Source organism: Eumetopias jubatus, unplaced genomic scaffold (assembly GCF_037043125.1).
Source record: "Eumetopias jubatus isolate StellerSeaLion01/CBP00866 unplaced genomic scaffold, mEumJub1_p1.0 scaffold_3, whole genome shotgun sequence".
Taxonomy (NCBI): domain Eukaryota; kingdom Metazoa; phylum Chordata; class Mammalia; order Carnivora; family Otariidae; genus Eumetopias; species Eumetopias jubatus.
The window spans coordinates 147,305,353-147,449,531 of NW_028274809.1; the positions used below are offsets into that span (position 1 = coordinate 147,305,353).

Genomic DNA, 144,179 nt, shown 5'->3' on the forward strand with positions numbered 1-144,179 from the left:
TTTGATAATATTCTTTCTTACATTGCAGTTGAGAGACTGTCTTCAATATAATAATTTGTTTTGAGATAAGATTTTTAAACTGTTATCCTTTCCTCATTAAAATTTGATTTTTGTTGATATTTGTAGTATCAAACATTACAGTATCAAATAGCTGTCTTGCATTTGGCTATTCTCTTATTTTCATCCTTCATAATTTTCTCTCAAAATCATCTATTATTTTCACATTAAAAATGTTTTATATATATATATATATATGTCTTCATGGTTATGGATCAACTATGGAAATAGTGATGTGTTTCCTAATAATTACATCAATGTGAAAAATGTCCAAGCTGCTTGGGCCAAGAGTGAACCTATAAGAAAACTGATAATATTTTTTAGATATAACCTACATGGAGTGTTAAAATGGACAAAGTGCATAGGAAAATATAACAGATATATGTAAAGTAGTAAATAGGTTAATACGCAGGATCTTAGTTAAAAAATCTTTATGTGAGACTGCCTAGCTATTTCATTGAAAGGTTGAAAAAGAGAAAGTGAATCATCTCACTCAATTATTATTAATTCCTATACGCTAAGAAATCCTCATTTTAATATCTCATGTGAAATGGTTGGCTTTGATTGAAGATAAGAAAAGACCCTTACCTCTGAGATTATGTGCTTATGATTTCTCAATCTGCCTTTATCCCCCAAACACCTCTGAAATTCAACTACTATACATATTTCATCATTTCTTTCATTTTGGATAACTACTAAAATTTACTTTCTGTTCGTAGTTCAGAGGAGGAAAAGAAATAAATGAATGGGTCAAATGTGGATTCTCTGGTGATTTTTCTCCTTAGAATACAACATCCCAATTCAATTCAACACTAATTTGTGGAGCATGTATCATGTTTTTGAATACAATGGAGCATACGGATATTAATAAAATGTGGTCTTTGTCTCTATAGAATTTAAAATATACTGGGAAATGAAGATATTTACCCAAATACAGATTGTAGTTGATACCATGAGAGAAGTGCAAGTTGCAGTGGACAAAAAGAGAGAGAGGGAGAGAGATAGAACAAGTACTTTCAGCTGAGGAAAAGAGCCATGGAGGGAAGGAATCGTTGCAGCTTCTTGGAGAAAACAGCATTTGGATTGAGCATGCAAGGTGGGGCAGGATTTTGGCAGTGGGGATGTACAGGAAATGCATTCTGGAAGAAGACAGGCAGTATGTGCAAAAACATCGAAATGAAGTCAGAATATTTTCTGATTAGAAAGTTAGGAAGGGTCAGAAAGGTGGGTTAGGTGAAGCTGGGAATTAGAGTGAATGCTGAGCTTAGGAGATACCACTTGAATGCCTAGTCCAAAGAAGAGGAGGCTTGAGGACACCTGAATTAGGTTCACAAGCTGGGAGAGCTCTGTGAAAGTTTTGCCAAAGGAAATGAGAATTTAGGAAAACACTGGGACAGCTTGCTGCTGCCTGGTGATCCATTCTTTATAAGATGCTGCCTAATAGCACCTTGTTCTTGGGGCAGATCCAATTATCTAGAGGCAATGCCAACTTTGCTGAATCTTGCAATTCTCAGCTTCAAGCCCTCAGCAGAGTATTTATGTGTGTATTTCCAACTTTCCAGAAATAATTCTTCCTTTGAAATCTGTAATCATGTTGGAAGTTTTGGGAGACAAAGAGAGACAGCAGAGAAAGACAAAGATCAAGAGCATGGATGATTTCCATCCCTGGAAAAGTGTTTTTTTAACATTTTCAGATTCTCCAAGCATCTCCTGGCTATCTGCTGTGTGAATTCTGTTGGGCAGAATAATTCTATTCCTAAGAACTTTTGTCTATGTCTGCTGTCCCAGGAACCCCCAGGCTGATAGTGGTATCCTGTCTTATTGCTTCCATGATGTTCTATGCATATCAGTAAAGGAGCTTATAATTACTGATTATTTGGATACTGAAATAGGGAATAATGACTTAGATTAGTGATTCTCACTTGGGGGGCAGTTTTGCCTCCCAGGGTTATTTGGCAGTATCTAGAGACAATTTTGGTTGTCAAGAGGTAAGGGAGTTGGCTTTCTACTAGCACCTAGCAAGCTACTAAACGTCCTGCAATTCACAGTACGGACCTCTGCAACAAAGATTTACCCCATCAAAAATGTCCAAAATGGGGTGCCTGGGTGGCTCAGATGGTTAAGCGTCTGCCTTTGGCTCAGGTCATGATCCCAGGGTCCTGGGATCGAGTCCCACATCAGGCTCCCTGCTCCTTGGGAGCCTGCTTCTCTCTCTGCCTCTCTCTCTCTCTCTCTGTCTTCCATGAATAAATAAATAAAATCTTTAAAAAAAAATGTCCAAAATGCCCAGGTTGAGAAATCCTGCCTCGGACAGAAACGATGGAGTTAAGAAAAGAAGAGAGAACAACACTGGGCCTTGAACGATGGGCATTGAGTACTAAGTGGATTGACATGTCTTCTTCCATAGTTTTGAGAAAAGTCCTGGAAAGTCTTCTAAGTTACTGAGCATAGGGCTTATGTTCAACTTCTTGCAGGAACAGTCTGCTCGGGGAGGTGGGCAGGGCCAGTGCCTTCCTGCGGCTGCAAATATCATCTCAGACTTTAATCAATACCAACAACATAGATAATTGGAGGAATCTCCATGGAATGAAAAGAAAAGGCATTGCTTGGGATGGCCATTTGCTTTCCTTCTTTGAAGCATTCGGAAACTGATTTCCTAAGAAGGACAGCTAAAACAAAATCCCCCAGCTGAATAGGGAGGGAAAAGAGATGCCTCTGGGACCATCTTGAGAGTCTAGTCTCTTGGTGCCTTACAGGTCAATTGATCCTTATAGGTCAAATGATCAACTTATCCTCCAACCTCAAGTCATCTGTCCTTAATGTGTATGTAGAATCTGTCTCTACCATGACACTGGGAGTTTGGGGGATCCAGATACTAGAAAAGGTGATGATGGTGGGAGGCGGATCAAGGAATGGCAATGTTCAAGCAGAAGCTAGGTGACCATAAATATGCCCGGATGCTGTGGAATGAATGCTTCCATTGATCTCTTAGGCATCTTCCTACTGTAAATACTGATTTTAATTCTTTCAAAGTAATACGTGGAATGCCAAAAAATGTCAGATTGACTTTCTAAATGAGGTGAGGGGAAGGTTAGTGCAAATGGTTCCTTAAAAGTTTTATTTCTCTTGACACATTCTGTTTTACCCATCTGTAATGCAAGGTGGGCGGTTCCAATGCACATTTTATGAATTTGAACTTGAAATGACTCTGGTTTAAAAATAATAATGATAATGTGTTAAAAGGGTGACAGGAACTCCAGTGGCAAAGTTGAAAGTCTGCACATTGACAGGCCAATTAATATAAATAGTCATTACCATAACCAATCCACATTTGAGATTTTATTTGGTATAACTTGGCTAGATGTGCATTAAGCATGTTAAAAAAATAAAGTTATTATACATTGTAGTGAGTGTATAACAGACCAGCAAGATGTTGAAAACCACAGCCTCCTGTTCAGGGAGCCTCCTTCCAGTGGAGACTCAGTCACCGACCCAGCTCATATACAAACTTGCTGAGTTTTATTTATGCTGGAATCACTCCGTATTAAAAAGCAATATAATTGCTGAAATACCACTACTGTTCAAGCTAATTTACTTCCTAATGGTCTATTTGCATAGTGGAATTTGCATTTTATTTCACAGCAAATGTTATAACTCCACCTGCCCTATTTTAGATAAAACACCAAAACAGAGAGAAAACCAAAACTGTTAAAGAGGAGAATGAGTATAAGAACCATCTCACACCTCCATCCTTACTTGGCAACACTGAACCCAGCAGCCGGGAGAGGACATGAAGAATCCTGGTATTTCCTACCCTCACAGCTAGTGTATTGGCTTTCTGTTTCAATCTTCTCTTTGTGTCTTTGCTGTTGCAGCTCAATAAAGGTAATTTCCACAGGTGATGCTGAGGCACACAAAGTTCATTGTGAGGGTATATTCATTTTGAGAAATGTTAAAGACAAGTGAGGAGTTACAAGCAGACGTAGGATGTCTTACCAAACTTCGACATCACTCCTTCTTGCCTGACTTTTATGGGCCTCGGAATAAAGATGGGGGGTGCAAACTGTACATCACAACCTAACATAACAAAGTACTGCTTTCTGACCTCCTTCTGTGATCAAGAGCGTGAAATTTGGGAATATATGTTCTTTTTTTGTTAAAGCGCATGCATCTTTTTATATATAAATATATTCTTTTTTTTTTTTTCATGCTTCAGAGTTCATATCCTAGGGTGAGAGCTGCCATTTTAAAGGTGACTCATTACAGTCATTTAGAGAGTCCCCTAACAGATGGATAGGACTTTGTTTTCCAGGGAACACTGACAGGTTACAATTCTCCACAGCTTTTAATCATTTCAACAAACTACACACATCTGTCAACTACCCTATTTGGTAATGTTAATATTACGGCAATCTGAGGGTGACAAAGTGCTGGATTTAAAAAAGAAATTATTCCATAACATTTTTACATGAAGAAAATGTAGGTCAAAATGCATTTGATAGCTTATTTTTTTAATCTGCAGGAAAAGACTACTTTTATTTTCCATAATACATTTCCTATGTAGGCTATTATTCAAAAGAAATCTTAAGCGCTTCATAAATAAAAGCATTAGGGAGAAAACAATGAACATATAAAGAATAAAACAAAAAATATTTGAAAGCACATAATTGAGCAAAGTCTTTTTTCTCTTTGAAAATGTTAATCATTGAATAGAGGTTCCCGCATGAATGGAACTGGAAGTATTTCTAGTTGCAAAGTTACAGAGAGGAATAGAGGATGGTTGTTTAAGGTCATCGGGTGAGCAGCCGAACTGCCTCGATTAGAGCTATAACTGTCTCCTACCACTCTAGCTATGTGACCTTATATCCGGAGTGGGCAAACTACAGCCTTTGGGCCAAATAAATCCATCCCTTCAGCTTATTTTCGTAAATAAAGATTTATTGGAAGCCAGGCATACTAATTCATTTCTGTATTGTCTGTGGCTGTTTTCCAGTACAACAGCAGAGTTTAGTTAGGACAAAACTGTATGACCCAGAAAGCAGAAAAATCTTTACTATCTGGTCTTAAAGAGGAAACTGGGCAGCTCCTGAATTATGTCACCGCTGTATATTTCATCTCTCCATCTGTAAAATGGGAATAAATGAGGCAACTGTAAAGAAATTGAAATAAATGAGATATTACGTAGAAAGTTTCGAAGCCCTTTGGACACATAGTACACTCTCAATGAATACCATCCATCGTAGCAAAGGACTCTTCTGGGTAATAGAAATCTATCCACACGTAACCACAATACAGAGTCTGCAAATCTTGTTGACGGTCTTTGTCAGACAAAGTATTCTAAAACAAAACACAACAAAACAACAGCCCTCACAAAACAGGTCCAGGGTTTACTTGGTTTATTGTAGTTGCCCAGCCGTTAACAGCAACTATATTTCTTGCACATTAATAGCAAGTAAGTCACGTAACCACTTACCACTATTTCACCAGAACCCCAGACTCCTTTTACCTTGTTTGCTACTAGCTTTTAGAAGGATGTAGTCCATGGTCAAATGCGTCTCAGTAAAGTTAAACAAGCGGCAGCCGGCACCATGCAGCTCTGTTATAATGAAAACATGAGGTGGCTGCCATTACACAGTCCTGCACTAATGAGAACAGTGGGAGGCTAGCGTTACAATGGTCTAATGAAAACAGGAAATGGCTGGCTTTAAATTGGTATAATAAAAACAGGAGGTGGCTAGCGTTACACTGGTAGAATAAATAAATTAAGAGATGTCAGGCCTCCCCAATCTCATCTCCATTATATATGACCATGGTACCCACAATTTAGACCCAATCCACTCAAAGTCAAACCAGTGTTGGATGAAAATAAGATTTTTTTCATACTGTGCTTCAAGAGGTTCTTCTGTTTCAATCTGTGTTTCCCTTAGGCCAATGCAAGCATGTTGTAAAATAAGGATATAATTCACATTGAAATCTTTTTTTCCTCTGAATTAAAAAAAAAAAGTAACATTATTTCTGACTCAGAAGAAGATGGCTAGAATAAAAGCCAACAATTCAAAAGGAGTTTCTAATTTAGTCCTTGCCTTTTCCTCTCTTTTCTAAGTATCCAATGGTGACCAAAGACTCAGAGTTGCATAAAACACACTAAAAAGAAACACAGAAACAAATAAAATGCTGAGGAGAAAAAAAAAAAATCAAGCACAAAATCAATCATTTAACTAATGGACTTTTTCCCCTGAATAAAAGATCAGGATTTCTCATACATTGGGTGATTTTAAAAAAAATCTGTATTAGTATAGATAGAAAACTCTGGTGTATAGCTCTCATGCACCAGATTTACAAGAATCTTATGTTTTATTGTAACTCACAGAGCCAGCTGTAGTTGATTCATCCTGGGCTTTTTAATCTGGGCTGAAAACAGCAAGTTGGCACAGTTCAAGGTCAGCACATTAAAACAGCACATCTACCCTGTCACTCAGTGGCTCCAACTCCCATCAAAAAAATCTTCGTTAGTAACTTTAAAAAAATGTTTACATGTAAAAATACATTCATATATATATATTTACAAATGATTCAAATGGGAACAATGCTAGACGCACTCCTGTGCAAAAGGTGGTATACTTCTACAAGTCTGCATACACTGAAAGTTTTTGCCTCCCAGTGTAGAAAACAAAAAGAAACATTCTTGTAAGGTAGCCAGGTGATAAAATAACAGTGTGATTCAAAAAGATGAAAATACTATAATAAAATAAAACCTCTTAATCCAGTTTTATAGATTGACATTTAGTTTTCTTTGCTCCATAATTTTTATTAGTCTTCTCTAAGACTTCTGCATAGCTTAATGAACAAATCCAAATTCATGATCTAATCTATACTAAAGAAGCAAGTAAGTGAAGGGGCGAAATAATCTGTTATTCTTACCCTATTTTTACATTTATGTAAGATGAGTTCTTTTGTCTTGAATACACCTTTATAAGAAATGACCAAAAATGATATTATTCAATTTTAAATAATCACGGACAAAAAAAGTGAATTAACATTCCTTGCTTTTTTTTTCAAAGAGGTGGAATTTATAGTGAAAAAGAAGTAATTTCTGTCACATGTTGAAAGCCAGAATGAAATCTATGATGCACTGAACGCTAATACATGCATTGCATAAAATCTGTTGCTGGGCTTGCATGGGATTCACAGACATGGCTTAATCGAGACACAAAGTGATGTGTGCCATGCATTCAAAATTAGCATCTGGCCCAGGGCCACTAAATTTGGCATCCCAAGAACTGATTCTATCCTCTGCCAAGTTTCTGCAGAGACTAGACTCACTGAATTCTGAATCACAGCCTCTAATTTCCCCTTCAACAGACTCTCTTTGAATTGTGGGACCAGAGAAACTTGCAAGTGAACATAAAAATTGAATGTGAAATATAGAACTCTCCAAAGAAGAACATTCTAGATAAAAGATGGATACAGAACATGAAATATTTCCAATTAATCAATTGTAATGTGGATGCCTTACTAGCCAGCTCACCCTCCAAATTCAATTTGTTTGTTTCTTACACAAACAGAGAGCACACTGCAGGCCTCCCTGACTGCCAAACTCCAAAGAAATACTTGAGAGCTTATGAATTTTGCATACCATAAATTTACTTGATAGGTCTCATCACATTGTAAGCAATATTTTTTATGAGTCAACTTTGTGGAAGAAATGGCATTTTGCCCTAATATCAAACTAACCAATTCTGTCATGGTTGGCATCTTTATTACATTATTAAATACATCAGTCAATACCACCTGGTGTAACTGAGTCTTGTTCTGTAACTCAGAAGGTTGTTAAAACTATGGAGGGTTTTTTTTTTTTTTAAGTCAAATCAACAGGCAGACAAGAATATTGTCTTATTGAAATTTCAGAAAAATATATATCACCACTGCAACTATCTCTGACTTAAAATAATGAATTGACCTTTTCTCAGATTATGCTCAGAATCATTTATAGTTGTGTTCTAGTGAAAGTATTATGTTAAGCACTTGATTATACATGATTTCAGCTTTGTGCAAGATACGCAACCCATGAAACTGAGCGCCGGGGAAATTACAAGGGGATCACAAACGAATGAGGTGACAAATGAGAGAAGAACTTGAAAAGACTTACTTCAAATTGAAAAGTGGGGGAGGGTAAAAACTTTTAAGACACAATAAAAGAGAAAGACATCATCCTTTATTTTTTATTTAAAAAAATAACTCCAAAGAAAGAGCTTCCCGTAACTTTTCTCAGAGGTCAAGAAAATTATTTTTAAATAAGTAGAAATAATGCGAAGGGAGGGAAAATTCAAGGAAAAAGAATTGCAAGTGTTTAGTTTCCTTTTCTCTCAAAGCTCATGAAAACAGCTTTAAATGCCTAAATAAAACAATGGCATAGGATTAAGTTAAATTTCCATTAGGCAAAGTCAGAATTATTTTAAAAAATATCAGTATCTAATCTGGAAAAAGCAATTTAATTTCTGATTTCCCCCAAATCCTGAAACCTAACACCTGTTCCATTGTATTTTTCGAAGAGAAGTAAAATATTCTTACACTCTCATACAGAAAGAGCAAAATTCCCATGAGAAATTTCTTGTATTTTTAGCACTTCTGAACTTTTAGGATTCCACAAGAATAAATCTTGGTAATAGCCCACACTGGAACAATTTATATGTGACTCATTTTAAATAAAAATGAAAAGTTAATGAAAGATTCTTTAATCCAGACATAACATGGAATATAATCATGTACTTTTGATAGTATTTATAAAAGAATATCAAGTATAAAATACAATCTTCTGAAAATATAAAATATAATTTAGTTTTCAGAGATACACATGTTTTGATACTTCTACTCAATAAAAATAGTCCTTTTAATTTCTTTTAAAATCAAATTATCCTTAACAAAATGTCTCAATGTACATGTGCCTGCAAGTCCAACCCTAAGCTTAAAAAATTTTAAAAATGACCGCTTGAGGGGCACCTGGGTGGCTGTCATTAACCGTCCACCTTTGGCTCAGGTCATGATCCCATGTAGCCAGTATCCAATAGGAGTGGGACCCTTGGCCCCAGCTCAGGAGGTCTCTAAAGTATCACCTCAGGTTTAGAGCTACCATGAGACCAGTTGAGGTTTCTGTTGAGATTACATTGAGCACAACTTCTCATTCTGCCCTGACCATCTTGATTCCTTCCCTTCTTCCCCAGTTTTTGTTCCCGAGAACACTCTATAATAATCTCCCCTGCATCTATATTTTGTCTCAGATTCTGCTTCCCAGGAAATCTGACCAGTGACATGATATTTTGAGTTTATTGGGTGGGGGAAACACACCAATATTTACCCTTCATTTTTTTCCTCTCAGTATTTCTGATATACATTAAAATAATTTTCTTTTGGGGCGCCTGGGTGGCTCAGGTGGTTAAGCATCCGCCTTCGGTTCAGGTCACGATCCCAGGGTCCTGGGATCGAGCCCCACATTGGGCTCCCTGCTCAGTGAGGAGTCTGCTTCTCCCTCTCCTCCCCACCCCCTACTCATGCTCTTTCTCTCTCAACTGAATAGTTTTTAAAAAAAAAATAAGGATCAAATTGATTATGAGGACAATAAGATAATTATTGAATCTTCTCACAAATACATTTTGTTTTCATAATATTTTTATTTTGAATTATATACAAAGGAGTGCAATGTTTAATTTTATTTGTCAATTCCATGTAATATCTCTCTATCATCTATCTATCATCTATCTTTATCCTATTGGTTCTGTTTCTCTAAAGAACCCTAACTAATGCAAGTGGTGTACCATATTATCACTGCTTGAGACCAATTTGTTTAATGGTAGTTTTGGCTTAGGACAGTTGAGGACCACATTGGGAAATGTAACCCGAATTAATGTCCAAGGCATGTATAAGTTGATTCTCCCAAACATCTACATCGAAAGAGTTGCCACAGTAAGTAACTACCTAGCTGTTTTAAAGTTTAAGTAGAAGTCTGTAAGTGAATGGAAGGATAGAGAAATTGGTGGAAAGAAGGGAATTCTAGAAAAAGGAAGTACATATAAAACCAAGATGCCTGAAAGATCATGACTTGTTTACAAATTTATATTAGTAGGAACCTACACTACAATGACTAATAGCTGTCAAAACGTATCAGCCCATTGAATGATTTCTTGGCAAGTAGAGGAAGATTTCTCAATATTTCCTTGGAACATCTCTACTTCCTTAAAGTAGAACATGTCTAAAAGTCTTCAGCTATTAACAATTTTTTGCATTATTATGCTAGTTAATTGCATATAAGAATAAATGCAAAACTAAATATGAATTTCATACATTGATAGTTCTTGACTAAAAAAAAAACAAAAGAAATCTACAAATCATTTACAAACAGGAATACAAATCTAATAAAACTCAAATTAACCACAATTAATTTAGGATGGTGAATGACTGTTTTGTTGAAACTAAATTGCCATTTGAAACATGAATGCGGATATGGCACAATGCTCTGTTTAGGGACTGATTTCAGGTGGTTTTGAGTTAGGCATTGCTAAACTACTGTGAATCTTATAATGACATGAATCTCCTACGATGTTCCTCTTTTAGACCTATTGTAAAACATTCATTAGTACACATACCCTGAAGTCTTTTTAATGAATGCTTTATTTACATATTAATTGTCTCTACTCTTTTCTCTTTTAGCCTACTGCAATATAGTGTTGGATAGGTCTTAATTTAATAACTAAAATTTTCTATGATTTAAAAAATGAAAACCTACACTTTGAAAGCTCTGGTAGGAAATATTCCAACACTTAAGGATATGTCTGCATATCACAGAGAACTTCTGGGACCTGATTAAGGGAAACTATTACAGGAAGATTTTTTATGGTGATTATTTATTGTCCTAAGACCTTTCTAATTCAAATTCTTTTTATTCTCCTTCTCCCATTCCTCATTTTTTTTCCTCCAGAATATAAGCATTAAATTGTGAGATGGCAATAGGATGTGCCATAGAAACATAATGACACACATGAGCCAACATTAGTAATTGTATTTGGTTTCATGAATATAAGTAGAGTTTATGTCCTTATCCACAACTCAGTTGTAAAAAGCTAATCTTTGCCATCCAGGGAACCTCCACAACATGGCAACGAGTTTAGGTGAAGTGATAATCTTCCAAATGAAGAAAGGTCAATGAGATAAGGCACCGCTTAACAAATCTTTAAATTTCTCCATTTTGGCAAAGTTCCTAACAAGGAAGCAAGAAGTGGCATTGAAGTGTCTCATTCTCACCTTGATGAGCCCTTAAAATATAATTTAATGTTGCTCTCAATTACTATATACTCCACAAGTATTGACTATTTTTGGCTTACAGAAGCCTCACAGTCAAATGATGATGAATGAATGTAATGATCTGTTCTGTTTTAACAGAAATCTAGTGTTAAAACAAAATAAGATATTTAGAATAATCTGTATGACTTCCACTTGGAGTTTTAATAAACTGCCAAAACAATGTGCTAAAACCAGAGTGAAAAAGTTATTCCAAGAAGACAGATATTTTCCCAAGGAAAGTAAGTGATTTCCTTCAAAAGGAAGTGATAATTTTTTATGTTTCCAAATGTGTTATTTGTATTAATTATCTAGATTCTAGGTCTTCCTTCACATTGCTAAGAAACTTTGTAACTAGTGAAGAATTCAAATGTCCTGATTATGGCAGGCATTCCCTAATGTGCTTTGATTGAAACTACGTTTTCTGAAGTTGTATCATATGTGTCATATATATTTCATAATATATATGTGTGTGTGTACATATATTGGTTGTTTAAGGTCTACGTGGTGGCCAAAAGCAAAACAACAAAACAAAGCAAAAACTAACTAAAAAACATTGGCAGGGAAGATGATACATATGGATGTGGGTGGCAGTGTTTGAACAACAGATCTGGTCGTCCTTAAGGGAACATTTTAGGGGAAAAAAATATTTATACCAAACTAGTGCATTGTGTTACATTGAGTGAGCGTTTCTACCAAGTATTTGTACACTATCAAAATTATAACCCTTGCCATTTTGGGCTTGGCTCCCTTGGATCTCATTTGTGAGACAAAATTTGAGATGTTGCCTTGTTCTCTCTTTGCCCTACACATTTAAAATTTTGTTTCTCTTGTACAGAATTAGTTTAAAAATATTGAGTTTGTATTATTTATATATAGTGAACAAAATGAATAACTCTCTAAATATATTTCACCAGGCCCAATCATTTGGGCTAGAAGCAAACAAGCAGAACAAATATATTTAAGACTCATTATGTAATAATATTATTTTTCTTAATTTTTCAAACTAAACAAGATTATTCATAGGGAGAAATATGATGTAATTCATAAACGTCTCAGTGTTTACTTGTCTAGAATTTTAATACTTTTTAGGCAGAAATTCTCAGGAATTACTGTGCTCTACTTTTGTTTTTTGTAGGCCCCTGTTTTGGCCCTTCCTCGTTTCAGTTTTTCAAGTCTTTGTAGAGCTGCGTAGACTTCTTCATCCAGAAGGTCATGCATTTTTTTCAATCACTGTTTATATTAGGCCTACCAATTGTCAGACGCTGTTCTAGGTCTTGGGATAAAATTGTGAACAACACAAAGCCCTTCTTCATGGAGCTTCGATTTTAATATGCCTAGACAAAAAAGTAAACAGTGAACATACTTTCAGATGGTGACATATGCCATGAAGATAATAAAACAGGTGATATAATGGAGAATAATCTGGGGGTGGGGTTACCATATTAGATAGCTGATTAAGTCAGCATCTCAGAGAAGGCAATATTTGAGCTATCATTAGAGGGGAAAAAAAAATACCTGAGAGATAATCCATGACAAGAATGTTTCTTTCAAAGTGAGAACAAGATTGGCAAAGTTAGAAAACAACAAAATAGGGCGCCTGGGTGGCTCAGATGGTTAAGTGTCTGCCTTCGGCTCAGGTCTTGGTCCCGGGGTCCTGGCATCAAGTCCCGCGTCGGGCTCCCTGCTCCTTGGGAGCCTGCTTCTCCCTCTGCTTCTCTCTCTCTCTCTCTCCCTCCCTCTGTCTCTCATGAATAAATAAATAAAATCTTAAAAAAAAAGAAAACAACAAAATAAGTCAATGAATTGAAAGTTAGTGAGCAAGGAGGCAACTGATAAAAGATATAATTAAAGAAGCAAAATAGTAAGTAACCAGGGCTCAAAACCTTAAAAATGATTTGATTTTAATTTAAATAAAATTATAAAAAAATAGGGGTGCCAGGGTGGTGCAGTTGGGTAAGCCTCCAAGTGTTGGTTTTGGCTCAGGTTGTGATCTCAGGGTCTTGAGATGGAGCCCCGCTTTGTGCTCAGCTCAGATTCTGCTCGAGATCCTCTCTCTCTCCCACCTCCCACTCTCTGTCTAAAATAAATAAATAAGTCTTTAAAAAATTATAAAAAGATCATTCTGCTCTTAGATGAATGATTTGTTTGGCATTGAGAATTGTAAACAGGGACACTGCTCCGTAGGCTATTGGGGATCCATGGGAGAGATGGTCATGGCCCAGATTAGAGGAGTGTTGGATAGACTGAGAGATGTGGACAGATTTGAAATCTGTTTTGAACATATAACTGATTGACAGAGTGGGTGAAAGCAAAAGAAAATCACGAGTCAAAGAAAACAGGAAGATTCAAAGATAATTTTCAGGTTTTTAGCTGTATAACTGAGTATACTGTGGTATTTTCTGCCGTGGGGAAGATAAGAACAGATAGGATTGTGTCATGGGTAGTAAGAGTTTTCAACATGTTACTTTTGAATTCCACTTTGAATTATTAAAGTTAGCCCAGTAGAAACAGTTTAAACAGACCAACTCCCAATAGTGAAAGTAGAGAATATTATCGAAGTTCTACACTCCCCTTCAAAAGCAGCAGATTTAGATGGAACAAAAGCTTCAAATATCTCATTGCTATTTAACTGTACAAAACTTTACACTTCTGAATGTTATTTAACCTTTCCTGAAGCCCTGAGAAAGTATCTAATTTAAACTGATAGTAGGGCGCCTGGGTGGCTCAGTTGGTTAAGCATCTGCCTTCGGCTCAGGTCATGATCCCAGAATCCTGGGATCGAGTCCCGCATCGGGCTCCCTGCTCAGCGGGGAGCCTGCTTCTCCCTCTGCCTCTCTCTCTCTCTCTCTGTCTCTTATGAATAAATAAATAAAATCTTAAAAAAAAAATAAATAAAATAAACTGATAGTAAATTCCCCAGCCCCCAAAAGGCTATATATATACACACACACACACACATACACACACACACACACACACATATATTATACATATATATACATATATTATACATACATATATATATATATATATATATCTTACTCATAAACATCCATGTAAAGAAATTACAAAGAAAATTTTGGAAAATAATAAAATAAAATATAATGTCATGTTAAAGTGGTTTTTGTTCATGGACTGCAAGGATGGTTCAATATTAGAAGATCCTTTAATATAATCTACTATCATAATAGATACAGGAGAAGAAACAGTATAATCTCCCTAAAAACTGAAAATATATTCAACAAAATTCAGTAGGCCTTCCTAATTTTTAAAATGTTTATGCTAATATAATTGATGGATAATCCTTAATATTATAAAATGTGGAACCATGAAAATTTTCCTACTAAAGTCAAGAACAAAACAAAGTCCCAGTATGTCCATTCCTATTTATGTTTGGTGTATAATCAAATGAAATCAGGAAAATAATAATTTAGACATATAAGGATTGAAAGAGAAAAGGTATATTGATTGTGTTTGCAGAGGGCATAAGACCTAGAGAAACTAGAAGAGAAAAGAAAACATCAAAAACAAAAACAAAATTAATCTACAAAATAAAATTATTTAGTAAATATGCATAATATAAAATAAGTGAAAATCAGGAGATATAGAGAAAGAATTCATTTTTAAATATAAAACAAAAAAAAGGATAGAATACTACCCAGGGGCACCTGGGTGGCTCAGTCGGTTAAGCATCTGTCCTGATCTCAAGGTCCTGGGATGAATGGAGCCCCCTCAGCATGGCAGGCTCTGCACTCAGCGGGGAGTCTGCTTGTCCTTTCCTTCTCTCTCTGCCCCTTCCCCTGCCTGGTGCTCTCTCTCTCTCTCTCTCTCTCAAATAAATAAATAAATAAAATCTTTTAAAAAGGGGATAGAATACTTTGAAATATACTCAGGAAATGTAGGAAAGGTCTAGGAGGGAAAAATACTTGGAGTACCTGTAATATTTCCAAAAGGACATGTCATGCTCCTTCATGGGACAACTCAGCTTCATTAAAATGTCCATTCTACCAAGTTAGGGCGCCTGGGTGGCTCAGTTGGTTAAGCGACTGCCTTCGGCTCAGGTCATGGTCCTGGAGTCCCGGGATCGAGTCCCACATCGGGCTCCCTGCTCAGCAGGGAGTCTGCTTCTCCCTCTGACCCTCCTCCCTCTCGTGCTCTCTATCTCTCATTCTCTCTCTCAAATAAATAAATAAAATCTTTAAAAAAATAAAAAAAAATAAAAAAATAAAATGTCCATTCTACCAAGTTAATATTAAATTTAATTTAACACCAATACCTTTTTTTTCACATGTAAGCCATTAATTCTATAGTACAAATGGAAAAAAAGTATATTTCTTAACTCTGAGAATTGAAAGAGTCTAGAAGCAATGATACTACACTGGGTGCACTGAGATCTCTAGATCTTTGATCTTGGTTTCAAAACACCACTCCTAACTGAAGGAATCAGGGCTTCTTGATGAAGGATTTAGACCCACTTGATGTGGTTCCTGTTGGCTACTTTCAGGACAATTTGACTTTCCAAAAGAATCATGGATTCCAGTAATTAGTGTAACATATTGAATAAACAAAGTCCATGAGACCATGGTGATATGCAAAAAAGTAAAGAAATAAGAGAAAAGAAGTGTACTTGTCAAACCAACTTTGAAAATTAGCATTTACCCAGACAAGTCTTTTTATGAGTAACTTTAGTTTATCTCCAAAGTATCAAGGAAGCATTTGTCTACAGAAAAATACCAACAGATAGAAAAGAAATGATAAAATTGATTAAAATACTTTTATAATCTGCTTTGGAATTATTTATTCAAGCAAGAATCATTAAAAGATATTTCTACAATGAAAAATGCCATCTCACAGATTAGTTGCTACTTGCAAAGAGGGAAAATATCTTCTCAATAGAGATCTTGTGGTCACAACATTAACTGAGTGATCAAACTTAGCATCGCTTAGTGAGACAACCTGATGTCATGTGCCTCCTGATACAAAAAATAGAAATTGTCCAGAATTATGCATGATATATTCTTACCCCAATTTTTTATTTGGATTTAAATAGGATCTCAGGACTATCATTCACTTTACAAAAAATGCCAGGGATAGACAAACAGATTCAATGAAGCCATAAAAAAAAAAAATCAGATAAATTCAGCATGTGGGATATTTAAAGGTAACTAGCTTGATCTCTTTAAAATTCAATATCCCGCTTAAAATATTTTAGTGACACTTTCTGTCAAAGAGAGGCCAAGGAGACAAAATAATCAAATGCAGTGTGGATTATGTTTTGGATTTAATTTATAGTTACAATTAAATGTTAAGATGTCTGCAATTTATTTTTAAAAGATTCAAGAGAGATGCTAGATGGTAGATAGATGGTAGATAGATATTAATGAAATAATGTCAAATGTTAATTACTAACTCTAAGGATACGGTGTGTAATACACTATTTGAATTTTTTTCTGTTTCAAAAAATGTAAGATTTGAAGTGGGAGGAAAGAGAACAGACAGTGAGAAATCTGGAGATTAGAAATAAGAGTGGTCAACAATAAGTAAGCTATGACTTGGAGTTACCAGCTTAGTGCCTGACCTCCCATGCACTATGAAAGCTTCTCTCATTTTTATTTCATCAATAAAAAAAAAAAAATGTTTCTTCTTTTCCTTTAGAGTAACCAGTAACCTTGGGAACTTTCATTCAAAGACAAAAAGGGCTGTAATTTCTGCATCATAAATGGATTTTAGAAAAACAGTGCATTGAGTAAGACAACAACCTGGTAAATAAAAACAGGGTATTATTTAACAAAATACCTATATTATTCACTTTCCCTAAAAAATAAATATTTTGAAGAAACATGGAACAATATGAAAGAGGTCTATTTATGCCACTAAAGTGGTGACTTAAAAATGAACATTAACAGAAAGTGTTAATGCTTTCCAGGGTCTTGAAAATAACTGGTATTTTTGAATACACTTTTATAGCATTTAAAGTTTTATAAAATGGTTTTGCACAAACGTATTTGTTGGAATAGAAAGAACAGACATGATGGTGTATATGTTTAAAGCCTAATGATATAATAAGAAATGTTTTGTTTTCCTAAACCTCCGGCTGTCCATCCATCTCTTTCCTAAACCTTCTATTTCTCTAATATTATGCTATAAAACAGCAAATGCTAAGTAAAGGTTTACTATGTATTGGGCACTGTTATAAGTCCTTTATCATTTTCAGCTATTTATTCCTTACAATGTTCCTATGTAGATATGTATTATTATTACCTTAACTGTATCAATGAGTAAAACGGAAGTTTAGAGATTCTATAACTTGCTCAAGGCTATATGAATAGTAAGGGTGAAACCCCAATTTGAATCTAACCAGTGTTACTGAGGCCACACTCTGAACCACTCTGTTTTACTACCTTTATGGAAGGAGAAGCAGTATAGGATTCACTTTATAATAACCAGTTTTGACTAAGAGGCCAATAAAAGGAGAAATGATAAATAAGATGGCAGGTTTGGGTTTGGGGTCTGGAACAGATTCTGATCAGGTTCTCTGCTTGAAGGGACAAAACTGGACAATTAAGGAGAAGACCCCAAGGGCAGCGTAACTGAGCCCTCTGAGCTCAAGTTGGAGAACTGCAATGCCCAGTGCCATTTTGTTACTTTCTAATGTGATGGACCATAATGTCATGTACACAGAAAAGGGGATTATGATCACTCCTCATCAGAAGACTGAATTTGTCTGAACTTGGAGTCCTGAGGACCTTGATGGCAGTCTTGAAAGGAAGCAGAGGAGGCTGTAGCCATCTTGCTTAACGTGGATTTTGAAAAAAACAGGATTTTACAGTTCAGGGAAACTTCCAAAAAGTTTTATTCCTTACAACCACCGTATTTTGCATTTGAAGTTGAGATTTAGAGTTATGGTGGTATTTTAAGATCAGTTGTAAAGTATGGTTGGAAATACCCTTCACTTTATCCTCTTTTTTTGCTGAGATAAGTATAACACATAATAAAGTTTGTAAAGGGTCAATTAACATTTCTCTGCCTTTAAATATTATGTCTTGAATGTAAAAAGCAAATCTGAATAGTTCAGGATTATCAGGCTACCTTTCTTCAATAACAGAATTTGTGCTTACTACTTATGATTTTGCAATAATCACTTCATCTCCAGTTTGCCTGTGTAGACGCGGCGAGCATTAACTTTTATGGGGTGTGAAATCAAGCAAACTGGAACTAATTGAAGTGTTAGTCAACACTGTACTCAAATTGAATAAAGTAAGATTAATATGGCTCAGGTAATAATTGAAATACACATCTCATTCTAGATAATCTCATCTTCAAAGTAATCAATGTATTCTATGTCATAAGACATGGTGAGAAAGTGTGTTTATGTATGCATAGATGAATGTGTGTGTCCTCTCTATAGATATGCATAACCATGTGTATAAATATATTATATAAGAATCCGACAACACCATAAGCATATAGTACAATGGAAGAATAGTTTGGCATAATGTTGAATATGGCTTTCGAGTCAGATAGATTTGGGTTTGAATCTTAACTGTGACTTCTGGTAATTCATTCTCTGCAAAATAAAAAAGTGATATCTATTTCAGGGCTTAAATAATTACTATAAAGCACTTAATACAATGTTCAGAGAGACAATGAACTCTGGAAATTGTGCCACATTAAGAAAATAAAGCAGTGACTCAGTCAAATAAAACATATAAACCTGTATCTATTAAAATATATTCCATTACACTGCCTGCCATACCTCAATTCCTCATTTCCTTGTCAGGGCGTAGTCTGGCCAATCTAGTAGTTCTCAATGGGGGACAATTTTGCCTCCCACGGGACATTTGGCAAGGACATTTTGGATTGTCATGATGTGAGGAAAGGAGTTGCTACTTGCATCTAGTGGCTCGAGGCCCAAGATATGCTACAATACACAGGACAGTGGCACACAACAAATAATTACCTTGTCCAAAATGTCCATGGTGCAAACATTGGGAAACCAATGGGCCAATCCCATTGTATTTGCAATTTATAATGATATTTATCATCAATCAATAATTCAGTATTTATTGAGTGTCTACCTCATGTCAGATGAGTACTGACAACACAGCGTTTACTAGAAGGCAAGGTCCTTTTCCTCATGGTGATTACAGTTTAGTTTCTCTGGATGTTTTGTTTTTATTTTTATTTTTTTCTGTCCCTCTTCCACGCTCAAATGCTCTATCAGTTTACATCCATCTTTTCAGAACTTCCAGGAAGACATTTGTGATCTCCCCAATCTTCACTAACGTTCTCTCCTCCAGATGTCCACAGTACCGCTGGGCTGTATCACATACTTGAGTACCCACTTATATACCACCGTGGGTTGTCTCACTAATTGTCTGAGGTACACAAATTTTATCTCCAGAAAAAAATCTTAATTAGGAATCACAGCTATTTTCCAAAATCCTCATTTACTGATTAATTTACATAGTAAATATAAATTCTCCATTCATGCACTTAGATGTGCAAAAATCTTTTTTTTCCTCCAACTGAAGTAAATTTTTATAATTTGCCATTTTATCTGGTTATGAAAAAAATTAATGTCACTAATTCGGGATAATTTCAATTGCTTGAGATTTCCCCTACTTGTTTCAGGATAAACTTGATCAATGACAGCTCCACACCTTCTCAGCGGTCCCTAGGAAGTGGTCTAGATTCTGGGATATTTATGTGACATGGGGGGGTAGATGTCTGAACACCTCATGATTTCCTTTTATCAGCTAAAAGGACATAGTCTGCTCATTCAGGCCACATTCAGACAGAAGAAAGAGAGAGCTCTCCTTGTTCCCCATCGAGGAGCAGAGAGATTCCATGAGCCGTCTTATGCCCGCCTTCTTGTAAACGCTACTCCCCTGTGCCATGGTTGCACTTCTCCATGGGTGGGTGGGCACATGATGTCTTCTCAGCACCTACCGATGTTATTTTACTTTCCCCTCCGATTCTCCTTCTATTTGAAGTGATTTTCAAATGGCATATAGGTGTCTTATGTGTCTGTGGTGGGGGGGGCAGTAGAGGATTGGTAGCAGATATTTGTTCTGCCTATTTCCTAGTCTTTTTCTACCTCTGAAGTGTCACTTTTGAAGACTAGAGTCCAAAAATGTATACATTCATTTTGTGGCCTGCTTTGACAGGCTGCCTCTGAGCAATGGATAGAGCCCAGAGTAATCAGAAGTAGAAAATCCGATCTTCCAACACCTCAAATACTGCCCCTTGCATCCTATGCCGCACAATAGAACAACTAGATTATAACTACTCCTACCACCATTCTTCCTCCCCGCTTATTCATGCAATTGGTTTCTGTGTTTTACCTTTGGAATCTTTTGAATACCTGGAATTATCAGTTTGTCTTTCTTCCTTCAAAACTGACTCTAATGTACATTCTGATATGCAAGAATTTGCACATAAATTATTTCATATCTAATGAAACAACTGATAATTTTCCATTTAAAGTGAAAGCTTCATATAGCTCCTCTGTTTTTTCAAATAGTTAATTTCTAAAATCAGAGCCCTTTATCTAACTACACAGTAGCAGCACACTGTGGGAATACAGTCATCAAGTGCCTTTATGGTTATATGTGTAATAGATACAAGCATTTATACTTCTAATATCCTCTGTTCTGTGAAATAAGAAAACACTTGAATTAACTGAATATGCAAATGTAATACAGCCTGGACAATGCTGTAGTTACTTTGTAAATGTCCAGTACAAATATGGAGCTGAGTGTGGAGGAAAATATGATCATGACGACTGTTCTCTTATTTGAATATGTACTTTATGGGCATTCCACTTCTGCATTCTCACTGCACCCATTGAGGGTGTCATAAATATTTGAGTACTACTCTGAATCTGTTTATCCCTTTGTACAATCAATTTCATTTTCCTTTGCTTCCTGGGATAGTATCAATTGCCCATCTTTGTACCTCCAAACAAACCAATCCAATTTCCCACAATTTTTCACCTGATGCCAGTCATAAGCAGCCAGAAAAATGAAATCTTCCTGTTAATGTCATCCTTTGCATAGCTATTAGTATTCCAGTGCAACATTGCATCACAGAATGAGAGAAAAGGTAACATCATATGTTATTCAATCAAGAAACAATCAGTGTCAAAAGCCTGATGTCCAAACCTAACCTTTTAATTATAGCTTTCTTCCATATGGGATTGTACTGTGAGGCACAAAGGCTTATCCTTCAGTAAAAACAAAGAGACCTTGTACTGTACAGGAGAAATCCACAACAGAATCACCTTGGAATACAAGAATAGAAATTATGTGAGTGCTTCTCCAGGGAAGTTTTGGTCCTGCACACTCCGGAAATCAAATATTTCTATGAGTGTTCATTGAGGATGTGACCGCCTGTTTTACCACTAGATTAGGTCAATGCTGCCATTGCAATCTGCTATCACTTTACCAGCAAGGCAATTTCACACGATTAATTTCTTTCTTTAAAGGAAGCAATAAAGGACAGGCAATTGGAAACCTTACAACTTATAACTAACATCTTTTCCTAACTAGTGCACACATCTACAATGCAAATATCCTTCTTTCTGTATGCTTACACACGTCCATTCAATTTTTAAATGATGATGGTGTTCTCAGTGATTCATTGTGAACTTCCAATAAAACAAACAACAGCAACAATAAAATAGTGTTTGAAGAGCGGAGAGCTCAGACTGACTCACAGATTTCAAACTCCTCTGAAGGAACTTGTGTATTCTTTGGGGATTTAAGAGTGGGTTGTAATATATGAAGGTAGAAAGAAAGTAAAGCACCAGAAAGTAACATAGTGTGAAGACAGAATCTCATATCTAATTCATGGGTTGACAAACATTATATGCATTGATTTCATAATTATTTTCTGTCTTTTTTTTAAGTTAAAAGGCCACTTACAGTTTTTCTAAACTAAAGTTTAAAGTGCTGTAAAGTATAACATAAGCTCTCTTGTTTCTTATGTGGACATACTTTGCTTTTTGGACATCCTTTTACTGTCAATACTTACATCTGTTGTTTAAAAAGCTATTTGTGGTGCAATTGCTTTTTAAATGCAAACCCATATGTGTGATCTCTAGAGGAACTGGTAAATTTCACCAAATGGGCATTCCTAAATTACATGCCATCTGTAGCTAGTGAAGAGAGGACTAAACCTGCTCAGCTGTGATTTTGCACCAAGGTTTCCATCATTTTGATTGGCTCTAGGGAAATCATCCGTTTTTGGCATGAACTTTTCTAACCCCAACAGGTTATTATGGTCTGCTTGAGTTTCATTGGCTTGAAGAATATTATGTTTTTGGGACATGTTAGAACTCATCTGGCTTTTTGCTTTGGTTTCTTTACCACATTTTACCATTATGGCTTAAAATTACTTTTTTTTTTTTTTTTTTTAGGTTTCAAACTAGTAAGGAGATGGTAAAGGTAATTTACCATTTTTTTACATCTATTTACGTCTATTGCCTACATAGGGTTATTTAAACCACTGAAAGAAAAACAAACAAGCCCCCAGATTGCACATTCTAACAGTTGAATTACCTTTGTAAAAATTACCACATTATACAACTGAGGCTAAAAGATCATGTTAGAAAAAATATAAAGCAGAAGGTAATCTCTAGTACACATTTTTACCAGGGTTTCCCTGCAAATAAAGAAGAAAGAATATATTTTTTTTTCAGTTTACAAATACAATTTTTCACACTTAATTTCTTTTCTAGCCAAAGGCTGTTTGGGGTTCATATCTATTAAATGGTATAAAGTCCCCAAACATCAATGTACAGTAAAACACTCAACTGACATTCTAGATATTCTTTCGATGATTGTTGTTGAATTTTTGCCTATAAAATAATTCAAAGTTGAAGATTTCTGTCACATAGGATTCATCTTAATGGTTTCACTTCTTCCCTCTTGCTTTTAATCAGTCCTAATGGTTTTGTAAAGATGTTAAAACATGAACAAAGTCAAAACATAAGCAAAATGTATATTGTGTGTATATTGTTGTGATACAACAATATCACAACAATATGCAGGATATTTTCCTGCTCCTTTTTGTAGCAATTCCCAAGTATTCCCTTTTAGGTCCTCTTAAATCAGAACAGATGACTCGTGTGTGTATAGAGGAGAGAAGGGTCCTGTGGCAGAAGCTCAGGCAGTAGGAATCTTAACGTGGATCCCAGTGAGAAATGTCAACACCGGAAATGTGGGAAAGAAACAGATTGAAACATACACTTGGAATTAATATGGCCTGATAGCCGGTAAGAGAGAAGTAGAGAAGAAAGAAAGGAGACTGCATCGAAAGTCAAGGAATAAAAAAACAGTATAAAGGGCTGGGAGAAATGCAAGCATGAGATTCAATACTACTTAGCAGTGTGTCATTTCTCTGACATCTTTTTGAAATTCTAGGCTTTGACCTCTCTTCAAATCTCTCAGTTTTCAAAGTATATCTATCCAGGATCAGTGCAGAGAATTGGCTGACCAGAACTGCAATAGAATAATGGAATATGAAGAAAAATTCTAGAATTAAAAATTGTAAAACCTAAAAAAAAATAATTGTGCCAGAAACACAGATCAAAATAAACTTTGATTTTTCCATCTTTATTTTCATCTTTACATAGAGTGGCATCAATATATTGAATAATACTGCTGTCACCCCTTGTGTGATTTAAAAAATTATTGTATAAATTGCGTAGGAATATTTTGATGGAATTTTGGTTGAGAACAAGCAGGAAGAGCAAATGAACATTTCCAGGATGTGTGGAAGATAAAGTTTTAATCCATGACCTCTTTCTTTCAGTTACAAGTAATGGGTCAATGACATTGGATCACTTTTCAATCAGGAAATCCTGTTTGTAACGTAATCAAAACCACTGGAATTTGTATTGGAAATTTAAGATCTTATAGCAATAATTAGCAAATCTTGCGATTTTGGTTTCACCCATGTATTATTAAGTTCACTCATGGAAAACTCACACTTAATATTGTCCATATATTAAACAAAAAACCTCACATAGAAAAAAGAATGTGGGTTATTTCCAGTTGTCATCATCAAAGGTTCCTGAATTATTTCCCACATAACATTATTAAGGGAACAGCCCCTTTTCCTAATGCACACACCCACATATTAGAGAAATATTATAGTATTCTGTCTGACTTAAATCGTGTTGAAGCTGGGTATGCAGAAGCTAGATATCCATGGCTAAATAGAAAATAGAATAGAGAAATATTTAGAGCAAGGGTGTAATAGTAAGGAATCCCGTAGGAGAAATGCAGGAAAGAGAGAAGCAGGACCTTGCCCCTTTGAACACAGATCATGTAGCTGACCTCTCAGGATCAGAGCCATGGGCAGGAAAGGAAAAGGGGAAAAGAGGGTGGTAACATTATTCTGAGCTTTTGAAATACAATATTTATATTCTGTAACACCAATGACCAGTACTTTGTGTAGGTCTGTTTTATAATCTCTCCTAAACTATAGACAGATATTCCAAAATATTTCATATACCTAAATAAGCAGCAAATGAAAGAATTTCCAGCTAGCATAGAGGAAGTGAAGTCATCGATTTGTTTACTTTCTTGCATAAAGGAAATTACGGGTATAGTAGTAATCACTTAAAATGTGTTTGGCCTCCTTTGGGAAGGATCTCAGAAGATTCAGATTTGAGAAAATATTACTGAAAAAAACAGCAATCTAGGGGAAAGAACACTCTATTCTTGTTCTTTATTATTATTTTCTTTTTCTGTACCTAGTTTCCACTATCTCTTTGGCTTGATTCTATGGTCATTTTTATTGTTAGAAACTCCCAACTGCAAGAGAAAATGGTGTGGTGTGCATGCTAACCTAGACATAAAAATCACAAATACACATTTCTACGTAGGGTGCGTGTGTGTGTGTGTGTATTTGTGTGAGGAGGCCTTCAAATAAACTTTGTAGACTATTAGTTTCCTTTTTTATTTGTTTTTTTAAAGATTTTATTTATTTATTTAACAGAGAGAGACAGCAAGAGAGGGAACACAAGCAGGGGGAGTGGGAGAGGGAGAAGCAGACTTCCCGCTGAGCAGGGAGCGCGATGTGGGCTCGATCCCAGGACCCCGGGATCGTGACCTGAGATGAAGGCAGATGCTTAACTGACTGAGCCACCCAGGTGCCCCTAGTTTCCTGAGGTAGAATTGCTAGAAATTGTCATAGTAAATATATATAAGTCCTTTTCAAATCTCCAGTGGCAAGATCACATCTGGAAAATTATTTTCAGTTCTGGAAACAAATTATTAAAAATAATATGAAAAATTGAAAAGCACTCAGAGAGAAGTAATCAGGATAGTAAAAGAATACAAAATTATCTTTTGTGACCAATGGCTGAAGAAAGAGGTTGGGATGGGTGAGGGAAGACGAAACATTAAGCTGTTGTCACAAGTATTTGAAGTATTTAGAGCAAGAACATTGTTTTATGTCACTCTATTGGATAAACCTAAGAACAAAAGAAGACAATATATGGAGGCCTATTTTAGTTATTGTTTGTGAGACATTTATGACATTCAGAACTGTCCAAAGAGAAAGTTACCAGTCAACAAAGATATTTTAACCTAAGGATGTTTTGTCGAGTTTATTTAAATGTGAAATGAAAAGGTGTAATAAATTAAATTTACAACCTTTTCTAAACCTGAGAGACTATGCTTCTGTCATGGAGCCACATGAATCAGCATCATTTTGAGGGTGTCTTTCTTTGATTCCTTAAGTCCTACACAAGTATATCTTACCATACAGTAGACACTTTGAGAGAAACAAGTGTGAGAGGGGTGTGAAACAAAAGTTTCTAGTTTATTGTTTTATCTCATATATTATAGATATTCTGACAGAAATATTTGAAAGATTGCCCTTGAATCATAAAATTGAAATATGTATATTTTGTAAAAGTCAAAGCCAGAATTTCATAAACAATGAAGTTTTTAGCAAACATAGAGCACATATTTTCTCTTGTAAAATGAACTGAGTTCAGTATTAAATTCTTTCCTGAGTAATGTAATTTTTTATCTAGGCCATTCTTAAACGTGTTAAGGAAAACATTTGGATTTCTAAGGAATTGCCCTGCCCATATGTTTCCATCATGATATGCGTTATGGTTCTCACAGAATTTTTTCACCATTAGTTTTGCTGATTATACTTATAGAAATATTTATCTTTGATGTCCAGAATATAGGATTGTTATTATCTATAGCTGCGGGTGCCTAGTGATTGACATTTTAAGGCTATTATATAAGAGTAGCACATAAATATACTGAATTGTACTTTGAAATTAAAATTACATTAGCCTGGAAACAGAAACTTTACAAATACTTATTGTAAGGTTTATAAAAACAAACAATCGTGTTTTGCATCAGGGTCACACTGGCTTGTACCAGCTAGTGAGAGAGCTGATTTTGTACATTTTGTCTCCACTGCATGGTCAGTGACATCATATTGGTAGCTTGAAATGAGTCACTGTGGAAGTATTTACACCATGGAAATTGGCAAATGTCATAAATCAGGGCTTTTTTCCCCTTAAAATCCAGTTATTAAACATCTACTGACATACTGCTAGTAAAACTTAATCATATGATGAGAAATTTTATATATTGAAATTTATGTCCCAAGCAATAATATTTTAATTATATGTCTACTTGTTATCAACAACATATCATCTCTTTGTAAACTGAGCTATAATGTGACTTATCTAAATTAATTAAGGATATATGTCTAGTCATTCTTTTCTTTATATGCTAGGATTATATTTATAATGCTTTAAATTATATACAATGCTATCAGAGAAAATAAGTTAAATATAAGTGAGAGAATCTAAATAAAGACAAAATACAGGTAGAAAATAATAAGACAAAGCCGGTCAGTTCTGGTTATACTCAGGAGGGAGACTACATTTCCCAAAGGAAAGAGTACCTATGTTAAGAGGGATAAATTGCCATATATTTGAAAAAATGATTATCATCTTTATTTAAGAAATCTCAGGGGTGCCTGGGTGGCTCAGTCATTAAGTGTCTGCCTTTGGCTTAGGTCATGATCCCAGGGTCCTGGGATCAAGCCCAGCATTGGGCCCCTTGCTCAGTGGGAAGCCTGCTTCTCCCTCTCCCACTCCCCCTGCTTGTGTTCCCTCTCTCGCTGTGTCTCTCTCCATCAAATAAATAAATAAAATCTTAAAAAAAGAAGAAGAAGAAGAAGAAACCTCACACCTCAGCTATATGGAGTAGAGAATCCCAGCTGTGTCCACTAAAGCAAGTCCAAAGTATCTATTCATGTCTTGAGAATTTATGGAATAAGTTAACAAGAAGTACTTCGGTGTTTCTCTAACTAAAAGAAAAGCCTTCCTAAGAGAAAGAGGTAAGGTAAGAAAGCAAGCAGAAAAACAAAAAGAGACTCATCAAAAAGAGTAATTTAAAGTAGCACTCAGATTTGTTTCTGAGCCCACTGTTGGGTCCATCAGTAAGATCTGAGAAAGCAGTTGCTATTGGAATTCTGAAATGGTGTCGAGGAAAGCAGCATAGCTTTAATAATCTTCGGCAGACAAGTAAGGTAAGAAAGGGTTCCCCTCTCCTCACTATAATCACCAAACAAAACTGAAACCATGAGGATGCACTTGTATTCATCAGAGAGAGCATTCCGTGAACAGGTAACAAGTAAATGTACTTTCTTATAAGCAAATTTAAATCTCTTGTTAAATCCCAGTCTGCAGGATGTCACAAAAGGTTAGGTCCTGCAGTAGGTGAAGAGCAAGAAGCAATGAAATCGGGGTTACAGTGACATGGCAACACATATCACCAGCTTAGTGAAAATCAGCCAAAAACATTTGTTGGCATTTTTTTACCAGTTATCGAATTTTATTGGTTAAAATCATAGCTATATAAGCAGGGAGCTTCATTTTTATTTGATTAAATCACCAAGTCAACTGGTCAACAAAATAAAAAACAAAAAGTAAAAAAGAAATCAGAAAGAAAATATTGAATTTACTGCATTTTTTCACCTTTAGCAAGTAGGATGCCATGGATGCCAATGAATTAGGCAAATTCTAACTGTTCCCTTTTCAATCAGTAAGATAGAGGCAAGATGACAGGGTCATAAAGAATGACAGCCTCGGGGAACCTGAGTGGTTCAGTTGGTTAAGCGTCTACCTTAGGCTCAGGTCATGATCTCAACGTCCTGGGATGGAGCCCTGAATCTGGCTCCCTGCTCACCGGGGAGCCTGATTCTGCCTCTCCTCCTCCTCCCTCTCCTCCCTGCTGGTGTTCTCTGTCACTATCTCTGTCACTCTCTCCAAAATAAATAAATAAAATCTTATAAAAAAAAAAAGAAGAATGAGCCTCCATGCTCATAGTTGAAGTTCCAAGAAAACCAACAGTTGTTTTTCTGTGTGTGTGCTCATAGGAATATTGGTTCCATAATTCCTTTTGTGATCAATCTTCTATATATGAGTAACTATCACCAACCCTAATAACATTTTAAAAATACATATCACATATAAAGATAAATGTGCAAATGTATCAGATAAATATGTACAATAAAATTCAACATATTATTTTGCAGTACGTTAATGGGATATCATTATTTAATGCTACTTTGGATAAGGAGAATTTTTCACCTTACTTTTTTTGGTGAACATTTTATTTGGAAGGAAGAGTCAAAGATGAAAAACTCATATTTCCATCTCTCTGGTTGTCTCTTGAGACAGAGGCAAAAGGAAGCAATAGAAACAGAACATTTATACTTTACAAAAGAAGAATTTAAAAGCCTTATTTCATTATCTGGAAAATTGAAAAGACACCAGGGTGTAAGTGAAGACAAAGAATATAAAGAACAATCATATGAAGGATTTCATGATATGTTATCCTTTGGCTCTTTTCCTCTTATTTTTATGTGCTTGTATGTGAGCGGTTGTATGTGTGTGTGTGTGTGTGTGTGTGTGTGTGTGTGTGTGTTTTGTTTGCTTGCTTTTTCATCATGGGGTGCATCAGGTAGAATTAGATCTGTACTACATAGTGTGTACAAATACAAAGGTACATATATAAAACATTTTCTCCCTGCTTGTCACATGCTGAATAAGGGCTGTTCCTTGGAGACTTTCTCTACCTAGTTTCCTCAGCCTCATGTCAAAAAGGATAATTCTTAAACATAATGCTGATTTTGAAATCTGTAACTCTGCTAAATTTTCCTTTGTTCTCCCAGATGCTCAGGACCTAGGCAGTACTTCCAAGGAGATCTATGGCTTAAAGCTAACTATTGTCTCATACTCATTAAAGTATGTATGATCAAAATAGACCTCATATTTTATTTTTCTTTCTTTTGTCCTTTTTTTTCAGGTCTAGGATATTAAATAATTTTCAATAAGATGTGACACAAATTTTCTTCATCCTCAAAATGAAATAAAAATAATAATTTAAAATATATTTAAAACCTTGAGATGTTATTGAACATTTATTTGTACTATTAACATGAGAATGTATTAAAATATTTCAGAAAAATGACTTGCACTCAATGCAGTTAAAGTTTTCTCAATTAAAACTTAATTTTTAAGGGCAATTTTAGGCTCACAGCAAAATTGAGGGGAAGGTGCAAAGATATCCCGTATATTCCCTGTCTCCACTCGTCCATAGCCTCTCCACTACCAACATCCCCCACCAGACTGGATACATTTGCTGCAACTGATGAACCTACATTGTCGCATCATCATCACCCAAAGTTCCATAGTATAAATTACAGCTCACTTTCAGTGTTGCACTTTCTATGGGTTTTAACAAATATATAATGACATGTATTCATCATTATATTGTCATGGGGAGTATTTCACCCTAAAAATCATCTGTGCTCCGACTCCCCAACTCCTGGAGACCCTTATCTTCTCACTGTCCTCATAGTTTTTCCTTTTCCAGCATGTCATATAGTTGAAATTATACAGTATGTAACTATTTTCAGATTGGCTTTTTTCACCTAGTAATATGCATTTAAGTTTCCACCATGTCTTGTCATGGCTTGATAGCTCATTTATCTTGAGCACTGAATAATATTCCATTGTCTGGATGTGCCACAATTTATTGGTGCATTCACCTACCGAAGTACATTTTGTTGCAATTATAATTAAAGCTGCTAAAATCATCTGAGTGCAGGTTTTTGTATGGGATACAGTTAAACCTGAAATATCAAATAATCAGCCAACTAGCTTGGCTTTGTTATAGCAAACAATCAATGCGAATAACTTAAAATGTCTATACATTTAAACTTTTATAATTTTCCTTATCAGTGTCTGGTCAAAGAAAATGATTGGCAAATAATGTCAATTATTTACTTACAGTTTATGTATAAACTCACTAGATTTAACAAATAGTTATAGGTATTTATTTATTTATTTATTTATTTATTTTACTTTTACTAATATCGTTTTGCTAATCTTTTACTAATAAAGAGTGACTTGAACAGAAATTTTTTTTAGATTCTCAATTTTTAAAAGATCATGTGGATTCAATATTCGCATTTTCTTGGCTTTTTATTTGCAGCTTTCTCTGCCCATTGGTTTTTAGAAGTCTAACAATTTAACAAAAAATAGCAGAACATGACAAATAACCCATGACATTTGACTATTTGAACCACCAGTGGCACTATTACAGTTAGTAATTCATGACTCAGTAGAGAGGGTTGAAGGCCATGAGCACATGTATTTTTTCTCTAGTGTGACTACTTGTTTCCTAAGATATGTCGAGTATAAATAAACGATTTATTTTTCATCTTGTTTCCCCAGAAAGTCCATGTGAGGGTCGCTAACACATTTATTAGTATCTTTATTACTCCTGATTATAAAAGAATACATGTGCATTTGGAAAAATTGAAAAATGTAAAAAAAAATTGTGAAAGGATTATTTATCCATAAAAAAATCTAACAGTAAAACAGTGTTATGTTTCATTGCTCCATTCTCCTGATTTTCATTTTCTACTTACTTCTATGTTCCTAGAACTCTTGACTAAGGTGCAACTTGATCTGTGTAAAGACTGAGTCCCATCTTATTCTAGTTGAGTTTTTGGGTTAATTTCATTTTTAAATTTTCATTTTGACCAAATGCATTAAAATATTATCTTAAGGGAAAGCCACTGCTATCTTAAATTGAACTAAAGACACTTGTTTGCTCATGAGGGTTGGAACACAGGGAAGGTTCAGTCACAACTCAGGCAACACCTACTTTGGAAGGTGGTTTTCTTTCTGTTTCTGTAGTTATAAGGAAAAGTTTCCAAAAGTATCACAAGGTATACAAGTTCTCTTATAATATAGTTTAACATGACATTTCCAGATTCATGTTCCACAGTTTCCAATAAGTACTTTGCAATTCAGTCTTGCTACACTTCTAGAGAATTTTTTTTCCCAACATTGTACCCAACACTATTATTTCCCACCTTTTTCTTCCCTGAATTCAAGAGGGTTGCTGTCTGGTCCTGTCCATAGTTATATTCCAGTCTACAGTAGAGTTCCCTGACAAAGAAAAAAGATGACCTGTCATAGAGGGGTCACATCATAAATACCTGTACAATGAATGAAAGTAGTATAATACTCTTAAAAGGGTTTCCTGATCTCCCCAAGTGAGGTAGATTCCAAATATCTTTCCTTAATATTACTTGCTGCAAATCTCTGTTACAGAATTACTGTATTTTAGGGGCACCTGGGGTGGCACAGCCTGTTAGGCATTGGATTCTTAGTTTTGGCTCAGATCATGATATCAGGGTCGTGAGATCGAGCTCAGCATGGAATCTGCTTGAGATTCTCTCTCCTCTCCCTTTGCCCCTCTTGGTAGTGCTCGCTCTCTCTCTCAAATAATCTTTCTTTAAAAGTTATTATATTTTATCATAATCACTGATGTTCCTTTTCTCTCTCAAATAATATTCTGAGTTCTTTGGGTCTGATACTGGTGAAGTAAGTAACAGCAGAAGCAGAATAAACAACTCACTTTAGTTCAATTTAAAGCAGGTATGGCTTTCCCTTAAGAAAACACTTTAATGCATTTAGTCAAAATGAAAATTAAAAAAGTGATATTAACCTAAACAATTCAAGTGGAATAAGAGTGGGGCTCATACTTTACACATTAACTAGAGATACTTAATTAATAGAATTGGCATGATTTGATGAGTAATGAGATATAGAGAAAAGAATCTAGGAGAATTCTATGGTTTTTGACCTTCAGTGCATATCAGTGAGAGGGTAAATTTAAGAAGACACCATATTTTCGGTGATAGAAATAATCAATTCAACTTGTAGCAATAATAGCTTTTCAATGCCTCTTAGGTATTGGATATTTGAGCTCAAAATTCAGTAGAGAAATCTAGATTGGAATTTAATATTCATCCAAAGTGCAGTTGATGGCTGAGGCCATAAAATTAGAAAAGGTCACTCAGAGAGCTGGTAGCATCAGATGAACCCTGAAGATTTCACCATTTAAAGGAGAGAAAAGAGATGACTCATAAAAGCAGGCTTTATTAGAGAAATTATTATTACATAGGAGCATTTCTTTTTTTAATTCTGGAACCAGGTACACATAGATGGGAATTGATCACATCTCTACAAATGATTAGTCTTAACCAGCTGGAATTCCAATCCTGCTGTGTGGCAAGGCAGGGTATCTGTGTGCAGTATTAATAACTACCAGATTTTCTTCTTTTGTTCCCCAGATATTCAGTTCACTCTCATTTCCAAACAAGAATCCCTCTCACCTTGGTCCAAGAAAGACAATCCAAAAGTTCCAACTAGCCGTAGCATCAAGCTTAATGTTCAGGATCTGTTAATATCCCTTGATCAGGGATGGATGAATGGAAATCTCTGGGTAGTTTCCTGTGTTGGTCCTCTTGAGAATTATAAACAAAAAGACAACATATCTATCTCACATACTCAATTTACAACGGATCAAGAGTTCAGGATAATCACAATAAGCACACACACAGGAAGGAGAAGAACAGGAGAAACATGATAGCAATAGCAATTCCAATATCCTTCTTGGCAGACATTGGTGAGGGCATCCCACTCTGAGGAATCAGAATGCTTTTTTGACAAGGCTCAATTCTGTTCCCTAGAAAGGGTTGTCCTCAGGTCATTGTCCTAGGAGGGGTTTCCTTTCTTACTGTGTTCCTTGACTAGAAGGGAATTGAATAGTAGGGACTGTATCCTCCTGGAGGACGGAACTGATTTCTGCCTGTAAAAGATGGGAGGCCTGACAATGGCTTGATTCCAAAAAAGTCAACATCTTTTCGTTTAGGCTGGTGCTCTTTTTGGCAGAATGACTCCCTGAAACACTTGGCTTCTCATCTATTTGCTTCCAGTCGGCTTCATGTGCCAACAGCTACATTCTGTTCTTTTATGGATATACTTCTTAAATTTGTTCTATTTCCCTGTATTCTCTCCTTCACCATCCCCAGAGCTCTCACTCTCATGCTCTCAAAATAATTACAGGTGCTTTGTCCTGTTATGCTTTCATGGGAGAGCCATAGTTTTTCTCTCTTTCTCCAGAGCCATTTTGTCCAAATGAAAAGATTTACTATGAATCACTCAAAGAGTTTACATAATGAGTAAAAGGGCAAACATTGTTTTGGTTTCTGCCTCTAAGCAGAATTTTGTAAAATTTCCAATGTTATAGTTCACTGTTTGGCATGGAGATATAGTGGATTTTTTAAAACTCTAAGTCTTTTCCACTTTTTTTTTTTAACTTGGAAATGTTTTGTTCTTCTTTTTTTTAAGATCTTGTAAAGTCCACCCAATGACACCTATTCACATTCTATTTTCCAGCCTTTTTCCCAATGTCAACATTATCTGCCTTCCAAGTTATGTCGGGGGACTTGTTAATAATTATTTCACCACTGCATAAACTAAATCACTTTCTTTCCACGTTGAATATCGATTTCCTTGTCACCCACAGCAGGGCTCCTAAGCCAATGACACGTGTTATAGATTTCTGTGTTGATAATACTCCTCATCTGTGTTGCAATTTCTGTATCAGTCACATCAGGCCTGGTTATGCTTTTCTTTCTTTCTTTCTTTTTTAATGGAGACCTTCAGTATTTGAAAAAAAAACACCGAAAATTTGAGCAGATGCATTGCTCGATTAACGTTTCCTTTAAAGTTGCAAATTAGAGGGTACAAGCTCCATATTAAAAAATTTCCAAAATTCCATGAGCTTAAAACCACAGGGACTCAAATTAAGGGTATAAGTCAAGTGGTTTCTTACTTTTTGTTCTAAACAAAATTAAAGGAGAAAGAAATTAAGAGACCAGTGATAAATCATAAAAAAGATTAACGATAGGTCATTATAGACTTTATGAAATAAATTCCAAAAGAGTTTATAGAAGTGGTACTTTGTAGGCCCAAACCTTTAGATTATACATGATTCCAGAGAGGAAGACAACTCCAATTCAGGTCCACACTACAACTATGACGAAGGTTTGTACACAGCTAGTGCTATTGCTTTGAGTTCCCTCTGAAAGCTACCTGCCTGTGCTCTGAGATATGTGCCAGTTTGGGATGCCCTAAAATTCACCAATCAGTAACTTTATTTCTTCTTGGAAGAGTATTGGCAAATTGAACTTTTACAGAATCAAAAACTTGATTTATTGAGAACCAGGTATCACCCTATGGCTTTCTTTTTTCCACCGTTTTACATTCCAAAGTAGATTAATACCACTAAAATATTAAGGCTTTAAAAAATACTGCGGTTTGTAGACACACAGATGAGAATTTTTATATACATTTCCAGTTTTATTCCCATTTCCCTTGCTTTTGTGCGCTGAGCTTGCAAAAGATAAATGATACCCAAAGGTCAATATCATCTGTACATGTGCCATTGTAAATGTAGCTAGCTCCTTGATGAGCTAATCTGGTAGCAAAAGAAGATGCCTTGGTAAACTCACCTGAAATTAGTGTCATATGATATTAGTTGATATTTGTATGCAATATGTGTTAGGTAATTACAAATATTCAAATACCATTTATGAGGCATGTTTGCAAATCACTTAATGAAGACATTTTTTCATAGTCATTTAACTTTTCACTGCTGCTTATCAGCAGTAATCTTCTTTACACTCACAATAGTCTCATGAGATATAAAAACAATTAGATATATGACTCATCTGAGTGGTGACAAAGCTGGAGCACAGTGAAGATCATCTACGGAGATGATCCAAGGCCACACAGCTACTTGAAAGAAAATGTCGTCCTCTTACTATTTTTTTCTTTATGATAGATTAAGTTTTTCTTTAAATATCTGACGACTCACAAATTAAATACAGTTGTAAAAATGAAACATATGTAAAACACGTATGTGTATATATCACATAAAAGTCTTTTTTTTCAAGATTTTATTTATTCATTTGAGAGAGAGAGAGAGAACATGAGCAGGGGAGAGAGGGAGAGGGCGAGGGAGAAGCAGACTCCCCTGCTGAGACGTGGGACTCTATCCCAGGACCCTGGGATCAGGACCTGAGCTGAAGGCAGAGCTTAACCATCTGAGCCACCCAGGTGCTCCACATAAAAGTCTTAATAATGTTTAAAATTACTCCCCTTTATTTTAAATTGGAATCTCCTTGAACCCAAAAATTTTCAGGGAGTTGCTCTTCCACAATTAAAATAGAATAATTTAGAGTATTCTAAGATGTTGTTACATGATTAATATTCCATAATATTAAAGGTTTTCAGTTTTATACCCTTCGTGATAGTCTACAACAATCCTAACTTCCCACTATTTATGCTCCTGTGTAGTTCTCTCTCCCATTACATAGGGATTACCTGTGTAACCAAAATGATATTGAAGAAAGGGTGGAATGTGACTTCCAAGTCTAGGTCATAGAAAACATTGTAATATTGGTTTCACTCTTAGAGTATTTACTCTGGGGAAAGCCAACTGCTATATAGTGAAGATGTTCAAGTTATCATTGTGGTGAGGACCACAGCACAAGGAACTGGTCTTCTGCCTAGAGCTGGAAATGAGGCCTCCTTTCAAAAGACATTAAGTGACTTCTGCCCATTTTTTAATTGGATTATTTGGTTTGGGGTGTTGTTTTATAAGTTCTTTATATATTTTGGATACTAACCCTTTATTAGATATGTCATTTACAGATATCTTCTCCCATTCCATAGGTTACCTTTTAGTTTTGTTGATGGACATTTTTCCAAAGAAGACATTCAGATGGCCAACAGACACATGAAAAGATGCTCAGTATCGCTGATCATCAGGGAAATGAATCAAAACTACAATGAGGTATCACCTCACACCTGTCAGAATAGCTAAAATCAACAACATAGGTGAAATAACACATGTTAGTGTGGATGTGGAGAAAGGGGAATGCTCTTTTTTTTTCTTTTCCTTTTTTTATTATGTTATGTTAATCACCATACATTACATCATTAGTTTTTGATGTAGTGTTCCATGATTCGTTGTTTGCTTATAACACCCAATGCTCCATGCAGAACGTGCCCTTTTTAATACCCATCACCAGGCTAACCCATCCCCCCACCCCCTCCCCTCTAGAAGCCTCAGTTTGTTTTTCAGAGTCCATAGTCTCTCATAGTCGTCTCCCCCTGATTTCCCCCCTTCATCCTTCCCCTCCTGCTATCTTCTTCTTCTGTTTTTTTTTTTTTTTGACATATAATGTATTATTTGTGTCAGAGGTACAGGTCTGTGATTCAACAATCTTACACAATTCACATCTCTCACCATAGCACATACCCTCCCCAATGTCTGTCACCCAGCCACCCCATCCCTCCCACCCCCACCACTCCAGCAGACATCAGTTTGTTTCCTGAGATTAAGAATTCCTCATATCAGTGAGGTCATATGATACATGTCTTTCTCTGATTGACTTATTTCACTGAGCATAATACCCTCCAGTTCCATCCACGCCATTGTAAATGGCAAGATTTCATTCCTTTTGATGGCTGCATAATATTCCATTGCATATATATACCACTTCTTCTTTATCCATTCATCTGTCGATGGACATCTTGGCTCTTTCCACAGTTTGGATATTGTGGACATTGCTGCTATAAACATTGGGGTGCACGTACCCCTTTGGATCCCTACATTTGTATCTTTGGGGTAAATACCTAGTAGTGCAATTGCTGGATCATATGGTAGCTCTATTTTCAACTGTTTGAGGAACCTCCATACTGTTTTCCAGAGTGGCTGCACCAGCTTTCATTCCCATCAACAGTGTAGGAGGGTTAAAAGGGGAACACTCTTACACTGTTGGTGGGAATGGAAACTGGTGCAAATACTCTGGAAAACAGTATGGAGGTTCCTCAAAAAGTTAAGCATAGAACTGTCCTATGATTCAGCAGTTGAACTATTAGGTATTTACATAAAGAATACAAAAATACTAATTCAAAGGGATGCACCCTGATGTTTATAGCAGCATTATCTACAATAGCCAAACTGTGGAAGTAGCCCAAGTGTCCACTGATAGATGAATGGATAAAGAAGAGGACACATTATACATTATATATATAATGGAATATTACTCAGTCATCGAAAGGAATGAAATCTTGCCATTTGCAACAACATGGTTGGAGCTAGAGTATTATGTTAAGTGAAATGAGTCAGTCACAGAAAGACAAATACTATGAGATTTCACTTATATGTGGATTTAAGAAACAAAATGAATGAGCAAAGAAAAAAAAGAGAACGAGAAATAAACTAAGAAACAGACTCTTAGGAACAAACTCTATAGAGAACAAACTGGTGGTTCCCAGAGAAGAAGTGGGTGGGGGATGAGTGGAATAAGGGATGGGGATTAAGGAGCACACTTGTGATGAGCACTGAGTGTTATATGGAAGAGCTGAATCACTATATTGCACATCTGACACTAATATTACACTATAGGTTAACTAACTGGAATTTAAATTTAAAAAAATAAAGAATTAAAAAGACATTAAGTGAATCATGTTAGAAGGGAATCCTTTTGCTCAAGTCATGCCTTCAGTTAACTTCAGTCCAAACCCACATCTTGACTGCAGCCTCATAAGAGATCCTGAGCCTGAATCACTCGGCTAAACTGCTCCTGAATTCCTGACCCACAGAACTATGAGATAAATAAATGGGGCTTTTTTGTTTGTTTTTTCTTTTGTTGTTTTTTTTTTTTAAGATATTATTTATTTGAGAGAGAGAGAGAGTGAGAAAGAGAGGGACAACATGACGGGGGGAGGGTCAGAGGGAGAGCAGACTCCCTGCTGAGCAGGGAGCCTGATGCAGGACTCGATTCCAGGACTCCAGGATCATGACCTGAGCCAAAGGCAGTCTCAACCAACTAAGCCACCCAGGAGCCCCAGGTTCTTTTGTTGTTTTTAAGCTGCTAGGCCTCTGGGTAATTAGCTATGGAGCAGGAGATAACTACAGGTAATTCTAGTATTCCTAAAAACACCCAAATTTCACTAGGTAGGTGCGTCTCTAATAATAGGAAGGGTGTTATTTCAGTGTAGACAGAAGCATCTGAGAAAAACTGGAGGTAACTAAGAAGGGAGAGTACTGTGTGGGCTGGTCTTGAAAGACAAAAGCCGATAAAACATGGAGTAGGAAAGGGAAATGTCAAGCAAAAGTAACAGAACATCTGTAGCCACTAGAGTATGGAAATGTATGGTCCCTACAGAAAACTTGAAGAAGTTCGTTGCAGTTGACAAAGCTTGTTTTGCTGCTGTGGGTGAAGTAGTTGATGGACCTATAGAAGTAAGCAGGAGCATAATGAAGGGCATTCCTTGTGTAATAGGTGAGTTATAAGTTAGAATTTCAACCTGAAGGATCTGAGCAGTCACTGAAAGCTTTTCCATAGGAGAATGAGTAAATTTAAAAATGAAAACCAATTAAAGGATGATTGCAATAATTCCATCAATAAGTGATAAAGGTGAATTTAAACAAGTAACAGTGGTAGTGGAGAGAAAGAGACTGATTGCAAAAATACTGAGAAAATACTTCTAATGGGACTTAGCAAAATTTTAATTTATGATTGAAGGAGAGCTGAGGCTGTATCAAATCTCTGCAATCACGTAATTATAGTCTTTCAATGTCTTCCCATTGAACACATTATACGTAGCCCAAGACATTTTCACTTGAGCCTACCAGCTTTTATACTTCCATTTCTTGCTGCCCACTGCCGATTTTGCTTTGTGGCATACTGGAATCACCTTAACTGATGATTTACTCACTTTGTACACTCAGCAGACAGTATGTTTCCAAAGGAATAAGACCCATATCATTTTCCTTTTTTAAAAAAATTCTAGAACTACATATGTAATTGGTAATCAAAATACTTGATTAACTGACTTGGATAAATTAAAACTCATTTTTATGCTTTGATTCTCCAAGTAGATAACCAAGATATTTATTAGGATAGAGAATATAGGAAAACAAGCAGATCTGAAGGTAGAAAATTATTTATTTTAAAGTACCTGTGAAATATCCAAGGTGAGTCAAGAGATAGTTTATTCTGAGTGATAATTAAAAGGGAAAGGAAATCTTCCTGGGGAATATCTTAAAAAGGATAAGTAGCCACTTGTAGGGTAGGAAGGAAACCAAGATATTATGTCACAGAAGCAAAAGGTGAGGACAATCTCAAGAGGCAAGAAGTGGTAACAGTGGCAGGTACAATGAATATTTATCATGCAATTGCTATGTGCAGACATTATTATTAAATGACTTACAAGTATTATCTCATTTAATAGTTACAAAAATCTATGAGATAGGCACTGTTATTTTTATCCTTATTTAACACACTAACAAAATGTGGTACAGAAAGAAGATAACATTGCAAGTAAACAGCAGAGCTTAGATTCAACCTGTCATGGTATAATTTCAAATTTAAATGCATATTCTATTGTAGAACATTCACACTAAATAAGAATGCACTAGATACTTGCAATTAAGAGGTAACTGGTGACCTTACCATCAGTGATGTGTGCTTATCTATTGTGGCACAGAAGAATCACCCTAATACTTTTTCGTTCAACAATGAGTATTTATTATCTTATATTTCCTGGAGGTCGGGAATCAGATTCTGGCTTAGCTGGGTGCCTCTGGTTCAAGGTATCCTGTGAAGTTGTAGCCAAGCTGATGATCCAGGTTGAAGTCTCATCTGAATACTCCATTAGAGGGTGAAGAAATCCCACCCGAGCTCATTCAAGTAGGCCTCTGCACAGGGATTTCTGGTGACATGGAAACTGGTGTCCTCCAGGGTTTATGATCCAAGAGAGTGGGAATGAGGACCCAAGGACAAGGTGGGATCATTGGGAATCATCTTGGAGGCTGCAAATCAAAACTAGTACCATGATTTCTCATAAAGGAAATAATATTTATCAAAATAACTATATATGTATGTGTGTGGGTGTGCACCTGCACACATGTGTGCATATTGTCTGTGTATGGCAAGATAATGAGAGAGAGAGAAAGAGAGAGGAGAGAGAAAGAAGAAGAAAATGACAATGTACACACATAAATATATTCCCTAACGGTTCTATCCACAAGGAGGTCCTGGGAAGAGCAATATACCCATACTCCGGCGCTTAGATTATTGTTTCTGAACAACCTTCTTCACTAGAGAGAACTGGGACTTTCAGGTCCAAGTCAAGAAATGTATAAGGGCCTGAAAAACCTTACTGTGCTGCAAATTAAAGAAATATTCAATGAATGATGTCTAAAAAAACACAGCAATTGGCTTTAAGAGGCTACCACTGATCAAATCTGAGATATTTAAAGATTAAATAATGACAGGTAGCCTGGGTGGCTCAGTCGGTTAAGCGTTTGCCTTCGGCTCAGGTCATGGTCCGGGGTCCTGGGATCCAGACCCACATCGGGCTCCCTGCTCAGCGCGAAGCCTGCTTCTCCCTCTCCCTCTGCTGCTCCCCCTGCTTGTGCTCTCTCACTCTCTCTGTCAAATAAATAAATAAGATCTTTTAAAAAAAGATTAAATAATGATGACATATTATAAGCAAATTCATGACTCTTTATATATTAGTACCAGAGACCGGGTGGCTTAAAGAACCTAAATTCATTTTCTCACAGTTCTGGAGGCTTAAGTCTGAGAGTACGCTTGTTGGCACAATTGGTTCCTTTGGAGGGTCATGAGGGAAGCTCTGTTTCACATATACCTCTTTTATTTGTAGATGACCATCTTCTCTCTGTGTCTTCCCATGTCCTTCCCTCTGCGGGACTCTGTCCAAATTTCCTCTTCTTATACAAAAGCCAGTCATATTGGATTAAGGCCGATAATAATGACCTTATTTTAACTCATCTACCTCTAAAAATCCTGTCTCTAAATACAGTCAGATTCTGGGGTACTGGGCATTAGGACTTCTGGAAGGTTACAATTCAGCCACATAACACTTAGTGATATGAATAAATAAGTAAATGAATCATGTACAAATAAATTAATGGTATATAATAATAAGTTCTTCAATTCAATAGAATGCCAACTAATAATAATCCCTTAGCAGTGGAGAAGGCTAGCATACACTTTGAAATTAAGTGATATAAGTTGACATTGCCTGAACGGGCCTCTTGATAGGCTACACCGAGAAGGACATAGCACCATTTCCACAGTATCTCTACCATCTTTGCATATCGTGACGATGCTCATCGGAAAACAGCAGAGCAACTCTAATTCAGGTACACTCAAAAAACCATTGGCCTATATTCTTAGAAAATGTCAAGGCTATGACAACCAAGAAAAAAACTGAGAAACTCTTCTTGGTTGAAGGAGACCAGAGAGTTGTTTCAATTACAGGCAATGAATGATCTTGGGTCAGATTCTAGGTGTATAATGGCCGTTATTAGGACAATTTGCAAAATTTGAGTGGAATCTGTAACTTAGATGGTAGTATTAAATCAATGTTAATTTCTTGGTATTGATGGTCGTATTACAGTTATGCGGGAAGGTGTTCCCGTTAGAAAATACATCCTAAAGTGCTAAAGGTTGATGAGACATTGTGACTAATAAATAATAGAGCAAATATGGCAAAATCCTGAATATTGAGGATTCTAGATAATATAGGAGGGCAGATATGGGAGTTCCTTGTACTAGTCTGTAAATGTTTCTATAAAATTGATATTTTTTAAATCCCCTCAAATATATGACCAAGTAAGTAAATAGCACTCAAATATTTTTTATAAAAATTCTTTCCAAAGTTTGTAGAAGGGATCCACTCCCCGTGCCTGATCTCAAGCTAAGCAGATCCTCCTGCCCACCATTGATACACCTGACAATCCTTTTATATGTTGTGACCTGTTATGTATTTTGGATGCATATGTTAGAAACAATATAGTGGGTATTTTTGTTTTTTTTTTTTTATTTAATTTTATTATGTTATGTGAGTCACCAAACATTACATCATTAGTTTTTGATGTAGTGTTCCATGATTCATTGTTTTCGGATAACACCGAGTGTTCCAGTTAATACGTGCCCTCTTTAATACCCATCACCGGGCTAACCCATCCCGCCACCCCCTGAGAGACTATAGGACTCTGAGAAATATAGTGCTGTTTTAAATGTGTATGTTTTAATTGCATTTTTCTAGGAATCCCTTTTAGTATTCTATACTTTTAAAACTCGCTAATGATTTTAAGTCCTATGCATGCTGTTCACTGCTTTTAATTTTTTTTAAAGATTTTATTTATTTATTTGAGAGAGAGAGAATGAGAGATAGAGAGCACAAGAGGGAAGAGGGTCAGAGGGAGAAGCAGACTCCCCGCTGAGCAGGGAGCCCGATGCGGGACTCGATCCTGGGACTCCAGGATCATGACCTGAGCCGAAGGCAGTCGCTTAACCAACTGAGCCACCCACGCGCCCCTGTTCACTGCTTTTAATTGTTACAGTGTATTCCTCCCTAAGAAACCACAGTGCTTTTCCTAGCCATTCACCTAGTGTTAGGCGACAAGTTGCCTCCAATTCCTAACTGGCATAGACAAACCTACAATGAGCCACTTTGTGTGGATACAGTTAGTAATCTGTGTAAGAGTTTCTCCTGGACATAACTAGGTTTGGAATTGCTGAATTGTAAGATGCATGCATATTTTATTTCTCTAAATACTGCCAAATTTATTTCCAAAATGGCTATAACAAAGATCCCTCGTTGGCCTTTAATACTGCAAACAGCTTCTTATTTGTCAACTTTGTCTGTGATGTACCACATTACACTAAGTCATTTTGCTATGTTCATATCAATTAACTTTTAACTTAAAAAAAATGGGTTTGTTTAGGTAGCTTTTCTTTGTTCCAGAATTATAAAATATTGTTTTATATTTTCTCCATTGTAAATGATTACCATTCACATTAATATGTTAATTCATCCAGATTACCCTTTTGTATATAATAAAAGTCAGGGATTCAACTTTATTTTTCCTATATAATGAGCAATGCTTTTATTCAGAATCCTCTAAAAATTCAACATATCTTGGAGGAAAATATCATATGATTTATCAACAGAAGCCAAAAATGGATATACTTTAACAAGCATTAATAATTTAAAAACTAAGGAAAATATAAATGGATAGAAACTAATTAAACATGATAAAATCTTATTTAATTAATCTTGATAAAATCTAACCAAAACAAACAAGAAAGACAACGGCTCTAACAAAATATTTAAAAAGTTACCTTTCAGGGCACCTGGGTGGCTCAGTCGTTAAGTGTCCGCCTTCTGCTCAGGTCATGATCCCGGGGCGCTGGGATTGAGCCCCACGTCGGGCTCCCTGCTCTGCAGGGAGCCTGCTTCTCCCTCTTCCTGTACCCCTCCGCCCCTCTCATGCTCTCTCTCGCTATCTCTCTTTCAAATAAATAAATAAAATCTTAAAAAATAAAGTTACCTTTCACTTCAGGAATAAGACAGAACTAGCCTTTACTATAACTGTTGATTATTCATGCCTCAGATCTTATAGACAGTGGCCTAAGAAATAAAAAACAGGTAAGTGTAAATATTGAACAAAAAATAATGTTTTTGCTCTGAGTTAATATGGTTCCATACACAAAATATTCAATATCTCAATTAAAAATCTCTTGAAATGAATACTGACTGGATATAAAATAAATATGCAAAACCATCAGTTTTTTTTTTTAAAGACTTTATTTATTTATTTGAGAGAGAGAGAATGAGAGATAGAGAGCACGAGAGGGAAGAGGGTCAGAGGGAGAAGCAGACTCCCTGCTGGGCAGGGAGCCCGATGTGGGACTCGATCCCGGGACTCCAGGATCATGACCTGAGCCGAAGGCAGTCGCTTAACCAACTGAGCCACCCAGGCGCCCCAAAACCATCAGTTTTTATGTATATTAACAGTCGCTAGAAGTGTAAGTAGAACTATATCCTTGTCAAAATAGAGAGGGAAAAATGGAAATAAATTTAAAATTAAAATAATGATGCAGGACCTATATGAAGAACACTACTCTTTTTTAAAGCACTAGTGTGAATTCATTTTTGTTTTAATATCACCTTATTTTTAAAATTTTTAAAACCTTTCAAGATTTTGATATTTCATATTCATGTTTTATTCCCAGCCAATACCCAAATCTTCCATACTGCATTACCCTGTAGTTTGAATATAGCAGTCAGATGGGAAACTTAAAAAAATTGAATCAGTCCCTGTATCTTGGTTTTCTTTGCCTATAAGCTCACCCATTTGCCAGTTTTCAGACAGAAGGATCTACTTTTTTTAAAGTTTGTATTGAAATTCTAGTTAGTTAACACACAGTGTAATATTAGTTTCAGGTGTACAATATAGTAATTCAACACTTCCATACAATACCTGGTGCTCATGACAACAGATGCCCTCCTTAATCCCCATCACCTATTTAACAGAAGGGTCTATTTCAAATTGGTTGTAAAGTGTAAACATTGGCCCATTCTATGCCTTCTTTCCTCCTCTCCTATCTCATTTTACCACATTGGTTAGCCCATTCAGTTGGCTACCATAACACATGGGTTGAGTACTCACGTTATTAATATCTTAGTATTCCTGTTGCTTGTTTGAGCCCACTGGCCAAAAAATGCTGGAAGACACGTGCATGGCAGTGGCTTTTATCCATCATCATCTTCTGCTTTTAAGGAAATAGCACCTTTATAATAGCACATATGAACAGCTGTTGCTTAATTTCTGTAACATTGTTTCTGGGAATTGCCAAAAGAATTGTTGTCACTCAGGTTATTTGTCCAAATGTCATTACATCTTTTTTACATTTTATATACATTGAGGAATTTAAAAAAAAACACACAAATTATGAGATATAGACATCAACTCACAGCTGTGGAGTTTGGAATATATTTGAAAGATGTTCAGATTAATACCATTTAATATCTTCATATTAGCAGCACATTTTAACTACAACTTTGAAAAACTGTAAAGTGCTGACCTAGAAAGAAGCCCCTAAAAAATCATTTACTATGGATTTCTAACAGAACTAAACACTCCTCTCTTCTGCACTTGCTATCAATTTCTTGTCAGAGCCAATTCAAAAATCTGATCCTGATCCCTTACGATGCAAATAAGGCAGATAAGAAGTTCTGCCTTTTACTGAATTCTGCTTTTTACAAAGTGTGTTTTAAAAACACACATACAGTAGTAGACATTTTTGAAGTGACAAAAGCCAATGAATAATTATTCTATTACTAATTAGAATCCAATTTTATGACTCTGCAGAAGCTTGCACAATTATGACTTCCTATTATGGCTAATATGCAAGTGTTCTTCTTTACCATAAAAATTGCATAAACCTTCCTCATGTCCTATCTAATTAAATAATTAATGTACTTTTAGCATAGCACCCTGTGCATTACAGAGTGCTTTCAACATACATCATTCATATAATCAGTTGTAAACTGTCATTTTCTAAAAATGCCATAAATCTTCAGCATGATTCCAAATCATTTTGATCTAAGTGAAGACTGTATTCTTTTGAAAATAGATGGAACACTTTTCTTTTGCTTCCAAAGTTGTTGCAGGTTTTTTACTTAGCATACAGTTAGGGAGAAAATATGTAAATAATTTTAGTTCCCGTTTTATCTATGATTGCAAAGCTTGGATGAGGATTTGGTTTTCACTTCTTCCACATATCCTAGTAATGCTATTTCTAGATTTTAGTACAAAATGAAAGTGTCTGAGCCAGAAAGATGCTACCATGTGGAGGAAACCTTGCCTTTTACAATTGTCTAAGGGTGTCACTACATCTGGGATGTTGTTGTTGGACTTCAAAAAAACAGTCAAGTCTTCTATACATCCACAACCCATTTTTCTTTGTTTCAAGTTTTTATTTCAATTCTAGTTAGGTAACATGTAGTGTAAGCAGGCAAAGGGTCCACACTACCAGGAAACTTCACAGGACAGGAGCATTCACACTAAGGTGAAATGCCTCCCTCTCCAGGTCTCCCCCTTTCTCTTATCTTTTTTTTTTTCAAATAGTAACATGAGATTTCTTACCCTGACTTAAAATTATTTTCTATCCATTTGTTGGTGGTAGTTTTAAATAGGAATTATCACTTTTTTTTTTTTTTAGTTTATCAAATACATTTTTGACATTTCTGTTGACCATATGGTTTCTCTATCTTTGACCCACTGGCATGGTGAATTATAGTGATACAATTTTCTGAAATAAAATTAAACACTTGAAGAAAATTCTATGTGATTATGGTTTGTATCTTTGGTTGGATTTGCTTACAGTTTATTTAGAATATTTGTAAGATGAATGAGATTAGTCTGTTTTTCTTTTCCTTGTTTTTGCATATAGTAGCCTTACAAAATTTACTAGAAACTTTATAGGTTCTGCTTTCTCTGAATTAGTTTACATAAAGTAAGAATTATCATATTTATGAAAATTTAACAGAGCCCTCATATAAAACTTTATGGAACCAGAATATTCTGATTTCTTTTTATTTTATAGCTTTTCATGTCTTTCATCAGTAATAATCTGTTTCTGATTTTATTGTATTTCTATTATAAATTTCTAAATTCATTTTTAATATTAATATATTTTATTACGATTTTAAAATCTGTTAGCATAAATTTGCCCAAGTAATGTTCTACAGCTTTTAATATATTTGTCTTACTTTTCATGTTTGTGTACTTTTTTTGTTTTCCCTACTAACTACAATTTTGATCATTTTTTATATAAAATGTAATAATATAAGATCATTACTCTGGGACATGTTCCAGGTATATTTTTAGTTATATAATTTATTATCTCTACATTTACCATTATGGTTCTTTCATCTCCTGTTCTTAAACTGTCTTTGTTATTTTTTCTTACCTTAGATTTAAATGACAAATTTATTTGCACTTTTGTTTTTATTTGAAAATTAAAATTCCATTTAAGTAAATATTTTCTAATGAATACAACTTGGGCCATAACATACATTTTGGAATATAATATTTGTAATTAAAATTTGTATTTCTTTGGCCAACTTTATTTTAAAATTAAGATTTGATTTTCTTTATCATTTTTAAAAAATACAGAAAAATACTGTACCCTGTACAGGCATCATCAATTTCATTTTTTTAGTTTATTTACTCTTCCTGCTTTTTTTAGTGAAAGTAATGCTAGGTACTGTAATAAATAAATGTTCAAATTTCATGGCACATCTCCAAATTTTTCCCTCCCTTACATAATAGTCCATTGTGGGTTTAATGGTTAATTGTTAGCTTTTCTCCACTTCGTGATTGAGGGACATGACTTACAGCTTCTTCCTTTCCTTCTTTTTTTTTCTTTTAATGGTTAAGACCTCAGAACTATTCTCTTCTATCTTTTAGTTCTAATATGACATTACTATGTTTCTTATATATTTTCCATTCTTGTGCCATTTTCTTTTTTTTAATTTCAACCTGTTATTTCCCTAAATTAGTAATCTTTTTTCTTCATAAAGCATCTTTTTCTGAAATCGTACTGTAAAGAAATCCTACCACCAAAATCCTATAGAAAAATTATCTTTTTTAATTTTTTCTTAATATGCAAGCATGGATCTCACTTAAGACTTACTAATTTATAGTCTCTACTAAGTTAAAGCCTCCGGAGCAAATAGGATACACCTTCCTGTTTTCAGAATCATTGTTCTAGAAGGATCCCAAGGCTCTACTCCACCTATCTTTCCAAACTTTACAGGAAAAAAAGTTAATATGGATCAGTTGAAGACTAAACAGACTATTGAGCTACATGAATGCTTTGATTTAGAGCTTACTGTCTGAAGCACAAAGTGCTAATGCTTCCTCCATCCTCATGTTGTGGACTGTGAATTCTCTCTTTTTGCATGATTCCTTTGGTTTCTGCCTTTGAACTCTCATCACTCTTTGAAATAGATTCCAGTTTCTCTCTTGGATACACTTTCTCTTAGAATCTTCATTAGTGCATCAAGAAAGTATTAAAGCTGCCTGTGATTTTGGAGGGAAACTCATTCCCAGGCCAAGCAGTAACTGGAAGGAGTTCCAGGGTAAAAAATTAATGGGTCATCTTACCTGGACAGGCCCCAGCACCACAGCTCACATTTGGCCCACAACTGTTGACAAAGCCAAGTTTATTTAAAGGGACCTAAAATTTATGCTAATATACAGTATTTATTTAACCTTGTCATCTGTATTAGTGAAGGTACTCCAGAGTATCAGAACCAACAGGTTATCTATCTATCTATCTATCTATCTATCTATCTATCTATCTATCTATCTACCTTTCTGCTGGCAGAATTCCTTCTTGTTCAGAAGTCAATCTTTGCTCCATAAAGACCTTCATACGATTATATAAATTCACCCACATGATGGAGGGTAACCTCTTCACTTGAGTCCCCTGATTTAGATGTTAATTTTATCTAAAAAACTTTTTACAGAAACATGCAGAATAACACTCGTCCAAATATCTGGGCACCCAGGCCAAGTAAAATGACCCATAAAATTACCTATCACATTATCTGCATGTAAGTCCCACAGATACACAGACTCTGGGAGGCAAGGATTTTGGTGCTCTTCTTCAGGGCTATATTCATCACACACAAAGCACAAATCAGATAGTGTTTAACAGTGCCTAAAATATTTGATTTCCTGCCATACATACATTTCTTTTTCCAAAAGTATGTCTTTCTTCTCTATCAGGGACAGTCTGTTCTACATCTTTTGGTTATAGTCTTCCTAGGCCTCTTTCCAGGCTGACCTCCCCTCGCTTTGCTTATTTATTTTAGACTACTTGTTTCCAAAACAGCACTAGTGAAATCCTCTCTGGCTCTCTCATGCCACCTGGATGTGCCATAAAGCCACTTCTCAGTATTTAACATCAACAAATAGTTGTACATTTAAATCGTCAGTTTGGTGATCTACAAGGCTGAACAATGGGAACTAGGGTCTTAATCTAATAAGACACATTTATTTTAGCATAATTTCTTTTAGTAAAAGTGAAGGTGTTATGATATATATATATATATATATACCCCTACATATATACAAATATATACACATATATATATATATGTGTGTGTGTGTGTGTGTGTGTGTGTGTGTGTGTGTGTGTGTGTATTAAATAGAATTTTCTATTTAGTCTAGACTCTTCTGGTTTGTTTTTGTTGTTGTTGTTGTTTTTTAGGCTTTTCTCTTGAGGCAGACTCTGGTTCTTGTACCATGTCTTGCTGTAAACAGTGATGGCAATCTTAGGGAAAAACCCCATCACCTGGTGATTTGCTCTTCCTTGTGGTTGATACAGATTGAGGATATAAGCGGTTTTTAGTTCTTGTTTAAAAAAAATAACTGCTCTTATTTTTAGGCACTTGTTTCAGCACGGCGTAATCCTCCTTTGGTATTTTTTTTCTTATTCTCCTGAGATTTATGTCTATTTCTGACTCTGTTCCCCAAGCCCTCTGGGAGAATAAGAAGGCAATGAACTCATTTGATTTTTGTTTTAGGAATGCCTGTCTTTTCAGTCAGGAAATTGCTCCAGCCATCTGTAAGAAACTCCACTCTCTCTGTCACTGACCTTTTGTTCCTTCCATGCTTGAAAAATGTCTTATTATGTGTCTTAACGTCTTCTGCAATCTTCTTTTCATTTGCCACCTTTCCTTTTCTTATCATATTTTTCTTTTACACCTCAAGCTTCCAAATCATTTATATATTCATAGATTTTGCATGAGCTTTTCTTTCCCTGATACTTCTTTTGGATTTGGTGCTGGTAGTGCCAGAAACGTCCTTGTGTCTTTCTGTCCTGCTGCAGTGCATTTAAATGTAAAAAGCTTAATTAGTTTTAGCTCTTCTTTATTTCTACTTTAACTTCCAAACTGAAGTAGTAAAAATAGTATTCGCTTCATCAGTCATTAAATTTATACTAAATATCTACTATGATTTAATACTTGTGATATGTCATAGTTAAATTCAACTTTAGAAAAAGTATGTATTTTTCTTGGTTCTTTATATCACGTGTTCACATTTTTCTTTCCTTTTATTTTTGCCTTCAGTTGTAGTCTTTAGAGGTGTATGCAGAACTTCTGAATATGGCAAAATCCAATGGAGACATTTTCACTGTAGCCTTGTGGGGCAAACGTCTTTATGTGGGACTCTACTCTCTTTAATATACATCTTGGTCAAAAATTATAAATGGCATAGTTTCTTAAAACATCTGAATATTTTTCCAAAGTTTTCTGTTTATGTAAGGAATGTTTCTTCAATGAGAGAGTTTCTATAGCTCTCTATAACCAATCTGTAACTACTAACTATCAAGACAGGATCATGCCTGGTCCCTTGCACAGTGCATGAAAGCTGCTACAGTTGAGGCAGGACTGGAAAGCTCCAGCTCTCTGCTGTCTCCACAGTCACATGCGGAAGCTTCAGCTACTCTGAGGTGTGAGGACTCAGAAATTTATAATGTTTAAAAACGTTCATGTTATGATATTTTTAAAAAATCAAAAACAGTTATGCAAACCATGAACGTAATGCCAAATAGGGATGCTCTTTAATGCGACTTGAAAAACAAAACAAGGGCGCCTGGGTGGCTCAGTCGGTTAAGCGTCTGCCTTCGGCTCAGGTCATGATCCCGGGGTCCTGGGATCGAGTCCCACAGCGGGCTCCCTGCTCTGTGGGGAGCCTGCTTCTTCCTCTCCTCCCCACTTGTGCTCTCTCACTATCTCTGTCTCTCTCTCTCAAATAAATAAAATCGAAAAAAAATAACAAAACAAAACAAGACTTAATATTTACTGAATGCTTATCACGTGCCAGGCATTGGTATAAGAAATTTACATGGATTAATTTATAACATTAAAAAAAGAACTGTAAGAGAGGTATTATCATTGGCTTCATTTTATAGATGAGGAAACTCAAAAAAGGAGAGTTTAGGTAACTTGTCCAAGGTCACATAAAGAATAAACGGCAGCTCATTCTTCTGCCCACTTCTTGACTGGATCGACATTTTTCCAAAGAAGACATCCAAACGGCCAACAGACACATGAAAAAGTGCTCAACATCAGTCGGCATCTGGGAAATCCAAATCAAAACCTCAACGAGATACCACCTGACACCAGTCAGAATGGCTAAAATTAACAAGTCAGGAAATGACAGATGTTGGCGGGGATGCGGAAAAAGGGGAACCCTCCCACACTGTTGGTGGGAATGCAACCTGGTGCAGCCACTCTGGAAAACAGTATGGAGGTTCCTCAAACAGTTGAAAATAGAGCTACCATACGATCCAGCAATTGCACTACTGGGTATTTACCCCAAAGAGACAAATGTAGGGATCCGAAAGGGTACATGCACGCCAATGTTTATAGCAGCAATGTCCACAATAGCCAAACTGTGGAAAGAGCCAAGATGTCCATTGACAGGTGAATGGATAAAGAAGATGTGGCATATATACACAAAGGAATATTATGCAGCCATCAAAAGGAATGAAATCTTGCCATTTACAATGACGTGGATGGAACTGGAGGGTATTATGCTGAGCGAAATAAGTCAATCAGAGAAAGACATGTATCATATGACCTCACTGATATGAGGAATTCTTAATCTCAGGAAACAAACGCAGGGTTGCTGGAGTGGTGGGGGGTGGGAGGGATGGGGTGGATGGGTGATAGACACTGGGGAGGGTATGTGCTATGGTGAGCGCTGTGAATTGTGTAAGTCTGTTGAATCACAGACCTGTATCTCTGAAACAAATAATACATTATATGTTAAAAAAGAAGAAGAAGAAGAAGAAGAAGAAGATAGCAGGAGGGGACGAATGAAGGGGGGGAAATTGGAGGAGGAGATGAACCATGAGAGACTATGGACTCTGAGAAACAAACTGAGGGTTCTAGAGGGGAGGGGGGAGGGGGATGGGTTAGCCTGGTGATGGGTATTAAGGAGGGCACGTTCTGCATGGAGCATTGGGTGTTATAAGCAAACAACGAATCATGGAACACTACATCAAAAACTAATGATGTAATGTATGGTGATTAACATAACATAATAAAAAAAAGAATAAACGGCAGTGATGGCTTTGAACTCGAGCTATCTGATTCTAGGGTTCAAGCTCTTGCTCAGTCCACCTCAACTGTGTGTTAGTATCCATCTGCCTATCATCTGTCATCCTCAGTTGTCTACCAATCAATTATCTATCTTTAAATAAGTGGAATACACACAGATTATGTAACCTTAAAGACTGGGTTAATATGAAAATGCATGGTGATAATAAATAGTACTGCCAAATAACAACCTGGCCACAGAGTTTTGCCAATGTTGCATTTTAATACTTTTTAGGGATCACTCCAGGAATTAAAACAGGCAACATGCATTGATCAGAGTCTAAACAGAGTTAGTATTATACCAATACTCATTTTGAGTCTTTATATATCACACCAAAAATGTCAAAACCTTCTTAGACACAAGATAACCACCTTACAATGATATTTTTGTTTTAAAACTTTGTCATTTAAGGAAATTATAAAAGTAAAAAAACTAATCTTTAATATTTATTCACATTTCCTTTTCTTTTTTTCTTCATCTCTTCCTTAGGTATATCAGACTTTCCATTTGGTATCATTTCCCTTAGACTGAGGACTTTCTCTAGTATCTCTTGCAGTGCAGGTTTATGGCAATGAATTCTCTCTTCTTTATCTAAAAATGGTCATTTTCCTTTCTTTTTGATGTATACTCACACAGTATATAGACTTCTGAGTGGACTTTTGTTTTTCAGCATTTAAATGCTATTATTTGTCTGACCTTTATTGCTTCTGACAAAAAGTTGGCCTTAATTGGTATTATTGTTCCTCTGTATATATTATGTCATTTCCCTGTGTATATTTAAGGTCTTCTCTTTATTTTTTATTTTCAATATTTCAACTATGATGTTACTTAACATACTTTGCTTTGTATTTAATCTGCTTTAGTGTCATTGAGTTTTCTGGATCGGTATAAGTGGTTGTTTCTCTCAAAACTTTTAGAAAATTTCTAATCATTACCTCATCAAATATTTTTTTTTCTGCTGCATTAGCTCTCTTTCCTCTTCTGGTACTTTCCAAAATACACATATGTTAGACTCCTTGTCCTTGAGCTCCTATTCTTTTTTTATTATTATTATTATTAGTGTTTATTTTTATAAACTCTGTGCCCCAAGTGGGGTTTGAACTCACGGCCTCAAGATCAAAAGCCACATGCTTTACCAACTGAGTCAGCCAGGTGCCCCTCTGTTCTCTTGATTTTAACTGTTTTCACTCCATTCTTCTGACTGGATAATTTCTGTGGATTTCTCTCTGAGATCACTAAAACTTTTTTCTATCATCTTCAATCTTCTCTTATGTCCATGCAGTGAGTATATCATTTCAGATTGTATACTCTTAAGTTCTAAAATTTCTATTTTCTTCTTTTATTATTTTTATTCCTAATTTTTTTGAGATTCCTTATATGTTAAAACATTAAGATCACGTTTTCTTTTGAGTCATTAAATAAACTTATAATAGCTAATATCTGCTAACTCCAACACCTGGGCTATCTCAAGGCTTTTTTTTTTGTTGTTGGCTGTTTTATTTTTGCTAACATGCTCCTGATATCTTTATTTTTAATAATTTCTATTGTATGCATTGTGGAGTATGTATTTTATTGTTTTTCTTTGCAGAGGCTTGATATTGATTTATTAAAAAATGTATTATAATTCAGTACTTTATGATTTATTTCTAACCATGATACAAATCTACTCTATATTACTTTTATATTTGAAACTGTATTGTTTAACCATTTGCCATCCCTTCTTAAATAATAAATATTTACTATACATTTTTTAAATTACCATGAAAATATCTATATGAATACTTAAAATTGCTATGAAGTCACATTTTTATGAATTATTTTTTTCACTACTAACAAATTTCATGAAAAATAATAGAAACAGAAAAATTAAAAAGTCAGTATCTTATAAATTGAGTTGTTATCTATTTATTTTGCCCAACACACTTATATCCATTTTTGACTTTAAGATATCTTCTTTATTTTGGCAGAAGTAGTCAAATACTTTTTGGTTGGCTGTATTTTCCAAGTTGGTAGTAATTTTCACAAAACTTTCTTTAAAAAAAAATGGCTTCTTCTGTTTAATCAAGGTGGACTACAATGATGAAATGTATTATTTTATAATGTTCTTTGAGAAAATAATGCAAAATAATGAGTAAAGTGGTAATGCAGTCTTAACATCAACATTTTATATTCATTATTTTTAGATTTTTCGATATTGGTTCTCCTATGATATAGCTTATGAGGAATGTGGGGTAATTTGCTTTCTAGTTACGCATGAGTAAAGTGCCAGACCTAACCTTTGTGCTGCTTGCTGGAGTGATCTGACTTGTTCCTGTTCAGCATGAACAAGGCAGCCCCAGCTAATTGGGCAATTAAAATTAAGGAACACGCAGCACAAAGAGATTCTCCACATTCAACTCAACTCAGCATAAAATATTGTTAATTCAACATTAAAATGAACTTCTATTTTAAATAAATACTAGGCTTTGTATTGCTCCTTGCTGGATCTAAGGCTAATTTTTTTTTTTTTTATCTCGCTGAAAAAAGTTTAGGTTAGATGGGACAACATTAAATATTAAGTTTTGGTTGCTTTTTCTACCACTAAAGTATCTACCTTTCTGGCACATCTTGACCAACTTTTATGACAGGGATATAGAAACTGTCAAAATTCTAAACAGACCATAGCCTGTGGTGAAAATAAATCTGTTTTCAGGAGCATAGTAAAAAGTCCGACTAATTCTCTCGTATTATAATACTGATGCTTCTATTATTTGAATTGAGCTTTTTTAGCAGTACTAAACTCTAAATTGTATATATGTGGTTTGTATCATTCCATATATTTAAAATAATATATGTATAAATATATAGTTACATAATGGCTATATATTATTTGTGTGTATAAATTTCTGATGCCCTCACTTGAAAAAACAAAACTTTCTTTTTTTTTTTTTTGCTAACCTTAGGAAACATTCTTTGACCTGTTTCTTTTTTCATTTTTGATTTAATTCCTTGATTCATATTATACTATTTTTTGTTGTTGTACTATCTACCATAGTCAATAACTTACTTCCATCATTTCTGCCTGATAAAACAGCATTTGCAAGCTTTTGTTATATTTATTATATTCTTCCACAAACCTCCACTGTCTTTCTATCTGGAACATTCACCATGAGTGCCTCGGGTCTGTTATCTGAGATCAGAGATGTGTTCAGTCCTAGCCAGCCATCGGAGAGATCATTTTTTTCCTGGTGATAGGTAAATGAGGTCTTTATAAACAATGACTTTGACCTCTCTAGACAGTGCCTTTGGTTTTCAGGGTCATTTAATTTGAGGTGATCATAGTCTGGATCACAGTTGGCATTGGGTCTTCCTGCATTTTGTTACAGTTGTCCTCTTCTAGTCCATGTTAAAAAAAAAATCTCAGCACATCTAATTTGCTATTTTTGTACTTTCCTAAATATGAAGATGATGGTTGAATTGTTGGAAGGGTTAACAATTATAATCAATATGTGAGTTCATATAATCTGCTTTCTGCACTACTCCATAATCCATATTTTTCTGAGTGTATATATATATATGTATATATTTCTTTAGTATCTGCAGCCATTTTAATGGTATTGTTGATCCTGTCAGCGGGGATAATACATTATCTGATCCATTAGCAAATACCACTGCAGGGAAATATTATTGCAGGAAACATGCAGTCACCAATATTTTATATGTAACCATGGAAAGGATGCAAAATATCCTAAATTGATTACCAGAACAGTTTGTACAGATCATGAATTTTTTACAACAGTATAAATTAATACAATGGAATATGACTTTTCAGAGTCCCAAGGTATAATACATGTAGTGGGCCTGAGGAATGTATGTGCTGACCTGAACCAAAATATTAGTAGATTTAATTTTAATAATGTTTTGTAAATATAAGCCTGAAATTTGATGCTAAAATGCCCAGGTTGGCATTATATTATGCAATGATAGTTGAAGTTTAGGACCAAATCTCGTTTGCCACAGATGCTTTGAGAAGGTGATAGAGACTGACATCAAAAGACTAAGCTAATAGTCTGTAATGTGGAGGCTTCATGCTTAACTTTATTAATGTCACTTTCTGTTATGGGTTCACTCTTGTTAAGGTGTTCTCTAGCTTCAAGGAAGAATAGCAATAACGTATCTAGAAGTCGAATTGCAGAAAACAAAGTTTTTTGGTCACAGCTCTACATACATATTAGCTCTGCTTCTGACATAGGTGTCAGACCATTGTCTTAAGGAGAAGCAGTGTTCAATTTCATGTATTTAACTAAACATTTTTTTATTATGTTATGTTAGTCACCATACATTACATCATTAGTTTTTGATGTAGTGTTCCATGATTCATTGTTTGCGTATAACACCCAGTGCTCCATACAGTACACGTCCTCCTTAATACCCATCACCGGGCTAACCCATAACTAAACATTTTTATGATGAGGTAAGGTCAACAGTAACCAACTTCCAAAACCTTGCTATACAGGGTGAGCAAAGGAGCGGTAGTATCAACATTATGTACCTGGACACAGCCTAGTCACCAGCATCTCAGCTCCACCCTTAAGCCCCTAGCTCATAATTTACATTTTAACAAAGCTCCGGGCCATTTGTATTCTTCATCAAGTTTGAGAAGCATTTCTCTAAAATACCCTCAGTTTGCCACCAGTGAAACACTATCTATCTATGACCCAACAAGGCTTGTTTCTGTGTGTGCCAAGAAAATGGTAAGAGCCAAAGTACACAAATACTCTACAAGGTGCTAAAGCACGCTAACGGAATATGAGTAGATGTAAAGACTGTGTTACGTCCTCACAACTGAAAGTTATAAATCCTATGACATGAACATGAATTTCTTAGGGAAGTATAGCAGCCGAAACAGTTCAACTACAGTAATTAGTTCGTTACGGGGACCTAGTAATATCTGGTTTTTGCTCAAGTCATACAGCATTTTTTATTATTATCTTGTTCTGTAATATTTCTAATGATTAAAGCAAGTACAAAATCCTTTATGTAAATGGTAAGTCTAAATCTGAAATAAATATATTCAATGGAAATGAATCTGTCATCATTTTCTTTTATTTCTAAAGCACTTGAAAAATTTTCATAGTACAATTTTTTATAACAAGAGTCATTATTCAATTGTGAATACATTTTTCCATGCTGAAGATAGCTGTTTGGTGTGGGCTCTCTTTTCTGCTATATTTGTAAATATAGATTCGTTTCAATTTTTTTTCAAGTATTCTTTAATTTCTAATTATTATTTATTGTTTTGCTAAGGTGTTCTTACTGGCATAGGTCCTTTAGAAATGCCCTGTGGGTATTCACTCTGTTCATTTCTCTTTTTGAGAGTAAATATACATGTATGTATGTTCTGCCAAGGTACTAAACTACAAAATCCTCACAAGTTAAATTCAGATTTTTTTAGGTTTCAGTGATGCCTTAAGTACAGCACCAAAAAAAAAGAAAAGTTACCTATTCCCTCTGGAGGTTGGATAGGAATGTGAAATTCTCACTGAAAAAATGATTTACAGTTTTTAGAAACAAAATATATTACAAATATGAAATAATATAAAATGTATTACAGATATGAAATATCATGTTTCTGGTATTTTTCTTGGGGAAAATTTCTGGCATTTTCTTGGGGAAAAGGGGGAAGATGAAATGTCTGCTTTTGTTTCCAAGTTGTTTTGAGTTGTACTGTTTCTTGTGCTAGCATTTCATAATGGAGCTGGATATTTTCTGGCAAAGACATCTGTGAGCTCCTGCAAGATAATTCTGTAGGACATCAAAGAAATTAATGACAGAAAGAGTTAATTCTATTTCTAAAAGAAATAGCTGCTTTGTGGAGCTAGAAAGTAGTTGAGGCTACTGGGATAATCTGAGTCAATTATATTGAATTCACATAGGGTGATTATGTAGTTCTCAGCCCCTCCCTCCACCAGCTGTTCTTAATCAGTCCTGATTCCTTCCTTCAACTAATGCCCCCTACAATGCTGATTCTGTCTTGCTCAGGCAAGACTCCTTTAATAATTGCTCACTCATTTGGATCAAACTCTCCCATCACTTGTCTTTCTACTTTTTTGCTTCCTATCAGCTGTTTTTGACTTCTTTATATCAAATATTAATGATTTCTTCTTGTTTTTCTTTGCTATAAAATGTGAAATTTACATAAAATGTGAAATTCACAATGCCCACTGATTTTTTTTTTCCAAACAGCAGAGTAAAAGTCCAGAAATGTTTAAGAGCTTCACTTAAAAAATTTTTTTTAAAGATTTATTTATCTTAGAGTGAATGCGTTCACACACAAGTGGGGGGAGGGGCAGAAGGAGAGAATCTTCAAGCAGATTCCCCACTGAGCATGGAGTCTGACACGAGGCTCGATCCCACCACCCATGAGATTGTGACCTGAGCTGAAACCAAGAGTCAGATGCCTAACTGACTGAGCCACCCATGCGCCCCGTAAGAGTTTCACTTTTATTGCTATGGTTAATTTCTGGAGCAAAAAAGATTATAAAAGAAATAAACATCTACACACCCATTTAAACATTATTTCTTGAATGGTATCTGTCATCCGCAGTAGACTTTGTCCAACTGTTTTGTATGCCATTTTAGACTAAGGGTGATGTATTTACTAAATGGAAATGAAATTATTTGTATCCATCACATACTGACTTTTTCTGGGATCTATTTTCAGAGAGTCATAGAAAAATAAAATACACTCCCGCTTCTGAGAACACAGTTCTACATTTGTATAAGACATTAATTATTTTAAACCAATGTTTAGTGATTTTATGTCCTTTACCAATTATGTAATACCAAATTGCCATATTGTGGACCATCCATTTTACTTTATGTTTAAAAATATAAACTGTGTGTAATCTGGAATCTCCAATGGTTGTAATGCAATGGATCAATATGAATCATTAACGAATAGCTGAATTCTCAATGTACCCTGAAAGCTGGTACTACTTAGTTACTGTTGGCCATATATGAAGCTAGATATTTAAAAATATTATTTAATTCAGATTTTAATACATTTTCAGTACAAAAACCTACGAGGTAAGTCTGATTACAGTTTACTGATATACAACTTAAACTTCATGAGTTGAATGCCTGTATTTAAATTGGAATTTTTACCCTGAGAACTAAGCAAGTTCTTCTCCATCACTTCAGTCCCTGGCTGTCATGCTTTTCTTGCTGTTGTAGACTCACGAAGTCAAATGGCCATAAACAGTTTGTCAACCATATTCTTTCTTTATCCATTACTATATCCCTTCCCTATTCCTCTAGCAGTCCAGTCTCTTTCACCCAGGTATTGTTACATTTTTCAGGTGTATCTTTGTCTTCCCCCACCTGCAAAACCCCACTTTTTAGTGACTTTAAGAGAAAGTTAACATGGAAGCAAAATATGCAACTAATAATCTTATGCTAATGTATTAATAATTCATTTAACTTGATGTGTTTCTTTTCCCAAGAGGTCAGCATTTAGAGAGAGATGGAAAGCCTATGTTTATCCTAAGGCACTTCCAATAATGGAATTTCCAATGATGAGAAAGTGTCTTTGGGCAGGAGAAGTTTTTTCCCATTCATATTATAGATATCCATGAGGAGGGGCGTGTTGGAGCTGGTTTGTACGAACTTGTGAGAACCGATCATTAATGGTAAAGACACTGTCCCTGTAGATCTTACCCTCGAGTACATGGTAACAACACATCAACAACAACCAAAAAAACCAAAACCAAAACCAAAAATAAACAAACACAAAACCTGAAAAGCAAAACTAAGATACACATGTACAGTATATTTTAGGTAAGATGGATAGTGAAATCTCATGAGAATGTGACATTTGAGTTGTGGCTTGAAGGAAACAAGAGAGGGAGCAGTGTGAATATCTGGGGCAGAAGATTCCTAGTAAAGAGAATGCCAAGAGCAAAGATCCTATGGCATGAGTGTGCCTGCTGTGTCTGAGGCAAAGTGAGGGCCATATGACTAGAGGTGAGTGAGACAGAGGTGAGGAGTTGGTGATTAGAGTACAGAAATAACAATGGCCAGATCACAGAGAGCCATGTGGTTGCAGTAAGAACTGTGGCTTTTACTTTAGATGATATGAGAAGATTTTAAAGCAAAGGAATGACATGGAAACCCATTTTTAAATGGGATCTATCTGGCTGCTATAATGAGAATAGATTGGAAAGGAGAAGAGTAGACACAGAGAAACCTATTAGAAAGCTATATAATATCCAGGAGGCTTAGACTATAATAGCTGAATTAGTGATAATAAAAATCAAGGGAGATTCTTTGAGAAGATATAGTTAGAATACCTGGGTTGAAGGAGAAAGGAAGGTAAGCTGACTCTAAGGTTTTTACCTCAGCAATTGGGGGAAATTTGCAGTAATTAAGGGTTTGGAAGTGAATCACAGATCTTTATTTTTAGATAATTTGTATTAAAAATGCCTGTTAGACTTCGGGGAATGGAGATGTCAAGTAAGCAGTTAGATATACACGAATCTGAAGTACAGGCTAAAAAATAGATAGGGGTGTCATCAGCAAGTAGATGGCATTTATTTATTCATTTATTATTTTTTTCTCAATAAGCTTTTGTTTTAATGGGTCTCAAAATTCTGTGAGATTTTTGGTCAAGTTGTTTCCATTAAAAAGTACTGATTTTAAAAGCTAATAACTTAAAACTGCCACACACACACACACACACACACACACACACACACACACACACAAAACAAATGGTCCACAAAATATTCTCTTTTCCTTCTGAAGGTTTTACGATCCATTGTTACCATTAACCACTCTTTTACTATTAAACTTAAATGCCCAATTGAAACAAACAGTTCTGAGATGTTCTCCCACCATTGATTAACACTGGGGGGGGGGGCGGGTATTAGGAATAATATTCATTTACCTTTCTGAGCTTTCTGGGTGGATTGGTGACTTTGCCAGCTCCAACTGCCTTCTTGTCCACTGCTTTGATGACACCCACAGCCGTCTGTCTCATGTCATGAACAGCAAAACAGACCAGAGGAGGATAGTCAGAAGTTCTCAACACACCCTATCAACAATAGTGGTATCATCGGATTTTAAGAACTTGGGGCCATCTTCCAGCTTTTCTCCAGAAAGATTATAGATCTTCTCCTTCAGCTCAGAAAACTTGCCAGCAATGTGAGCTGGGTGACAATCCAGCATAGGTGCAAATCCAGCACTGATTTGGCCTGGATAGTTCAGGATAATCACGTGAGCCCTGAAGCCAGCTGCTTCCATGGATGGGTCATTTTTGCTGTCACCAGTCACACTGCCAGGGTGAACATCTTTGACAGATATGTTCTTGACATTGAAGTCCACATTGTCCCCAGCAAGAGCCTCACTCAAAGCTTCATGGTGCATTTCAAGAGATTTTACTTCAGCTGTGACATTGACTAAAGCAAAGGAGACTGCCATGACAGGTTTAAGAACACCAATCTCCACCTGGGCCATAGGGACAGTACCAATACAACCAATTTTGTAGATGTCCTGGAGAGACATACGCAAGGGCTTGTCAGTTGGACGAGTCAGTGGCAGAATGCAATCCAGAGCTCCAAGCATGTGGTTCCACTGGCATTCCCATCTTTACGGGTGACTTCCCATCCCTTGAACCAAGACATGTTAGCACTTGGCTCTAGCATGTTGTCACCATTCCAACCAAAAATTGGCACAAATGCTACTGTGTCAGGGTTGTATTCAATTTTCCTAATGTAGGTGTTGCCTTCCTTAATGATTTCCTTGCATCTTTTCTGGCTATAGGGTGACTCAGTGGAATCCATTTGGTTAACACTGACAATTAGTTGTTTCACACCCAGTGTATAAGCCAGAAGGGCATGCTCACAGTTCTGCCTGTTCTTAGAGCTACCTGCTTCAAATTCACCAACACCAGCAGCAACAATCAGGACAGCATGGTCAGCCTGAGATGTGCCTGTAATCATGTTTTTGATAAAGTCTCTGTGTCCTGGGGCATCAGTAATGGTCGCATGACACTCGGTGGTCTCAAATTTCTGCAGGGAGATATCAACGGTGATACCTTGTTCACATTCAACTTTCAGTTTATGCAAGACCCAGCCACAATTGAAGGAGCCCCTTCCCATCTAGCAACCTCCTTCTCAAATTTTTCGATAGTTTTCTTGTCGATCCCACCACATGTGTAGATCAAGATGACCAGTAGTGGTAGACTTGCCCAAATCTATGTGTCCAATGATGACAATTTTGATATGAGGCTTTTCCTTTCCCCCTTTTGGTTTAGGTTTAGAGGTGGTTTGCACGACACCTGTGTTGTAGCAGCCAACCCATTGTGAAAAAATAGTAGATGGTATTTAAAATCATGAGGCAGAATAGGATCACTTAGGGAGTAAATACAGGTAGAAAAACAAATCTCTTTAATAAGATAGACTTTACCCAGAGTATTATAGCTAAACCACTACCTACATAACAGTCCCTCCTCTTCCTCCATCTCTGCTTATACACATGCTAATATAAACAAAACACTATTTCACCCTATATTCTTTAGAAAAATCTAACTCTTATCAATACTTTAAAATTCAGCTTAATCATCACATTCTCCATATATCTAGAGAATGGCAGAGTTGTCATTTTAATAGAAAATTGTAGACTCACACATTAATCCCCCCTTATTTAACTTACATTCCTGCAGTGTTACTGTCTTCTGTATCATCTCTCTCACCCATCAGATCATGAACTTTCTAGAGGCGAGGATCACATATTTCCCATGCCCAGACCTCCACTTGAAAATTTGAAGACACTTAGGGTATTAATAAATAAAATAAAAAGAAATAATAGTAGAAAGTAAGAGGGGAAGAAGGATAAAGAGAGTTTGCAGGGAAACAGTGGAAAGGGATGTGGGGGAGGGAGACAAATATATATTTTATCCAGTGTGTAAGGCTGGTTCTGAAAAGCTGCTTGCAATTTTTACAAACATGGAATACTGTATAGCTTAGTGGAACATGATTCAATTTCCTCTTCTGTGAAATGAGAGTGTTGAACTAAGTCCCTTCCAGCTTTAAAATGCAAAGGCTTTATGACTCTCAGATTCCCAGGTGAAATATGATCTGTGATTTGTGTATGTTTTTTCTTCTCCGTGTTTGGTCATGCCTGGTTATCTAAAGCTCTCGTGCCGGACGAGGATGCCCTCACCACCCCTGCTTCCCCTTACTTCCTCTATGCCCTCAATTACTAGGCTTTATTTTCATCCTTATTTTACACGTTATTATTGCTCTCAAAAAAATGCATGTCTACTGTATTTGCAATTTTTGTGTTTGTTCTGTGTCACCTTGACTTCCTTTTTTCACTTTGTAAAGCAAAAGAGAAGAAAACCAACCAAACAAAAGCCCTCTTTTTTCTCTCTTTAAAAAAAAAAAGAGAGAGAGAGAGAGAAACAAAACTTTGACATTAGGCAAAAAGATGATCGGTAAATACTATCATTTAAAAACTGCTGAAGAAGACATTGGATAGGAAAATGCGACAGGATTTTGTCATCGTTATAATTCATTCACTTGTGGTGTTTCAGGGAAGCTTGCCATAGACTGCTATTGCTCCATAGTTTGCCATTTATCATCAAATATTAGTTAATAAAGACCTGCCTTTATCCTCTTGCCATCTTTTCTGCTTCCCTCAAAGGTCGCTGCTGAAGTAAAAACCAGTGGAACATGGCCTTGATAGAGAGTTCATTATAAACTGATTCCATGTAATGCAGCCTGCACTGGTGACTTAGTTCTGAAATTAGGCACTTTCTATACCAATTCTAAAAGCTCAAAACCTTTATTCTTCTTCTTAGATTATAGCAAATCCCATGGAGAGAAGTATTAGATTTATAATTCAGGTGTTTATGGTGAGGTGAAATAAAGCTCTAAATTCTAAAACTCATTAAACTAAAACATATTAGGTCAACTTTTAAATCCGGTTCTTACTTGGTGCTTAAAAAAAAATAGCACAAGTCCATTAGTCTTCCTGTTCTTGTCAAACACACAACCGGGAGTTGATTTTCCATTAGAGAGGAGATTAAATTTAAAAACCAGAATAATGGAAAGTTTAAGTAATACCGAGTAAGTCATACTATATTTGTAAACTAAATCCTCCTTTGCAATTGTTAAGTGATTAAATAAATCATATTTTAGTATACTGCTTTAGCACCAATATGATTATTTTATGCAACACCAGACCTACTTTCCTACCATTGGTTGTATATATTAATTCAGAGTCATTTCAACCAATCAAATGACAGGTGCCTACTGAATTTTTATAACGTGATCAATGCTGTGTTTGGTTCTATAGAAAGAACAGTAGCTTTCAAACTTTTTGAACTAAGATCCACAGTTTAGAAATGCATTTGTATTGTGAACCAGCATTCATGCACACAATTCAACAAAAAGAAAAGTTTCATGAAAAAAAACCTTAGGTTTACATAGTGAAACATTCTGATGTTGTCTTTGCTTTCTTCTCTACTCCATTCAGTTATTCTATTGTAAATCATTAACAAATGTTGATTGAGACCCAGGACCAGCAGATTGAAAAATATCACTCTGGAGTACATACGGATTCTCTCTTTAGGAAGGTTACAGTTAGGTCAGGAAGAAAGAATAACATGAAACAAAATATGGTTTAATATCAGAATCAGTCAAATTGTCTTCAAAAAGATGAAATCTGAGCCAGACTTTGAAGAACAAAAAGAGTGTGGCAAAGTGAAAGTGCAAAGGGGAAAGGCCAAATCAAAGGAACAGTCTTGTGTGTGTGTGTTCCCAAAATAGTGAGCAGATGATCCTGGTTGAAATGTGAGCTATGCTTTGGGCACTAGGGAATTTTAAAGACAAAGAAATTATTTTTAATTAAATGCACAGGAAGTCCAAAAATAAGAGAGAGAAGTTTACACTTAATATAGGAGAAACCAGAGAGCAATTTAAGGATTTTGATCAGTAAAAATGTGTTGATGACATAATATTTTAAAAGACTGTACTATGAAAAAAACTACCCAGACTGTATTCTAAAGGAGTGACTCCAGGTAGGAAGACTCACTGTGGCAGTAATTCTGATGTCATGTGAATAGAATCTAGACCAGGCGGTAGCATCAAGAAAGTATATTAAATAAAGCCATTGGTATGGTTTATAAATTCTCTGCTTACAGAGATGACATACATATATTAGTGTTTACTATCAGATTGTTTCCTTTAAATTTTTACATCTTAAAAATATTATAGAGTAAAATATAATGAATATTATTCACTCATTAAGCAAATATTAAATATCTACTATTAAGCACTATAATAAATGCTGGAAATAAGTGGTGAACTGGGCTCTCTGAATCCAATAGGTTATACAATTGAATAGATTTTTCTTTTTGGCTTAAACAATAGAAATTTGGGGCACCCAGGTGGCTCAGTTGGTTAAGCGTCTGCCCTCGGCTCAGGTCATGATCCCGGAGTCCTTGGACCGAGTCCTGTATCAGGCTCCCTGCTCAGCAGGGAGTCTGCTTCTACCTCTGCCCCTCATCCTACCCTTGTTCTCTCTCACACACATTCTCTCTCTCAACTAAATAAATAAAATCTTAAAAAAAAAAAAAATAGAGGGGCACTTGGGTGGCTCAGTCGGTTAAGCGTCTGCCTTCGGCTCAGGTCATGATCCCAGGGTCCTGGGATCGAGCCCCTCATCGGGCTCCCTGCTGTGCAGGGAGCCTGCTTCTCCCTCTCCCACTCCCCCTTCTTGTGTTCCCTCTCTCGCTGTGTCTCTTTCTGTCAAATAAATAGATAAAAGCTTTTAAAAAATCAAAATTTATTTTCTCACACTTCTGGAGACTGGAAGTCTGAGATCAGGAGCCAGTATGGTCGGTTACTGGTGAGGGTTCTCTTCCTGATTTCTAGATGGTTACCTTCTTGCTGTGCACTTACATGGAAGAGAGGGAGAGTAAGCTCTCTGGTGTCTCTCTTTTTAATTTTTTTTTTTTTTTTAATTTGAGTGTAGTTGACATACTAAATCAATTCTTTTTTTTTAGAGACAGAGAGAGAGAGCAGCAGGGGTTGTGTGGAGGGGCAGAGGGAGAGAGTGAATGCTGAGCTGGGCGTGGAGCCCAACATGGGGCTCCGTCTCACAATTCTGAGAAAATGACCTGAGCCAAAATTAAGAGTCAGACGCTTAACTGACTGAGCTACCCAGGTGGCACTAAATCAATTATTCTCAAATGTTTGAAGTTTCCAGGTGGTCCAAGGTGCTATCTGGAGAGGACGATGGAGAGGGTGGTCGAGTCTCAAAGTTGTAACAGAGCAAAGCAAAAGCAGCATTTGGTTAATGACTGTTTCAAGGTGAGGTCAGCTACTTCTGCAGAAGTATGATCTACATTCACTTGAATCAGATTGTTCAAATGCTTATGATTTGACCCCCCCTTATCTACTTGATCAAGCTATTTAGGATTGACTAGCAAATCTGCATTTATAACATACACCCCAAGGATATTCTGAGACTACTCAAGTTTGAGAATCACTTTTATCTTACAGTCAAGTGAACTGAAGCTGGGAAGATTAAATGATGTTCACGGTCCTACTGTCAGTGATAAAACTAAAACTAGGATCTGAGTTTTCTTGATGTTAAAATGGAATAGTTTTTGTATCCAGACATATCTGACTATGGAGTTTGACTCTGTTTTCTACCAGTTATATGACCTGTATCAAAAGGATTAAGCTTCCTGAGCCATCAATTCCTTTTCTGAAAATGGGAATAATAATGCCTACCTTTGGGGTGCCTGGGTGGCTTAGTCATTAAGCATCTGCCTTCAGCTCAGGTCATGATTCCAGGGTCCTGGGATCGAGCCCCGCATCGGGCTCCCTGCTCCGTGGGAGGCCTGCTTCTCCCTCTCCCACTCCCCCTGCTTGTGTTCCCTCTCTCGCTGTGTCTCTCTCTGTCAAATAAAGAAATAAAATCTTTAAAAAAAATAATAATGCTTACCTTAAAAGTATTGCTTAGATTGTTTGCAGGATTCAAGTTACATTTTTTAAGCCACCAGTGCCTGGCAAAGGGAATGCCCCAGGGACTGTAGCTATTGCTACTGTGTCTGCTATATTAGGGTTAGTAGAACAAGCGATCAAGGGCTCAGGCTGAAGCTAAACCATGTATGCTCAGATCCCATCTCTGCCATTTACTAACTCAGTAACCTTGGGGCAAGAGTGTGACCTGTTGTGTCACAATCCCTTCATCAGTAAAATGGTGGCAATGGAACCACCTCAAGGATTTGTCGTAGAGATTAAATGAGTTAACACAAGTAAATCACATGAAAAAAGCGTGCCATGTTCTCATATATAAGAACATTTAAAAGTTTTCAGTATGCTATTATTATTATGTCCTGACACAGAAAGAGAAAAAGAACAAGCCTTGGGGAGGTCCCTGCTCATGGGCAGGCTGCTGTATAGTCAGACAATTTCAGTTACAGAAGAGTAAGTGTAAACTGTGGAGCATTTAAAAGAGGTCAATGCAAATTCAAGAGTCGGGAATGCTTGGATACCTGTTTCTCCTGTATATAGTGTTGTCTCCTTGGATATTTCAAATTAGGTAAGTCCGAAAATTGGGTAGACTGTATGTTCCCTCTGGGTGTCCTTGTTCTGCTCTTTATTTTTCTCAACTGTCTTTCTCCTTCTTAAAACATTTTTGTTCCTTTACTCTGGGCAACTTTATTTTTCCTTGGATTTCCAAAAGGCCAGTGAGACCGAAATGCCATTGGTACATTTTAAAGATATTTTATAGTTTCTTGGCTATGAAATATTATATTTTCAAAGACAGAAAATAAATTATTATTCCCAAAGAGGAAAAATTATTTTGAAAAGCTTTAGTTAACTTCTTGTCCATTAAAAAGTTCAGGTCATAGCAACGAATTAGGTTCCTAATGCAATTTAAGTAACATATCAGTTACTTTTGTTTAAAAACATATCTTCATGATGATTAACATTAGATTAAAGGAATGAGTCATATTTATATGTGCACATAAAAGCAGACAATCATTAAGACCTATTGATTCTACTTTCAAAAATGGTCTCAGGCCAGTTATTTGTGTGTCTCAGACAATGACTAATGACTGCCACCTCCACATTATAAGCAGTCCTCTCTAAAAGACTGTTTTGATAACCTTCTACCGAGTATCCTAAAGCATTCCCCATACACAAACATAGTGATCTTTTAAAACCACAAATCTCCCTACATCACTCCTCTGCTTCAAGCAATTCAATGGCTTTCCATTGTTCTTAGGATAAAGTCAAAAATCCTTTAAAAGATCCATATGGTCTTGCATATATCTTACCATCTTACTATGGTGTCACATCCTCACCCTCTTCAGGTCTCCCTACTGACTTTAACACTGGAAAGCTCTTCCTTGCTCTTCATCTACCACCAACACACATGGACACACAGAGAATTTTTTACCTAGCTACTCATATTCCTCAACAAATCTTAGGTTTAAATTTCATTCTTCCAAAAGGTCTTCTCTGATTCCATAGAATATTTTAGTCTTAGCAGGCTAGTATAAAAGAGTGAAGACTAAAATATTCTATGGAAACAGAGAAGACTTTAATGTATGTACTTTATAGTCCTTACCACGGCTGAGGCCAAATAATAAGTTATTTAAGATTTGTGGTCCACATTGCGCTTAAGCCTCAGCATGTTGGGGACCATGCAGGGATTGTTCAATATTACATTCCAAGTCCCTTGGAAAAGTGCCAAGCACAGAGTAGGAACTCAACAAATATTTATTAAGTGAACAAATTTCATGAATAAATAACATGTAAGATTGAAATTTTAAAATTGGGAACATATTTGTTGTTTCCTGACTTGTTAATTTTAGCCATTCTGACTGGTGAAAATGACAGATGTTGGCGGGGATGTGGAGAAAGGGGAACCCTCCTACACTGTTGGTGGGAGTGCAAGCTGGTGCAGCCACTCTGGAAAACCGTATGGAAGTTCCTCAAAAAGTTGAAAACAGAGTTACCATATGATCCAGCAATTGCACTACTGGGTATTTACCCCAAAGAGACAAAGGTAGGGATCCAAAGGGGTACGTGCACCCCGGTGTTTATAGCAGCAATGTCCACAATAGCCAAACTGTGGAAAGAGCCAAGATGTCCATCAACAGATGAATCAATAAAGAAGATGTGGTATATATATACAATGGAATATTATGCAACCATCAAAAGGAATGAAATCTTGCCATTTGCAATGACATGGATGGAACTGGAGGGTGTTATGCTGAGCAAAGTAAGTCAATCAGAGAAGGATATGAATCATATGACCTCACTGATATGCGGAATTCTTAATCTCAGGAAACAAACAGAAGGCTGCTAGAGTGGTGGGGGGTGGGAAGGATGGGGTGTCTGGGTGATAGAAATTGGGGAGAGTATGTGCTATGGTGAGTGCTGTGAATTGTGTAAGACTGTTGAATCACAGACCTGTACCTCTGAAACAAATAATACATTATATGTTAAAAAAAAAAAGAAAGAAAAGAAGAAGATAGCAGGAGGGGAAGAATGAAGGGGGGGAAATCGGAGGGGGAGACAAACCAAGAGAGATGATGGACTCTGAAAAACAAACTAAGGGTTCTAGAGGGGAGGGAGGTGGGAGGATGGGTTAGCCTGGTGATGGGTATTAAAGAGGGCATGTTCTGCATGGAGCACTGGGTGTTATAGGCAAACAATGAATCATGGAACACCACATCAAAAACTAATGATGTACTGTATGGTGATTAACATAACATAATAATAAAAAATAAATAAAATAAATAAACAAATAAAATTGGGAACATATTACTGTTAATGATAGGCACTACTTGCATTGACTAAATAGACTTGAATTCTAACAAATTAACAATTTTGTTAGATTTGGTAACACAAATGTGCATATGGCAGTAATGAAATGCATCTCTATTAGTGTCTTCTTATCTTCCAACCTTGTTTTTTTTTTCTTTTTTCTTCTTTTTTTTTTTTTGCTTTAGTATGATACTTAGGCCTTAGTGTGATGTACACCTATTGATATTAATTTGAGCTAATGAAAGCTTAAGGAATAATTTGAAAGTATTTTCCATTAGTATCAAATGAAATAAAGTGAATGCAATGGTCCTTTGTTAGGTTTTAGTCTGTAAGGCATCTTTTTCTTTTGAGAGCAAACCTCCTCCATCTACTAGATTATCAATCCGTTGTCCCCAGTGACTCCAAACCAGGTGGGATGTGGATGTGAGATCAATGTTAATAGATTAAGACATGGTGTAGGCACATGATCAAAGCAGAACTAATCAAAATTTAATTGGAGTTATTTCTATGAACATTTAGTTAGAGTCTTCCTCTTTCTGAGACTGGGACTACTCAATTTTGAGCTTTGGCTGGTCATTTTCTTGTGAAATAGAGATAGTCCGCTTAAAAATGAAGCAAGAGTAAAGAACACCAGAGGTGACAGATAAACAAAATTACTCAGATCTAGCTGTCCTTTAGAATTAAAATTTACTTAATCAAGTAAACATTTTTAATTGATCTAATTTAAGTTTGTATTTTAGACAGAGTTTATAGAACTAAAGTTTCTTTGACCTACTCCTTTAATGGGATGTGAGTATACACATGTGGTACAGTATTGTCAAAAAATAGATTGGTGGATATACCTCCCTTGAGCCCAAAGATGAAAGTAGAAACAAATTTAAAATATTGTAAAAATTTTACTGTAGATTTTTACAGCCCTGAGCATGTGGAAAGCATTATGTATAGTAATGAAGCCATATGAAGAAATAATTTACAAAATGTGTACCAAGGAGAAGGAACAGAATAAATGAGGGATACCATGCTGTATCAGTGTAAAACATGTAGAATGGTGTTATATTTTTTTATAAAACAAAGCTTATAGCAGAGGTCAGCAAAGTTTTCCTATAAAGTATTAGATAACAAACATTTTAAGCTCTTCAGGCCATATGGTCTTTGTGACAAATCGTTAACTTGGCTTTGACAGCATGAAACAGTCATAGACAATACATAAATGCATGACTGTGTTGCAATTAAACTTTATTTATAAAAACAACTGATGGGCTGGGTTTGATGTAAGGTCCATAGTTGCTAATCTTTCCTTTGTATCATACTCTCTAATACTACTCCAAAATAGTAACACAGTCACGAATTTTTTCTAAAGTCCTTGGGATGGAGATAATTCATTCTTGAGTTTTGAACTCATATTGATGTTATGAAAATCTATAGTAGAACCAATTGTCCCAAAATCCATGGTGTTCAATTTCAGCAGGCAGGAGTGTATTAGAGAGAACATTTTACAATTCTAACTTGACTTTAAATATCAAGAGCCAAAGATTAAAAGTACTAAAAGTAGAGATTACTAAAGTATATGGAAAACACTAAAGACTCCATCAAAACCCATCATAACTAATAAACAAATTCAGTGAAGTTGGAGGATACAAAATCAATATACAAAACTCAGTTGTATTTCTATACACCAGCAATGAATAAGAAAACAATCTTATGCAAGAAAGTGTTTGCCAGGGGCTGGGAAGTGGGGGAAATAAGGAGTTGTTGGTAAAAGGGGATGAACTCCCAGTTATAAAGTAAATAAAACCTGAGGAGCTAATGTATAACATGGTGTCTCTAGTTGATAACACCGTATTATAAAATTGAAATTCGCTAAGAGAGGAGAACTTAAATGTTCTCATGAAAAAAAAGGTAAATATGTGAAGTGTTGGATTTGTTAATTAACTTGATGGGGGAATCCATTCATAATGCACAGGTATATCAAAGCATTACATTGCACACTTTAAATATTCTGCAATTTTTTTGTTGATTATACACCAATAAAGCTGAAAAAAAGAAGCTTCATAAGAAGAGCACATGTATGGGCACAGTTCTTCATACAGTCTCATGATCTAAGGCCATAGAAATGAACAATTCTGTGTGAACTTATATTCCAGTGGAAGACAAAAGAAACTTTTACATTTAAATAAAGAGGAAAATATATGATAGAAATAAGTGTTATGCAAATAATTAAAATGGGTAATGACATAGTGTGTATGTGGATGACTACTTGGGATTGGTGGTCAGAAATGGCCTCTCAGAGGGTGACATTTATTTTTATTTTTATTTCTTTTTAAGATTTTACTTTATTTTAAAGATTTTATTTATTTGTCAGAAAGAGAGAGGGAGAGAACACAAGCAGGGAGAGTGGTGGGCAGAGGGAGAAGGAGAAGCAGCCTCTCCGATGAGCAAGAAAGCCTATGCAGGACTCAATCCCAGGGCCCTGGGATCATGACCTGAGCTGAAGGCAGACACCCAACCGACTGAGCCACCCAAGCGTCCCAAGATTTCTTTTAAGTAATCTCTACACCCGACGTAGGGCTTCAACTTACAACCCTGAGATCAAGAGTAGCATGCTCTACTGACAGACCCAGTCAGGTGCCCCTCAGAGAGTGACATTTAAATGAAGCACTGGCAATATAAAATCAGGAAGAAAAACATTCCAGACATAGACAACAAAGATTATAAGGTCAAAAAAACAAGTTGCACTGTTGAATAAATAAAAAGTCAGTGTACATAAACAAAATGACTGAAAAGGAGAGTAGTATTGGATAAGGTTTGAAGAAAGGCAAAGGACTAAAGGACTTTGTATGCAGGATAAGGAGTCAGAATTTATTTCAAGCTCAGAGTGAAGTCAATGACTTTAAGTAGGTAGTGATTGTATCTGATATATATTTTTATTTTTTTAAAGATTTTATTTATTTATTCATGAGAGACAGAGAGAGAGAGAGAGAGAGAGGCAGAGGAAGAAGCAGGCTCCCAAGGAGCAGGGAGCCCCATGCGGGACTTGATCCCAGGACCCTGGGATCATGACCCGAGCCAAAGGCAGACGCCTAACCATCTGAGCCACCCAGGCGCCCTGATATATATTTTTAGATGACTGTGGCTATCATGATTTTCATGGGAATATATCAAGCATTAAAGCAGGAAACCAATTGGAATGCCAGGCAACACATGATGGAGAAAAATGGATGGGTTCACTCTATGTTATTGTAGTTGAAAACATTTACTGATGAGGTGGATGTGATGGGGGAAAGAAAGAATAATAAAAAATATTACCTAGGTTTTTTTACTTGAGCAAGTGAGAAAGTGGGGTGGATGATGTTATGGTTTGATGAGATAAGGAAAACAGTAGCAGGATTACATGCTGAGGAAGAAATCAAGTGTTCTGGTCTCCATTTGTTAAGTTTGGATGACACATAATATATACTTAACACTCATTTATTACATGAATGAGTTAATGATCTTTTGTGCAACAGTTTTGGCTTCTAATAACATCTAGTTTAATTTTGTTGTTTTTGCTTGGAAAAATAGGAAGGGATTTTAAGAGTTCATTTGATCAAATCTTTATTCATTTTCCAGATGATGAAATAAGAGTCAGTGGGGATAAGTGATTTTCTCAAAATAAGTACAATTGGTGACTACAAGAGCCAGAGTACATTTCTCCCAGGTCTTTTCCCTTCTGTATTGGAAGACAAAAACCACTGAAAATAGAGTGGGCAAATAAATCTTCACTACATGCTCATTATTCATATAATGGAAACTCTGTGTGACAAAAACTGACGAGGAAAGTTTCAACTAAGCATTGAGGTTCCAACAATCCTTGTAATGAATACTGGTATTTGTATGCTTTCAAGAATATCTATGAAAATCCTTATTTTGTCATTGCCCATATAACTAAAGCATTGATACGCTGTGAAAACAAACTAAATATAGACCCCCATGTCTGTGTCCTAAGGCACACACACCATACACTATTTTCAAATCACCCTCGGGTTTTCTTTTTTTTTTTTAATCCTCTTAGTTACTATTAATCTATACTACATTAGAAATTCCAAAATTCTATTTTCTACCCCTAAGTTGCCTAATTTTTGACTGGTAATGGAAAACTTATCTTCAAAGTTATATTGAATATGAGGACCTTTTAATATTTCATATATGCATTTTACACTAAAAACTCCTCATACATTCCAATCAAAACAGGGCTTCAAAATTATAATTGCTTGGTAACTCTCTAGTACCAGCCTCTTTCTCTCCTTCTCTCTTTCAGTATCTCTCTCTCTTACTCAGTCTTTCTCTCCTTTGTAATATTTAGGCCCCATTTTATTGTGCTTTTATACAAAGTAATAAATAATTTTCTTTTCTATGGTAATATTCTCAGGATACTGAACAGCAGTGTTAAAATTATTAATATCATGGTTTTCCTGATTTCTTGTGTAGCTGCAAATAATAATACTGAATAATATTCAATTTATATGAAATTATTGTCAAAGCATCGAGACTGAATTTTTGTATTCACCAATTCCATGCTTGTTGATAAGCTGGGCGTATTACTCCCAGGTAACTTATGCTCTTACCTGCATAAATTCCAGCTGCCTCACAGTTGCCTCAATGACACCACATTTGGTGATAACAATATACATATATACAGTATTTTTAAAAAATGAGGTTTTAGGCCCAGTATGTGTTTGTCTTAGTAAGTTGCGTTTTTATAAACAATTTGTTATTTTTTTCTAAACTAACTGTTTTATTGGCATACTGCTCTTCCTTTAAAATTTGTAAGATTTGTCATGATATCCTTTCTTTTATTTTATTTGTAAATAGTTCACATCAGTAGAATATATGTCTATATAAATTCTTTTTTATGTAGACTTTTTACCCCAGTTTAAACCACAGTGTTCTGATCATCCTACAGGGCTAAGATAGACCTCATCCAAATTTGGTTGGGATGCCAAAAATGATGGTGCCACACATGCACCAAGAGGATATAAAAGGGCTTATTTCTCACATAATTTTGCGGAGAGCAGAGCAGGTTTCCAAGCAGGTCTGAAAATGGCTTGAGAGAGCAAAGAGAGAGAAAAGATACCAGTTTTGCGGAATTTTTACCGTTGGGTTGTAGGCTAGGGTGAGGGTTCTCATACAAAGACCAGGGCTTGCTTGGGTTGAATTTCTTGCAGACATCATAGAGGGAGAATCTGGGCCTTCCTATTTCACACAGATGTGGGGCAAAGGGGGAAATGGAGTTATGGGCATTAAAGCTGTCAACAGTCATGTTCAAAATGGAGTCAGACCATTATGCACAGTAACGACATTATTCCTTTAGATTAACGAGAGTAAAGAATAGGTGCAATCACAATTTTGCCTCTTGTAACTTCTAGTTTTCAAAGAAAATCTTACAAAAATCTTACAAAAAATGAATAATTTAAATAGATTTAATTTTTTTTTTCATTTTGGAAGAGAGTTCTTTGAAACTCTTGTATTTCTGTTTAGCTCCATGATGAGTATTTTGATTGTGAGATTAATTCCGAAAGTGCTAAAACATAATTGAACTCAGGGGTGGGTGGGTTGGGGGGTGGGAATTTGTCTAACAAATATAAAAAATTAGGCCATATTGCTCCCTTTCATCATCAAGAGTTTAGCTTGTTCCCATCTATATTTGTGGCCAGACTAATGTCGATTCATTTTCCTCCTTCAATTTTCTTTGGATGTTCATGTTAATCTAATGTGTTTTTAAATGTTCGTGTTAATCTAATATATTGATATGTTGAGGATTAATTAGTAGTGGTTGAAAGTCACTGTGTTCCCTTTTGTTCTTAAAAAATATATTTCTGAAAATAACAGTCTCTTGGCAAGTCATAAAATAATAATAGAGTGTAGAATAATTTCAGAATATAATTAAGCTCCTCCACAACATAACATAGCCAAAATATAATAATAAATTAATAATTCAATCAACAAATATTTAATAAATACCCACTAATTGAGGAACTATATGCCAGAAAGTATGAAGAATACAGAAAAAATGAGATTAGGTTACTTCCATAAAAATGTATATTCTAAAGAGAAAAAAAATTGGAATACAATCTACTAATAGAGATAATTTGAAAGGTTAAAAGTAACAAACACAACAAAGTAAAAGAAAAACACAGGGTATACTTTAATTGGTTAATCATATCTCGTGATTTACCTGAGACAGTCCTGGTTTACCCATATTGTTCTAGCAAAATAGTTAATAGCACCTTCTTTTGATTAAAAATGTATCTATATTTGTACAATTAATTATATGGTCATCCTATCTATGGGAGTATCAAGGAGACAGATCACATTCAGTTAAAAAAGTTAAAGAGATAGTAGGGATTGGCAAATAATTTGTGGAGAAGCTGATCTAAGTGATATATATATATTCATCCCCACTTCATTTATGAAGAATTTGAGGCCAAGAGAGGTTAGGTGACTTTTCAGAAATTTGTCAGCAAGGAATGGGCAAAGCTGACATGAAAACCATGATCAACCTGACCCCCAAGTGCATGATCTCCTAAGGAAATACATCCATCCATACATCCATACCTGGAAGCTAAGGTAGTAACATTTGCAACGTGAAATATTGTTGAGACTGAATAGGTTGAGGTCTTTAAATAAGGTTGCATTCATTGACTACCTTTAAAGAAGAAAGAATCAATAATATAACGGTGAAATGAAGTAGATAACCCTGTGTTGATGAATTAGTGAGTAATAAAATGAAGACTTAGGGCAGCAACTGTAAAATTCCCTTGAAAATAAATGTATCTGTGAAAGCTAGAAGATTTGTTTAGAAACAGCAGATTTGAGAAATGGGGGTCTTGCTCATTAATGAAGGGAATGCTTGAGTAATTTGAAAATGGAGAAATCAGGAAATTGAGAGTGAGAAAATGAAAAAAAAAAATAGGGGAGGAAAAAAGCTGCAGGACAAAGTCCCAAACGGCCTAAGGGGTTGGGGTAGAAAATGCCAGTAGAGTAAATATAAGTATGATAGTTATAGGAAGTCAGTGTACCCAGTGATTTTGTTAGAACATGACTAACAATTAATGACAAAGTAGCTCTGTATGGGTTTACTTTGATTTGTCCCATTCTTAAAATAAACGAAAAAGATTGTTTTTCTTTAAATTGAGAAAGCTCATGTCTAAGTCTGAGCAGGGTCAAAGTCATTAATATAGTTGGAGCATTAGGTGAAAGGATCAAGAGAACTCAGCCCAGTGATAGTATTCAGGAAGCCTGGGCACCTGGAAAAGAATTAACTGGTGACCCAGCACTAATTAGAGAACAGCACAGCCAAGATCATTAAATAGCTGATTTTCTAGAATGTGTCTATTCCTTCCAATTAACATTACAAAATCTTTAGTAGTAAGATTGGTTTTTTGTTGTACAGAAATGAATGGAATAAAATCTTTGATACAATTTTGGAGTAAGACAGATTAGTTAACTCATTTAGCCAGTTATTTTAGTTTAATGTAGATATAACTTAAATGCATGAATTGAAAACAATTAGTTCAATTGGCTAAGTGCCCAGGCTATTAATTTGTTAGGGGACAAATACTTGCCTCTTGCAAATTTTATACTATAACATCATTTGATTGGTTGAAATTTTTCATATTAATAATATTTGACTGAGTTGTTTTAATCAAAGATATAGTCAGCACACCATTCTGTGCATCAAGTTATGAACCATGAGTGAGTGAAACTTTATTTGAAATTTCTATCTTTTACATTGTACTAATTCTATAAATCATATACGTGTGTGTGTATGTTCAATGCGTATGTGTTTACTGTTTGTGTGACTATTCACACATCTGCTCAAAATAGACCTGACAGGTTGATAATATCTCAGTTTTTATTAATTTAAAAGAATTCCCTTTTACCTCAATGATTTTATGACCTTCAACTTAGCACAGACTACTATCAGAAACTGCAAGTTATCATCAAATAGGAAAATAAAAACTGAGCCTTTATCCAGTAATATAATCATTTAACATTAATCTTTGTTTCAATGAGACAAAATAGCTTAGAGGAAATTCCAGGAAGCCAAGATCTTGGTTTAATTCAAGAGTTTATAGAATACTGACTACATGCCAGGCTCTGATTTAAGCAAACAAAAAGGTTTCTGCCATCACAGAACTCCCAGTCTAGGATGGCAGACAGAGATGCAAACAACTGCACTATAATAAAATGTGATAAATTTCCTATATTATCCTAATCACACCAATTAAATGCTATAGAATTAAAAAGGATGGATGGAGAGATTCAGTCTGTGGACCAGAGCCAATGAGTTTTGGCAAAGCCTTCTAAGAAGAGTTTACATTTAAACTGGCCCTTGAAAAATCATTAGCTCTCTGCCAGGCTATGGGTGGAAAAATGTGGAAAAGAAAGGCAATGCCTTTGCAAAGCGTGTAATATAGGCATTCTAGGGTTCGGCAAAGTAGTTCAGAGTCTTCTTATAGTTCTGATTCTGACTGTGTGCCCTTGAGCATGTTGCCAACCCTAGAAACACTCCCAGACTTGAGACCTGGTGTGGGAGTAAGGAAGAGAATTTAAGTTCATCAGATAAAAGAACGTACATCTCATCTGTGGATCTTCCATAACTTTATACATTTTCCTGTGGGGAATTATGATCCTTCACAGCTGGAAGGAGTGAAGAAAAGTTAAGTGACTTTTCTAATAGATACCAGAAAACCAACAGCCACACGTGGGCATGGCTTCTAACTCCCAATTCAGCACTCCACCCATTAGACCACACACGTCTCACAGTTGGAGTTTGCTCTTTGCTAGAGAATAAATAAGAAGATGAGGTAATTTATTAAGCACATATTTATGTATGCATAGTCAGTTCTTCCCATGGAAATTTACGGACTATTGGTTATCTTAAAAAAATATGGAACACATATAATTAGATATTCATTGAATGTGTATTTCTTAATTCCTTAAAACTCAAAACTCATTAAGTAGTTGCAGTCTATAATAGCAGGATGGAGAAGTAATATTTATTAAGGATTTATTATGTGATAGAGTTTGTGTTAGATCCTTTACATATTTTCCTTGTGTAATGACAAATAACTCTATGAGATGAGGACAATGGGGAGCATGGGTAAATAAGAAATCTAAGGATCAAAGAGGCAAAGTAATTTGTACAAAGTTACACAAGCAATGCTACACTTACCTGACCAAAGTCCATGTCCTTTTCACTAAACCACAGCACTGCCCTCATAGTAGTTTGAGGTAAATAACATATTTCAAGTATTCCTGCATGCTCCAAAACAATACATCATGTTCATTGCTCGGCATTTTAACACTGTGAGGCTAAAGGTTAAGAAGTATTAGAAACAGCTGGATGATGATGATGATGATGATGATGATGATGATGATGATAGCTGATAATTACTGAGTGCTTCTATTGAGCTAGATGGACTTCTAAACATTTTATATATGTTAACTGATTTGATCCTTACAACAACCCAGTGGAGGAGGGACATTTCTCATCCTTGTTTTCAATGTGGATATAACACAAAGCAAGCTGAAGTAATTTGCCCATGTTCACTCAGCTAGTTAGTGGCTTGAAACACAGGCAATCTGGACTTCTGTCAGTACACATAACTATATGCTGGTGACATATCCAGAGGGAATAGAAATAAATAATATTGGGTTAGTGCCTAATATATGTCTGATGCTCAGTTAGGTATATTTTCTATGAATCTCATTTAATAGTCAGAAAAGCATGGTACTTAAAATAGCACAGTGATTAGGTGGACAGGATCTGAGGTTAACAGGAAACAGTATGTATGTATGTTATTATAATTATCCTATTTTGTGCATTAAAGACAATATCCTGAAATTCAGAGAAGTAGCTTGCACAAAGTCACAAAGATAATTTTTGCTATGATCATGATTTAGAAAAAGACTCCATGCCATTTACCCATAAATTTTAAAGCTGTGGTTGTAGAGCCAAAAATAAAGTAAAAATTTGGCAGGCCCTCTTCTTATTGAGTGTAGACAGAGCATTGAAAAGTTAATATTAAAATAGGAAAAAAAGAGACACCTGAAGAAAAGAATGTATTTCATTTTTAGAGATAGAAAGCTAATGTTCTTCCGATAAGAAAAAAAGTTCTTAAGTTCATATGCGAACTGTGATATATGGAATCATCTTTATAGCTCCATTTTTCTAGCACAGTGCCTGCATTTGTAGGAGCTCAAAATGCATATCAGATAGATAAATGATCAGCCAGGGAATGGATGGACTAATAAATGGAGGAATGGATGGATAGCAGCGTCTCTTACAAGTTTAAGTGGAATGTGACTCAAGCAGTTACATAGCCCAATCTTGTTATCATAAAGATAAGAAAATAAGCAGGGACTTCCTTTCCTTTAATGCTTTCTAATATACTTTTAGTGAAGTTCTTTTTCTATTCTCAGATCCCATGATTCTATTTTCCAGGAAATAAAGGAATCCATTAATTAATATCTAAGAAAAGTATTTAGGCTTGGTTAAAAAATCATAGACATTTGCTGTCCATACAGTAACCACTAGTCACTATTAAATAGCCACAGTGGATATTTAAATTAAGATTATTTTTTTTAGGGAGGCCTTGGTGGCTCAGTGGGTTAAGAGTCTGCCTTCAGGGCGCCTGGGTGGCTCAGTTTGTTAAGCGACTGCCTTCGGCTCAGGTCATGATCCTGGAGTCCTGGGATCGAGTCCTGCATCGGGCTCCCTGCTCAGCGGGGAGTCTGCTTCTCCCTCTGACCCTCTTCCCTCTCGTGCTCTCTATCTCTCATTCTCTCTCTCTCTCAAATAAATAAATAAAATCTTAAAAAAAAAAAAAGAGTCTGCCTTCAGCTCAGGTCATGATCCCAGGGTCCCGGAATGGAGTCCCGCATCCGGCTCCCGGCTCAGTGGGGAGCCTGCTTCTCCCACTGCCTGCCACCCCCTCTGCTTGTGCACTCTCTCTCTCTGACAAATAAATAAAATCTTTAAAAAAAAATAAATAAAAATAGGGGTGCCTGGGTGGCTCAGTCATTAAGCGTCTGCCTTCGGCTCAGGTCATGGTCCCAGGGTCCTGGAATCTAGCTCCACATCGGGCTCCCTGCTCCTCGAGAAGCCTGCTTCTCCCTCTCCCACTTCCCCTGCTTCTGTTCCCTCTCTCGCTGTGTCTCTCTCTCTCTCTCGCTGTTCCCTCTCTCGCTGTGTCTCTCTCTGTCAAATAAATAAAATATTTAAAAAATAAAGTAAAATAAATAAAAATAAAAATAATTTTTTTTTAAATAAAAATCCAGTTCCTTGATCACATTTCCAGAGCTCAATAGTTACATGTAGCTATAGCCGCCATACCGGACAGTGCGGAAACATTTTCATTACTGAAGAAAGTTCTATTGACAGCACTGTGGTGCAGCAGGGAAGTGTAAATTCTTGAATAACAAGCAGGCGACATGGGACTTGGGTCTGGGAAACTGTTCCCTGGGGTGAGGTTGGGATTGTGCCAAGTGGATACCTTGATAGTCAGTTTTAAGGGCTTAGACAAGGCAATAAAACTAGGTTAGAATTTAAGGACAAAACATATAACCTAGAAAGAATCTGAATTTTAATTAATTAGCTACAGGGCTATGTTAAATTGTGTTCATTGATTGACTCTAGGTTAGATAATTATTCTGTTTGTGGAATATTCATGATTATCATGCTATGGAATCACAGAAGCACTGCACCTACCTCCACTTGGGAAAATAGGGAAGCTTCTTGCTGAAGTTGATGATTGGACTTTATTATGAAGGATGAGCAAGGAGATATTCAAATCAAGAACATGAGAAAAAAGCAGGAAAAGAAAATGGCAGTCTAAAGAGAGAGGGTAAATGTACAAAATCTTGGCAATTTCTTAGAAAAAAACTTCTCATATTAATAATGGCTGGATATGGGGTATTGGTGGAGGTTCAATAAGTAAGTAAGAGGTTGGTGTAGAAAAAGAAACAATGTTCAGATAATGAAGGACTTGAAAGAGAAATCAAGAAGGCAACGCAATGTCAATTCTCTATAATCAAACTTAGATATTAAAGTCAGTGATTGATTACTCAACGTAAACTGGTTGAGGTATAAGAATTTGATGAGGATCCTAAATGATACCTTTGACTTCCGGTAATGGAAAATAAATGTAAGCTTACTGAATATAAACTAAAAAATATAATTAAGCTCATACGGTAATATCTACTCTTGAAACAAATTGAGGAAAACAAAGATTAAAGAGAGTTAACAAAAAAATGTGTTCTATTCCATATATCATTCCCACTGAAATAAAATTTTACTGAAATCATACAGTTGTAGATTTTGTAGTTACTTGAAAGGAGTTTTGTCATGCCATTACATATCATTGCATAATTATTTCAGTTGTTTAAACAATTCAGAGAAATTATATATCTACACATATTAAGGTATATGAGGCAAAAATTGATGCCATTGAATGCTTTAAAAAATAGCTTCACTCTTCAATTTTCCTTTGCTATTGTTGCTTTACCTACTTTATCTTAACTCCTGCTCTTTTCTTCCTCTTTCTATTCTCCTATACCTTTTTTCTGTGTCTTCCTGTCTATCAGAGCTTTCCTCTATGCCCTTGGTATCATACAAAACCACCATTTGGGCACTCATCAAGTGTCTGGATGATGTACAAGAATTATTTAAAAGAACTTAAATTATATTTGAGGTTCTGGCTCTTTTCACATTGTGTCATGTTGGTAATTTATGACTGGAGAAATAATGACAATATGCTCCTGATTCTTTTTAGAAATAACTTTTCATTTTCCTCTTCATTTCTTGTGGCTTAAACTAAAATTTTAAGGGGACGAAAAATTAAAAATAATTTTATTATCCTAAATGTAAAAGCACTTCGCTTATAATGAGCACCACAATTTCTAATCTACTCTGTTAACATAATAGATGTTATGTCACTAATAATATACTAATTATGTCTCTCTTCTTTTGGTAATATAAGAATATTATGTTCTTCATATGTACCATATTCTCATCTCTATTATATCTAAAGAAGTATGTTTTCTAAGAGCTGTACATTTTTTTCTTTTTTTTTTAGAGCTGTACTTTTTATCAGTGGATAGGTTTAATACTAGGTGCTTGCAAAAATTCCAGAAGTTTTCCTTATAATAGAATAAGACCAGGCATATTTTGTTTTATTTTGGCAGGTGTATGAGACTGCCTGTAATTAATTAGCATATTGAGGAATATTCACATATTTTTAGCAATTGGAAAGTACAACACTTCAAGATAAAATATAATCAACATGTGTCATTGAGGTAATTTACCCTCAAAGATCTTTTACTAAGAATCCTCAAGGGGAAAAAAAAAAAAAAGGCCACAAAATGTTGAAACTGCAATCCAAATTATTGTGTCCAATTTCAGCAGATCTCACAGAGGATGGTTAACTATGTTTATATTGCTATGTTAGATATCACAAACAATTTTCTTTTTTCAATGAATGAGTCATTTTTTCATCATTTTTCAGCAATGAATCATCTTTCAGTTCCTACATATTTGTTCATCGCAGTGGGCATATGGGTGCAGTCAATTGCTTCTGTAACACTAAAAATTTAGCAACCCAAACAAATCATTTTCATATGTTGCAGGTGTTGTCTATTAGAAGGAAACATGTACTTTGATATTCTTTTAATTAAAGTTTCAATTAAATTAGTTAGCATTCTGCAAAAAGATAACTCAGTTTCCTCTGGTTATCAACCTGTCAATTTCAGAAAGTAGCAAGAGCCAGTTAGTTCTGTGCTTCCAGTGTTTTTACTTTGGCAAACACAAAAGGAACTAAGGAGTGCTGGTTTATCTTTTAATTCAAACTTGCCTGCAATACTAAATTACACTTTATATGGCAGAGTTTAGAGAACTTATAAACACTGTAGGTCTCACCATTGGTAGTTTCAGAATCCAGCTAAAGTAAGTTTCTAATGTATCCACTTACATTTTACAAGCAATAAATAATCTCTTCATAATAAAAAATCAAATATCATTACTTTACTGTATTATGATTTACCCGAATCTGTTAATATACAGTAGAAAATCGTAATGAATTAATATTCCAAAATCTAGGAGCTGCTTCTGGCTTTTCTCCTCACTGGTTGCAAGGTCTTGGTTAAGTAGCTTCTTTCTTTGGGTCTCAATTTCCTCATTCACAAATTCAATAAAACTGCAATTTTTAGAACATCTGAGAGCCAGGCACTTAGCAGGCATCGATCATAATATAATGATGAATAAGATACAGCCTGTGTCCTGCAGCGGTTCAGATTGGTGAAATGGTGCCTATCGTCTCACTGAACTCTGAAATTTTGTGGGTTTATAGAAGCATTGTTCTTAATGAAAGCAAACACACACATACACACACAAGAAGCGGAGAAAATCCTTGTATCTTTACTTTAACAAAGTGAGAATTTCCCTTGGTAAAACAGAATTATGTCTATTGATATAAATTCAGTTGAATCTATAATCAAAAGAGAATGAGGAAAAGTCTGAAATTAAGTTAATCTCCTGTCTTTTTCCTTTAGGAGTATTGAAGTAATTTTGCATATATGAAGTATTTTTGAACATAAATGGTTAATTACATTTGGAGAAAATAATCATCTGAGGCACTGAATATGTTTTTGTCTCCCTCATCTTGTTTCTAACATGGTACATTTTAGAATAGTGTCCATCTTTAAAATTGTAATTATTGTTTTTGATAAAATTACTCTGAAGTCTTGTAACCAAAAAGCCTAACTGAAATGATTGTTTTCCCATGAAGGAATTTTTAAAAATTCTTTTTAAAAAATGCATTCCCTGGCATTATTCAAAAAATACGGAAGAAATTCCAAGACATTTTGGGCTGCATCTGCCCATTATGCCAAACACTTTACAGAGAGTCTATTAGAATGATCATTTAACACCTGTATCACTGCCTCCTCATAGTGTAACATGTAATCAAAGTGTGAAGCAATCACCATAGCAGTTATAATTTAGATTATAGCTTAATAGCACTGGTTGTGAAGGGCTAGATTTGAGTATTTGGAATTCCCCTAACCATTGATTGCAATAAGTGGGCACAATTGAGTCAGGAGCCAAAAGCTCTCCCTTCTCTTCTGAGTCGGAAGTGATGGCTGAGCTTGACTGAGCTGGTTTTTATGTGTGAGCTATTTTGCACCCTGGGGGTATCTGTTGTATAAAAAAATAACCACACAGACCTTTTGTTCTAGGGAAATTTTGACAAGCTCTCTTTTATTAGCTCTTTTTGTCAAAGGTCAGTTATACATTTTCAATCTCATTCACATTTTTTAAGTTTTAACATAATGACTAGTATTTTTCAGCCTCTACTATGTAAATCACAGATAAATTTAATATAGCTATTATGATCACATTTAGTTAGAACAATTACTGAGGATTTCAAATATACTACTGCTCTTTTAAAAAAATGTTTTTAATTGATTACAGTTGACACACAATGTTGCATTCGTTTCAGATGTGTACAACATACTGATTCAACTTCTTTATATGTTATAGGCTCACCGCAGGTGTGGCTACCATCTGTCACCATGCAATGCTATTACAATATCATTGACTATACACCCTAGGCTGTACCTTCTGTTCCTGTGACTTACTCACTCCATAACTGGAAGCCTGTATTTCCCACACCCCTTCACCCATTTTGGCCATCTTCCTACACCACTCCCCTCTGGTAACCATCAGTTTGTTCTCTGTATTCTGCTTTTTGTTTATTTACTCATTTGTTTTGTTTTTAAGATTCCACATATGAGTGGACTCATATGGTATTTGTCTTTCTCCCTCTGACTCATTTCTCTTAGCATGATACCCTCTAGGTCCATCCATGTTGTCATAAATGGCATGATTTCATCCTTTTTTATGGTTGTGGATTTTATGAATGGATCAAGATATGATCCATTCATATCTTGGCTATTGTAAACAAAGCACAGGAGTGCATATATCTTTTCAAATTAGTGTTTTGGGTTTTTTGGGGGGAGGGGTAAATACCCAGTAGTGGAATATTTGTTCATATGGTATTTCTATTTTTAATGTTTTGAAGACCCTCCATACTTTTTTTCCACAGTGGTGGCACCAATTTACATTCCCACCAACAGTGCACAAGGGTACCTTTTCCTCCATATCCTCACCAACACTTGTTATGTTTTGTTTTCTTGATTTTAGCTATTCTGACAGGTGGATGGTGATATTTCTTTATGGTTTTGATTTGCATTTCCCTGATGATTAGTGATATTGAGCATCTTGTCATATGTCTGTGGGCAATCTGTATGTTTTATTTGGAAAAATGTCTATTCAGGTTCTCTGCCTATTTTTTTTTTATTTTATTTTTTTATCCATTGATTTTTATTGTTTTCTTTATAAGGTTGTAACTTTAAAGAATGAGTGGTTTAAAAAGGATCTAAATTGGATGGCTCCAGGTGATGTCAGCAAGCACTGTCCTGACACTTGGGAGGGACAGGCCAGGTATGCTGCAGCCCTTCGGAAGGAGACCTAAGTGAGTTCCTTGGATTAGTCCTTCTGACACTTTTCTCATACTATTCACATATGTCACAATATCCCCACATGTTCAGCAGGGTAAATAATATTTTTCTCATTTATATGGAGAACACTGAGTCCTAAAAGCAAAGCATCTTCCCAAGGCCATACAGCTTGGTATGTCTCTGCCTATTTTTTAATCAGATGGTTTGTTTTTTTGATGTTGAGTTGTGAAAGTTCTTTATATGTTTTGGATAGTAACCCTTTCTTGGATATATCATTTGCAAATATCTTCTCCCATTCAGTAGGTTGACTTTTTGTTTTGTTGATAGTTTCAAATAAATTACTCTTCTTGACTTCACAGAAGCTTTTATTATAATTTGAAAGATGGGGATTACTAAAAAACCAAGACCCTAAAATTTATCCCTCTAACTTTTTACTAATCTTGAACTACCTGAAAGCCTAAGGAAAAGGAAATGAGGGATAAAAATTCACTAAGAAAATAAAATACATAAGAACACTCTTAATGCTTAATGTTTTGGGATATGTCAAAGTATACTCAATAACATGTATTAGGTAACTGAAGCAAGAGAACTATTCTATTAACTAATATTTTTGGGGAAAAATGTATATTTTCTCTTTATCTGGAAAATTAACTTTCTGAATTTGTTTCATTTATAGATCACACTTGTTGTGCTCTACTGTGTGTCATTTCAAAATTAAGTTTGGTGGAGCAATCAAATAGATATCACTACCAAATGGACACTGGAATCAAATAAACCTTACTTAGAAGGCGTTCTTGTTAGAATTCTTACATCGTCACTTATGTGGTCTTGGAAGACATTTTGTTTCTTTCATCCCCAGTCATCTGTAAAATAGGAATGAGAGCACCCTCAGAGTTTGATAAGGATTAAGGAGATAACGTAGGTGTGATATTTAATGTAGTGACGATAGCAGAGTAAGGGCCAAATGAATGATAGCTCTACCTATGCTATGATGCTATTTGTAGGTGTGCATCAAATTGGAAAACTTTGGTTTTGCTTACACTGCTACTTTTTCAGTGTATTATTTATTTTCCTCAGCAAACATTTTAGTTTTTAGGCTACTAGTCATTCTGATATACTCAAACTCTTGCTGCTGCTCTACTGAAATTTTACTTAGGAACAAGCATTCTGAACTGAAATACTATTGAAAAGACATCAAAATTCATGCCTTTTTGCTCAACTGTTCTGGAAAATTAAAAGTACTAGAATGTGCTGAGATATATATATATGTATACATATGTATACCTGATATAACGGATATGATATATATGGCAATATTTTGTTTAATTGTATTTGATTCTCCTTTCTATACTCATAAAGGTAGGAAAAGTTTCTTTAAAAAGTTCAGTGCTCTTACTTTTGACTTTAAACACTTGAAGAAACAAGGCTCAGTGTCTTTTCATATTCACCATAAAATACCTACTCTAGTGAGTAAGCCTATAGAGCTTATTGAGAATATCTTAGGGAGAAAGATCATTGCCCACAACAAAGAGAACTATTTAATTAATCCCCAATAGATCTTTCTATTCTGCCTAAAGTCTCTATTGCCACCATCTGTGGATCTTGCTCTAAGTCTGACCAGTCTTCTTTAGTATGCAAAAATCACTTCCTATGAAATATAACACAGGCCCAGCCTCAGGACAACTTCTATCCCCAGAGGTCTTTTCAAAGCTTTTTTGCAACGAAGTTGGTCTCCCACTTCAAGAAAATTCAAGTACGAACTGCTAAGAAGATACACTTTTCTCCACATCTTACGCTCCCTAAGTTCTAGTAATCATAATCAGTGATCCACATACAAACATGGAGACAGGGTCTATTTTTGAGGCGTTTTCAGTTTTACAAGAATGATAGACTTGTGGAGACATAATTATAATGTAACTTAATTCTCTAAAACATAAATGCACAATTTACTTTGTTACAACAGCGTAAGAAGGTGGACCACTAACTTTAAATGATGAAACAGGGAAATGCATTAGAATAGCTGCTTCACGGAGAATAAGATATATTTGAGTTAAACATGGGAATAGTCCAAACAAAATCAAACAAACATGGCTAGAATCTAGAATGCCATTGAGGATCATGGTGTAAATTTAAATCAGAATAAGAAGTTGGGTCATAATCAAAGTGATGCCATGAAGCATAGGGTCAAATTAGAGAGAGATTAGAGGAAGGAGTGTAGTTAAAAAGGTCCTAAAATCAATACAAATGATAATATAAGGAAGTAAACACATATTTATGTCTCAGGTCCCACAACATGGGATATTATGATATTTAACTCTCTTACAGTAAATTCCGATTTTTTCCTCTGGCATAGCAGATTAGTAGAAATATGAATTCCCCAAATTAATATGAGCAACTTTAAGCAAATAACAGTTTTAACAATATTTCTTTTGCTCTCTAGTTATCCATCCTTTTAAAGTAAAAATACAATAAAATGACCTAGAGCTAAAAAAAAAATTCTAAAATCATCTGGAAAATAGATTGTAGTTATCTTGCCTGAGAATTTGACAAAAGGCATTAAGAAAGAGAGAGAAATTTGATTGTAAATGTAAAATTGAAGATTTTTTTTTGATAAAGCGTCAGGGAAAAAAAAAAAAAAAACACGAAACAGTGTGAGGATTCCAGGGGTCCTGAGGCAGGTGTGACAGCTAATTTTATGTGTTGACTTGACTTAGCTAAGGGATATCCAGATAGTAATTATTTCTAGGTGTATCTGTGAGGGTGTTTCTTTAGCATTTGAGTAAAAATCCCCTTACCAATGCAGGTGGGCATCATCAAATCTGTGGACATCTTCACAGTAAAATAAAAATGCAGAGGAAAGGCAAATTTGCTCTCTGGTGGGGCTGAGACATCCATCTTTTGCTTTTGGCCATCAACACTCCTGGGTCCTGGGTCTTTGGACTCTGACTAGGATTTACACCATCAGCTTTCCTGGTTCTCTAGTTTACAGAGAGCAGATTGTAGGACATCTCAGTCTCCATTATCGTGTAAGGTAATTTCAATAACAAATCTCTTATTTATATTTATATCTATATCTATATCTATATATATACATCTTATTAGTTCTGTTTCTCTGGAGAACCCTGAGTAATACAAAAAGTACCTTGGGAGTGATCCTACTGTCAAGAGGATACAGATGGAAGATGCAGAGTTCAGTTTTGGGCATTTGGAGGTGAATGTGTCTATTCAAGTGGAATTGTCATGTAAACAGCCACATATGATGCCAAAGATATCGATTTATTTATAATATACAATGACAGTTGAAACCTGAAAGGTAAGTTTATACAATTTGTAAGAGTAAGGTTTACTCAAGCAGTGATTATCAACTGAGGAGTAGTGCTTCTCCAGGGTGGCATAGCTAAATCAACTAAAGGATTATTTTTAATACACCTTTCCAAGAATTTGGATACTTCTCCATGTCTATCTCACAACCCATCTAAGAATCTTGATGTGTAACTCTGATGATGATACCTAATGACCCCTTTAAGTACTAAGTTAGGAAAAGTTGGGAAAATTTTAGTGCAGTTTAACAGAAATGGAATCCTGGGGCAAATTTTAATTACAAATGGAGTGTGTAATGGACATTTCCTAATACTTTGCTTGCTTCATTTGTTACAGTAGAATAAAATTATTAGTCCTTCAAAGAGTTGCCATATGGATGAAATAATTTATGTAAAAAACTTGGAACAATGCCTGTAAGTATTTAAAAATATTAAATATTATTTTCATTACCTGGAGAAAGCATCAAAGACTGGTATCAACATGGGTCAAACATATTTACACTGAAAGGGTAAGAAGATCTATGAATGGATGAAGGGAGAAGTTGTATGTAAGCAGCAGCAAGGAAGAATTTCTTAGTCTAAAGGAGAATTCAAAAAGAGAAAATAGAGGGCAGATTTATATAAAAGATAAGAACTGAAAATTCAGTATTGGATGACCCAAACTAATTTCTTTGAACAATTTGTTTGAACGTAGGGCAATTTTCATTACCTAACTCCTGGAGCTGTTATTTACTTTTCCTTCAAGGATGTCCTAAAGGCAACAGAGGTGACTAATTAACCTGGAAGAATAAGTAATTGGTGGGTGAATCCTATTTGAATCCATAAATATAGTGGATCTTAAATATTTAACTTAAAATGAAGAACTCTATTGGAAATATCTTCCTAGAAATATCCTTACCCAGTGGGTTGACTATGCTCATAGAGGCTTTGTAGGTGGCAGAATTTCCATAGAAGCTGCAGATTTCTTTTTGTCCAAGGGCACAAACAAGAAAAATTACTTCATTTATTCAGAACCTTTCAGTTCTGTTCTTCCTACTGTGATTACGATGAACCAGTACCATAGCTCAGCTGGGTGGGATATGTCAAAGCAAAGAAAATAAGACTTAAGCACAGATTTAAATCTACAACAGAGCTGCCACTAGGATTCAAAATAAGTATGGACATCTAAATCTTGAAAGCTCAAAAAAATAAAAAATCTAGAATCAAAAAACGAATCCGAGAGAATTACTGTCAACTCCAACTAAAAGTGAAATTAAAATTGTCTGATGATTTCAGCTTTCAAATGCTGATGAGCAAATGTGATTTTCTCCTGGATAAATGTCATTTTTGCCCTTATAAAAGTTATATATCCGTAGCAGAAAAGTTTTTATGAGTTTTCTCTTAGTTAAGGGAGAGTTTAAAGCTGTTTTTTTTCTGAATAGAAAAATTATATAAATTCCTCTAACAGAGTATTTTATCATTTCTCTTGCTCTTCCTGAAATAATAAGGCTCTAAATGACACTTTTCCAGAGTTAAACACTTTATTTTATTAAGTGTAAATAAAAACACATTTCAGTAAGCTTATATCCCAAAGTAATCAAGTTAATTGTGATTTTTAAAATTCCTAGATTTATAGAGTTGGGAAGATTGAGATATGTCTATGCTGTTCTGATTACCAGATCATCCTTCAAGGAAACCATTACTGCATCTCCACATGGAGAGCTCTGGACTGAGATACAGATGGATTTGATTCCATGTCTCTCTCACTTGGAGCACCACACTTGAAAGTCTTGAGCACCATTTCTTTCACCTTTAAAAGAAGTAAACTTGCTTTAAGACTTAAATGGTAATAATGATTTTTTCTTCTGAGACTTGAGACTGTTGTGAATTTGGTAGGTCTATAGTCAATGTTTCCTTCTATTATCCTTTCCTCTCTTCATCCCTGTTACACACACACACACACACACACACAGGCTCAATCATACTCATTGAGGGGGTTCCCACGTTCAAAGTGTCTAACTTCAGAGAAAGGAGTTTTCAATGAATTTATTTTATCTTATAGGCAATTTTATTAAGTATTGCAAGTATGTGTAAGTCTCTGGAAAAACTTTTGGTGTTTTGAAGAGAACTCAGAAAAACATAATCACTTCTCACACATAAAAGACAAGTGGTGAATGACATAAAATTAAATCCATTTGAAAGATTCAATATTTTCTTTTCCATGTAAAAAAAATCACACCTGTTTCTAAATACTGGACAATCTTTCAGCTGTCCTTGGATTTCAGCTAACTCTATCTACTGAGAGAATTGAATGTAAGACTTCTGCAAGCGGTTTGAGCAGCTGATAAGGCCATTGAGGAACCAGGCCTTAATGTTTATAAATTGCATTCTTCAGCATACATTTCTCCTTTTTCTCCTGGCTTTTTCTTAATAAGATATAAAGTATGAGAGGATATGAAGTAGGAGAATAAGTCATGAAATATTCCTGTAGATTACCTCCCCAAATGGTTTGATATTGACAGGCCCCAAATAAACCTTCAAGAGTTATCATTACTTAAGAGTAAAGACCAAAATAGTCTTAAAGATAACATGCAAAATATTGATTTTGTATTGAACGAAGGAATTCTAGACTGAACATTAGAAATATTTGACCATTTAGTAATAAGAGCAAGTAGCAAACTATTTTTAAGAGTACTGGGTTCAATGAATCAATAATATTGAGTGTCAATCCAGTAGCTTGAGTCTATATCTAAAATAAAAGTGAAAAAAGGCTAAATACATGAACTAATTGGGAAATTCACATGCTCAAAATCTCATATGTCAGACTCGCTTATCATTATAGAGTTTCAGGTAATACTCCATATGATTATTCAGAAAATAAAGCAACTGGAGTGGATTTGTTTCAAAGCTAATTTGTTATAGGTCTCTTCAGTTGTAATGGCAGGAGACATTGGAGTCTTACAGAATTAAAATAAAGCTGCCCTTTGTTAAACACTGAAAAATCATTAAGTAGGGTTTAAGAAGTGAAAGAAAGCTGGTGTCCTACTAGTTTAGTTCTCAATACTGAGAAGACAAATGAAAGAGAGTTTATCTTAAATTTGAAACTTTATCAAATACCCTACTTTGAATTATACTATAAATACAACCTTAAACATGTGGTCATAATGGATCACACTTGTGCTGGTTATTCCCAAGCTAGGACTTTAGCTACATTGTTTGCATTTAGCCTTGCTAACAACTCTGCTTATATTCTTGTCAGAGTTATTATATTGCCTTCTGCAAAGAAAGGCGATATCTGTATTCCCAACCTTCTAGAACATAATAAAGAGGCAAACATTACTGCACAAAGCTTCTTTGAGCTATTTAATTTACTTTTTGACAAAAGGAGAATGACACTGAGAACTCCACAAAGAACAAAAGCAATTTTTCATACCATGAAATGCAGACGATAATTTAATCATTACTAGAAATATCATTTCTATATATTCAGGAAAATCTTATCCTATCTTTTTCTTATAGACATGGTGTAGCTTAACCACATGAAGTTTTAAAAAGATAACTTTACATTTATTAAAAAAGCATTTTAAAGTTTTTATTTTAGATGGAAATCGGTCAAAGGAAAAATCAATTAAAATTAAACCAGGAGTAAAGGTTAATCCTCTATTTCCCTGATGAATTTCTTCATCATTAGATATTACCATTCATTCACCTAATTTTAGAAAGGCATGAACATCTTTATTAAAGGTGATTTTTTAATAATACTGCATATATATAGGCAGTTCATAAAATCACTGGATAGTTGGATGGATGAGAATAATCACAGAAATAGTACATGTACTTGTATTAATTGTTAAATGATCATTGTTACTGGTGACAATAATATAATGTATTTGAAATAAATAATAGTGGGTAGAAAACTTGTATACTAGAAAGACAAAATTATGACATTATAATTATGATGGTTGGCATTGCACTTTCTCAGAGCAATACATCAACCAGAAGCTCATAAAATACTACATGATGCCCTAGATCCCAGAAGAACCAGAATTCCCCTACCTAAGAAAAGGCAACAGGGAAGGAACCCTCTGACATTGACATCAGCTCCACATTTCAGGCCAGATTATCTTGCACAGTCCTAGAGTTAAGAGGCCATGGGCTGTCAGGTTGACTCATGGAACAATGCATCCTTTCTTCCTTCATAAACACACACACACTGGCACAGGCAATCGCCTTGATGTTTGCCACAATAAACACTTGGGATAGCGCATTCGTACTGCTCTGTGTCTCTTTTAATTTGTGACCAGTGAAACAATCCAGTTCTCACCTTACTACATATCAGTGGTGGATGGTTCAGCTAAAGCCATCTCCTCCCTCTATTATTAGCCCATTCCATTTACCTGTCATGCATATTCCTCATATTTAAAACACAGCTTGTCTTTCCCATTCAAGTTATTCCTTTTGACTTCTCTATTTCTATGAAAGACACTCACCAGGGTTGAAAGTGAGAAATCTGCTTTCCTCGGCTCTCAGAATAAGAGTCATCAAATCCTGCTTGTCCTTCCTGCACTGCATTTTAATTTTTATTATTTATTGGTCTCCATGGCAGCAATCATTTTCAAGACCTCATAACTTTAGTGTTCTTTGTGTTATTTTCCTTTTCTCTTGATTTGATTGTCTAGAAAAATGTATATTTTACTAGTGTTTTCAAAAATGTCTATGTTATTAACATTTTGTTAGTATTTTATAGTTTTATATATTTGACTTTCACCTAGTTCTATATTTTATACTTATCATTGTATTTTTCTCATTTTTATCAATACTTACTTTTAAATTTCTTTTAATTTTTTTAAAAATTTGAGTACGTTTGACCCACAATGTTACATTAGTTTCAGATGTATAACATACTGATGTGACAAGTTTATACACTATGTTAAGTTCACCACAAGTTTGATACAAACTGTTTATAAAATTTTCTTACAAGTTATCTTTAAAAGTGTTTAAAGTAATATAACCCTCAGAGATTCTCAACTGACTACTGAATAAAATCTAAACACCTTAGGCTACACATAAGAATTTCCAGTCTCACCTCAAACTATTTTCTAGCTTTAATACCAAAGGGATTTCTTTTAAAACTTGACTCTTTCTTCTTTCTATGATGTCTTCTGCTCTGGTTAAAACCATCTTATTTTTTTCTCCTGGATTAATGTACTTGCCAACTTCTAACTAGCTTTCCTGCTTACGCTCTTGTCTCTCCCTTTATTCCCAACACAGCTACTGTGGATCCTGCTAAAATAAATCAGATTATTTCATTTTTTCTGCTCAAAACCCTCCCAAGGCTGTCGTTGTCACTCAGAATAAAACCCAAATCTTTGTAAGAGCTCACAAAGCTAGAGGTCTGCCCCTGCCTGCCATCTCTCAGGCTTTGTCTCCTACCGGTCTCCCCAGCTAACTGAACCCTGGAACACTCTGTAGTCTCCTCTAGCAGAACATCTCCTTTCCCCTTTGTGCCCCGTAGTACCTACCTTGCATTTCTCCCATAATTGCTCATCCTTTTGTACACTGTATTGTACTTACTTGTGTCTCTCTGGCCTCTTTCCTGATAGTTCATAAGCTTTTAGAAGGTGGAGGCAATTCATTTTCCACCTTATACCTGGAAAACTGTGCCACCAAGATCTAAAAGCTTAGACAAATATGTCTCGGATATGGCAATAAAATGCATGTTGACTCATAATAAATGAAGTTAGGGTGTTTGGTTTAATGTGGGCACAACATGACATTATATTAGAATTCAATTTAAATTGTTATTTAAAACAATTACACATCATTATATTTTTCTTGTAAGACTTATATGAAATAAGTTATTTAAATATACACAGTCTACCACAAATGAGGGAGCGTAGACCCTAGACAAGGAAAATTCCACATATGTCTTCAGTCTTTAATAATTTCCTGAGTCTGTTGGTTTGAGGATGTATTTATATACTATATGCAGCATGCCAGACAGAAACTACCAAGAATAACAGCCTTTTTCCAGATCATTCTGCTCAGATCTCAGAGTCTGGAAATGTAATGAACAGATACTCAGATCAGTCCTGCTTACACATTGTGTATAAGCCTGACATTGATCAGAGTGGCTAGAAAAATAAATTTGGGCTGCTTTTATTACTGAACAGCAGAGCTCAAGTGTGTGAATCTCTGCAAGTCATCAGTTTCTTACAGAATGTACCAGGCAATTCCTGCAAAGGAATATGCTTCCAACTGAAAGATGGATCCAGCTTTATCACATTGGGTGAGAGCTCTGTTACTTAACTGTGTGCTATTTTTATATCTGTAGAAAATTAAATAAACTTTTTTTTCCCATAAAGTGTGGGAACATTTGGGAAAATTGATACTTCTTGAAAGAAACACTGCAAAAACTGTTTTGTGTCGTTTTTTTTTGATTGGTCTTAACTATGTTATCATTTCCCTATTGGGTTCCAAAAGAATACAGACAGGAAGAAACACATTTCTAGCTTTTGTTCGAGTTTTCAAAGCTTTATCTTTTAATAATGATAAGCACTTTTTGAGAAACTGAGAAGGCATTTTCTTTGACATGTTTCTTGAAAAAAGAAGCAAACTTCTCTTTTAATGTGCTTCTTTCAAGGGAGAGAAAGATTTCTCCCTTACATTTTGTGATTTTAGCTCTTCCACAGAAGTTGGTGATCAGGTGGGTACCAGACAGCCTTGGTGTCCCAATTCTGCAACCAGCCGTTAGTGAACTCTGTTAAAAGAATAATCTGTCCTCAAATGCTTTTGGGCCAAGGTCCAAAATGCCAGTCTGGCAAGGTTGAGAAACTCTACCTTCATCTACATCCTTCTCCCCATCTACCTACTTACCTCATTCTTATTCCTCTACTGCCATCTGCTTTTCCTTTTATTTATTATTATTCCTTCACAGCAATATTTAAGTAAACATTCAAACTTGAATTTTATTTTGCTTTTATGTCTTTGGAATATTGCTAAAGAAATGGCCCACATTATTCTCATATTGGTATTGAGAGAGGCAGTCACTATGGGCCCCGAGCATCAGTGAATTGCTGAGTTCAGAGTTGCGGATACCAAGCTTCTCCTCCCCAGACACTGAGCGGTTTAATCAAAGTGACCAGAACCTGTTTACAATGCAATTTGTTTATTCCCTGAGGGAGGAGAACTGGCTTGCTTGCTGCCTACTACAGAAATGGTGAATGCTTGGCCTTGGATTCCTCAGTTGTGGAATTGGGTGCAAAACCTCCACCTCAGCCCATTGTGTCACCCTGTGGACTTGAGCGCCCAAGGAGAACAGCATTACCATGGTAAATACTCATACTGTTGGCTTAACTGTGAGTAATCAGCTGTCCTGCTCTGATGTACCATCTTATTATGTGTTTTTGGCACTAGGGAGTTATAGCATGTTTACTTCTCCTCATCCTCTGTGAGGTTGAGATTTTCCCCTAATTGCACAACTGGATCATCCTGGCCATTCAGAGAGCCCTGTATCACTCAATTTGTAACATTTTTTTTCTTAGTTTATTTTTTCTATTGCAATGCTATAGTAATTGATTATAATAGGTTTATTTCATCATCATCATCATCATATCAATAGTTCATCATTATCACTGCAAGGGCCAAGATTTGTATTTTTTTTTAAGATTTTATTTATTTATTTATTTGAGAGAGAGAAACAGCATGAGAGCAGAGAGGGTCAGAGGGAGAAGCAGACTCCGTGCTGAGCCGGGAGCCTGATGTGGGACTCGATCCCAGGACTCTGGGATCATGACCTGAGCCGAAGGCAGTCGCTTAACCGACTGAGCCACCCAGGCGCCTAAAATGGCCAAGATTTGAACACAGATCTATGTGGCTGCAAAATTCCATGGGCTTTCCACCACCCTAGCTATGGTTACTTTGTTTTTATTCTAATCCCTTTTAACGCCTCTACAGTAAACCCTTTCAAATTTTAGATTTGCTAATACCTCTGCCTTAACTTGTAATGATTCTTTAAATATGTAGTTGTATTTTTACTCTGAATTCCTTAAAAACTGAGTCTTACTAATCTTTGGATTGTGTACTATAAACTTCAAAAATACCGCAACTAGTAGGCTCTCCATATTTAGTAAAACTGAGACAGCATTATCTATTTTATTCTTAGATATGATTTTGTTAGTTTTAAATTATAGTTTTGATATTGTGGGAGATTTCTGTAAAAATTATTTTGTGAATGCTATTTTGAGTATATCTCAGTCTTATAATGCTTCCATGAGCACTCATCAGTATACAGCCTAAAAATCCCAGGCTGAGTGCCTGTGTCAACAGGGCTGTTAAAAAGTGTATCTGTTGACACATCATAGAAGAAGGGATATGGTCCTTCAAAGACTGGTCCTGACATTGAAATAAATGGGAAGAAAGTCACACTCAAAAAATAATGAAATGTTTCAACCATTTTGGGGGGACTATTTCTCCAGCTTTAGCCAGGATTTAGTTCATTGATTTCCTTTTTTTATTTTGTTATTTTCACATCTCTCTCACTTTGACTTCCATATATAGTTATGGGAAAAGTTTTTATTTATCTATCATCTATCTACTATCTATCATCTATCATCTCTCTGTCTATCATCTATTGCCCATCTATCTATCTATCATCTATCATCTCTCTATCCATCATCTATCACCCATCTATCATCTATTGCCCATCTATCTATCTATCATCCCTCTATCCATCATCTATCGCCGCTCTATCATCTCTCTATCATCTATCACCCCTCTATCATCTCTCTATCTATTATCTAACGCCCATCTCTCTACTATCTATCATCTATCATTTCTCTATCCATCATCTATCACCCATCTACCTATCTAAAATCAGGGTTTTACAGCTCACTTGAACATTCAACTGCTTCTTCAGCAACGGTGGTACTGTGCCATAAGCTGAAAGAAAAAAAAAGTTTCCACACAGACTGATAACAGATTTATTAACTTCTTGCTTGATATTGAAATTCTTCATATTCTGATGCTCAATCTAACAAGGAAAAATGAAGCATGACACGAGGCCTCGTTTTGGTGTGGGTGCCATTCTCCAGGGTTATTCATACATAAATTTTCTTCAAGAATAAATGTTTTACATTAGGTCCAGAGAAGGAACTTTTAAAAAAAAAGTTGGTGTGAGTTTTTTAGCTTCGAAGGGAAGATTCTGGGCAGGTCCACTGACACTCTTCTATCACAGCTGTCCACTCAGCACAGCTCCTCTGCTGGAACAGGTTACACAGTTGAAATAGATACAATTTTGTAAAGGCTTATAACTAATTCTGAATCATTGAGCATAAAATAAATGATTTAAATAATGTTCCTATTGAAAATCAATATTTTCCAGTTTTTATGAGCACTGCATATAACATAATAAATGGAAAATAAAATTTGCATTGCACATTCTTCAAGGATGGAGCCACACATAGCATAGAACTGCTTGTCTCATACCTTGTATCTTTATGATAGGTCAAAAAAAGAAAGAGTTTTCAAAACTGGCTGTACATTTTCTGCAAATAATGTGTTTGCCATTAATCATAAATACAGAGAATAGCATAATATTTAATCTAAACAGGAAAACGAGCAAATAGAACAGGGAACTAAATTTGTAAACGCTGCTTCTTAGTTTAATCTTCTATGGGATTATTTCTGAGTTTTGGAAATTCTATCAAACTGTTAAAATCACCAAGAGCAAGCTGGTTCTTTTTTGTGTTTTGAGTTCTGTGCCTTAGTTAAGCTTCTAGTTAAACTTCTCAACTGTTGGGTCACGTTAGCTATATAACCCCGTTGAAGGCAACCTAATAATGCGCTAGACTTCTCACAGCCATTTTTAAACCATACTTCCCCCACTCTCACTGGTATCTGGCCTCCAAATTCTATGTCTGTGCCGTGTTTGTCTGACCTTGATTTTGAGGCCTTTGCATTGTCTCTGCCATGTCTAGTACCTTCTGGGATAAATGGGCTCTAATCAGCTAGAGCCTTCCAGGGTGCAAATGACTTCCTGGAAATAAGTAAGCACACAGGGAACTGCACTCCCTCTTCCTGGTCACTAGAGTACCATTTAGCAAATTGCCATTGCAATGGGCTCAGTGATACTCCAGTGCTCTGAACAAGTTAATTGCAGATTCTAAGGCACCTAACTTACTCCCTCGACCTAACTGAAAACAAGAATATGGGCAATTCAGTGTGCCTCTGAGCATTGACTCGATGATGTATCAAGTACCCTGAACTTCTCAGAACTTCCACATAAATGAGCAGGGTTTCTCAGTTTCACTTGCCCATTTATTCATTGGCATATCCCTCCCCTCTGGGGACATAGATAAAATTGTTCCTCGTGTGTTTCAACCTTTTGGGAATCTGCTGTTCAGCTGCTGGCAAAAAAAAAAAAAAAAAAAACACTTATCTGACCTTCATGACAAGGAAGCGGTGTCAGGTTTGGGAAAGCTATCACCATGAATCTGAATTTTGAGGATGAAATAGGAGTACTATGCAATGCTTTGATTTTTCTAGGTTTTTCTGAGACTTTTAAATACCTCAGTAAATAAACTAATGAAACTTATATTTTAGTTAGAGGTGGAGGAAATCAATACACTCTGTACCTTTCCCTAACATATTTCAATTAATAGAACATGCAATTGAAGACACATGAGCTCTAGACTCATCAACCAGCCCTTATGAAAGATAAATTTTGGAAAGGGTGGAAGTCGAATGGGAAGGGAACAGACCAAGGCTAATGCCATCTTGCCTGAAAGGCATCTTGGCCTTTGGACAGTGCTAATTAATATTTTATTTTTAACATAACATTACTCAGTTCTTCATGGAACAACATTCTGACTGTGGAGCCACGTTGAATGATACGACTTTGTGATGTTCGGGCCCATGGGGAAAAATGTGTAAACTTTTAGAACAACTCAATTAGGGAAAGAAGGAGCTCTTTGGAACCAGAGTACTTGACTACGTCCCTAAAATTTTAGAGGCTGGCAGGCCTGGGGTGCTTCCCTGAGCCCTTAATGAAAAGTACTGTCTCCCATTCCATTTATGAGAAGACGGTTGCCTTATGAGAAGTCCTAAGTAAAGTAATTAAATATGAATTTATCTTTAAATTTTAAAGGAAAAATAATATGCATTATTTTGCAGGAATATTGGACTGTTTGCATTAATATTTGCCATGCCACAAAGATATGTAACTGGTTACCAGAAATACAACTAAAAAAAAAAAAGACTATCAAAGCATATGGAATTCTTAAATTGTCTAAATCAAAACAGCATAAAAAACTATCTATATTCCTCCACACTTACCTATATTCAGAAATTATATTCATACATATATACATATATATATTCATGTATATATTCCTATGTGTGTCTATGTGTGAATGCATGTACATATAATTATTGAAGCATGCAAATGGGGAAACTATTGCACCACACAACAATAATATATAATTCTCAAATTTTTTATTTCAGCTAAAGATGGTGGTAGGATCTCATGATTTTTCAGAACTTATTCTTAGCTCTGCATTCCTTTAAAAATCAAGCTTTTTATATCCTGTCTAAAAATTATATATTTTATATCTTGTTTTAGATATATACATATATATATATGGTTACATTTGGGAAAGAGTAAGATCTGTCACTGCATTTTCCTGGGACTGTCAAGCTCCTACAATTTCTTCTGTAAGATCAGTGTTTATAAATCACTTGCTTTCTAAGCAAGCGCTTAACAGACATCATATCTCGAAACATCACAATATTCTGGTGAGAGTAAAAAGGAGCAAATAGCATTCTTCTCACTGATCAGAACCTGAGGCTTTTGGTTGAGCTACTGAAACATGGTGATGCCTGTCTGATATCACACAGTGAACTTAGAACAATAATTATAACCCTGGGACAGTATCCTCACTGCTGTGATTGGCAACTGGTTTCTCAGGGCAGTTGAATGTCCTTTACCTTTTTCTGAGGGGGTATGAAAGATGGAACATTTATGATAAAAATAGGTACATATTTCTTCCAGCAATACCCTTACAGGTTAATGTGAATTTTATTTGCACGCTCGAATTCCTCAGTTAGATTTAAGCAGCCCACAGCCTAAACAAAAAAAAATAACATTCATCATATTTCTGCTTAAATTTTATTTTTCCAAAGCTCTTCTCTTTCTACCTGAGTCAAACTGTGTCAACCAAGATGACAAATTATTTTTCTTTTGTTTGGCCACCCTCAATATATATCTGTAATCATGTACAGTTTTTTTCTGGGAATGTTATGACATTTCCATGTGATTTGTTTTCTCGGTAAAAGGACTCTTTTATTATGAAAAGGGTTACTACCAGGGCTAGCAGTATTAATGCATAATGTCATATGTGGTTGTTTGGACATTATAGTGGAGGCTGCTTACAGCTGCCCTGAGTGTTTACTGTTGGCTGTGAATCAATCTGCTGTTCTAATGTGACATATTCAGTAAAATGACACGGATCACTGGCAGGTTCAAGGTCCCTGCTATAACAATATGAGGTAAATAAAAAATAATTCTTCCCAGTCTAAAATGTTCCTAAACCTCATCCATATTAAAAATACATGGAGCGTTGAGTAAAATTCCTCTTACCAACACACTACAATGATACTTAATACTTGTTATAGCCAATTGCTAATAACCCCTCCCACACTGGGAAGAATACCACCTTGCTGAACTTCATAAAAATCTAGTTTCCTGAGGAGCGCTCATCTGGCACTTTCAACTGAGGCTAATTTAAAGTTTTATGCTTTTTTTTAGAATTCCAATAGTTTGATGAGAATGCATGTGGTTGTTCAAACTTTTTTCTGTTTATCACCTTCACAAATTCAGTATATATGTGGGATTCAACTTATATCTTAAACAAAGACATGGATTGTTAAATATTAAAATTATTTAAAGCATTGTTTCCATCATTTGAGGGGTTCCCTTAAAAACAGATATAAGGATTGAATGGGGGGCAAACAGAGGGAGCTTTACTGTTCAGAGAAGCAGCTCACCTCTTCTTTTTTATATTGAACTTTTGCTTAGGATTTCATTAGAAAAACAGGGAGGGAAATCGGAGGAGGAAATGAACCATAAGAGACTATGGACTCTGGGAAACAAACGGAGGGTTCTAGAGGGGAGGGGGGTGGGGGGATGGGTTAACCTGGTGATGGGTATTAAACAGGGCACGTTCTGCATGGACCACTGAGTGTTATAGGTAAACAATGAATCATGGAACACTACATCAAAAACTAATGATGTAATGTATGGTGATTAGCATAACATAATAAAATTAAATTTAAAAAATAATAAACCAATAGTGCAAGTTAAAAAAAATAAAGAACAGGTGTATGAATATGGGAACAAAACAAGTAAGTTCAGCTCTACTGGTTGATGTTCTGGGCTGTTTTACCCTCTTGGAGGCACACTGATGCATATCCATGCATCAGAGATTTCTGTTTTCATTTCCGTATTTATAGTATGAGACTCATCATACTTTCTCTAATGTTGCTAGAAGAACTAAATGAAAAAATTTTGAAAGGCCTCTGCAAAAGTTTACTCATGATTACTTACAGTTTTATTAAATGTACACGATTGCTTACAAATAAACTCAGATTGTATGGCAGCCATTCATGGAAATTCTGAAATGCAGAAATTTGAATTTATGTAATTGACAAAGTAAGATTAGTCCAGTTGTTAAACTCATTTTCTTAGAGCATTTGACCATGTAGGTCCTTGAGCAAATTGTTTACCTTTTCTCAGGCCCTGTTTTCTCACCTGTCATGAAGGAAAAATTATAGTATTAATCTCAGGGGTGGTTTTGGTATGAAAGGAGATAATAGCTATGGAGTAAGCACGGTGCCTGGCATAGCAAGTAAGCATAGTAATCAATATATGTTTATTGTTGTCATTACTATTTTTATTTACATTCCTTTTATAGACCTGTCAGTAAATTCACCCCTGATTATTTATTGTTTGTGTAAAATAAGGAAATGCTTTAAACAGAGGAGGAATAAAAATACGACTTTAAAAGAACCCGATCTTCCTGGCTGTGTTGCTCTATTTTTTTTTTTTTTTTCACTTTTACTGAGATCATAACAAACTCATCTGAGTCATTATGATCTCACGAGAAGTATGTGAGATGCTTCCATTGAAATTTCACTGAAATCTTAATGCAACCATTATGGTTCTTCCACTGAAATCATAATCATATGTTCTGAAGCCATCATGGTGTATCGTGTCAATGCATACTAAGGGAGTCCTCGTGCACAGACCATTGATATGATAGACTATAATGGCTCTTTCAGAGCTGCTATGGTCCACTGTGTCAATGCATACTGAGGGAGCCTTTAACGCACTGATCCGAGCCTGCAGAGTACTTCTCCACTATGGGGAGGGGGGTGGTCTTATGAATGTGTTGATGAAAAGCTGGTCGCTGGATTTTCTTTCATTTTTATTTAGCTTCACAGAGATACAGTGATTAGTGTGCATCACGCTGGTGTAAGGTTCAGGTTTTATTTAAGTATATGTAATGGTTGTTATCTTCCCAAGATGCAAGGCAACTTAGGTCAGAAAGCAGTTGCCTGTATCAAGGACGAGAGCACCTTGTGGGGTTCATTGGTAACATGCTTCAGTGCAGTCTTCCAACCTAATCACCCCAGAATCACTGCCAACCACTAATGAAAGCTGCCGAAAGTACGTCCTCATTATTTCTGAACAATATATTTCTGCTTGTGATTTATTTCTGAGATTTCTGGATCACAAAAAATGAAGTGTTTTCTAAATGCATTTCTAAATGGAGAAGGGAAATTCAAATACATTCTCAGGAAACATTAAAAGTGTTAATTTAAGGAACAAAATATAGTCATTTTACAAAGTCTTAATCATCCATCCATGACCATATGAATCCTTTTTCTTCACTGTGGAAGAAACTAAGTGTTGGGTTGTACAGATGGACACTCATATAGTCCTAATTTTTAAATTTACTTCCTTATATAAAATCTATAGCCACCTTTAACTATCTTGTAATTAACTAAAATTATTAAGCAATTAGGGAATCCAATATATAAGACAACTCCAAGACTAGAGGGCCAATAAAATTAGAAAACACTTTGCAGAGTTTTAGCTCTTATTTCTTCTCAAGGCTGGACCTTGTCCAAGTTTGACATTGCACTTTTCCACTAATACATATTTCTTTTGCTTCTTTCTCTTTATATTACTTTTCCAAAAATGTAGACTATTTGCTTCACCTATTTTTGCCCTCAGTTGATGTCAGATCATTCTTTTTAAAGTGTTAACTTACAAATGCAGTTACCTATATATGATTTACTCTGTTATTAGCCCTTCAGGGAATATCATATGGAAATAAAGCTTCATAATCTAATTCCTTAAACACTCCAAAGAAATTAAAATTATAAAATGATAACTTTTTTTGTCAAGAAAGCTCTTTGTTGTCACCCATGCCACAGAATCAGTTTTGGTTTTGTTTGAAAAGCTGTCTATAACTAGATTCACCAGTGGCCCAGAAGCAGTAGAAATAAAGCTGAAGACAGGCTAATAATAATAAAATAACAATTATTAAAAAAATAAAAATACAATAAAATAAAGTATAAAATATAGCTAGAACATATATGCCACATATTCTCTATCCACCCAACCAGTTCCATTCTCTCCTTTCTCTTCACTTCTCTGCATCACGGTGAATTGAGTCTTAATGATTTCATCGGTATGGCTTCCTTGGTCATCGGTATCCAGTTGGTTGCAGTCGATGTGGTATGGAAGCAAGACCGTAAAAGAGAATAAGAAGGTAGTGTGCTGTTTCTTCCTCTGCTTCCTACAGCTTCAATTCAGTCCAGCTGTGGCTGAGAGTCACCTCTCAGTCTCCGAGAACAGTATCACACCTCTAGGTGGGAATTACTTTCTGCTATTGCTAATCACCGGGTATCTTAATATGTATCGTTGGTTCCTTTCCACTGAAACACACACATATAAAGTTGAGTATTATAGATGTATGTTTAGTAGTTGGCAGATCTCAGTGGTAAATGGTCCCATCATTAAAGTTTCTCAATTAAATCCTTTGAGTAGATATACAAGGAGACTCACTGAGGCACATTTTAATAATCTACATCCAATAGTAATGATCAAAAGTAAATTGTAGCAATACAGTGAGGACTGGATCATTAAGGTCTCAGACCTTGCAGAAATTATAACCTGGGTCACTCCTCTGGGTAAAGAACCCACACTAGTTGAAGTCCTGACAAAGGTTAAGGGAAACAGAAGATGTGATGTGGAATCACTGGTTATCAATTTAGGCTTTATAACCTACTAGCGTAGGTATTGTCACAGTGGTATTTTATGTTAAGTGTTCATTTCTTTTGTCCTTTCCTCTGTCTTCATATATGAAAATTCTTGGCTATGGCTCATGTTCTAATATATGTTCTAGATGGCAATAGGACTAAACTGACATCATCCCATGATGATATGATGACTGATAAGAACTCTTGGGGATGAAATATATTCATCTAAGTAAAAAACAAAAATGGATGCTGAATGTCAAAAGGAGTAGAAGAATATTCTGGTTATAAAATTTTGTTCCCTGGGCGCCTGGGTGGCTCAGTTGGTTAAGCGACTGCCTTCGGCTAGGTCATGATTCTGGAGTCCTGGGATCGAGTCCCACATCAGGCTCCCTGCTTGATGGGGAGTCTGCTTCTCCCTCTGACCCTCTTCCCTCTCATGCTCTCTATCTCTCATTCTCTCCCTCTCAAATAAATAAATAAAATCTTTAAAAAAATAATTTTGTTCCCTCCTCTCCCTCCTCATGTAATCTTTGCTCCTCTGTGCTCTGAGCTCCAGGCAGCAGCCTGATAAGGGCTGAACACTTGGGCTCCTTGGTCTTCCTGAGGATCAGTGAATGCAAACCCAGGTAGGTGATGGTAGAAAGAAGTAAAGAGAACTCTCCTTGTCCACACCAGGGCTTCAGCTCTCATCAGGCACTGCTGTTGTTAGTTCCTCTCTTTTCCCTTCAAGCTGAGATGTGGTAATGACTCCCTGCTGTTGCAGTCCATGAATGTCTCAGATTCCTCATTTGCTCCCTCAACTTTCCACATATCTCTTTAAATAGATTCTCCATTAACTTCTCTTCAGTTAAATACATCTGAGTGGTTTTTTTGTTGTTGTTTATTGTTTTGTTTTGTTTTGTTTTTTGCTTGATGGGTCCATAATCAATACAATGTATTGGCCATTGATGAGTCAGGCCAACAACTTTTCCAAATCTGCTACATGCCTTATCTTACTTATTCTTCACAACTTGATAGGTTAAGAACTACTCCTCTCCTGTTTTACTTATGATGAAAATAAGCCACAGATGGCAAGTATTTTGCCCAATATCGCACAGAAAGTAAGTGGTTACAGCCAAGATCGAATCAGGATAATCTGACTCAAGCCCATAATTTGGGTGCTTATAATAATATTTTAGAGACGTATAGCTTTTATGTAGATTGAGTTCCCATTAGCTATGGGGAGGTCTACTTACAGAATAAATAAAAAAAGGCAAAAAAAGCAAAGGCTTTGGATTGAAATTCTTTCTCCCAACCAGTATGGACACTGAAAAACCTGCATAGTATGTAAAATATAAGTACTTTAGCACATCAATTTTGTATCCTATAATATAATCCAAGCTCCTTGATTGAATAAATTTTACCCAAACTTTTAGAGTGTTCAACATTTCAGTCAGAACTTCTCTTCTGAAAACTCATTTTTATTCTGAATTTGGTGACACTTTTCTTTACTCTTTCCTCCAGTTTCTCTGGTTGTTCCTTATGTTCTGTCTCCTAATTCCATAGCATAATTCAAATTGCTGGAGTTCCTGACTTTATCTTGGAGTCTCTCCTGTTCTTTCTTCCATTTTTCTCTCTTGTCCTCTCTTTCCTCCTCTGTCATTTTAATTTTATATTTTGCATTAGTTTTTCTTGCAAGATATATTTGGTTACAGGTTTATCCATCAAAGTAAATAGCTAGCATGGGTTTACCTGGCAGATTTGGCCTGAATGGGGTCTGCTTGGTTGATTTTGTATATTCATAATCTGGAATTCTACTAATAAAACTTAGTAAAAAAGTCATCAATCACTAGAAAGAGTGATGATTTAAAAACAAAAATAGAAGCTAGGGATTCGGACGGCAGATATCTGAGGTCTATTAGACATGCACCTGTAATACACAATTTTCCTGTTGGCTTCCTCATCTGTAAAATCCTATTTATGGGTTAGCCCCATGTTTTTTAAGGTCTTTCATGATTCTGGATTTCTATTTTTCTACTGGTCAAACTAAATAATAAAGACCAGCTTTTCATATTAATTGGTATCCCAAGACGAAAGTATTACATCTCCAAATAAGTTTCAATACTGCACAGCATATTGTTATCCATATTATAACTCTGAGCAAATTGATATCCGGTGAAAACATTTTTAATTCGTGAAGTTTCTTAAACCAAAGAATGTGTGTTTACACTGAGAAGAAATGTGTTATAAGCAGTACATTTTCAATTTGAAGAACCATATTTTTCTACACTAAAAGCTCATCATACCTAATACTGTGGGGTTGTCTAAATACAATATGGACTTCAAAAATTTTAAGAAGAATTAGTCACCATCTGAATAGTCCTTTTCATAGATAGATAATCCAACATAATATTATATTTATTCTCGAAGTAAATCCACAGGGGGCAGAAAACTAGTCTCTGGATAATGATGAAAAGCCATAAAAGAAAATTCTTACTTTTCTTAATAATGGAAAAAAAATGATGCTATTCAAGAGGTCAGTTCTTTGGCAGGAACAAAAACTCTATTTTAAAATCATCTGAAAATGAATATCTATGTAGGGTTAGTGAAAGACTGAAACTACTTCAGAGAAAATGAATGAGCACACTAATGTGTCTTCCCTTATTGTGGAGTTGAAAATAGACCACTCAAGCTCATTCCTGGGTAGAGCCAAGGCGCCACAGAAGAATCTCTGAAGCTGAATCTCGGCTTAAGAATAGCTCACATCCAACATTTCTGATATATCACACACAAACTAATCATTACCAATAGAGTTGCATGCATGGTTCTTACTATAAGTAAAGATTTTGTTAAGTAAATTTTGAGACACCATGAGGAAATTCCAGGATGAATGAATTTTTCACAAAGCTAAATGATGGCTCATTCAGGATGATCCCAGAATGGGCACCTGATTATAAGAACTGGACAGGAAGAGAAGGTAAAATTATGAGAATACCTTCAATCCCAGAACATGGGTTCTCTTTTCTGCACCAATCCACTCCTTTCTTTGCTCTTTCTCTTTTCCCTTTCTCTTCCCCTCTCTCTGCTTTTTTCTCTTACGTCTTCCCTTAAACAATGTTGGATCTTTCTTATTCTATCTCCACTTTCTTTTCTAACCTTCTTTCTTCTGGTCTCCTTTGTCTCATTTCCTTTCCAAGTCCCAACTTTTATTTTGATTATACTTTGAAAAAGGAAAGGAAAAAAAAAGGCTAAATTTAAAGATGATTACTATAATTGAGAAATGTATTTTTGATGGCAAATTTAGGCCCTTTGCATTAACGTTATCATTTGGTTCAAATGTTACAGGTACTTAGTAAATTAAAGTAAAATCATTTTGAGATTTTTAACATGAGGTTTCCCCTTGGAAATGATTGTCAGCCTGGCCAAAGAATGGGATTGAGTTTATGATGAGAGAGATGTGCCAAAGATCAAGCTGGCCTGCTTTTCAGTGTTGCCCTGCCGGAGCAAATTGGCAACTCATAAATGCTCTGGTTGATGCTGCACACAAAAATACACGCATGGGACGCTGGTCGGCCTGCTGCTGTGTGTGGTCAAAGAGTTACTGCTGCCAGCCGCTGAGTCCTGTCCCAGAGCTGCTCCTGGCAGACAGAGGCTTCCCTGGAGCGGGAAGATTCTGAAAGACTTCCCTATGCATATGGAAGGACATGTTGCTAGCTATCACTCAGAGAAATAAAGAAGAGAATGTTTCTAATGAACTTCCCATTCAGAAACATCACTGTCTGGAGGGTGAAAAGCATTCAGACTCATGTCAGGATTTCAGGCCTACCCCACTGAGCTCCATTCTACTAAAAAAACTGACTTGAGGTGCTTAATAACAGAAGGCTTAAAAAAGAAAGCACGTTTCAAAGATATGGGCTGGAAGAGGTGTATAATGTATACTAAGAAGTCTAAGAAACAATCCTACCCTATTTGTACTGTTAGTGTGGATTTATGGCCTGATTTTATGCATGGAAGTAGAGATAACTTTTTTGTCCAATGCACCAATGAGCAGTAGTGGCTAACCTAACCCAAATTAAAGATAATCACTCAGTTTTCTATATCCTGGGTGTAGGTTTGTTTCTCCTCTCCACCCTCTGTTCCTCCTTTTACTGTCCCTTCTCTTTTCTGAAGGATTCAAAGCACGTAATTGTACTGAGCATACTGGAAAAGGGCGAAGCAATTCACCTAAAAAAGTATGAACTGGAGAAATAGCAGTGGGGGCTAAGGATCATGTAATGGAGGTGGGATTATTATTATCGTTAACTTTGTTAGGTATGATATAATGAAAACATTTTAAAATGTAACCACAATGTCATTATCATACCTAACAAAGCTAATAATAGTTCTTTAATATTATCCAATACACAGCTCACAATGGAATTGCCTTGATTTTTCCATAAATAATGTTTTTAGAGTATATTTATTTGTATCAGTTTCCAAATAAGTTTCACCCATTCTATTTGGCTGTTTTACTCCTATATCTCTTAAGGCTGGCAATTCAAATAGGACCTCAACATTGGTTTAATACTATCTTTGGTTTAAGGATTTTGAATTACTTGCCACATGCTACACACATTCTTTTATGATAACTTTGAAGTTTTCAAAAGAAGAAGCAATATATTGTTGTCTGTGATCTGGTAGGTAATTTATTCAAAAAAAGATTCAGGAGAAAATATAGAAGTAATGCAAAAATATTTTAAGTTTTCAAAATAGTGTAACACAGAAGTAGAGAACAGAACGGTGGTTTCCAGGGATGAGAGTGGGGAGGAGATGGGCAGTTACTATTAATGGGCATAAAGTTGAAGTTTGGTAAGATGATTAAGTTCTAGGGATCTGCTGCACAACAACAGTGTACCTATAGTAAACACTACTATGTTGCGCATGTAACAATTTGTTAAGGGTGTAGATCTCATATTAAGTGTTTTTACCATAATAATGATAATGATAATAATAACAGTAAATTCCCTATGGCTTTTAACCTTTCTGATAAAGACCTTTAACCATTCAGACAATAATTATATTATTTCAACAGAATTGGGATTACCTTCTCAATTAAATATAGTTCACCTATTCAGATAGCTGAGATTAAATATTGGCCAAGATTTTAATTGACACTTGATCTGATCCTGAGAGTGCCCAAGAAAATTTTCCTCATGACCCACTTGCAATATTAAGCCAGTTTATAGACCCTAATTAATTAATAAAGATGGCCATATCCAAAACTTAAAAGCAACTTAAATGCTTAACTAATTATTTAGTAATGTCATTCAACTTTACTTAAATTTCAGATGGACAAAATTTCTTAAACCCTGTGCAGGTAACTTTACCAGGAGTTCGGTTCCAACTAACCAATCTATTTTCTTGCTTGTGATTGAATTCATCTCATAGTCTTTTTCCAATGAATGGAAAAAACTTTGAGAGATACAGGAATGGCATCTGGTTGGGTTTCAGTCATAATTTCATGATGTTATAAATGCCCTCTTTTGCTTAAGTTCATTTGAATTGAGTTTCTGTAACTTGAAACTGAAAGAGCCCTTACCCAGAAGGAGAAATTACTGAAGTATCTTCATAAGGAGAGGACTTAGCTATAAGTTGAGAAACAGGAAATTACAGTATTTTTGGATCCAGGGGAAGAATGACTCCTTTCTCAACATATGCTTTCCTTGCTGGTTCCCACACACAAATGTATCCTAAGAAGAATAAATTTGGGAGAAACTTAAAGATTTCACATTTTTATTTTTTAGAAAAAGTTTAGAGGTTATGAAGAAATCTAGTCTTGTGATCCCAGAGTAATTTAAAAACCATTAGGTTATGTTTTAGTTAATCTTTTATTACTAAGTACAGGTTTCTGTTTCCTGATTTATATTTATATTTTTCAATAAAGAATCCTTTTTAGTCCTGATTAATAATTTGCATCTTGGTTCAGAAGATTCAACTAATAGTCATGATAAATTCTTAACAATCTATCATCAATACTTGGGATTACAAGCATATAAATGTGTAATTAATTAAAGTTATAGATAAAAACATGGAGACAGAATTTTCAGCTTCTTTCTTGTAGTTCCACAGTTTGGCTTTGATTTACTTCATAGGAAGAAATAAAATTCTTATTCCTGATTTGAATAGCTTTTCTATGAGAAGAATTTTAAAAGGTTTATTTTCTTACCTTTAAAATTTTTTTACTAGAAGAATACTGTGAGCTTATGAATATTTTAATAGAAAGAAGAGCCCCAGCTCCTTCTTTATTTTATAGCAAGTAACATTATCTTTGTAATTTTTCCTCACTCTGTAGCTTCAAAATAGTTTTAAACAGTCCCCTGCCCACATTTCACAGAGAGATTTATACTCCACTTCTCACCTCAATCTAGTGATCTCCATATTGATGAGGTATAAGAACTATTTTTTGTGCTTTTTAGTAAAATTAAATGCTTTGTGATGATTTTATCTATTTTTAGCTTTTTCCATGACAAAATGTAATTCATTACATATCATTGAACAAAAGCTTTATTTCAAACATTTTAATCATGGTAGAATCTATCACAACAACCATGGTTATCAAAAGTGGTTTGTTGGCTAAAAATATGTTCTTACTGTTAAATAGTATGGAATGGTTTTCTTAGTGATAACATTTGAAACCTATATTCATATTCTCCTTTTTTTCATCCAAGATTCCCATAAAGAAGGTCTATCACTCTGTATAATACAATTCAATCACCATATAGCACACAAAAAAAGGCATTAAAATGCTCATTCAGGATTGTTTAAAGTTTATCAAAGGAATTATGAACTGGAATTATACCAAAGGTACATGGAAGTGTGCCAAAAAATTATGAACTTTCACAGGCTTAGGGTAAAATCAGCAAAAATTATGGAGTGAGGGTCAGAGGAACATTAATTGCTGTGGAGTGGTTGGCCTCTCCATGTGATGAATTTTAATTAAAAACCTTTATAATTAAATAATTAGATAATTTTTAAATAGTTCATTTTATTTTTAATAATAAAAGATATCATGATAAATATATATCCATTTTTATTGTAATACCTGAAATTGTACCAGTAGAATTCTCTGTAGCCATAGTAATAGTATCTTGGATCTCTAATTTCAGATTGAACACGTGAAATATGGTAACATGTACACTGAAGTCTATACTTACTTATAGATATTTAGGTTAAGTATTTATGTAGGTATTATATACATATAACAGCAATGAGGCCAATCAAATTACTATCTGATAATTGATATTTGAAAGATATTATTATAAACATTATTTTGAAAAAAACAAAAGGCCAAAATAGATTACTTTTGTACAGTTTTAGATGAAGTTAATCCTTCTCTGGTTTACCTAAAATTAGCCTTAGAAGCATATTTACATTATTAGTAAAATTCCTCCCTATGCAACCATTAAATCATTAATTACCTATTTTTGGTACTTCAGGAAAGTAACAAGTCACTTTAAATATAAGACTATATATCAAATATTTTTTTATTGATGACTTGAACTTGATATATTCTGACAATGTTATTGGTTATTTTCACAAATTTTAAAATCTGTGCAAGACTCTAGAAAATATATGATTTTCTTTTCTTTTCTTTTTTTCTCTTTTTTTAAAGAGAGAGAGTGCCAGTGGTGGGGGAGGGTTGCAGAGAGAGAGGGAGAGAGAACCTTAAGCAGGGGTTCAATCTCACAACCCTGAGATCATGACCTGAGCCAAAATCAAGAGTCGGTTGTGTAACCAACTGAGCCAACCAGGTGCCCTGAAATATATAATTTTCTATGTTCAGAATAGCAGAATTTTTACTATAGATATGACTTTTTTTGAGATGATATATTTGGTGTTTCCTAGTCCTATTATCAACAATTACAATTTATTCCCTGGACAAATATTCAGAATTTGTTTGTTAAGAACAACAACACAATTTTTGCTTTGCTCAATTTTTTAACAACTGATATTAACAAAAAAAACTGATTCTGGGATGAAATATTAAATGGGAAACTAAGACAATGTCACATGATGCTCACATGTTAAGAACAAACTCTACATGAGCTGATGGGCAAAACATCTGGCGCACATGAAGAATCATCAGTTGAGTGAAGATATTTATAATTTCCCTTTTTGATGTTAATAAAAATTTGAGACTTTGTGGTATTTCTGAATAGGTAGAGCTGTGACCCAGTTTTTCAACTTACATAGGTGATTTTATCAACTTTTCACATTTAGCATTTCTATGTTACATTTTCCCCCTTTACGGTCACCTGAGGAGAAAGGTATGACCTTGCAGGTACACCTGAGCGCCGTCATTGAGGTAAGATCCAACAGGTTTATTTTTAGTTTGTTCCATCAACTCTTTCATTTCACTGTTAAATTTGCAACTGTGAGTTCTCTCCTTGGTGAGTCAGAAACTACACCAGGTAAGTTGTCGCACGAAGGAAACTATTTGCAGCAAATAAGGAGATCACAGGGAATAACTTCCAAAGCCATGAGCGAGGGTGAATAAGTTTCTTATTTAGGGTTAGGATGAATATTTAGATAGGGAAGCCTTGACTTCATATGTAGAGGCAGGCATAAACTCATGCATGCGCCTTACGGAAACATGCTTATATATACATTGCACGTCATGTAAATGAGATTTGTGATCTTCCTTGTTTGGAGATTTTAGTATTCTAATGAGGTAAAGGTAATTGTTGGTCATTCCAGAGGTCACTCCATGGCCCATGTGTGCAGGTGTGAGTTGGGATTTATTTCAAACTGGCCTGGATGATCTGGGCCACCAGACCTCTTCCTCCGGGCAGTCATTATTACTTGAGGGGGAGTTTCAGTTTCCATCATGGGATGTTATGCCCTTAGAGTCTTTGCCTGAGTTAAGAGATGAGCCGGAAAGAAAGGCTTAAGGAAAATGTAGGACAAATGTCAGTGGGCACAAGCAGGTGAGCAGTAAAGGTCAGGTCTTGGGGTCTAGCTGGTGATAGATGGGTGGATTGATTGATTGATTGATTGATTAACTGGTCAGTGATCACTCTAGGTCAGTGCTATTTGCTTCTCAGGTGCCCTAACATACTAGAGGGCTAATTTTGAGAATTACCCTTGCTGCCTCTTAAAGAAGCAACCGTTTTCCCCTGAATGGAAGTCTGACTTGGGAGGAGGTAAGGAGGCAGCAATTAAGGGTAAAGAATTGCGGGTCATATCCTAGCCTCTCTTCTGACCAAGTCTAGCTAAGACTGAGTATGTTGCAGATGTCCTCTCAAATCAGAAAACCTGAGGGAGCAAGCACTGGCTGGTGAAAGTGAGGTCAGGAATGGAGAGGAGCAAACCAGGAGAGGTCGTGGGATCTGGGGCAACAGGAGCATTCCCTGCCTCTTCTGTGTTCATATGCCAACTCTGACCTTTACCATCTCTCAGTAAGAATGATCACAAGTGGAAATTTGACTTTTCCGTAAGGTCAATTTTCTTCACGTATGACATGGAGGAAGGCTCATGCCAGAGACCCCCAAAAATTGATTCAGTGATATGTTCTTTTTTGTTTTAAGATTTTATTTATTTATTTGAGAGAGAGAGAGAATAAGTGGGGAGAGGGACAGAGGGAAAGGGAGAAACAGGCTCCCCACTGAGCAGGGAGCCTGATGTGGGGCTCGATCCCAGGACCCTGGGATCATGGCCTGAGCTGAAGGCAGCTGCTTAAGTGACTGAGCTATCCAGGCACCCCAGGAATATGTTCTTTTTAAGGCCATAATTAGTATAAAGTGATAACCATCAACCTCAGTGATTGTTGTGCACACTCATTTCTCTCATTAAATAAGTCAGTAAAAAAATACATCTTTATCCAGCAGAGTTTCTGCTAGTAGAGAATGAATAAGGCTGAACTATTAATTAAAAAAGAACAACCTTCAGAGTCCTAAATAACCCACGCTTATAAAATTCAGACTTCAAACTTCTCTTCTAAAATGCGCTTTAGAAGATATTCCTCAATTTAAAAAATTGAGAAAATTGCCTGTGATGGAGAATCAACATTTCTCTTTCTATTGTAATTCCACAAAGTCTAAGAAGCAATTCCTGGAAATAATTCATGATGTGTTGGAGAGTAAGGACAATTTCCTCCTACTATTTGGAACATTTAATGTGCAGCTTGAGTTGAGGGGGGGAGATTCAGATATTCAATGAACAGGCTTAACATACAATAGGCAATTTTTTTGTTTGTCTCATAACACCAATAAAGAGCTAACAGAGCTCACAAGCTCCTTTATAATGGGATGAATGACTGTTGTATTATAATTGCAAACAAAGCTGCAGATGCAATTCAAAATTCTTTTTATGCTTGCAAATATGCTGCTTATTGTTCCTTGTTTTAGAAGCAGCCTTAATTTGCACTGAAAATTCTTTTAGCATCTTATTTTCGTAAGACCATGTATCTTTTAACATGGACCTATTTTTTTCCAGTTGGTGAATACTTTTCTAGGAAAATGTTTACTAAATCCATGAGACCAGCACTATTCCTGCTGCTATAATTAAGGTACAGTGCTTATACCTTAGTCATAAAAATATTCACCCCAGAAACTCATTTTATGGGCAAATTTTTAGTATTTAGCTTTCCAAAAAAGCTTTTGGGCATATTTTATTTATATATCCATGTATACAGAAATGTGTTCAACATATTTTTTAAAACTTCTTGGGAGTCATAAAGCAGTTTTTCAGACAAATATTTAAATGAACAGTATTTGAGACCTTATAAATGTATATTATTGATGGCTTATTTGAAATACTTTACATTATTCTTATTTCTAAAATGTCCTTATATCTGTATGGATTGGCTTTCTAAACAAAATTATAAATCATCATTAAAGATGATTTACAGGGGACTTTAGATATCTTTCTTTCCTTGTGTATATTTAAATTTTTTTTCTATGTTTTCCTAAATGTACTGGAGATACGTATGAATTAAAATAACATTAGTTATAATATTCAAGTGTAAATGACCATTTAGTACATTCCAGGCATTATGGTTATCAGTTTAACAGTGTTAACAAGTATAGCTGTCACGAAAACTCTGTAATGTAGAAACAGTTATTATTTCCATTTTACAGATGAGAAGAGTAAGGCACAGAGTTAATTACTTGCCAAAACCATATAGCTAGTGAGTTGTAGGACTAGTATTGGATTCTAGATTGTTTGAATCCCTAAGCCATATTTCTATCAAAAAACCCAGTCATATTATTAATTCTGGTCAATCTAATGGATTGTTTTGTTTTTTTAACACCAGAAATTGCTTACTCTTGAAAAAAAAGTATGATTTCAGCTAAAGAATTTCCCTATGTATGGCCATCCAATAGACAGGCCATGGTCAATTCATATTTCCCAAATATATTTCTCACTATTGATTATAATATTGCTAAAATTAGCTTAAATTATTAAATTAAGTTTTCTATTGTTCTTATTTTGGATACTGGTACAATATTGGAAAATAATTGTGAATCCATCATTTGGGAGACTTGTATCTGTACGAGTATCATCTAATTTGCCCCTGGGGGGGTGATATTGGAGTCTACTATGAGATATAAAAAAAAAATAAAAATTATTTTATAAGCCTTGTTTCCAAATAAAACCAAATTAAACACATTAAAGGCTTTGTTCATAATTACCTTTGCTGTTCTGTTACAGAGAAGAAAACAGCTGAAAATGACAATCAGCTAAGAAATAGTAAAAATTGCTTGGAAGAACAATGTAGGGTTCCCATTGTGTTTATAGCTTGAAATTTTTCAGTTTATTTCTATTGTGTGGGAATCCTTAATTAATGCTAAATCATGTACTTGTCAAAGTCAGAGGCCATCTGTTGGACTGATGTTGCTCACCTGTGATGCCATAATTGTGACTCTTAGGACAGTCCTCAAATCTAGTGCCTTCCTCCTTTCTTGCTGCTTGCCTTCCTGATTCCCTCAGTAAGAACTTGTTAAAGAGAGCAGGAGACAGCAATATTCTAGTCTTCGTGGAAATTTGCATGTAGGAAAGCAAGTAAATGCATGTTCACCATGTGCACAGTTCATGGAGTGATGAGGACAATATGAGACTCAGAAGGAATGATTGTTTCACAACAAGGAACACATGCATTTCAAATTGCTCGACACCTGGGCTTGAAATAAGTCCATACTCCTGTTGGTAAATGCTGTTGTACTGGCAAGAAGACTGGCAGCTTGAAGGGGCATTCACAAAGTCATACAGCACATTAATTTTGGTAATGCATCTTTTTTTTTTCCTGATTGGCGAGATAACAAGAAAAAAATTGGCCACTTCTTCCTAGGTCTGCATCTGGTTGCATAGCACAATGAGGACAGACTCTGCTTTGAGTTTATGGATTTTAATTCTCATTATTTCTGCTTGTACAAGTATATTTTGCCGAGAGTGTATAAAGCACTAAATATTATCTGATAATCTATTTCTTTCATGTCCTTCATCAAATTACAGTATTATTTATATCCTTTTACTCTTCTATTGTCTTTCCTTCACACTGTCTGGATTTTGCCTTGTATAAGATTATAGATTCTTATATGGAAAGGATAAATATCTGATTACTCTTTGTTCTGTGCACAAACATGCTTTTCAATAGATTTGGCTATACTGAGTACAAACTACTTAAAAATGCATTGAGTATCTCTTTCTCTTTGTCATTTATATATATATCTATATATATATATACATACCCACTTATACATCTGTATACATATGTGTGCATATATATTACGTATATATGTGTGTGTGTGTGTGTGTGTGTGTGTAAACACGTTTGTTCACACAGATGCACCTGAAATGTGTAGGTCTAAGACTCTTAACTCCCACTTTCCATCCCATTTATTCTTCTTAACTTATACTCTGTATACTGTGTATTTAAGGTTTATTTTGGACCTTTTCATTGCAGCTACACACATTATCTTTAACTGGAAAAAATGGAATTGAACCTGCTAATCACAGATCTGAAAAAAAAAAAAAAACACATAGTGATTGTTCCTCTGAAACCTTAGAGAAAATCTGACAGCACACTCTGTAGCTATTCATATTACTTTTTTGAAAACAAGCCCTGTCTTTAATCTGTTATTTGGTTTCAAACCTGCTTTTGATCCATTATTCACTTTGAAATTCAAAGATTTGTTCAGACATTCACTTTAGCCGTATATTTTAAAACTGCACCCGCAGTTCAGAAAGATGCAGCCTTACAACAGCAGCATTTTCTTAATTTCTCGGATGATAGAAACAGAGGAGTTACCAAACTGCCAAACTTCTCTGAGTTGGCTTCAGTTCGAAGAAACACAATAATTGGGATTCAAGCAATTAGAAAATAACTTATTTTTGCATTGTTAGCTAAATACAGCAATAATGCAAACGAATAACTAACCAAATATTGAAATGTTTCCCAGCACTTCTTTCAGTGAGCAGGAAAATTCTGGATGATTAGCATCTTATCTCTATGTGTCGGTTTGTTCTAGTCATTGTCCAGTAAGTAGCATATTTCTTTACTGACTGAATAGTGATTAATTTGAGAAATAATATAAAACAATAGAAAGGCCAACAAAATAACATTTATTATTTATGGTGGCTAGGATACAGCACAGGGTGAGAGCCAAGCAGAGCTTCTTAGTAACAACAGAATTGCCCCATGTTTGTGGGTGCCGGATGGGAGCGGGCTTCCTTTTGCTGAGCTGTTGCCCCGAAGCAAGAGCTGCTGAGGTTATCCTGGACACTGGCTTGCACTGAAACATTATTTATCTCAAGTTTTATGATCAGTATATTAGTTTGCCTCCTTAGAGATAATATGAGTAAAAGGACAAAAAAGAGGCAAAAGTACTGAGAAGGGAAAATTCCTCCTCATGGAAACTAGGGAGTGAGGAAAAGATACTCACTTCTCATAGTGTGAAAACATTACGTTATGATTCGAAAACACTGCTGTTTTCCTAAATGAACTAAGACCCTCCTAATAATCTTGTTTAAAGGATTACTTTGATTAGTCAATTCTCCTTTCATAAAGCATTAAAAAGTTCTACATCAGTTTTTAAATCATAAGAATTCTTAAAAATTCTGAATGAATGTTTTCCAGATAATATGGTACTGATTTACAAAGTAGCTGTGATAAATGCCCTCATGTTCTCAAAAAGCCCTTGGTATTTCTTTTGCTACAAAATGTTTTCAAAATATGAATTGCAGTTTCCCACTGACAGGTGGTGATTAATTCTGGGACGCCTAAATTACATTTCAGTGAAAATTCAGTCATCCTTATCCAGAAACCACAATATTAATATCATTTTATTTTGAAACAAAATTTGCAATTTTTATTGGTTCGTGATCATGATTTGTGATCAGCCCTCAAAGAATTTAAACCATTTGTAATGAAAGCTTCAGATTTAAATACAAATATTTAATTTAAAGTATACTTACATGACGGTGTTCATGTTTAAACAAATGCCTGAATTTAATAATTTTCATAGTATATATTTTAAAAATATACCTCATCATTAGGTGGAATAGTTGGTAATTCCCATACTCATTTAAAATATTTACTGTCGGGGGCACCTGCGTGGCTCAGTCATTAAGCGTCTGCCTTCGGCTCAGATCATGATTCCGTGGTCCTGTGATCGAGCCCCACATAGGGCTCCCTGCTCCATGGGAAGCCTGCTTCTCCCTCTCCCACTCTCCCTGCTTGTGTTCCCTCTCTCGCTATGTCTCTCTCTGTCAAATAAATAAATAAAATCCTTAAAAAAATAAAAACTAAAATATTTACTGTCTTGGGGTGCCTGGGTGGCTCAGTGGGTTAAGCATCTGACTCTTGATTTTGGTTCAGGTCATGATGTCAGTGTCAAAAGATCAAGCCCTGCATTGGGCTAAGCACTCAGGCTGGAGTCTGCTTGAGATTCTTTCTCTCCCTCTCTCTTTGCCCCTCCCCCTACTTCCTCATGCTCACCTCTCTGTATAAATAAAATAAAATAAATAAATAATTAATAAAATCTTAAGAAATAAAATATTTACTGTCTCTCTTTCTCTCTCTAATCTGTGTATGGAGTATCCTGCTTTTTAAAAGTGTTTTCCTCATAGTTTTTTAAATGACTGCCTATAATAAATGTAAAATTTAATGTTTGGGGCATATTTCAGGGGCAGGGTATGTGTCATCTGAAGACAATCCACAGGTGGTAATTATCCTGTTAACCATCACTGTTGAAAAGCATGCCCTGGGATATAAAGTTCCACCTGATTTCACACCCTTCTTTTCCCATTCCTACCAGAATCTCCAGTTTCCTCATGCCAAAGATCTTCTACCTCATTCATCCTGCCAACACAACTCTTGTATCAACTCCAGTATTGCTCATGAGTTTCTAGATGCTGCTTAACCCTCAAGGCTGATTTGAAATATATCTTCAAAGAAGTCTTTTTCGACTCCCAAGGTTAGAATTTGTTGATAGACTGTCCACTTGCTGTACTCAGTCTGTACCCAGATTGATGCTTTCTTCCTTAGGGTCTCACATTTCAAATTGCTCTGCTTGCATAAAGGGACTGTGCCCATTGGTAAATTAAATCCCATGCCATTGGAAGGGCACTGCTATATAGGCCCTGCAATCCTGACTCTTATAGCCTAGTGAAATGAGCTGGCTTTTCATCCTTCACCCGCTAGTAAAGTATGGTTATTTTTGGCTATTTCTCAGTTTCCACCCTGGTTTCTCATCTGTTTTCTCCATGTAATCTGCATGTTCTCCTGGGCCAGCCCAATATACTCACGTCTTCTGCTATGATGCATTATAACTTATAAATCTAAATTTCTAGCCCCAAATCATATAATGCTGGGAGGTGTGTCTTTCTATTCTCCAGTTATATTTCTGTACTACCTAGACTTATAAGCTGGCACTTGAGTGCGAAAACGGCACAATACAGGAAGTGTGGGATAATAAGAAAGTGCTCTCCAAGTGTATCAAAACTATACTTCATGAGTGTATCTATGGAGACAAGTGGCTTGAATTAATTACCTGAATGAACATAACTCCTTGTAAAGAGCTAATGCAGATGTCACAAATAAATAAGTCATTTCAATAAATTAGAAAATAATATCTCAAATCTTTATTCTTCATCCATGTGGAAATAGTTTGGTAAAATGATCATCTTCGTGGGTAGAACAGACAAACTGGATCCAAATACCAGCTTTCCTCCTTCTTATATGAGTGACCTTAGACAGTTCTACTTGATTCTAAATCTCATTAGAAATATTTGGAATAATAGAACAACTCATAGGGATATTGCGAGGACTGAATGTTGAGCATATATATTAAGTAAGCTAGTAGCATGTAAGATACGGACACACCACGGAGACTATGTTAGTACAGATAAGTAAGTAGCATGCATGTGTGAGATAGAACAGAATTACTATTAATTAAGTAGAAGAAGTTAGTAATCTATAAAATATACTAAAGTTAGAATAAACAGAAATGGGAGTGCTACTTGTAGATAGAAAGTGCTAGAAAGACGGAATCATGATGGTACTTCTGCCTGGCAGCTCACATTTGGCACCTACTTGGTGATACTCAGCATCATCCTCTCCTGGCCCCACATAGGGTCTACCACCAAAATATGCAAATAAAATCCGTGGCTATTTAGTGGATGAATTTGTGAGCCACAACAGTGGCTTCATATTGGTCATGCTCTATGTTAGAGCGCATGTGTATAAGACTCAGGCAACTCCTGTCTGATTAGGCTGCCTTGTGCTCGCTTCCGCAGCACATATACTAAAATTGGAATGATTAGGCTCCCTTGTTGCTTGCTCCACTCCATTTTTCTTAATTACATTATCAGTAGGAAAAACTGATGTGGCAAAAAGAGAGACAGGACACATGGATATTATGTATGTCAGGACCCAGTTGGTACACTCTTCAACCCTCTCTGCTTGCTAGCTATCCTGAATATGTCAATTGATTTCATTGCTTTCCCCTTGCTTCTCATTGTGAGCTTTACATTGATTTAATAAACTGTGTGACTTAAGCATTTTAATTTGGTCAGTTCCATGACTCATAGCATAGCTTTTCTGGTTGTAACTTAGGGACTGTCATAATATCAGGGCAGTTTCTCATCCAACACACTCTAAAGAAATAAAAGAGGGGAAAGGGAATCAGCAAGCACATCGTAAGAAATACAAATGAGTAAGTATGTGAAACTAGCATTCTAACTCATGACAAATCAAAGAAGTACTAATAAAAACTAATAAAGTCATTTTTACATCTGATGTATGTAAATTTAAAAAAAGAATAATAATAGTGAGTGTCAGTAAGGATGTGGCAAAATGAGCCTTTGCTACAGATATAGATATACATAGATACAGTTGGGACATAAATTAATAAAAACTTTTGGAGTGCAATTTGGTAATATATATGAAATCACATAAATATCACATAGTGTTTGACCTGGCAATTATACTAGAAATGTATCATATTATATATCCATTAAAAATGTTGATATTGAGATATATGAATGTGCTAAACATTCATTCTATACTCCTAATTCAGAGTACATACAATAGAATCTCTTTTTGAAATTCACATGCCTTTGTATGGTTATATACACCAACCCCAAAGGAAATTTGGCAACTGATATTGGTACATTAGGATGGAAAGAATATTATTGTGTTGTTTTGTTTTTTCGAATTCCTTAATTTATTATCTTCTTACAACAAATATGGATTACTTGTGTAAAATAGATATTAAAACTTACTTTATTTTTAACTTTCTTATTGCAAAACATAATACACATACATAAAATAGAAATATTCAACTTAACAAATAATTATAAAGCAAAAACACATGTAACCATCTTAACAAATAGAAAAGTGCCCACTCCAGAAGCACTCATCATCCCTGGCTTGATTCCCCCCATTGCATCTGCTCCATTTAAAAACTTTTTTCTTTTATGGAAATTATTTTCTTCTTTAAAAGATAAAGGACGTTCTCTCCATTTCTAGTTTTCTGAGACCTCTTTGTTTTAATGATTTCAGCAAATGCTTCTCTCAATTTATTAAACAACCATATGATTTTTAAAGTCTGTCAATCTGCTGATATAATAAATTAAAATTGCTTGCTTTCTAATCTTAGACACATCTTGTATTCTCTCCATGGGCCCATATTGTTCATATTATAATTATTTTACTAGTATTTTGCTTATGGTATTTGCATGTTTTTATGGGTGAGATATTTCTGTAAATTTCATCTCTTTTTAGTCCCTGTCAAATTTTGGTATCAAGTTTAGGTTACCCTCACGGAAAAAAGTTGTAGAGTCAACCACGTTTGTCTAGTCTTTGGAAAATTTTATGGAACATTAGGGAAATTCCTTAGGTAATCAGAACAATGCCTCCCAGAGATGCCCATTTACTAATCCCCCCCACAACCCAGTTTGAGAATACATTATTTTACAAAGCAGAAGGGACTTTGTAGATGTGATTAAAAATGAGGACTTTGAGACGGTGAGAATATCCTGGATTAGCCAGATGAGCCCCATCTAATCACATGAATTCAAAGAGGGGAGAATCTCTCTTTGCTGTGGTCAGAGAAAGACATGTGATGCCAGAATCAGGCCAGAGAGATGTTATATTGCTGGCACTGAAGATGCATTAAAGGGGTCAAAAGTTAAGGAATGAATGCAGCCTCTAGAAACTAGAATTGGAAAGGAAACAGATTCCCCACTAAGAATGCAATCCTGCCATGATCTTGATATGAGCCTAGTGAGATCAACGTTGCGTTTTTTAACAACATGTACTGTAGGGTGCCTGGGTGGCTCAGTTGGTTAAGCGACTACCTTCAGCTCAGGTCATGATCCTGGGGTCCTGGGATCGAGTCCCGCATCGGGCTCCCTGCTCAGCAGGGAGTCTGCTTCTCCCTCTGACCTTCCTCCTTCTCATGCTCTCTCTCTACCATTCTCTCTCTCTCTCAATAAATAAATAAAAATCTTAAAAAAAAAACATGTACTGTAAAATTATACGTATGTGTTGTTTTAAGCCAGGATGTTTGTGTCAGTTTGTTATAGCAGCAATGTGGAACTGATACAATTTATTTTATGAATTTTATTGGAATTGGTAGGGAAGCCATATAACCTTGAGTAACATTGAGGTAAGATCTGAACACTGATTTAATTTGGGTTAATTTATGTTTTAATTTTTAAATCATTTAAATGACATTGAAATAATTTAATAATTCATTTTTGAAGAATTCACTTATTTTTCTGAGATTTTAAAACCCATTGCATACATTGCTCATAGCATTTAATTACCTTTTTAAAATTATGTTAAAAACACATAAAATGATACCTACTATCTTAAATTTTAAGTATGTAATTCAGTGTTGTTAACTATAATCACATCCTTGTACAGCAAATCTCTAGAGTTTTTTATTCTTGCACTCCTGAAACTCTAAATCCGTTGACAAGCAACTCTTCAGTTCCCCCTCCCCCAGTCCCTGGCAACCACCGTTCTACTTTCTATTTCTTCGAGTTGGATTACTTTGGACACCTCATGGAATCAAGCAATATTTGTTCTGTGAATAGCTTATCTCACTTAGCATAATGTCCTCAAGATTCATCCACGTTGTAGCACATAACAGGATTTCCTTCTTTTTAAAGTTGAAAAACATTCCATTTTATGTATACCACAGGTTTTCTTTATAAATTCATCAGTTCATGGACATTTGGGTTGTTTCCACCTCTTGAATATTGTGAATAATGCCACGATTAACATGGGAGTGCAGATATATCATTGAGATCCTAATTAAAAATTTTCTGAATTTGCATTTCCCTGGTGGTGTGATTGGAGCATCTTTTTATACACCTATCATCCATTTGTACATCTTCTTTCAAGAAACATCTATTAAAGTCCTTTGTTTATTTTTTAATTGGGTTATTTAGGTTTTGCTCAAGTTGAAGGAGAGCCTTATTTATTTTGAATATTAATCCACTGTGGTATTAAAAGTCTGCATTTGTCTACATTTTTACCTTTATCAGTGAGCTTTATACTTTATACTTTATACTTTCATATGTTTTTTGTTGTTGTTGTTGCTGTTTAGCATCCTTTTGTTTTAACTTGAAGGACTCCTTTTAGCATTTCTGTAAGGCAGATCTACTGGTGATAAGCTCCCTGAGCAGTCTTCCAAACAACCAGAACGTTTAATGTGTCCTCCACTCTTCTCTTTCCCCTCGAGAAAAAGTCTCAAGCCTGAGGTTTTCTTCTGGCACTGAGCTGTGATGGCTTGGGGGAGGGGCCGATGTCCGTAAAATGAAATCACTCTTCCTACCCATTTCAATGTGGCTTTCCTCAGTTTTGTGCTTGCCCGAAGTATTGAAAGGTGTTAACTGGATTTTAGAAATTTTGTAAAGGTACTTTGGTCCATCCATCATTGTTAAATTGCTGTTTCTGTGGGAGAACGAGTTCTAGGACTCCTTATTCTGCCATCTGGCTGAGGCAAGTGCCATTACCTTTTATTTTTTTTATTTTTTTTTTTAAAGATTTTATTTATTTGAGAGAGAGAGAGAGAATGAGAGAGAGACAGCACATGAGAGGGGGGAGGGTCAGAGGGAGAAGCAGACTCCCCGCTGAGCAGGGAGCCCGATGTGGGACTCGATCCCGGGACTCCAGGATCATGACCTGAGCCGAAGGCAGTCGCTTAACCAACTGAGCCACCCAGGCGTCCAAGTCCCATTACCTTTTAAATATCTACATGTCTCTCATTCATGTTCCCTTTTCATCCATATTATGGTGATTTTTGCTTTTTCTCATATCTTTTCCGTGATTGACTTCACTAGAGACTTAGCAACTTTATTAATAATTTCAAAGAAGCTACTTCTGGCATGATTGATTCCCTCTATTTTATGTTTGTAGGGCTTTATTTTAGTTCATTAAATTCTTCCAGAGTCTTATTTTCTCTAAACAGTGCCTCAGTGGATCCACATTTTGTGCTTATGCAATAATTTCATATGCGTATATAAAATACTCCTTAATTTCCATTTTATTTCTTTTTTGGCTCCTGATTTATGTAGAAGTATACTAGTAATTACCAAACATATAATAACTGTTTTCTTATATTTTATCATTGTACTCTAAATTAATTCATTGTAGACAGACACTATACTATGCATGCTTTTGATCCTTTGAAACGTTTTTTTTGAGAATTGCTGCATGTTTTAATATGTGGTCATTAAAAAAAATTATTGGTGTGCTTTATAATAATGTGTATTTTTCAGATGTTGGATATGCTATTGTGTAATTATTTCTTAGGCCAAATTTGCTCATCATATCCTTATGCATTAGATTTTTAATGATATTCTTTTATCTGCTTGTTCTGTCAGGTACAGGAACAGAAATATTTAAAAATCTCCCAAATATGACGGTTTTCTATTTCTTATGGTTTAGTCAAATTTTTCTATATATTGTTAGGTGCATACGTTATTAGGTGCATACAAAAATTAAGTATTTCTATCTTCCTGATGAAATGTAAACAATTATTATTATGAAGTAATTCTCGTTATTAATTCCCTTTGATTTAAAGTTGATTTGTCTAGATAATAATATAACTATACTATATATAAAGGTAATTTTCATGAAGTATTTCTCCATCATTTTATTTTCTAACATTTTTGTCTTCATAATTTATGTGGGTTTCCTATAAGAGCCATAATATTGGGTTCTGAATATGGTTTCTTTTACTTGAGCATTTTGTTTATTTATAGTTAATGTAATGATTGAGATATTTCGTTTTAAATCTACCATCTTTTTTGTGTTATCTATTTGTCTGAAGAAATAAAAATAAAAGAAATAATAAATGCATAGGAAAACATAAATACAGATTGTTTAATTCCATTTGAGTTCTGTAACAATAATGTACGTGATGTTAAAGAAAAAGAAGATAGATTATTGTCATGCATTTTGAATCTATCTTTTTTAACACCACACATTATTAATAGTATGGATTGATATAATTTTTATTTATATTTTCCCATGCACTTATCACTTTTTTTGGTCTTTGTTTTTTTTCTTTTTTTGCCTCAGACCTTACACGTGAAATCAATTTTCTTTTGACTTCAATAGATTATTTAGAATTTTCTTTATTGTGGCTATGTGGATGACAAATTTTCTTAGTTTTTGTTTGTGATGAAATGTCATTTTCTTGCCCTCATATTGAAATTTCTTTCTAACATATATTTTCATTTATTATGAAATTCTGGGCTGGCAGTTATTTTCTTTTGGCAAAGTGAAGATATATTTCCACGGTCTCCTGGCTCCTATTTTTACTGTTGAGAAGTAATCTATCCCTCTGTTCCTCTCTAAAATATACCATCTATTATTTTCTTGCAGCATTGAAAATTCTCTTTTGCATATTATTTTTAAATTATGTTTCTATGTGAAATATTTTTGTACATCATAGGTTTTTCATTACTTGTAAAACAGTCATTTATTGTCTTTTAAAATAACATCACTACCATATTTTCACTTTCTTTTCATTTTGAAACTCATTAGCTATATGACAAATTTACTCTATTACATATATATGCTCTATATGTAATTATATATATTATATATGGTATCTCTTTGGTATTTTTTATCAGTGATCTAGATAATTTCTTTTCTATTATTCAGTTAACTAATTTTCTCTTTAGCTGAGTCTAACAGTCTCCCAGTTATCAAATGTTTTCATTCCCATAACATCTACATTTCTTTTCCAAATTTGCACTGATCCTCTGTGAAGTTTTATTTTCCTTGTAGATATCTTCAAGCTTGTTGTCTTAAATTTATTTAAACATAGTTAATTTATAGCCTGTGTTTTTTATTCCTATAGCTGAATTTTCAGTGATGTGTTTCTGTTTTCTTTTTACTTTCCCTGAAGTTCTCACTCATGGTGTCTTTATATTTCCTTCTGGGTCTGCTTATTATTGACTATGTGATGGACATCAATCTTGAAATATTATTTATAACAATAATGGAAGACCTAGGTTGAAGTTTCTTTTCCTTTAGAATGCATAGTGACTTGGTTCAGCCAAGAACCCGCAACCAGTATCAACCTAGAACCAACTTAAACCAATTTCATGGCTTAAGATTTCCTAGAATGTCCAAACAAAGTTCTGTGAGAAAGCAGTTTCTTCATTTCTCAGTTTCATCCTGAGGGTGTTGTTCTCTGAGATCCCAGTGCATTGTGGGAAAGGCAATTTTTAGGACTCACTGCTTTCAGTTTTTTTATGCTTTGAATTAAACTAGTCTCACTCAATGGAAAGTTTAAATTTCCTAAAATCTACATATGTCCTTAGGCAAAGGTAGATTTAGAATTATTTATTTCTCTGAATTTCATTTTCTTTGATATTGCTTCACTGTGCTGTACTTCCGGATACTCTTATAAAAGTTTTAATAATATAGTTCATTCCGATGTTATTCTTCTCTTCAGAGAGAGATATAGTCCAAATATTCTGGCCTGTTATTCCCAGGAAGAGAAAAAAAAATTAGAAATGGACATTCAGCGCATTCTACAGACTCTAAAACCCAATTAATTTTAAAAGATTTTTATGTTCAAAAGGATTATTGTATTCTCTTTTATAACGTGATTGAGGTATGATTGACAAAAAATTATGTACATTTAGATGGTAAAACGTGATTTTTTAAAGATGCCCAATGTGATGATTTGATATATGTATATATTGTGAAAGTCTTACTACAATCAAGTTAGTTAACATATCCATCACCTCACATAGTTGGTTTTTTTGAGTGTGGGATGAGAAAACTTGACTTATACTCTTGATGAATTTCAACTTTACAATACAGTATTATTAACTAAAATCACCCTGTTGTACATTAGATCCCCAGAATTTATTCATCCTATAACTGAACATTTGTATCCTTTGACCAACATCTCCCCATTTCCCCTAACCCTCAGCCCTTGGCAACCATTGTTCTACTCTGTGTTTTATGAGTTTGACTTTTTTAGATCACTTATAAATGAGATCATATAGTATTTGTCTTTCTGTATCTAGCTTATCTCATTTAGAATAATGGGTTATATTTTAAGGTTTTATTTATTTATTTATTTGAGAGAGAGAAAGAGCACGAGTGGGGTGAGGGGCAGAGGGTGAAGCAGAACCCCACTGAGCAGGGAGCCCAATGTGGGGCTCAAGCCCAAGACTCCAGGATCATGACCTGAGCCGAAGGCCAATGCTTAACACACTGAGCCACTCAGGTGCCCCAAGAACAATGTATTCTTAAATACAAACTATATAATAAGAGTATGATTATTCTGAAATAAAGGTTACTTTTAACATAATTATAAGGGCATTCAATTGGTAAATATGTCAGAAAACATTAAGTTTTCTTCCCCTTTCATTAGTGCCTTAAATTGACAGGTTTGAAACTGACAAGAGTACTGGTAACTATGCCATCCATGAAAAAAGACTAAAAAAACAAAAAACAGTTTTTAGGGGCACCTGGGTGGCTAAGGCTTTAGGCATCTGCCTTCGGCTCAGGTCATGACCCCAGGGTCCTGGGATTGAGCCCCATATCGGGCTCCCTGCTCCGGGGGAAGCCTGCTTCTCCCTCTCCCACTCCCCCTGCTTGTGTTCCCTCTCTCGCTGTGTCTCTGTCAAATAAATAAATAAATAATCTTAAAAAAAAACAAACAAATTTTTATTCTGAAAAGAATCACAAAAATGGAACAGTGTTTACTTAGTCAGCTCTTCCACTGATAATATAAACAGTTGCCTGATTCTTGACAACTTAGAGAATCCTAAGGAAGAGAGACAAAACCTCAGGATAGCTCTTGTGTTCTTTCAAAATCAAGATTAAAACGAACCCACAGTAAATTAAAAATCTTCTATATTCTTCTTTTATTCAGAGGATTTGACAGTTGGATATTATGAGTTCCAGAGTGTGCATACAAGTTCTATAAATAAGAATGCCTTGCTCCTACATGTGACAATTTGTCAAGGAGAAAGCAGTTTACTATATACTTGTCATATGATTGATCATGGTTGAAAAACCTTACTTTGCTGATTTCGATAAGCATTCTGTAAGGTGTTTTGCTTTTTTATTTATTTTAATAGAATAATAAGGTAGATATTAAAAAGGTCACTATAGAAAAACTTGCCAGTTGAATACAATCTTATATTTAATACTTGTTTTGCCATGGTGCTTTGCATTTTCTAAGTACACATTTTCCCCTCACTTTTGTTTTCAACAATAAAATAATTTTTTTATCCACAAAATACCTATGGTGTATACTAATTTAATAGAGGACTGTTCCTTCAGGAAAAGTTGCATTTGATCAACAAACACTGTGACTGAGTACAAATTATGTATTAATTAAGTCTTTTAGAAGGAAAACCATCTAACAGAGAGAATAATAGTTGTATGTGGCTTTCTTTTTTTTTATTTCAGCTTTTGAGGTATAATGATATATAATATTTAAATTGTACATCATGGTGATTTGATATATATATACTTTTGAAAATATTCCCGCTATCCTGTTAATTAACATATCCATCATTTCACATATTTATTTTTTTATTTTTATTTTCTTTTGTGAGAGCATTTAAGTTCTACTCTCTTAGCAAACTGCAATCATACAATGGTGTTATTATAATAAATTCTCAGACCTTATTCATTTTATAGCTGAAAGTTGATAACCTTCTACCAGTGTTTACCAATTAGGCTTGGAGGGGTAGTTATTATAAAACCATTTTAAGGTGATTCATTTTATTTACACTTTTCAGTGTAGGACCGTATATTTTATTTACACTTTTTATTAGTGCCCTTCACTAAGGCACTATTAATAGAGTATCATTTGGCAAATTTGGTAGGCAGAATTCTAAGATTTCCACTCTGTGGCATACAGCCTTAAATAACATCCTCCATTGGAGTGTTGTGAAACTTTTGAACACAATAAGATACGTTTCCCATAATTGTGTTACATTTAATGGCAAAAAGGCTTTTGCAAATGTTATAAAGGCTCCTAATCAGCTCACGTGGAAATAATCAAAAGGGCGATTATCCTAGGTTGGTCTGATCCTATCCCTGGAGCCCATTAAAGAGTCAAGGTGCAATAGCACAGATTCTCCTACTGATTTTAAAGAAGCAAACTGAAAGTGGTGGAAAGGGCCATGTGACAGGAAGTGATAGGCTGTCTGTAAGAGCTGAGAATAGCCCTTGGTTGACAACAGTAAGAAAGCAGGAGTCTCAGTCCTACAACCATAAGGAACTGAATTCTCTGTTAACAATCATGAAGCTCGGAAGAGGTCCTTGAGCCACAGGTGAGATCACAGCACTGACTAATACCTTGATTTCAGTTAGGTGACAAGATGAGCAGAACACTCAGCAAAAAAAAATGCCAGATTCCTTTCCTACAGAAACAGTGAAATAATAAATCCATGTTGTTTAAGCCACTAAAATTTTGGTAATCTGTTGCATAGCAATAGAAAACTAGTACAGCAAGTCAAAAGAAATATTGGAGATATAATTTCCTAATTTCTCTTGTTCATTGTTCATCAGTGGCAAACATTTTACGATGGGTAAATTAGTCTTGGGGAAAATTCACTATCAACTTAACTTGGCAAATTTTAACTTGAAATTGTAAAAATATCAATTATATTTTAGTTAAAAAAAATTGGTTCACATTCCCCATGACTGTTTCTCAAATAATAACATGATTTTGGGATAGCAAAATAGATGAGCTCTTCCTCCAGGTGTCTTCCAGCATTATGATTCTGTGATCTTAGTGGTGTGGATTAAACAAAGTTACTTAAGTTTTCTACGCTTCAGTTTCCTTTTCTATAAAATTTAATTAGATTATGTTCCTCGAAGTCTGTTTTATATCAAAAGTTCTATAGTACTTTGTAAAAATATTACTAATGTATTTTGAGGAAAAAAGTCCGAATTTATCTCTATTGACCAAGAAAATAAATAAATATGAGTAGGGGAAAAATTTTCACTACTGAGAAAACCAAATTTTCTAATGGGAGCCAAGAGATAGATCTTATAATTCCCTTATTAGGAAGAAAAACAAACAACTGTATGTAAACTCATAGGAGTGGTGAAAAGAATTTGTGTGAACACTGAGGAAAGTTAAAAGAGTACTAAGATTGGGGCGCCTGGGTGGCTCAGTCGTTAAGCGTCTGCCTTCAGCTCAGGTCATGATCCCAGGGTCCTGGGATCAAGTCCCACATCAGGCCCCCTGCTCTGCGGGAAGCCTGTTTCTCCCTCTCCCACTCCCCCTGCTTGTGTTCCCTCTCTCGCTGTGTCTCTCTCTGTCAAATAAATAAAACCTTAAAAAAAAAAAAGAGTACTGAGATCTTTTCCTTTAATACTGGGTTTCTTTTTTTCTCTGTTACAAGACCTATGAAAGCTCAATGAACAAAGTAGAGATGAGGATAAATTCCATTCCAATTCAATTTCTGTAAATATTCTATAATAAATAGATTAAAGTGAACATGAAAGTCGAATGAAGTCAATACCATTAACTCATGGAAAGCATAATTATAATAAGGTCGATTCTCACACAGGGGTATCATTCATTTTACCATATAAAAGAAATGTAAGACAATTAACAGTTTCCAAATTAGCTTGATGGAGAAAACCTACAATAGAGTAATCCATTACTTACTAATGAAGTTACATTCCATAAAGGAGTTCCTCCAAGGAATTTCCTTTTGAAATAATATTTATGTACAGTTTAGCAGAGGTGAGCATTGATTGCTTATCTCAATTGCAAATTTAGCAAGTTCCCCAGAGGAAAAAGCACACAGATTGTTAGACTGAATTGTTGTAGGTGGTTTAAAATTATGAGGAAAGGCAATGTAAAAATAGAAAACATGTGGGTTTCTTTATTGTGTTTGAGGAGAATGTTACTAATTTATTTTTCCTATAAAAATTCAGTGAAATTAGAATTTACGTTTTGCTTCCAAATTGGCAATAACAAAGCGGGAATTAAATTAACTAGTGTGTTATATTTATTAGTTCTATATTGTTCATTTTAGCCCAAGCACTGAACATGGGTGCTGACTCTGTGGCAGAAAATACTAGATAAAGAGAAATAAATGAGAAGACTTGTCATAAAATGTGTAAATTGTTAACTATATGTATGAATGTGAATTTAAAACAGTCAATAATGATTTTGTTCTAATGTGTATAGCAGAGCTAGATGCCTTGTGGAAGTGCAAAGAAACATACGGTATCATCTCTGGCTTTAGACACTTACAAGGAAGTCAGTAGATTACAAACATATGAGTTATTTCAAATCCATGATAGTCTATCATTCATTCATCTATACAATACATAAATTCTAGAAGATACTTGGTGCTGAAAAGGACAGAATTCCTGTCACCGTGAAATCTACTGTATAATGAGAACAGAAAATAAATATGCAAATACACAAACAACTTTGAAATTACAAATCTGATCTCTGAAGAAATTGAAAGGAGTTCAGTGATAGAAAAAAGAGATAAGGGGAACAGTTGACTACATAGGAAGCAGGGCAATATATACCTTTTTCAAATAGGTGCCATTTAAGATGACACATGAAGTTTAAGAAAGGAACAACTATATAATGAACCCAAAGAATGCCTTTCAGGCAATGCAAATGATCTGTGTTGGGATGGGAAAGGACTTGGTGTATTTAAAAGATGTACAGAATCCAGCACGATTAGAACATTAGAACCAGAATAAGAGTTGCTTAAAATGTGGTTGAAGGGGGTACATAGGGTTTCTAAGCCATGTGCATGATGTTAGATTATATTCAAAGTTCCACAACGCGTCAATGGAAGAATTTTATGAGGTATGACATGGTGTGATTCATGGTTTAAAAAAAAAGATGACTCAGGGTGCTTTGTGTTGTACAGATTATTGGCAGTTGAGAGTGTGAACGGTAAGAGTAGAAATCCACAGACCAGAAAGAGACTATGGCAACAGTTCAGCCGATGTGTCCTGAATTACAGTAGTGCTGCTGGGTAGGAAGATGAGGAGGCGAACATTAGATTTATTTTGATGGTGGCATTAACAGCACTCCCCAATATTTTGCATAGAGGGGGATAGAGGAGAGGGACCAAGAAAGAAAGCCTCCAGAGTTTGCTTGAGAAGGTGTATGAATGACTGTGTCATTTACTGAGAGAAGAACCACATCCAGGTTTCATAAGGAGGAATTATCACGTCCACTGTGGACAGGTTACTTTGAGATTCATAAATAAAACAAGAAAGTTGGCATTAAGAATAGGCAGTAGAGAGATCCAACGAGAAATTTAAGAGTCATTAGCAGCCACAGGAATAGAATGTCGACAAAAAAGAGCAAAAAGACTGACGAATAAGCCCAGGAGACTCCAACGTGAAGCTGTCAGGGAGGTTATTGGAAAGGTTATTAGAAAAACCAAAAGATCAATGTCCTTGAAGCTAAGAGAGGAGATGATTTTCAGAAGGGGACACTCAGCTGTGATAAAGACGGTGGAGAAGTAAAATTAGGACAAAAAAAAATAATCACCGAATTTGCCAAAAGTTCTAGAGATCTTGACAAAAGATGTATCAGTGTAATAATGGAGAAAGAAGCAAAATTGTGGAGCACTGAGGAGTGAATGGAAAGTGAGAGAGTGGAATCTGTATGTGTAGATAGTTCTTTCTGAAATTTCATCCATATAGATAAGCCTAGAAATGGAGTAGTAGCTGGAAAGAATTGTAGGAAAAAAGGATTTTTTTTTAAAAAGACTATGACACATTTTTATGCTGATATGAATATTCTACTAGCTAGGGACAGAATGATGGTTTGGGAGACTGGAGGAAAGTCCTTAATTTCTTAAGATTGTCAAAGGAGATGGGATTAAGAGTTAATGTTATGGAACAAGAAGGAGAGATAAAATTTGAATGCAGCACAAGGGAAAATGAACAAAAAAGATGAACATGCAAGTTAGAAACTAAGTAGGAATATGGGGAAATTCTAAAGCAATAATTTCTATATTCCCAATATCAGAAGTAAGATCATCACCTAAAAGTGATTAGTCAGATGTGATGGCTGAGAAGCACTGAGTTGTTTGAGGAGAAAAAATAATACATAACGTTATTGTTTTAGGATAGGAATATTAGCTTTGCACCAAAATGTGTTTGGACCGCCAGAGACGTTGAGTCCACTTACCTCTGTTATCTTAAATTTAACTTAACATTTCATTTTAAGTCAACCTAACTGGTTGTGTGACTTTCATTTTCATCTAACCACACTTGCTTTGGAGTAAGTTTGCTGTTGAGTTTTTATATTGTTGAGGTTCTTCCAGCTAAGCAGGGAAGAAGGTGAGTGCAATGGAAGTTAAATATTTTTGAAAAGGAGCACTTATTTTTATGGATTATGAAATCTAAGCCAGACACAACGGAAGACAGAAAGGTGTTGATAGTAAGAGAATGGTGGGTTTAATATGTCAGTGAGAATGGGATCTACCTGGAAAGATGAACCGGAAGGGGAAAAGAGTGGGATGAGTGAGTGGGATTTGATAACTGGCTATTAGATATTTTGGAATTGGTAAACTTGGGAGTGCACAGCAGAGAAGGAGAGGAAATAAAAGTCAGTGTAGATATGGATAAAGAAACAGATAAGGCAACATATTTGGGGAATAATGATAGGAAATGTGCTGGAGCTACTACAGGGCCTAAGTCTTCGGGTAACATGGGTAAATGATTATAATGTTGGTAAATAATAATATTTAGCACCCTTAATTTTAGACTGCAATTAGATAGTCAAATATCACTAATAATATGCTTAAACTTCCACTTATTTTGTTTATTTCAGAAATGGGTATTTGGCTTCCTGGTACAAAAGAAGGAGATTTTTCTCTCAGTAACAGTAAACATTGCTTACCTCTTCTTCCTCTCAATCTCCAAAAGTTTATCCAAGGTTTTTGTTCAGCTGGTGTACAACACTATGGCCCTAAGAGTTGTTAAATATTATTAAAAATAGAAATATCATATGATCCAGTAATTCCACCGTTGGGTGTTTAGCCAAAGAAAATGAAAACACTAATTTGAAAAGATATATGCACCCCTGTGGTTTATTGCAGCATTATTTACAATAGCTAACATATGGAAGCAACCTAAGTGTCCATTGATAGATGAATGGATAAAGAAGATCAATGGATATATATATATATATAGTGTGTGTGTATATATATGTATGTATATATAGTGTATATAGAACGGGGTGGAATATTACACAACCATAAAAAAGGATGGCATCTTGCCATTTGCAACAACATGAGTAGATCTAAAGGTACTATGCTAAGAGAAATAAGTCAGACTGAGAAAGACTAATACCACATGATTTCAAAATGAATAAACCAACAAAGCAGAATCAGACCTATAAATACAGAGAACAAACTGATGGTTGCCAGAAGGAAGAGGGGCATGGGCAAAAATTGGTGAAAGAGAGTGAGAGGTACAGCCCTCCAGTTATGGAATGAGTAAGTCATAGGAATAAAAGGCACAGTGTAGAGAATATAGTCAATGATCTTGTAATAACGTTGTAGGGTGACAGATGGGAGCTACATTGGTGGTGAGCATAGCGTGAAGTACAGAGATGTTGAATCATTATGTAGCACACCTGAAATTAATGTAACCTTGTATGTTAACTACACTCAATTTTTTTTTAACTTAAAAACATAGACAAAAAAGAAAAGAGTTGTTAAATATTGAAATACGCCTGAAAGCTAAAAGTACAACAGCCGATTTCCAGGACCCTTGATTCCTCTTTGCTGTCTCTCCATACACTTCTCTGAGAGCTGGGGGCACTGAGCACTGCCCTGGCACTAACGCTGGTGGGTGGGTGCATTCAGATTGGTCTAACCAGCTGTAAAAGGTGACATATTATGTAAATATTATGCCTGGTTGTATCTTCTTCTAAGTTCCTTCACAGGTCCCTGTCTCAATCTCAAACAACATATTTAAACTTTCACTACAAAAATACCTTCTGATTCTTCACTCATAAGACAGGCATGAGTGCCCTCCCTTTCCCTTCCCTTGCTTTGCCTTGCCTTATGTCCTGTCATACGTGGGCCTTACTTTATTAAGACTGAGAATATCTATGTTATATTCTCCATATGCAATTAAAGGATAGTAATAGAAAACCATTATCTAGTAATTTCTGTGTGACATGCTATCTCATATCATGGGAATGATTGGAAAATTACCTATGATTACTTTTTTCCACTTCTTTTGGCTAAACAAGAAAAGGGAATTTTGTCTGACTGACTAGTTCTCCGGAATATGTTGTTCTCTAGCTGGCATTTGCAAATAGCTTGGTGAGCTATTTATTACAGAGGTAACTATTCACATTTTTGAAATTTCACACAGAGAGTAATTGAGTGAACAAAATTCAGCAAACAGTAGAAAGATATTTCAGTTTTCGTGAAGTCCTTTACTTCCTATTCAAGCATGGCCTTTCTTTGATGGCAGTTGTATTCTGTACTCGGGTAATGACATTCTGGTGTGGTTTCTCCCTTCACTCTGTTTTTTCATCATTTCATCGCATTTTTCCTGCACTCTCAATAATACTACACAGCCTCTGGGGTCTCCTTCTCTCCCCAAGGACAACCCTCTGGACGCATTATTTAAAATTGTATGAACAATGCTATAGAGAATAACAAGTTTCCACAAGCCAGTTTAAGAAATAAAATGTACAGATAGAGTCGTATGCTTCTGGATATCATTTGTGTACTCTGTGGATATCAATCCTCACACTCCCTTCTGCCACCAGTCTGAGCTTAATTATAACTCTGAATTGGTGGTTTATTATTTCCCTGAATTTCTGAAAGAAATAAATCACCACACATGCATATGTCACTAAACACCAGATAGCATGTTTTTATGTACCTTAAATGTATTTTAAATGCTACCATACTGTGCATACCATTCACCAGTTTGCATTTCCATTCATATTATGCCTTTTTTTTTTTTTTTGAGAGAGAGAGAGAGAAGAGAGGCAGAGGGGGAGGAAGAGAATCTCCAGCAGACTTCCCATTGAGTGTGGGGCCTGGCGTGGGGCTCCATCTCACAACCCTGAGATCATGACTTGAGCCGAAATCAAGAGGCAGAGGCTTAACCAACTGAGCCACCCAGGTGCCCTCATTCATATTATGTTTTAAGAGTGCCCATGTTCCTACATCTTGTTATAGGTCATTCATTTGCACAGCTATATTGTAGTACTTTACTCCATGAACTTCCCACAAGTTATCTATTCTGAAGTTGATGTTTAAGATTTCTCTGTGGTTTTTTTTTTTTTTTTTCAGTATTCTCCAATGGACACTTTTATACATGTACACTTGTGAGTTTCAGGAAGGATTCCCTCAGTGATATATATGAGAATAATTGTCAGGTCACAGGCATCTACGCATATCTTCAATTTTACTACATATTGCCAAATTACCTACCAAATTGTTTTTAACAATTTATAATCTTACCAACTGACTTATTTCTCCAAATTCATGCCAAAAGCTGAAGCTTTTTTATATGAAGACATATAAAATCTTTTGAAACGACAGAGCTCTATTTCATTGTTGTGTAATAATTTGCATGTTGCTCATTGTCAGTATTGTTTGGGTTTCCTGTTCTACAAATGTTTCTTTGTATATTTGGTCACTTTTCTAGTGAGTATAGTCATTTTTTTTTTTTTTTTTACTGATTTGTTAAAAATATAACAAGGAATATATATTTATTTAATTTTTACACCTTCTCAGTGTGTGGCTTTTATTTACACTTATTTAAGGCAGATTTTGATAGAATTTTTAAATATACTTTTCAACATTTAATGCTATTTTTCTTAAGAGTTTTTACTCCTTTTTATTTGTTTCTTGTTTAGGAAATCTTCTATTTTGAGGATATAAAGCTATTTTTCTCTATTTTCTTCTGAAAATTACACAATTTTTCATTTGACATTGAATCCACCTGAATAGATTTTTGTGTAGGAGTAAAGACACTGTTTTATTTGCTTTCAAGAAAATAACAACTTAATTCAGTTGACATCATTTGTTGATGCTTCTGCCCGTGAACTTCACCGTCACCTCTCTCCTTGTGGTCCAAACTGGACTTGTGGCTCTCTTGATCTGCTACACAGTTGTGATTGTGAACATTATTCTTCTGAGTTATACCCATATTAGCTCGATAGAGTCCAGTAACTTCTAAGAAAACAAGTGCTGGCAGTAAAACAGTTTATTCTTCATGTGGCCAAACCATATCATCAAGGCAGATATTGAAACCTGTCCCTCAGGCAGTAGAATATGGTGAAAAACAGATCCTCAAGGCAGATTGCCAGGATTTGTGCCCTAACTCTTCCATTTACTACCTGTGTGATTATGATGCCACTCTTCAAAATGGGTATGTGCATCCTTTGGGGGTATATGAAGACCCTTGAGGAGGTAAAAGGTTATAGATAGTTCAAAGGAATGGATTTCTATAACCTGAAACTACATGTGTATATACTTTCCCCAAATTGATCTGACTGTGAAGGTACCTTGTTTGACTGAGGTTTGGTTTTCTTTTCCTACCTACATTTTCACAATCACCTTTCCATCATTTTACCAAAGAAAGGCATATCTCCCACTCATCCTAAATCTTAGTATCTTCTACTGTTTATGGGTAAAATCCCGGGACAACTAACAGAGAGACAATTCAAAATGTTTTTGTGAGTGATTCTAACAACTGTGTAGCAAGTACTTTTGCAAAACATGTACTAAACGTTTTGTATATGTCAATTGAAAAATTTGCTTTGACCATAATTGAAAGATGACTTGATCCAGTAGTCAGTTAAATACTAAACATAACTTTTGATGATAGATCAGTCTGAGATACGTAATGTATGATTTAGTGAGGAGTCTGCCTCCTAGTTAAAAACCTATGTGTGATCATTTCAGGCCTGACAACAAGCAGTTACAAAGGTTTTACAGGACAGGCCTCATGGGGAACCCTCCCCTCCCTCTGCACCACACCTGATGCACAGCTGCTGCGTCGCAGTTTATGGAGAGTTGCAGCCAAGGACTCAGGCCCGCTGATGGGTCATGCCCTTGGCATATTTGCATTCCCAGCCCCAGCGCCTTCATTCCTAGGTGGCTTTATCTGAGGCCTTGGGCAGAGGTCATCTTCAAGCTTATCCAAATAATACAAAATCTTTGTCTGTTACACAGATAACCGGTATGAGTTACAAAATCATATTAAGGACATAGGGAAAAAAATCAGACATGAAACGTCTCACGCATCTTTTAAAAACTTCTAAGAGCAAATGTCCAAACTCACTCTTTAGAAGATTAATCCCCTCAGGGCTTATCCCTAAATACACTGAGTTCTTAGTCAAGTTCTTAGTCCACTACAGAAATAATGGATATAACATAGATGGAATATTCTACGTCAATCAAGATCCTGGTAGGAAATAGATGGTGTATTCAAGTGAGTGACTGAAGAGAATTTAAGGCAGGGACTCTGTACAAAGATGTAGCCAAGATTAAGGGAGCAAAAAAAAAAATGATGAAGCACGAAGACAGAGGGAAAGCTTTTGACAACCACAGACTTCACCAGATCCCAGTGAAAGAACCATATGTGTAATACAGGGGCTGCTTTTCAGCCCATGGTTTTAGGCAGAGAAACACACGTGAGCTCAAACTGAGGTTGGCAGTGAGAGAAATAGGAAAATAAATGGCCTGAGTCTCTTCCCTTCTTCCTTTGCGGTACCTTATCGGCCAAACCAAACTGGAGCCAGAGGATAGTGGATTCTGGTGATGCAGTCTGGTAAAAATCACACTCTCATTGTTATTTTTTCTATTATTACTACCTGTTTTTGGAAATTCAAATCTGCATATCAGTAGAGTAGTAATACTGCATTTATCCATAGACCTCTGAAGAACTGGAATTTTGACTCTATGGTTGTCCATAATTAAAGATAGGTTATATTTTTGACCTATGAATTAAATAGATTCTCAAACCAAAGTCAAGAGATTTTACTTACATGTATTATTCTTTGCTAATTATATAAAATTCTATGATTCCAGGTATCTTCTTGTTCTTATTTGGAGAAAAATTATTCCACAGTTGGTGTTGCCTCAAGATAATGCCACCTAGGAGAAGCAGTTAGGTTTAAACACTCCAAACTCAAGTTAAGCCTAAAGTGTTACGTTAATAAGAACCTGCAACTCAAAGATAAATTTAAAAGTTTTAATAAGTATAAGAAGGTTAAAAAAACATAATATTAATATTTCATGTTGAGAAAAGATCTCTACATACTTGATATTTTATGTTCTTATAATCTGAGGGAGAATTCAGCTTGTTGGAGTGACAGCATTATAACCATAAATATAAAACTTTGAATAAATAATCGAATAACTGATTGATCTATCTTTAAGATTTTAAATCTTACTAAGCACACACTTAGTATTGAAATATCCCAGAGAAGTATTTATTGGCTATATTTTCAAATTTTTCTATAGTTATAAGAATTATACAGTACTGAGAGAAATTTATGGTGTTTCTAGGTAATTGCATGTATTAAAAAAGAAATTTATTTATATCTGACATATAAAATATTTTAAGGTAATATATTGATTACTTTGTACACTGGTTGGAACTTCTTTTTTCAATAGCCCCTTGAAAGTGATTGTAGGGGCACCAGGGTGGCTTAGTTGGTTAAGTGCCCAATTCTTGATCTCAGCTCAGTTTTTGACCTCAGGGTCATGAGTTTAAGCCCCACGCTGGGCTCTGTGCTGGGCATGGAGCCTACTTAAAAAAAAAAAAAAAAAGTGATTGTAGAAGGTGGTAGAATTTTTTAAATATATTAAAGTTTTCTAGCTATATTTTAAAAAAGCAGAACTGGGGATCACTGGATTCTTACAGTGTGGCGGTAGCTTTAACCTAGAAAGGAAATGGTTACCCTAGAGCATCCACAGTGGACTGTGGAAGAAACTTGAAGAACTCTATGATACCCATAACAAATAACTTTAGGAAATGTAGCATGGACAAGAGAACCATTACTCTAATTTCCAATGTTGGAATATCATTTCATCTTATTTCTCAATATGTTCCTTTGTCTTGCATACCTCCCGAGTGATGATTAACAATTTCAACCTCTGGACCAGATAGCCTAGAGAATACCTAGGTATAAACATATGGATTGCATAATGATAAAGGAAGCAAAATGATGGAAAAATAGCCCCTATAATAAGACAACACTACTGTGAAAAAGAAGAAAAAGAAAAAAAGTTGAATAAAATGATAGATC

At 35.4% G+C, this 144,179-nt stretch overlaps 1 pseudogene; it reads right to left on the reverse strand.

Moving 5' to 3' along the window:
* Positions 1-3,809: 3,809 nt before the first annotated feature.
* LOC114210266 (elongation factor 1-alpha 1-like) lies at positions 3,810-63,396 on the reverse strand (annotated as a pseudogene).
* Between the last annotated feature and the right edge of the window lie 80,783 nt (positions 63,397-144,179).